Below are 144,179 nucleotides of genomic sequence, written 5' to 3'. Positions count from 1 at the left end.
AATCTCGAAAATCATCTTCTGGAACAAGTTAATAAATATGTTTATCTTGGCAATCTTATAACTAGTAACCTCAACGATATGGAAACAGTAAAACACAGGCTAAACCTATGTTAGACCAACATGAATAAACTAAACAAAATATGGAAAAATAAAAAAATCCCAACGAGTCTAAAATTAAAATTATATAAAACAGTTGTTATCCCAATGGCTACTTATGCTTCAGAAGCTTGGAGATTAACTCAACAACCAATCAAGAAACTTCAAGCATTTGAAATGAAATGCCTCAAAAATTAATAACACCCACTGGATGGAACACAAGACTATTGATCAAGTCAGAACAGATTTAAACTTCCCAGATAATATAATAGACACAATCATTAAGCATCAACTGAGATGGTTTGGTCATATTCAGAGAATGGCCCTTCATAGCCTCCCATATTTAGCTCTGAATGGATATATAGGAAGAAAAAGACCTAGAGGCAGACCAAGAAGTACTTGGATAAAGTTGCTGAAAGAACATTCCCATCTACCAGCTAGAGAGTCATGAGTGAGATGGCTAAAGATCGCGATAAGTGGAGAACCTTTCTTCTTAGTGGACTCAACCCATTATCAAGTGGATGAAATGAGATGAAATATGAGATGATATTGAAAAGCAGAGGTGAGAGGGTTGTTGTACAAGTTGTTGTACTCCTCTTGATATATCTTTCCATTTTGAGATGTGTTCTAATTTAACTGCTATTTTATTTCCTGTATATATTTCTTGAGTGGATTGTAAAAGTCGGTTTGGTATGTTTAAATTGGTTAATATTTTAAACAATTTTTGTCTACTAATTTTGTCAAAGGCTTTTTCGTAATCAATAAAGGCCACGTGTGTGTCTTTTTGAAATTCTCTTCTCTTTTCTATTAATAATTTTAAAGTAAAAATTGGATCTATGCAGGATCGGCCTTTTCGGAAACCATTTTGTTCTTCTAGTAATTTGTCTTCTACAATGCTGCTTAGTTTCTCTTTTAATATTCCTGCATATATTTTATATCCTGTATTCAGCAGACTAATTTCCCTATAGTTATTGCAATTATCTTTTTTTTTTCCTTTTTTATAGATTGGGATAACCAGTGCTTTTTTCAAGGAGTTGGGAGTTTTTCCAGACATCCAAACCATATTAAAAAATTTCAGAAATCTTTCATTAAATTTTTCACCTGCATTTTTGTATAGTTCTATATTTATATTGTCTTCTCCTGATGTTTTTCTATTTTTTCATCTTTTTTATTGTATTTTTAGCTCTGACATTGTGATATTGTCTGTTAGGTCATTCTTTGTCTTATAAAATTTTATTTCATTGTTCTCATCTGTCCAGAGATTTTGGAAATAGGTCACCCATTTTTCTAAATCTATTGTTTGTATTTTTATCTTTTCTTTTATTTCTTTATTCATGTATTTTATTACTGTATTGGTTTTGCGTTGTGGCTTAAATATGCGTAGTAAATAATTAAACTAATGTAGAGAGTTTGCCGGATGATTTAAATAAACTGGCAGTATGAGAAAAGATAATGGAGTTTAGTTCAATGTTGAAAAGTGTAAAGTTTCGTAAAGTGTAAAATTTTGAGATTAACAGATTACAAACTGTGTACTGCATTGATGGAACTACTACATGAAACTGATTAGGCTAGGGACTTGGTGTGTGGGGGGGATAGACTGCTAGGTTTAAGTTCAGAGGACATATTGCTAAGATGTCAAAGATAGCTGATAGGATTATTGGTTATCGAAGTTGATGTTAATATTCAGAGATAAAGAAGTAATTATTCCTCCTTATAAGGCATTGATAAGTCCACATCTGGATTACTTTGTTTAAGTTTAGTTCCTGGATTTCTTGAAGATGAGGAAGTGCTAGAAGACATCCAGAGGTGATGACCAAGTTGGTAAATGATGTAAGAAATGTTCCTATATTGATAGATTGAGAGCTTGTCACTTATGGTTGATAGAAAAAAGGAGGGGATATGATAGAACATTAAAGTAACTAAAATGTTTCTATAAGATTAAGACAGGGGAAATATTGCAGTAGTGAACTAATTGTGAAAGAACAGGAGGTGATCCCTGAAAATTAAGTAAGTGTGTCGTAAAGAAGGGTGTGAGGTCTAGATTTTTCGCTTGGAGAGTAGTGAATGGATGGAATGTGTTGTATGATCCAGTCGTGAGTGCTTCGTCTGTCAATGAGTTCAAGAAAATGTATGAGAGATATTGTGCAGATGGTTTGGCTTTCCCACGATGAATCTACTGACTACTAATGGAGATGCCGTATAATAATATAATAATAATTATTATATGTGACTGTGTCCTTGAATTTTATAAGGTTCGAATTAGGCACTGCTGGACTGCAAATCAAAGATATATATATATATATATATATATATATATATATATATATATTTTGTATATATATATATATATACAAAACTGTTCTTCTACTTTTCATTCTGAACTCTAGTAACTGAATATAATAATAATAATAATAATAATAATAATAATAATAATAATAATAATAATAATAATGAACGATTCGGAGATATCAGCATTAAACGTGGAATTTTCCAAGGTGATTTCTTGTCACCATTCTCCTTTGCTGGGCAATCAGGGTAGGAAGCTGAAAAGCGACTGAAAGAAACCAAACGTAACAAATGAACTGTAGAAGAAAACAGAGAAGTTATGAAATCTTTTTACCGATCAACACCAGAAATACGAGGTTTCAGAAAACGTATGCATTTAATTTGGAAACAAAAATTCCCATAATCTGCAATAACAGAATAAAGCCTTATAGACCAAAGCATTTCATTTTCGGTAACAAAATATTTACTGATCTTGAGCTGCAAGAGTTACGTAATAAACCAACACTCCGGTAACAGCAAATCATCAGGAGGTAGTTACATCAAACTTTGGAATTCAACTCAGTAACCATCAAGCTGACGACATACCTCAGATTGTTTTGACAGAAGTGCAGTGTAAAATGAAGTGAGAGATATTAGAACAGGGGCGACTCGTGCATAGACACTACAAACCCCCAATTTTTCTCGATATATAAATATATTTATTAATTTATTTATATTTGCTTGTAATATTTAATTTTATCATCAACAATCCTATACAATTCTGTTATTTTCTATAAATAAAAAAAAAAAATCCATCTTGTAGCACTTCGGAGGGCAAAGGACGCTAGCAGCACTGTGTTTACCACAGTGTCATACTGCTACGCGCGCAACCATATGCACGTCATAGCGAGATGCGAACTATTAGCATAATGGGGCACTCTCCGTCGCGCAGTTCCACTGTTATTTATATACAGTTTGCTCCAGTAATAGAGTGTTCGTAGTGCTTATCGTGTTTACTCCGACTCTTTAAATATTTGGACATTACAATTAAAGGATTTAATTGTAATGTCCAAAAATTGTAATTCCATTCATTTTAATTACAATTAAAGGAATGGATTTTATTTTTAAGTAATTTTCAGTTATATTAAACTGTCTAATTTTATCGATAATAAACAATATTTTTTCATGAAACAAAACAAGAAGAATATATTTTATTTTTAAGTAATTTTAAATTATACCAATCTATAATTTTATCGATAATAAACAATTTTTCATGTTTCATTTTTTTTAATTTTTACCATAAATTTTGATATTTTATCCAAACACGTATACACTGTACCTACAGTGTGTATGTATATTTCGATTGCAGTATCATCACGATTTCAAGTAACGAGCGCCACTGTATTGGAACATACGAACTCCATAAATGGCCATTAAACGCTTTTTAATTAAATACGAACTCCATTAAAAGCTTTACATAAATCTAAGCTAAAACAGCTTTTCTCAGACCCAAATGCTGTGATTAAAACCATCACACCCAACAGTATAAAGGAAACAAATCAGCTCCTATACAGCACAGCTATATCGTTCCAGTGAAGCTTGGTTGCAAATCGCAAGAGCAAAAGCCGAGGATGAAACAATCTGCACCATGGAAAATCCGATTGGAACGAAAAGTCAACAAACTTCGAGCTGGTCTGAGCAACTTAAAGAGTTTTAAAGAAGGACGGCTGAAAAATAATAACATCAAAAACGAACTGATTAACACATATCATTTGGCCAACAAAACAGTTGCTGAAGAACTAAAAGAAATAATTATAGCGATTGCACAGAAAATTAAAAGACATGAAGCAAGAATAAACCAATATGTACAAAATATGCATTTTCGACAGAACCAACGTCAGTTCTTTCAGTCTCTCCAGAGAAATACAAATGCAAACCATCATTCACCCGGAAAAGAAGAAACATTCAAATTTTGAAAGTCAATCTGGGATAATCCTATTGAACACAATAAAGATGCCTCATGGATTAAGGAAGTGGAATCAGAAATGAAACAAAAACAAATGCAAAATGTCATTATCACTAAAGAAATGGTCAGCGCACAAGTTAGAAAATTAAAAAACTGGAGTGCGCCTGCAAAGACGAACTACATGGATTTTGGCTAAAACATCTAACCACTCTACATGATCGAATGGCAGAACAATTTAATTATTTGTTGCAGTCCGGCTCAGTGGAAGACTAGATGATATCTGGGCGCACTTTTCTCTTCATGAAAGATAAGGATAAGGGTGCAGACCCAAGTAACTATCGTGCAATAACATGCCTACCAACTATGCTTAGGCTTCACTGCAATCATAGCAAATTTCATATACCACTACTTATCAGATAATCAGATTTATCCGATTCAACAAAAAGGCAATTTTCAAAATTCCAGAGGAACAAAAGAACAGATCCTTAAACATGGAATGAATAGAATACAAGAAAGCATTCGATTCTCTCCCACTCTTGGATCCTAAAATCACTACAAATATTTGAAATTAGCAAAAACATATGTTCCTTTTCTGGCTGCTGCTATTTACTCATGTAAAACAACTTTAATAGTGAATAATGAACGATTCGAAGATATCAGCATTAAACGTGGAATTTTCTAAGGTGATTTCTTGTCACCATTGCTCTTTAATATTTCTTTAATACATTTATGTATGTTTTGAAGAAACCACAACTTGGATATGAAATTCCTAAATACAATATTAAATTTTCCCACCTGTTGTATATGGATGACTTGAAGTTATATGGAAAATCGGTCAAGCAAATAAACGATTTACTGAACACAATTCGTATTTTCAGTCAGGACATCAAAATGGAATTTAGTTTAGATAAACGCCCAATTTAATCCATTAAATGAGGAAAATTAATGACACTAATAATGTTAATTTTGATCAAAGGGTTTTAAAGAGGACGGCTGAAAAGTAATAACATCAAAAACCAACTGATTAACTCATATCATTTGACCAACAAAACAATTGCTGAAGTTACTGAAGAACTAAAAGAAATAATTATAGCGATTGCACAGAAAATTAAAAGATATCAAGCAAGAATAAACCAGTATGTACAAAATATGCATTTTCGACAGAACCAACGTCAGTTCTTTCAGTCTTTCCAGAGAAATACAAATGCAAACCATCATTCACCCGGAAAAGAAGAAACATTCAAATTTTGGAAGTCAATCTGGGATAATCCTAGATAATGCTGCCTGTTGATGAACACTATAAATACCTAGGAATATTAGAAGCCAGTGATATTCTCCACTCGAAAGTTAAACAACTGGCAGCATCAGAATACATCAAAAGAGTTAGAAATATTCTGAAAACCAAACTAAATGAATTAAACACAATTAGAGCAATGAATTCTTGAGCTCTGCCAGTGATCCGATACACAGCTGGCATAAGCGATTGGACAAAAGGAGACCTGGACAAACTGGACGCAAAACTAGAAAATTAATGACTATGCATCATGCATTACATCCACGAAGTGATGTGAACCTGTTGTAGCTAGCAAGGAGAATAGGCGGATGTTATCTACTGTATGTGAGGCACACTGTGGAAGAAGAAGAAATTTGCTTAAGAAGTTACATCGACAATAGCTCTAAGCCAATGCTTCGAGAAATTACACAAGAGGACCTTCTAAAAGGAACAGGAAACAAATCCGATTACAAAAAGGAAAAACAAAATAACCGATATGTGCGCTGGAAAAATAAACCCATCCATGGCCAATTTATTCGAGATACTGAGGACAAAATTGATGTAAACAAGACATGGTAATGGCTATATGGGTATATTAAAAAGAAACGGAAAGATTTATTCTAGCAGCTCAATAACAGGCATTACAAACTAACGCAATGAAAACAAAAATTTTGAACATCAATAATAACAGCAAATGCAGATCATGCGATCAGGAAGATGAGACTGTAGAACATCTAATCAGTGCCTGCAGCCAGATATCTCAAACTGATTATAAATACCGCCATGATCAAGTGGCCAAAATAATTCATTGGCATGTATGCAAAATATATGACTTTTCTACGTCTGATAACTGGTGGCAGCATAAAATAGAGACTGTATTGGAAAACGGAAAATCAAATATTCTCTTGGACATTAGAATACAAACTGATCAGCTTTTGGAACACAATAGACCTGACGTCACATTTGCCGAACATCGACAGGTTTGGATTATCGATATCGCAGTACCCAGTAATAACAACATTAACAACAAAGAAATGGAAAAAATGACTGAATATCGAGATCTGAGAATAGAAGTGGGCCAGCTGTAGCTTAATCACACCAAAATTCATCTCTATAGTTATCGGTGTACTTGTTGCAATTTCAGAGACGGTATCCAACTATTTACAGCCTCAACGAAGTGACCCCCCCCCCACTAGTTACATAATGAACCAACAGCATTACATGAAACAGTCCATATTTTACGACGATACCTGACAGACTATTCTTAGATTCTTGGGCAGAATCTCAATTGCTTTGTATCGTTAGTCAAATTGTTGTTTAAATGATATCTTGTTTTGACTGTGTATCAGTTATGATGATTATGATAATGATGATGATGATGATGATGATGATGATGACAATAATAATAATAATAATAATAATAATAATAATAATAATAATAATCCCCCAGAAGAACATGGACTTGTGGCGTACAAGTCCGTGTTCTGTCAGGTCTCAACTGTGGACCCAGTTGAGACCTGACAGTTCCATCCCCCATCTTAATGATGAAAAGCAAGAAGAAATTCCTAACGGATCAGTCGACGCCCTGGTGGTCAAGGATCGAATCAGATGTTGAGGATATTGGGCATAAGGCGACTAATGGGCTATAGGACCCATCTCCCTTGCTGGACAACCAAGGTAAGAAGCTGAAAAGCGACGGGAAGAAAAAAAACTTAAAAATGGACTAAAAAAATAGATTAAAATAGAGAAATATGAAAAAATCACCAGACATATAGTGTTCGCTGGTGTTTATAAATGAATCTAGAATAAACAAAATGGATCAAAAACATCTAATCAAGTGACAGTCACCCTTGTATTGATAACATCCCTATAGAACAAGTTGACTTCTACAATTACTTATGACAAAAAATAAAAATGAATAACGATTTATCTGAAGAACTAGAAAAAAGAAAGAAAGCTGCATGGCTATCATTGAACAGACTAAAAGAAACACTTACTGATCCAAATCTTGACATCTCTGCAAAGGCAAAACTATTTAATAGTAACATTCTTCAATCACTCACATATGGATCAGAAACATAGAACACAACAAGAAAAGAAGAAGGAACTCTCAGAATAAATCAGCGTGCAATAGAACGCAGGATTTGTAACATTAGTAAAATGGAACATGTTAGAAACATAGAACTAAGAAATAGATCAGACAAAAAGGATGTGGTAACTGCAGTATATGAAAGCAAGATAAGATGGGCAGGTTACATAGCCAGACTCAGGGATAACAAATGGACATATAGAATACTCAACTGGCAACCAAGAATAAAGAGAAAAGCAGGAAGATCACCTACAAGATTAGAAGATCCACTAGTGAAATTTATGGGTATAACATGGAAGAGAAAAGCTCAAGGTCGAGATCGTTGGAGACATCTTTGTGACCTGCACTCATGGAGAAATCCTGAGTGAAACACAGGTCCATCAAGGTAATGCATTTAATTTGGAAAACAAAAATTCACAGAATCTGCAATAACAGAACAAAGACTTATGGACCAAACTAATTTCATTTTCCACAACAAGATATTTACTAAAAGTGAGCTGCATTAGTCACATAATGAACCAACAACTCCAGGAACAGCAAATCATGATGAGGTAGCTATATCTAACTTTGGAATTCGACTTAATGACCATCAAGCTAATGACATACTTCAGAACGTTTTGAAAGTACAGTGTGAAATGAAGTCAGGGATCTTGGAACATATAAACTACATAAATGACCGTATACGACTACCGAGTGGACTGTTGTCCGAAGTGAAACACCAGACAGTGGAAGCCATATCCTACAATTAAGGAATATAATAATGCATATAAGGTGGAATACTCACCTCACAAGAGCCCTACTTGCCAAAATATGCCATACACAGGAAGATGTGCACATAAAAATAAACACACTCGCTGATTAATTGTCCAAAGCTCGCCCTTTTATATTTTTAAATATAAAATGCTACTTATTAAAAGGCTCTAAATTTATAGTATATTAGTACTGTAGATATATATATTAATCAAGAAACAATGCTCGGATAGTATTTAAGTCACTTCAGTTCTTATTAAAGAATTGTCGTTTAACACCATACTAAAACAGTTCGTCTTCCATTTTCTTGAACTACAGATACTCTTGATCTGAGAGGAAAAACTATACAATGAGCAGTCATTACTCTTCATCCTCTCTCAAAACCTGCTATGACATTGTCAAGTCATTCCAGCCTCCTAAGGAACAGACTGTGATCCCACAGAAGAATCGTTAAATGTAAATGAATTTGATTATCTGTTGTGAAATCAGTACCTCATTACATGCCCGAAATGTCTTGAAATTAAGTTCCATATTTGATCTCTGGATCAACTTTCCATATTAGATAAGCCTCAACCTTCCTGCAATGTAACGGGAGGATTTACATTTCTCAGCTGGAGTTTAAAACAAAATTAAGTTGTATAGCCATAATATTCTCATCAAATGTCATTTCTGAATATCATTAATTTTGTCTTCTCTGAGTTTAGGTGTATGGAGTTTTTCGTGAACCAGTCTATGATCAGATTTATGTCATGTTTCATATTTGCTTGGGCTATGCTTGCGTTATTATGGATGGATATAATTACTGTATCGTATGCGGATTGGAATATCTTACCTTTGAGTGGAACTGATTAATATCGTGCGTGTAAATGTTGAATAGAGTTGGCGAGAGTACAGCTCCCTGTGGCACTCCACAGGTTACTGGTAGCTCTCTGCTTCGGTTTGACCTGATACGTGTGATATGCTTTCTATTTTGGAGGTAGTTTGTAAACCACCTGTGAAGAGGCCCGTCTATTCCAACATGCCTCAGCTTTTCTAACAAGTTTAGATGTGGGAGTGTATCGAATGCTTTAGTTAGATCTATAAAGACTACCATGGCAATTTTGTTTTTGTCTAAGGCGGTATTAATTACGTCTGTAAAGTCTTCCAAGAGAGATGTTGTTCCCTTATTTTTCTGAAAACCATATTGTGTTTTGGGGATAATATGAAAGATCTCAGTGTATGCTGTGAGTTTCTTCAGTATGATCCGCTCCATAATTTGATTGATAATTGGTAATATTGCTATGGGTCTGTAATTGCTGATTAAATTTCTTTTTCCTTGTTTGTATATGGGTGTGATTATGGCGGTCTTTAGCATACTTGATATCTGTCCTGTTGTAAAAAATGTATTTATTAGTTTTAGTAGGATAGGACTTAAACTAGTTGCATGTTGCTTTATATCTTTAGGTCTGATACCATCTATTCCTGGGCCTTTGTTTGGTTTGATTTGATGTATTGCTGAGAGAAGTTCTGCTTCTTTTATGGTTGGGAACCATAATGTCTGTTTTGATTGTGGCCCAAGTGGAGGGTCTCGTTTTGTGATTGGGGGAATATTTCTATGCAGTTCTTGGATGGAGTCTGCAAAGTATTGGTTAAAGTCATTTGCTAGTTGTTGGATAGGTTTTGCATCTTTCGTGAAGCTGTTTTATGGTTTCGGAGGCAGTGGTGTTGGGAACAAAATCTAGCATCTCATTGATCAGATGCCAGGTTTGTTTCATGTTGTTTTGTGCGGAGGTTAGTTTGTCTCTGTAGTAGCTTCTTTTTGCATTTCTGATTTGTGTTGTAAGGCGATTCCTTGTTATCTTATATTCAGTTTTTAAAGCTGTGTTATTTGGATATCGCTTTAATTCTTTCCATAAAGCGTCCTTTCTGTGTATTTCTAGGATTAAATTTTGTGTTATCCAAGGATTTTGGGTTGTTTTTGAACGAATTCGAACTTTCTGTGCAACTTTCTTATATATTTCCTCCAGTGTGAGTTTAATGTTGTTGTATAAGATATCTGATGCCAGGTGTTCCCAGTCTGTTTTTCTTATTTCGTGGTTGACTATTTCTTCGTCTATTATTGTTTTCTGTCGCTTTTCTTCTGTGGGACATTGCATGGATATTGTCTTGGTGTGCAGGTTTAGAGCGGTGAAGTAATGGTCTGCTACTTTGCACATTATGACTGATGCAGGGTAACTATTTGGAGGTGCTCGGACGTTTATATGATCTAGACAGGAGGCAGTGATAGTATTTCCGAATATTTCTTCTCTAGTACATGATGTTATTGTTGGTATTAGATTATACATGGATAGTGTGTCTAGGTATTGTACAGTGTTGTTCTGGTTTTCATTCGCAATATTTATGTTTATGTCGCCAATTATCGTTAGGTGTTCGGTTGAGCATATTTCTTGGCTTGAAAGCCGGCAATTGAGTTCGTGAAAGAATTTTATCATGTTTAGGCTTGGTGGCCTGTAAATAGCATTTAGTATTATGGGATGCTGTGTATTCGCGGTATTAATGATTTCGAGGCAGAGGGTTTCAGCATGCTCAAACTGATAGGCCGTTTCTTTTGCTATTAATTTTTGTTTGATAAATATTAATATTCCACCCCCTCTTTTTGTTTGGCGGCATGATCTATGTTGTTGGAAGCCTGGAATTTGGAAAGCAGTCGCTTCGTCATTAGTTATGGATACTTCTATAAGAATCAATATATCAATAATATCAGGTTAATTCCTCAGATATGCCTGTAATAATAACCAATGTTTTCGGATGCTTCTGATGTTTATATGCAAGATTGAGAGACCTCTCGCATGTACTGTGTTTTGTTTCCATGCATCAAGCGATTCGAAAGTACAATTACTGATATATTCTGGTGTAATTACATCTATCTGATGGTTCACATTCATTTTTGTTGTGTTGAGATCTTCTTATTGAACTAAGTTGGAGTCTTTTGTTTCACTCTGGCAACCTGTCTATATCTTCCGAGCTTTTTATTTGTATAGACTTTGAAGTCTGTGACTTTCTCAAGAATATTTTGCCGTCTTTGATCCATAAAAATTGATAATTTTTTTCTGTTTTTTCTTTTCTTGCTTGGTACAAAAGATTCTGATTGAAAGGTGTTAAATACTCAGATAGAAAGATTGGCGTATTGTCTTCGATGCATTTAAATCCTTGGCTACTAGTTTTTTCAGTCTGCTGGCTTTTATGAGATTGTATCTTGTAGCCTTGCTTGTCAGGCGAACTATGACTGGCACAGGTTGTGGCGAGCCTTGTTTTCTGTTCTTCCTGGGAAACCAATTTATGGTCTTAATATCATTATGCTGTAGGGGGATGTATTGCATGGCCTGACTTTAAAACTACGTCTCTGAGATTTTCTGTGGATTCGGTTTCTGGAAGACCGTTTATGACAACGTCTTCTTTATGTTGTTGTTGTTTAAAACTTCGTATTGTAGTTTCAGGGAATTAAATTCTTGACTCAGTTCCGATGTGTCTTTTATCAATTTGTGCTGCCTGTCAGTTAATGCGTTAATGCTGGTTTTAATGTCTTTTACCGTTTGTAAGACTTCTTCTACTTTTGAATTATTAAATTGAACAAACTCTTCATATTCGCTGATTTTTTTGGTTATTTCTTTATTATGTTTATTAAATAGTTCTTGGACAAGATCTACCAAGCTGGCTTTTATATTTTCTAAACCTTTTTCTAGTAATAAATTTACGGAACTCAAATTATAAGACTCACCGGTGTTTTGTTGTGTGTTCAGTTCATCGTCTGATTCCGCCTCCGGCGTAATCAGTTGCGTCGTGGGTGGTGGCGTTTCTTTGTTCTCTCTACAGTTTAGGCACTTCCATTCTTCTCGTTTGGCATTGGATTTACGTTGCCAGGTTGTTTCTGAAAGTCCGGAACATGTAAAGTGAAGATTCCTATGGCATTTCCTGCAGGTTAAATAACATTCGTCGGACGGTAATTCCTTCTGACACTTGTTGCACTTCATGACTCACCTTTCTTCCTTTGGACAGCTGCAAAGATGGCGACGTCCTTTGTTCTATACTCGTTAGCAACCGCGGTGTATGCTTCAATTTTTAGCACACTCAGATTTTGGATTCCTCTTGGCCGATTTCGATGAATTATATGTCACTGTCTTCAGCGTGACAAGTAAAGTTACTTTATGACACTTTTAAATTAAAAACAGGAGTTAGAACCACATTAAAACTATAAAAACGGGACCAACGATACAACCATGCAACCGTTCGTATGCCTACACCAATAATAATAATTTTTTTTTAAACATTTTATTATGTCTCAGTATAAATTACATACAATAATAATATTTACAATATTTACAATAAGGATTATACAGAATTTTTGAATTTAGAATATACATAATAATAATAATAATAATAATAATAATAATAATAATAATAATAATAATAATAATAATAATAATAATAATAATAATTATTATTATTATTATTTATTTATTTTATTTATTTATTTATTTATTTATTTATTATTATTATTTTTTTATGTCTCAGACGAATTGCATACATAGTTGCTGTAGTAATTATATATATATAATATTTATAACGCATTACAATTGTGTATAACAGATACTTGCAAGTTAATAATTTTCTTCCTCAAAGCTTAGCAGAGCTTATCTGAGGAAGATAATAGATGATAGAGGAAGGTGGTTTCATGGTTATGGACCTATACTGGTCACAGGCCAGGTGTTGATTTTACTGTTTGTTGGTACATGCTTGGAAGACTTCGACTGCTATTACAGTTTAACTTTCTTTCTTTTTTTTTTGTGCAAATAGGGTTGGATTTAGACATGGTGTGTTTGTTTCTTTGTGTTCTTGTAGTGATAGTTTTTGAGACGGGGGGTTGTCATAGGTTTGTGTGTGTGTGTGCATGTGTGGTGGGGGAGAGAGAAACAGGAATTGCTCTAATTTTCATTCTCGCTATAATATTTATATAGTGCCTGTTTCAGCTCTCTGTATGTTCCTAGGTTTCTGTTATCGAACGGCAGTTTGTTTATCATGTCAGGTACGTAGAAGTTTTGGGTGGCTTTGCTATTGTGATTGTTGTACTTATATGTTATGTAGTTTGTTGACTGTGGTCTTGTTATTTGATATGTTGTTCTGGTTACTCTATATGTTGGGCTGTAGTAGTGTTTTAACATGACTGTGTAGTGGCGTATTTGTTTCACCTTAAATATTTTGTGATTTGTCCATGCTTCCTGCATAAGAGTGGGTTGTTCCCAGAATATCAGTTTTATCATTTTATCCTGCAGCCATTGTAGCCTGTTAAGTCTGTAGTCTGCGCAGAATGCGTATGATGTGATTCCATATCTTAAAATGTTTTCACATAATGCTTTATAGATTAATATTTTTATATGGGTTGGGGAAATGTCTTTTAACCTGTATAGTTTGCTTGCTATTATCCTAAGCTTGGTATGTAGGTAGTTTGTATGGCTATTCCAACTTTGATCAGCATCGAAGTGAAGTCTGAGATAGCGTGTTGTTTTCACCTGTGTGATGGTTGTGATTTTAGGTTCTGCACTTTGTGTATAGGAGGATGAATGTTTGATAGTGAGATATTTAGTTTCTATGGGCAGGGTTTGGGGGTTTTTGAATATCATTAGCTTTGATTTTCCAGGATTTCTATATATGCCGTTTTCGGTTAACCAGTTAGTGATTTGATTGATGTCATGTTGCATATTTTTGTAAGCAATATTTGCATTGTTGTGAATGGATACTATGGCCTTGTCGTCTGCATACTGGATGATTTTACTTTTTAGGGGGAGTTGGCTTATGTCGTATGTGTATATGCTAAATAGAATGGGAGATAGGACAGCTCCTTGCGGTACTCCACAGGTTACATGTACCTCTTTGCTGTATGCTGATCCTATACGTGTGATGTGCTTTCTGTTTTTCGTGTATGCTTTAAACCACTGGAGTAGACGACCTCCAATTCCGATATGGGTAAGTTTCGTTAACAAGGTTTTATGTGTTAGTGTGTCAAATGCTTTTGTTAGGTCAATGAATACCACTAATGTTATTCTGTTTTTATCCAATGCAGCATTTATTAGATCTGTGAAATATTCCAGGAGTGTTGCTGTTCCTTCATTTTTTTGAAAGCCATATTGTGTTTTGGGTATGATTTGAAATTTTTCAACGTATGTGGAGAGTTTCTGATGTACAATGCGCTCCATGATTTGGTTGATTACAGGCAGCGTAGCGATAGGTCTGTAATTGTTTATTTTTCCCTGTTTGTGTATGGGTGTGATTAATGCAGTCTTCAGTGTTTCAGGTATGTGTCCCGTTTCGAAGACTTTATTTAACAGTTTTTGTATAACTGGAAGTAGGTCGGTTGAGTGTTTCTTGATGTCTTTTGGTCTGATTCCGTCTATCCTCGGTCCTTTGTTAGGGTTTATTTGTTGAATTGCCAGTGATAGTTCTTCTTTTGTTACTGTGGGGAACCACATCGACTGGGTTGCTCGTGGACCTAGTGGAGAATGTTCGTTTGTGTGAGGAAAGGTTGTTTCTTGTAGCTTTTGGACAGAGTTCACGAAATGCTGATTAAAGTTGTTTGCCAAAACTGTTTGAGGGATTTGGGGTCGCAGGCAAAGCTGTGTTTTATTATTTCTGAGGTAGTGGTTCTGTGTATATTGTCCAGCATTTCATTAATCAGGTGCCAGGTTTCCTTTATGTCATTCTGAGCTGTTGTTAATTTGTTGCTGTAATAGTTTCTTTTTGCCGTTCTAATCTGTGTTGTTAGGAGATTCCGTTTTCTTTTGTATTCAGCTTTTACAGCGATATTGTTCGACGATTTCTTAAGTTGTTACCATAGGGTATCTTTTCTTTGTATGTCTGTTAGTATGTTGTCTGTTATCCATGGATTTTGTTTCGTTTGGGGGCGTATTTTTATTTTTGTTAATGCTTTGTTATATATTTTGTAAAATGCAAGTTTAAGATTATTATATACAGCTTCAACAGGGTCTAAAGATGCTATCTGCATCCAGTCTGTTTTTCTGATTTCATCGTTTACTATTGTTTCGTTTAGAATGCTATAATACTGTTTTGTAGTTTCAGTGATTTTTATGGGTTTTGGTTCAGTGTGTAACTGTAATGCTGTGAAATAATGGTCTGCCAGTTTGCATGTTATAACGGCTGCTGTGTGGCGGTTTGGAGGGGCCCTTATATTTATATGATCAATGCAGGTTGAGGTTGTTGTGTTTTCGACTATCTCTTCTCGTGTATACGATTGTATGGATGAGGTTATGTTATATGCCGATAATAGGTCTAGGTATTGTTCTGTGTTGTTATTTATGTTCCTAATGTTTATATTAATGTCTCCTATTATTATCAAGTATTTTGAGGTGCCTACTTTCGTGGCTGAAAGCCATCAGTTTAGTTCTTCTAGGAATTTTGTGGTGCTTAAGTTGGGTGGTCTGTATATTGCGTTTAATATCAGGGAGTTTTCTTGTTTGATGTTTTTAATTTCGATGCATATGTTTTCTGCATATTCTAATTTATAGTTTATTTCTGTTAATTCTAGTTTATGTTTGGCAAATATTATTATACCACCGCCTCGTTTTGTTTGTCTGCAGTGTTTGTGTTGTTGGAAGTGTGGCATTTGGTAGGAGGATGCCTCTTCGTTTGTCGTAGATACTTCAGTCAGTATTAAAATGTCTATTTCGTCTATAACTTCCTTCAGATAAGCTTGCAGGGTCAGCCAGTATTTTTGAATGCTTCTGATGTTGATGTGGAGAATAGATAGTCCGTTTTTGGGGATTGTCAGTTGTTTCCATTCTGTTATTGATTTCAGAATGTGGCAGTTATCATGTTCCGGGGTGATTACGTCTGCTTGATGGTCTGCATTCAATGTTGGTTGGTGTGCTGTTCCTTCTTTATGAGTTGTCAATATTCCTTTCAATGTGACAGCATGTTGAGGTCATCTACGGATTTTATTTCGATTGGTTTTGCATCTTGTGTCTTTCTAAGGAATATTTTGCTGTCTTTTATCCATATAAACTGGTAATTGTTTTCTGTTTTTACTTTCCTTGCTTGGTAGAATATTTTCTGATAATATGGCGTAAGATATTCGGACAAGTATATTGGGGTATTGTCGTGGTCTCCTTTCAGATCCTTGACTACTGGATTTTCAATCCTGCTAGCTTTTATAAGTGTAGTTTTTGTTAGGCTGTTGGTGAGTCGCACTACGACGGGAGAAGGACCGGTATTATTTTCTCTTTTCCTTTTTTGTGGTAACCGATGCACTGACTGTATGTCTCTTGATTCAATGGGAGAGCCTATTTTTTGGCTTAGTTGTATTACGGTGTCTCTTAGATGTTCCGTAGCTATTTCTGGGAGACCATTTATGAGGAGATCATTTTTGTGCTGCTGTTGGTTTGAGAGTTCGTACTGTTGCTTTAAAGAGTTTAGTTCTTGCCGTAGTTCCGTTGTCTCTTTAATTAAATTATGCTGTCTTTCCGTTAGCTCTTTGACGCAGTTTTTAATTTCTCTAATGGTCTGTAATACACCTTCTACCGAGTTATTATTAAATTTAATAAATTCCTCATATTGGTTGAATTTTTCTGTAATGTTTTTTAAATAGTTCTCCAACCAAATCGATTAAACTGTCTTTTAGGTTTTGTAATCTAATTTCAAGTAATGCATTTAAAGTTCGCTCACCTGGGTTTCCGTTGTTGTTTTCTTTGTTTTTAATTCCCTCTGTTGTTGATAGGTGTTTACTGCCTGCAGTTGTTTTCTGCATTGGCTGTTTTCCGCCTGCAGTCAAAGGCGACATTCCTTTGTTGTCTCTGCAATGGGGACACTTCCACTCGTCACGATTCTTGTGTGATTTTCACTGCCAAGTAGCCTCAGACAATCCTGAACATAGAAAATGCATGTTTCTTTGGCAGTTCCTACATGTTACGTGGTTTTCTTCCCCCGTTAGGTCTTCTTGGCATTTGTAGCACTTCATATTTCTTGTTTGACGATCTTGCTGTAATTTCTAATATGGCGTCTTCCTTTGTTCTCTTCTCGCGTAGTTGAGCAACGTATACTTCGAACTTTGAATACTTATATTTTACTTATTACTTAACAGATACTTACAGTTTTTACATCTATATGTTCGTCTTAAAGAACGGAGTTCACTGATGTACTTTAAATTTTAATTCACAAGAAAAGATCTACTTTGCAACTTAAAATATGGCAGCATCTAAATAGCGTGCTTGCGACCGCTTGCTGCTTATTATTAATAATAATAATAATAATAATAATAATAATAATAATAATAATAATAATAATAGAACGTTACTGTCTATAAGGGTGAAGCATAATGCTTTTAATCCCTGCTATCTGATAAGGTTACTGTGTTGGGAAAAATTAATGAGCTACGTGCTCACCCCGAGTTGGGCAATTATTGATCTTGAAAGGGAACTAGGATGGTCTTAGGTCGTCTATATTTACATAATTCCGTTGCATCATAATTTGCTGCTTGTTGGGCTAATTCATTTGGATGTGAGGACGATTTTGAGAAGTACTTTACTGTGAGAGATTGCAGATATAAGGTACATTTGTGTCTCGATGAAGTTGAACATTTCTAATGTACCATGGTGCATTTAAGATCATGCGTTAGCATTGGTTTTGCAGTCTTTGCAGTTTAAGGATATTTGAGCTTGAAGTATGGCTCCAGGCGGGGGATGCATAAGTGATAATGCGACGAATCATCAACTGGTAGAGGAGCAATTTGATTTTAATATCTAGTTTACTGTTCCTATTGATAAGAGGGTAAAGCTTGTTATGACTTTTGATGCCTTTGCCCATAAGGATTTTGTATGTGGGCTGAAGATAAGTTTTCTGTCAAGATATTTGGCTTCTGATTTCCAGGGAATCCTGATGTTAAATAGAAAGATGTCTTCTTTGGACGATGTTGAATTTTTTGTGATCAGAAGAGCACTGCTTTTTTGAAGGTTTACTTGCAGTCTCCAATTGGAGAACCAGTGTTCCAGTTTCAGCAGGTTATCTTGTAGTTTCTTTGTAACAAGATGCGGTTTAAGAGATCTGGCCAGTATTGCTGATTCGTCGGCATAGAAAGCAATGATAGATGACATCGGGTTATGTGGGATGTCCGCCATGTAAATCGAGAAAAGTATCGGCGCCAGGAGGGATCCTTGAGTCACTCCAGCCAAGTTCCACCGCTGGGTAGATACCTCCCCATTTTGTTTAACTTGCATGCGCCTTCCAGAAAGAAAGGACTTAATGAGGTGGATCAGATCCAATGGAATGCCTGCTAAAATCAGCTTGTAAAGAATCCAATGTGTCCTAATTTGTCGACCGCATTTTCTAAGTCAAGAAAGACTGCTCTGGTGTATAGATGCCAGTTGAGGCTGGTGGTAATGTATTCAACTAGTCTATGGATCTGCTGAGTAGTGCTGTGGAGTTTGCGATAAATAAACTGCTCTAAAGGTAGGATATTTAGCTTGTTTACAGAAACTTGAATTTTGAAGAGCATGACTTTTTCAGCGATTTTGCCCAAATTGGAAATCAGACACTGATGGGGCGATAACTTTGTGGCAGCTGTGGGTCCTTGTCAGGCTTATAAATAGGGACCACATCTGCCAACTTCCAAGCATAGGGAAAGTATTTGAATCTAAGCATGGCATTATTATTGTTGTAAGATATACGATGGCCTTTTGCGGTAGCAGTTTAATAACTTTATTAGGGGATGCCGTCAGGTCCAGGAGCTTTTTTATTTTAAAATTTTGTATGATGTCATAGATTTCTGCTGGAGAAGTAGGTGTGAGTTGGCTGGTACAGGTATCACACTATTTTAGTACGTATCTGACGTGGCGGTGGATTTTAGAAATATGACTGAAGTTCAAGTTATCATATGAAAGGCTGCACTGCTTTTCTAATTTTTTAACTATAGTTTTGGCTTTTTCAGCATCTGAGTGGACTTTGACTAAATCCGATTTGAGAGCAGGAAGAGTTTTATTTTTATTTTTGATATATCTTAACAGTTTCCAAACGGCTTGATCACCCGGTGAAATGGAAGATAATTTATCTTCCCGTAGTTTGTTTCTGCGGGCCTTCAGTGCATCTCTCACTGCACTATTCAACCGGTTGAGTAACTTTTTATCTTGGAGAGCCCTGGTATTAAAGTATATTTTTCTTGCCTTTTTTCTCCCTGATCAAGCCCATAATATCTTCTGGAAGTCTTTTAGGCTTAGAAGTAGACGTATTTGAGGTGATAGATGATAAGGCTGCATTGATTTGTTGAGTAAATTTATTGACTGCAGAATGAATTTCTTCTTTAGAGTTAATTTGAGCAACAGGACCAAAGTAGTTTGGGACCACATTGGATAATTTTCCCAAGGTATGAAGGTGTGAAGCAGAGGGAACAGTCCCTTCTGATTGCCTAATTGGAGCAGAATAGGGTTGTGGTCAGAAGTTAATTCGTCAAGTGAATCCAAGTTGTACTGCAATTTGACATTTTGTAGGACAACTATATCTACCACTTCGGAGGAGCCAATTGGGCTGAGATGAGTTGGTATTGCAGGACCAGCCACAGCTATGCATTTGGAACTTGGTAGATTTACTGTTCCAAGCAGGATGTTTTCATTGATATCTCCAGCGATGATGACTGATTCTTTTATGCCAAGGATGGCATCCAGATCTGAGGTCAACAATGTTTTTGTTGGAGGGTTGTAAGCAGCAAATATTTTTAGGTTTCCAACTGAATTTGTGAGGGCATTAATGCCTGTGATTTCGAGGTTGGTTGTTGCAGGGTTGTTTATTGAATGATGGTTATAGATTTTGATATGGGTGGCTGTACGTCCACCTCTATACCCAAGTCTGTCGTTTCTGTAAACCTGATACCCTCTGATTTTTAGGTTGTCAGCAGGCCTCAGGTGAGTTTCATTGATTAGAAGTATATCTGGATTATATCTATTATTGAATTCCTGGATTTCCAAAACTATGTTTTTGATACCGTTGGCGTTCCAAGCGCCCTAAGCGAATCTGGAGTGATTTCTTTCCTATGCATCAGAGAGTGCAGATAATATGGATTGAGTTTGCTGTAAAAATCTTTTTGTAACAGTTAGTTATGGATTTGTGTTGCTGAAATCCTGCAGCATATTTGCAAGAGAAGAGGTGATAATAGCTGATAGATTTGAATGTGGATTAGCCAGGTTCTGGTTTTGTACTATCTGTTTGGAGCGGGCATAAGTTCTCGTTTAATGATGAGCGAGCGTCTGTTGTCATGTTCTCACTTTTGAAGGACTGAGGAGCTTGAATTTCAGGAACTCTCGCACTAGATGACGAGGTAGGTTGACTATTTGGATCGTTCAATCTGTTTTTGGGGTGATGAATACACTCTCTTGCATCCAGCTCCTTTGTAAGATTTCTCTAATCAGCCACCATGGCAGGCTAAATTTTTATACCCTCATCTACATTTTTGACCAGTCTATAATTTATTTAAAGGTTAGCCATGGTGGTCCTTAGGGTTGTCCATCTCTGCTTCTCCCTTAGGATAATCGGTGGAACCTTCTCATTAGGAGAAACGAAGGACTCTGAATTGGGAGAGTCTTCGTCCATACCAACTTCATTTGTTGGTTCAGAAGCGAGAGTTTTTCACTTCTTACGAGCTTGAGTTTCTTCTTGATCAGTGGGATTAGAGGCAGACACCAGCAAATTGAGCTTTTCCTCCATTTGAGAAGAGTCGTCATTTTCTTCTTCATCAAATTCGGGTAAAGAATATAAGTTTAAGTAGCCAGGCCATTCTTGTTCAAATTTTTTAAGAAGCTTTTTAATGAAAGTGAGTGCTAGCCCTTTGTCAAGAGAATCTACAATGATGTCGGGATCAATGAAGTTAGCAGGCCATTTCAGTTTGAACTTCTTTTGAAGTTGATTGATGAGTATGATTTTCATCAAGCAAGTCAGTGACAGCGTCCAAGTCAGGCACGCTCATATCGACTTAATTGCGTATGAGCGCAAATATAAAACCCGCAGGTCTAGAGACCTGCAAAGCAAAATTTCTGTAGAGAATCCCGCTGCCAGCAATGCCAAGCGTTGACTAACGCAAAAGTCTACCACCTAGACAATATAAGTGCAAAGATAGTCACAAAATGAAGAAGCTTACCTCTAAAAGCGCCTCAGTAGCAAATTGGAAGAACCACGGTACATTGTGCCCTTCGATTGGAATAGGCCTAAGTTCGATTCTCGTCGCGATAGGAGGAATCTTTATCTGGACGATTTCAATCCAAGGTGAGCTAGCCGATCTCATACAGAGGTAGTAGGGTTTTTTCTCCCAGAAACTCGGGTTTTTCATCCTGCAAAACAGACAAATCGGCCAATTTACAGACAAAAAATACTAGTTGTGGTGGTGGTGGAGTTGGGCGGTAGATGGCGTTGAAGGAATGATTCGTGGTAGAGGCTCGGTGTAGTACTTGAGACAGTTGGAGGTGTCCTCCCGCGATGAGTAGTCGGACTCCATGGAGGTGTCAGGAATAATAATAATAAAACATTTGGAATTCCCCCAAAAAATATCACATTAATCAAAACGCAAGATTAGTAACTTTAGTAACAATTACACGTAAAACTCTCTTCATGATAGGCGCCATTATTTTTCCTCGTTCTCTATGTTTGTTCCTTGTGGGTTGGCTTCTTTTTAACATGAAGCGCAACCTGCTTTTCAAGTACTGTCTAATAATAATATGCAGAACGCAGAACGTTGCTGGCTTGATGGGTGAAGCATAAATGCTTTTCATATTCCCCTTTGTCTGAGGGGGAGTTTTTTGAGTGCAGAGTTATTGAGCGTTAAGCTCGCCTAGGAAGGGCAGTAAGATTAGCTGTGTTCAGCTGAGCATAGAATTGACTTGGGTCTTTTGTATTTGTAGAATTCTGTTTCATTGTAGTCTGAAGCTTGCTTGATCAGCGGGTTTGGATGATTGTTTGTCTTGGTGAAGAACTTTGCAGCTAGATCATGGAGGAGGGATGCGATATAGGGGGTGTTGACTTATTGGTATATCTGGGAGTTTCTGATAAACCATGGGGCATCCAGGATCATTTTCAGGCATTTAATTCTGTATCCTCTGCAATTTTTGAATATTTGTATTCGAGGTGTGGCTCCATATAGGAGATGCATAAGTGATGACTGGGCATATTACCATCTTGTATATGAGTAGTTTGTTCCGGATATCCAGTTTACTTCTTCTGTTGATTACGGAGTACAGCTGCGCGATTGCTTTGGATGTCTTTGAGCTTATGTGTTTTTTGTCAAGCATGACACCGAAGTATTTTAGTTCGTTCTGCCATGGGATCTTGACACCTAGCAGGTGTATGTCTTCCTTGATCTGAAACTTCTTTTTGGTAAACAGGATGGCTGAACTCTTCAGTGGGTTTGTTTGGATCCTCCAGTCCATCAGCCATTTCTCCAATGTGTGAATACTGTTTGAGTCTTTTGATAGCTAGTTTGGGACTGAGAGATCTTGCTAATAAAGCGGTATCATCCACATATAATGCTGTGATTGTGATTGTTGAACTTGGGTTTTGAGGGATATCAGCTATGTAGATAGAAAACAGCAGGGGAGCCAAAAGAGAAACTTGCGGCATACCTGCCAGGATCTTGCATCTGGTTGATGCGGTTTCATTTATTTTTACTTGCATGAATCTGTCTTTAAGGTAACTATCTATGATTGTTGGCATGTTAAATTTGATGAGTTTGTAGAGAAGACACAGGTGCCACAACTTGTCAAAAGCCTTCGCAGCGTCTATAAAGACTGCAACAGTGTGGAGGTTCCAGTTGAAATCTGTGATAATAAATTCAACCAGTCGGTGTATCTGATGTGTGGTGCTGCGGTTTTTTTTTTTAATCCAAACTGCTCATCAACAGATAAACTAGGATAATACCTAGTTTATCTGTTGCTGATTGAAGCCTTGTAAGAATGACTTTTTCTGCAATCTTACCTAGGCTGGACAGTAGGCTGATAGGTCTCTATCTTTCAGGGAGGTGAGGATTTTTTCCAATCTTGTTGATTGGTGTGATGTCAGCCGTTTGCCATGCTAAGGGAAAATATTTGAATCTGATTATTGCATTGATAATATTGACTAGGTGCACAATGACTTTTCTGGGCAGTAATTTGATTGTTCTGTTTGTGATTCCGTCTGAACCTGAAGCCTTGTTGTTATTCAAGTGGGTTATGAGATTTATAACTTCTGCTGGAGAGGTGGGTGTGATGCGTTCTGCCTTCTCCTTTCGTTCTGTTATAACCTGCCTGACTCTGTGGTGAATCTTGTTGATTAGACTGATGTTTAAATTCTCGTAAGGGGGGGGGGTTACACTGAGTTTCCAAATTGTCAATCAAAGCTTCTGCCTTTTCTTGGTCATTGTGAGCTGTTCTTTTCTTGGTCTGAATTGGGAGTATGAGTTGCCTTTTAGTGCGGAGGGTTTCAAGAAATTACAGTTGGAGTTATCCTCTGGGTACAGGTTGTTCATTTTGGTTTCCCAATCTTGATTTTGATGTTTTTGTAGAGCTTCCCGGACTTGTATATTTAAATTATTCAGAGTTCTTTTATCTTGTGGGGGCTTTTGTGTTATGGTGCATCTTTCTGGCTCTGTTTTTTAGCCTGATTAGGTCCATAATTTTCTCAGGGATCCGATCACACTGTGGTTTGTGGGACTGAAGCTAGTGCTTTTTTAATTTGATAAGTGAGGTTGCTGACAGCTATATCTATCTCGTCTTTGTTATGGACAATGGGTGTTGGGCCAATGTGGTCTGAGAGAGTTTTGGAGAGCTTTTCTCATGATATAAAGGAGTGTGGAGGAGAGAATTGTTCTTGTGTACAGAGCTTGAGCAGAATGGGGTTGTGATCCGATGATAATTTGTTTAGCGTTTCCAGTTGGTATCCAGTACGTTTGATCTTCCATTTAGACTGTGATGAGTGGGCTCTGTGAGTCCGGCTATAACAACAGAATTTTGCGCTGAGTAATGGTTTAGGTTGCGGCCTTTATCATTGGAGCCGAGAATGGAGTCCAAGTCAGATAAGAGTAATGGAATGCTGGGTGAGTTGTATACTGCATAGATTTTGATACTGCCAGCATTGTTTGTATGGACTTCAACGCATGTTTCTAGGTTTTTGGTTTGGGATTGGTCGGTACATTGTGGCTTATGTAGTTTTTAATGAATATGGCTGTGCCTCCTCCACTGGCAGTGAGTCTGTTTGCTTTGTACATTGTGTAGTTCCGTAATTTAGGGTTATTAACTGGTCTGAAATATGTTTCATTTACTAGAATTATATCACGAGTATATCTTGGAGTGAACTCCTGTAGTTCAAAGATTTTGTTTGTTCAATCCATTTGCATTCCATGCAGTTATGGTAATGGAGTTAGGCTTATATTTCATATTGCTCATGATTGAGGGCTGTCAAAATGGAATGGGTACCTTGAAGGAATTTCTTCCTGGAGTATGGTGTAGGATTTGTTTTGCTGAATACCTGAAGCATGGTAGCTAGTGACGCAGTAAGAATTGATGTAAGGTTGAAGTTTATAAATTTGTTGGAGGAAGTATTCTTGGATCGTGCAGCCTCGGCATATGTTTTGGTCCTGGTTTTAGGTTAATTTCCTTTCTGAGCTGTCAAGGTGGAGGTTATTTGAACTGGATGGCGATCTGCACAGTTGCCCAGGGTGTCACTGCTGGGTGATGGATGAGCGGTTTTGGGAGACCCCAGGTTCTTTGGTTGTGCTATGCATCCTTTATAGTTTGCAGGGTAAGGACCACTGCAGTTTGTGCACTTAGATGGTGTAGATCTTAGCTTGGTGCATATGATGGTCTGGCAGCCTTCACCACATTTTAAGCACCTGAAGTTGGCCTGGCATAGCTTTTGGGCATGTCCAAACCATTGACATCTGTGGCACTGTCCTGCTGACGCTCTCTTTCTTAGAGGTTCAGTAGTAATTCTGAGGCCGCAGACAGTCAGCTCATATATTTTCTTCTGGGTGTTATCAATCTCAATGAGTACTAAAGGCATTGGTTTATCATATCTGAGCATCCTACTTACTTTGATTGGGGTCAGGCTCTGTTTGCTTAAATCAGCTGAGATTTCTTCTGGGGTGGTTCCTTCTGTGACTACTTTTAAGGTCTTTCTCGGTACAGCGAATGTATGGTAAGGAAGATTTTTTGGTGTCCAGTAGCCTTGCCATCTGCGCTGTAGTTATTTACGGTGGCTGGCTGGATATTGACTCCCTCATCTGAGTTTTTTTGTCCAGGAGTATGTGATGTTTTGCTAAAGTGATGTTTGGAAGAGTTTGCTGCGATGATCCGGAGTTTGGTATGTAGGTATTCTATATGTTTTTTCTACTTAAGGTGGCATTCTATGTAGAGACCAAGGTATTTTTCATGTGTTGCAGGTTTTATTTCGGGACATTGCCAGGTAATTTTGTTGTTAATGCAGCGGTATCTGTGATACTGTATCGATAGTGGTGTGGGGGCGCATGATTCTTGGGTTGTGTATTATTAATATCTGTGTTTTGGTGCCGTTGATTAGAATTGCGTTTTGGTAGAAGTATGTTGTGATTTCATATAGGTCTTGTTGTGCTTTGCAGCGAGCCGTGCTAATGTCTGTGTGGATTTCTGGTAGTGCAGTGTCATCTGCGTACTGAAATATTTGACTTCTTATGGCTATGTTATGAACATCGTTAATGTTCATAAGATGGAGTTATGAATAGAGTGGGTGATAATATGGCACCTTGAGGAACATTGTATATTTGTATATCCCAGCTGCTGTGATATGTACCTATTTTTGTTACTTGTGTTCTGTTTGAGTGGTAGTTCCTGAACCATGTATGCAGTGTCCCTCTTATACCTATTGGGTATAGTTTGGTGAGTAGTATGTCATGTTCAAGTGTATCAAATGCTTTAGTTAAGTCAAGCAGTATAAGAACAGCGTACTTGTTTTTGTCGAGAGCTTTGTTTATTGTGTCGGTTATGCCTTCTAATAAAGTGATGGTGCTTTTTGTTTTCTTAAAGCCGTATTGGTTTAGTGAGATGATGTTGTACTTCTGTAAATAGTTCTGTAGTCTAGTGTGTGTTATTTGTCTAGAATTTGTGAGATGACTGTAGGGTAGCTATTGGCCTGTAGTTTTGAGTATCGTTTCTTTTACCGTGTTTGTATATCGGCGTAATTATTGCAGTTTTTAGTTGTTGTGAAATAATGCCCTGTGTCGAATATTATGTTCACGAGTCTCAAAAGTATTGGATTTATTTTTTAAAAGTGTGTTATAAGATCTGTGAGTCTTATTTTGTCTATTCCTGGAGTGGTCTTTGGTGTTAGTTGTAGGAGTGTTTCTTTCAGTTCCTGTTTTTGTTACGGGTGGAAAATACATCGTATGTTGTTGACTTTGTGTGGTTAGTTTTTTGTTGATCATCGGTAGTTTGTCTTTTTTGAGTTGCGTGATATTGTTTGTGAAGGCATGGTTGAATGAGTTTGCTAGTTCCTCTTGGCTTGTGTCCTGACCGAAGCTTTTTTGCAATAAAATCTTGTGCTCAAGTTTTCTTTTTTCGAGTTACTAATTCGTTGAGTGAAGCCCATGTTTGCTTCATGTTGTCGTTATATTCCATGAATTTTTGGAAGTAGTAGTGTCTTTTTGCTCTACGAATTTTTGTTGTTAGTTGATTTCTTGTGTTTTTGTATAAGGTTTGTAAATGTGTGTTACTGGGTGACTTTTTGATTTTTTTCCATAGATTTTTTGTACAGTAATACTATTTAGTATGTCGTCATTTATGCATGGATCGAGTTTTGTCGACTTTTGTGGTGGTGGGAGGGGGGTAGGTAACTTAATAAAACGAAGTTGAGACAAAGTAGTGATCAGCAATTTTTACGTTAATTACTGATGATGTATATGTATGGATGGGAGCCGGTATGTTGATATGATCAATGCATGATTGTGTTAGTGAGTTATTGAGTATTTCTTCTCTTGTTGGGGAGTTAATGGTAGGGTTGACAGTATGTGTTGTACTGACTTAGTATATCAAGTTTATGTGTTAGTGGTTGAAGAAGCGTGGTCAAGTGTATTTATGTTAATGTCTCCTATTAGTATGAGCCTGTGTGTTGTGCGGGGTTCGATGCTGCTTAGCCATGCATCTAACTCATGAAGAAAGCAAAGTGGATTATTATCTGGGGGGTTTGTATATTGTGTTTATTGTATATTTGATACTATTGTGGCTATTTGTGATTTCCAAAATTAGTGTTACCGCATGTTAGAAATGAGTTTGTTTTTCAGTCACATTGTATTTTCTTTGATAAATGCAACGATGCCACCTCCTCTTTTGTTCGGTCTACATAAGTTGTAGGTTTGGTAATTATTTATGTTGTATGCGTAAATTTCTGTGTCTTTTATTGCAACTTCGGTTAGTATCAGCGCATCTATGTTTATCATGGTATGATTGAGCTGTGTTATCAATGTAAGCCAGTGTTTTTTTATACTTCTTATGTTTGTGTGTATGATAGTGAAATTGGTATTGGTGGAAACGTTGTCTCACCATTTCTTCAGTGTCAAAGACATCGACGTTTATATTGTCTGACTGGATATGTTCGCCTATGTTTGAGATCTCCATTATATAGTTTTTAAGTGATTTCTAATCTTGTTCTTAAGGATGTGAAGATTTAGTGTTTTACGTTGGTAGGCTGTGTAAGTCGGATTCACTTGTAATTATATAAAGTCGAGTTTTTTCATTCTTTCTTATAAATATCTGTGAATCCTTAGTCCATAGGAACTTGAAGTTTTTCTCTATGTTTGTCTTCCTTGCTTGGTATAAAAGATTTTTGAAGTATGGAGTCCAGTGTTCAGTTATATAGATTGGTGTTGCGAGTTTCTTGTCAGTTTGGATCGATGTTGTTGGCCTTGTTTTCTTGCGTGCTGCAAGAATGGAGTCTCTCAGACTTCTGTTGGAAAAACAAGCGATGTTGGTGGCGATCTCTCTCTTTGTTTTTTTTGTGGGCCTCGGTTAATAGAGGTGATGCCTGTGGTTTGAATGCCAATTTTGCTGCCGATCATTTGCATTATGTTGCTTAAGTCTTCTGTATTTTCTTTTGTTATTCCCTCAATTTGAAGTTTTTTTTCTTTCTTTTTTGTAGCATGTGCTCCATATGACACTTGAGTGTGTTTACCCCTTTCTGCAGTTCTTCATTTCCGTGCTTGAGTGTTTCTATCGTTACCGTTAATTTTGTCTTTATTTCTCGCACGGTTCCTAACATTTCTTCAGTGATCTCATCACTGAACTGTATGTAATGTTCATTCTCCTCAAATTTTTTGTTCATTTGTTCCATGTGTATATTTACCAAGTCTTTAACCATGAGTTTAAATGAATCAAAGTTATGTGTAATTTTAGGATCAGGAATCGGCTTATCTTGATGTTCGTCGTTACTTTTCTTTGATGTCTGTTCTTTGTTCTTCATTTTCTCATGGCATTGCAGACAGCGCCATTCGGTCCGTTTCGCGGCTCTCTTTGCTTTCCACGTTCTTTCTGCTATCCCTGAACAGTGAAAGTGTTGTCTTTTGCCACATCCAAAACAATGCGGCCCGTCCACTTCGTTGCTTAATGGATTATTGCACTTGTTACAGCGCATTGTGCTTGACCTTCGCTGTCTCGGTGACCTTTAGACTTTCTTCCCGTTAGCGACTTTTAAAATGACGACGTACTTTGTTCTTCGTTGGTTGATGACTGCAGTTTGATATATGACTTTCGACACTGAAAATATAAATATTACTTATCCGATTTTGGTGATTTAAACGTCGCTGTCTTCAGCGTGACTAGCAGAATTAAACAGCAGCACTTTCAAATTAAAAACAGGGACGTTTAAATCACCAAAATCAAACCTATAAAACCGGGAGCAGCATACCAGCATCCATCTGCCTACAATGCGCCCTCTGTATAATAATAATTATTATTATTATTATTAGTAGTAGTAGTAGTATTATACAGAGGTGGTTTAACCTGTGGAGTACCACTGGAAGCTGTACTCTCCCCAACTCTATTCAACATTTACACGCATGACATTAATCAGCTACCACTCAAAGGTAAGATATTCCAGTACGTAGACAATACAGCAATAATATCCATCCATAATAACGCAAGCATAGCTCAAACAAATATGCAACATGACATAACTCTGATCATAGACTGGTTCACGAAAATCTCCATACACCTAAACACAGAGAAGACAAAATCAATGATATTCAGAAATCCACTGACTCGACCAGTTGATAACAAATATATAACCATCCAACATCCACTTTCCAACATAAAAATCACACAGAACAGCAAAACCACTACATTCCCTCAGGTTGAAACAATACGATACCTTGGAATTTACTTCGATGCAAATATGAACTGGAATAGCCACATAAACCATCTACACAACAAACTACGAACAATAACTGGCAAACTCTACAGGTTAAAAGACATAGTTCCCATACACCTAAAAACATTATTATACAAAGCATTATGCCGAAATATACTAAGATACGCTATAACAACCTATGCTTTCTATGCATCCTACAAATTAAATAGACTACAAAGAGAAAATAACGACCTTGTATACACTGCAATGTCAGAACACAAAATACTGACAGCAAAACATTTATGTCACTTTGCAGCTTTGCTAAAACATTATTTCGATGCCAACTACAGGAGAGTCAGAAATACATACCGTATAACAAGACCTCAGACAACCAATTATATCACACATAAATACAATAATTACTACGGAAAGGCCACTCGAAACTTCTACATCCCAGACATGATAAATAAATTACCTTTTGAATACAGAAACCTTACAAACTACAATAGCCTGAAAAGAACTCTAAGGACATACTATGAACAAGAAACACGCACTCAAAATACCATACAACAAACTTAATGAAACACAATATATTCGTTGAGGCTTCCAGTTTAGCGACGCATCAATACATTCCAATTTATTGTGTGTGTGTGTGTGTGTGTGTGTGTGTGTGTGTGTGTGTGTGTGTGTGTGTGTGTGTGTGTGTGTGTGTGTGTGTGTGTGTGTGTGTGTGCGTGCGCGCGCGTGCGTGCGTGCGTGTGTGTGTGTGTGTGTGCGTGCGTGCGTGCGTGCGTGTGTGTGTGTATGCGCGTGTGTGTGTGTATGCGCGCGGGTGTGTATGCGTGCGTGCGCGCGAATATATCAATCATCGATCCCGTAGCTTCCCAACACAGCAAAAAAACCAATAAATAATAACCAACTGGTGACATCTTCAGATGTCACCAGTTATATGTAAACAAATGTATGTAATGTAAGTATCATATGTAAACAAATGTAAGTAATAACTAAGATGAAAAGCCAAACGGCTATTTTTTCTGGCGAGGTTGATAAGTAAAGGGGATAAAAATCCCTTATGGTTTGTCAGCCAGTATGCGAAACTCTAAGATCGAAAACTACGATCTAAACGTTTCATGCCGACGAACTGTCGGCGGATCCAAGCGTAAGTGACCACTTGGTAGTGCCACACCAAGGCAACTCGATGCAAAGGTGGAGCAAGCTCCCCCACTATTCTTGATATTTTCTCATAATGTAAAAATACACAGCTCCTAGGAGATGTAGTACTGCTTTACATTATGAGGAGAGGTCACTACCCAGACCGGTTTCAACCTTTTTTGAGGTCTTATCAGTGAGTAGCTAGAGCTAGATGATATCAAAGTTTAAGTGAAAAGAACTTATATACCTTCGCTATACGAATGCCAGAAAGTGGTGCCACTATATTATATTATAACTAAGATGAAAAGCCAAAAAGCCAGATAATGTTTATCCCCTTTACTTAAATGTAAGTAGTGTATCATATGTAATCAAATGTATGTAATGGATGTAATAACTGTAACAAAAGTATGCAATATAGTGTGATTATATCGATTGATATTGTATATGTAGAGTGCAAAATTGCAAAAAACATCTGCGATAATCATCAATATGAATATTATAATAATATATGTTGTAAACAGTTATTGTTATTATTATTATTTTAAAAAAATTATGTAAGAGAAAGTATTTGTTATGCATAATTCTGTTAATATAATGTATGTAATTTATCTGAGAAATAACAAAATGTTAAAAAAAAATTATTCAAATAATTGATACACAGTCAAAACAAGAGATATCATATAAACAAAAATTTGACTGGTGATACAGAAGAATTCAGATTCCACCCAAGGATCTAAGAATAGTCCGTCAGGTACCGTCGTAAAATATGGACTGTTCCAAGTAATGCGCTTTTTTGTAGGTCATATTGGGACACTTCGTTGATGTTTAATTGCTGTAAATATTTGGATAGCTTCTTTGAAGTTGCACCAAGTGCACCGATAACAAATGGGATGATTTTGGTGTGTTTAAGCCACAGCCTGCCAACTTCGAATGCCAGATCTCGATATTTAGTAATTTTTTCCAATTCTTTGTTGTTAATGTTGTTATCACTGGGTACTGCGATATCGACAATCCAAACCTGTCGATAATTGTGATGTCAGGTCTATTGTGTTGAAAATGCCGATCAGTTTGTATTCGAAAGTCCCAGAGAATTTTTGCTGCTTCGATTTCCAATACTGTCTCTGTTTCATTCTGCCATCAGTTATCAGAAGTAGGAGAGCCATATTTTTTGCATACATGCCAATGAATTATTTTGGCCACTTGATGATGGCTGGATTTATAGTTAGTTTGAGCTATTTTGCTGCAGGCACTGATTAGATGTTCTACAGTCTCATCTTTCTGATCGCATAATCTGCATTTGCCGTTATTATTGATGTTCAAACTTATTGCTTTGATTGCATTAGTTTGTAATGCCTGTTCTTGAGCTGCTAGAATAAATCATTCTGTTTATTTTTTAATGTATCGGTATTTCTGCCATTGCTACATCTTGTTAACCTGTGTAGTGGGCTTGTGTAGCCCAGTGGATATGGCGTTTGCACACCACGGCGCTTGGCGGCACGAAGGAAGACTTCTTGGTTTCGAATCTAGTTGGCGACTAGAAGAAACTTTTCTAAGCCTTTTTTCGACCGGTTCCCGAGTTAGTCGATCTCTGGCACGGGCAAGTGGTTTTGTCTCCGAAAACTCAGCTTTTTCCTCCCGTAAACTCAAGAAAATCGATGTAGAACCCACATTATTTCAGACATTAAATACGAGCGTTAGGGTTAGGGACCAAGAGATGTCTGTACTTGTTGAGCAGTATCTCTTCACTGCGTGCCGTTTAATTAGTGATAGCCTTGGGCATGCTATCTCTAATTGGGTACCAGTGGAGATTGATTGTCCACTCAGTCTCCAAAAGTTAGATAGGGCTAAACGGCCTTGCTTACTCTCTATATACGGGATTAAAAAGGCGTTAGCTGATTTTCTTTAAGTCTTGTTAACGTCAATTTTGCCCTCAGTATCTCGAAACAACTGGCCATGCAAGGGTTAATCCAGCGCACATATCGGTTATTTTGTTGTTCGTTTTTGTAATTGCATTTGTTTCCTTTTCGCTTTTAGAAGGCCCTCTTTTGTAATTGCTTGAAGCATTGGCTCAGAGCTATTGTCGATGTAACTTCTCAAACTAATTTCTTCTTCTTCCAAGTCTGTCTCACTTTCAACATACCCCATCCACCTATTCTCCTCGGTAGGTAAAACCGGTCAATATCGCTTCGTGAAAGTATTGCATGAGACATAGTCATTAAGTTTTCTAGTTTTGCGTCCAGTTTGTCCAGCTCTCCTTTTGTCCAATCTATTATGCCAGCTGTGTATCGGATAATTGGTATAGCCTAAGAATTCATTGCTCTAATTGTATTTAATCCATTTAGTTTTGTTTTCAAAATATTTCTAGCCCTTTTGATGTATTCTGATGCTGCCTGTTGTTTAATTTTCGAGTGGAGTATATCATTGGCTTCTAAGCTAGTGTAATTGCTTGAAGGATTGTCTCAGAGCTATTGTCGATGTAATTTCTTAAAACAATTTCTTCTTATTCCACAATCTGTCTCACTTGAAGCAGACCACGTACACTTATTCTCCTCGGTACGTACAACCGATCAACATCACTTCATAGATGTAATGCATGATGCATAGCCATTAATTTTCTATTTTTGCGGTCTAGTTTGTGCTCGTCTTCTTTTGTTCAATTTATTATGCCAGCTGTGTATCGGATCACTGATATAGCCCAAGAATTCATTGCTCTAATTGTGTTTACTTCATTTAGTTTTGTTTTCAGAATATTTCTTACTCTTTTGATATATTCTGATGCTGCCTGTTGTTTAAATTTCGAGTGGAGAATATTATTGGCTTTTAATATTCCTAGGTATTTATAGTGTTCGTTAGCTGAAATTACTTTTATATATTTCTCTTGATCCAAATTAAAACTGCTAGTGTCATTAATTTTTCCTCGTTTAAAAATCGAGCATTTATCTAAACGAAATAAGATTTTGATGTCCTGACTGAAAATACGAACTGTGTTCAATAAGGAATCTATTTGCTGGGCTGATTTCCAATATAACTTCAAGTCATCCATATACAACAGATGGAAAATTTTAATATTACATTTAGGAATTTCATATCGAACTTTTGTTTTCTTCCGAATCATAGCAAAGGTATCGAAGAAATTTTGAAGAGCAATGGTGAAAAGGAATCACCTTGGAAAATTCCACGTTTAATGCTGATATCTCCAAATCGTTCGTTATTCACTATTAATGTTTTTTCCATGATTTCATAGTTGAAACTGAAATGAACATAGGTTTTTGATAATTCCAAATATTTTTAGTGATTTTAGGATCCAAGAGTGTGGGAGGAAATCGAATCCTTTCTTGTAGTCTATCCATGCCATGTTTAAATTAGTTTTTCATCTTTTTGAGTTTCTGAGAATCCTTTTATTAATAAGGATCTGTTCTTTTGTTCCTCTGTAATTTTGAAAATTGCCTTTTTGTTCAATCGGATAAATCTGATAAGTAGTGGTATATGGAATTTGCTATGATTGCAGTGAAGCTTAAGCATAGTTGGTAGGCATGTTATTGCACGATAGTTACTTGGGTCTGTACCCTTATCCTTATCTTTCATGAAGAGAAAAGTGCGCCCAGATATCATCCAGTCTTCCACTGCGCCTGACTGCAACAAATAATTAAATTGTTCTGCCATTCGATCACTTAAGATGCCTGGTGATATGTCATCAAATCCTACAGCCTTATTAACATCAAGGTTATTTACTTCCTCAAATACCTCCTGCTCACTCACAATTAAGGTATCCTCTCCTATGTCCTCTACACTTGTTCCTCATGATTCCATCCTGATCAGAATGAAACACACTTATAAATTGATCACTGAATACCTCAACAATGTCTTCTGCAGCAGTTACCATTCTTCCACTTTCATCCCTTAACTTGATCTTTCCATGATCATTCTTCCTTCTACTTGCCACATATCTAAAAACTCTCTAGGGTTTTTCTTAGCCTAATTTGCCAATTTCTGCTCATACTCTACTTTTGTTTTCTTACTAACTGAGTCACTCTTCTGTCTTGTTCTTTGTATTCTTCATGTGATTGTTTACCATTATTCATCTTGTTCTTCATCCAAATACTTTCTTTTCCAGATTTCATGCTTAAGCTCCACATTTATCCATTTTATACCTACCTTATTCAGCCTTTTGGCCTTTGGGATACATTCGTACATTGATGCTGTTATGTATTTCTTTGTAAGTTCCCATGCAGCATTTATTTTTTTACCGATCAACTCCCCGTTCCATGTTATAACTCGAAGTTGTCTCCTAAGTTTGTCATAATCATCAGCCTTATAATTCCACATATATCCTTTCTTCACAAAAGCCTGCATATGACTAGCCACAACAAAGGGTGATTATTTCATGATCACTTTCACCAATTGTAGGAAAATGTGACATCCGTTCTAACAATTACATCCTTTGATGAAATGATCAGATATAGAACTCTTGATCCTCACGTGCCTACCTTTATGTGCTGCCTGAGACAGTTATCTCTCAAGAAGGCGAAAAATTCACTTTCCTTACTCCCAAATGTTATCTCTTCATTACAATCTAAAAAAAAATCATCTAACGCCTTTTTATTCCCGTATACGAGGAGTAGGCGAGGCCATTTAGCCCTATCTAACTTTTGGAGACTGAGTGGGCAGTTCAATCTCCACTGGTACCAATCAGAGATAGATGGTCCAAGGCTATCACTAATTAAGTGGTACGCAGTGAAGAGAGACGGCTCAAATGTGCCGCAATATCGTGGTCCCTAACTCTAACACAATATATTTAATGTCTGAAATAATGTGGGTTCTACGGTCGATTTTCTTGAGTTTATGGGACGAAAAACTCGAGTTTCCGGGAGGAAAAACCCGCTTGCCCGTGCCAGAGATCGACTAACTCGGGAACCGGTCGAAAAAAGGCTTAGAAAAATTTCCTCTAGTCGCCGACTAGACTCGAAACCAAGTCTTCCTTCGTGCGGCCAAGCGCCGTGGTGTGTAAACGCCACATCACCCATAATAATTACTCTTCCTTTGTTCACTAATCCGAGTTGTTTATACATTTCTTCATCACCACCCTCCACATTCCCAAGCCTATAGCAATATCCAACTAAATATGTCTTCTTCTTCTTCATATCCACGTTACACCACACTGCCTCATAACCATTGCCACTATTTCACTCTTTAATGCTTACCTTATGTGGACTTAATTCCCCTACTATCCTCCGAAGCACTCCCCCTCCTTTCCAATTCTCACAAAAATATACTGTATCCTTCAATTTCTATTCCCGTTATGATATCATCTGCATTCAACTATGTTTCACTTATTCCATTGAGATGGGGGCGAATAAACTCAATCACTGAAACCAATTCATTCCCTTTATTTCTGATACTTCTGGCATTTGTAAACAAACACAACAGTTCATTTTTAGATCTATAGCTAGTGCTATCCAAGCCATATGTTGGTTGTGATTTCCCCACCACACTATTTTATTATCATTATGAGATGGTCCATGTTATTTTAATATACATACTATATAATCGTTGCAATTCACATTTAACAAACTTTACTATGTGTTTCCTATATTTATATAAAATAATATATTTGTCTATCTCTTTTTCTGATGCTAACAGCGACCCCTAAGTGGATTAATTTTATTGTGCAACTGTACCGTATTCCCTTTATTGCTTAGTAGTTAACCGGTTTCGTTCCTTTTTCCTGCGGTTGCCACGAGTTAAAGTGACGTTTCCGTGGTTTATTCCCAGGCTTTTGACGATTGAGAGCATATTTGGAGCCGCACATTCTGAAAATTTCTAAGACTTTCTCATGTAAGTTAAACCTTATTTTTTTGATTGTTAATTTCAGTACGTTGTTAATCAGAAATTTTTAGTAGTAAAGAATTTAAATCAGTGAGATCATTTGCGCAGTCGATTCATCATTGTCTACACGAATCAAATATCACTAAGGTTTTACATTTAATAGTAAAACTAATAGCTGTTGTTTCACGTCTGAAGTTATCGATTGGAATTTAATACCGTAATTTGTATAAAATCACGAAATCATTTTAAAATTCGTGAGATGTGAAACAGCTATTAGTTTTACTACTTAAAGTTAAACTTTAATATTTGGTTTTGTTATTATCATTTTATGAGAAATGATCAATTGATTGTTCATATTGTTTTATAATGAAGAAATTATCTTAAGTCCGAAAAATGGCGGCTGTGAAGTTCGTCAATTATTGTATTTTTGAACGAGCAATTTCCAAGATGGCGCATATTCTGTTTGCTAGGAAACAGAATGCCTCGCTGATCTTGAATTTGGCATTACGTCATTGCTTGATGTCATTTATGAATCTTAAGTAATTGAGTTTTCCGTTATGGATTACTTCACCGGTTTCAAGAAGAGAGAAAAAAAAAAACCTAATTAGACATGATTGGAAAATAGCTGTAGGAACATTTAACTTGAATGAAAATACGCAATTGCGCATAATTCAGGCTTATGAGAACGAGTAGCCATTGCGCCGAAATCAATATTTGAAAAAATATTAACTCATCTAAAAAGCTAAAATTAATTTAGAATTTTTGTTTTTTTTTGGATCGATCATTACATTTATTTATGATAATGTTTTCGCTAAGAAGCTTAATTTTAATTTATATTCCTAATATAGTTTCATTTAAAAGAGTTCTCGTTTAAGGCTTTTCTCTAGAATAATTCGAAACATGATTATACTTATGTAAGCTTCTGAGACAGGGAAATTTTGCAGAAAGCAGAAGGAATAAAAAAAAGTCACCAAAAAAACAAAATGGAAGGATGATCTACAAAGGTTTGATATGATTAGTGGACATTGGCTAAAGACAGAATTGGAAGTTAAGAGTTAGTCCCAACTTTACATCAGCAAACTACTGAAATCCCCATTTAGGCATATCTCAATATCGTTAATTTTCAGTTAAACAATAATGGTACCAATTTAGACTGATCCCTGTGGTACTATGCTAATGACCTTCCTCTTTTGGGATACCACACCTCACACAACCTGCTTATATCTGAAAGGCAATTACCTATCCTCCAACTTACTAGTCTCTTATTTAGTTCCATCCATTTCAATTTAGTTTTTCCTGTGGCAATTTGTCAAAGGCTTTTGAGAAATCCAACTTTACAGTTGTGGATGTAGTGAATTGATCACCTTATTTTAGTAAATCTTATGTATTGCAACATGCCTCCTACTAACAACCATGATGACCTCATAATTGAGAATACTGTTATCAACTCAATTCTGCAAATTATATTTGCCTATAATTTGGAGCCCATCTTAACCCCTTAGTGAAGTAGAAAAAATTTTCCCACTCCTGCAGAATTTTCCCTGTTGCAAGAGTCATGTCAAACAGGATGACGTTAAATCTCGAACATTCCATTCAAATTCAGTTCACCATGATATATTGTCAAGTCCTGCTGTATTGTTAACTTGGAATGAGGAAATAAGTAAACCTATTTATTAAATAAGTTTCTGATTATACTACACTTTTGCTGTCTTTTCTGAATCACCCGTTATAGTCTTTATGTAACTGATTACCAACCTTTCTCTTGTGTTGATCCATCTGCATTTCATGTTTGCTCTTACTTTATTTTGCCTTTTCACTTTTGGCATAATCACAGCAATCTCTCTCTCCTACGCTTTTCATAAACATTGGCCGTGTAGTTCCACATATATTCTTTCTTGACAGACGTTCCCATATGACTGGCAATGACCCATGTGATCACTTCATGGTCACTCTCACCATATGGTGGAAGATTACACTCCATAAGTACGTCCTCTGATATGATCAGATCTGACTTAACCCTCATGCTCTCCAGTACATGTTGCCCAAGATGGTATTCCTTTAAGAATTCAAATTCATTTTCCTTATTCTTTAACATTATCTCTTCATTCCATCAATATTGCTGTCCCTTATTCATTAAACCAAGTTGCCTATACATTTTCTTGCCATTTCCTATACATTTGTCATCCTATAGAAACGCCCACCTAACCATTTCATCCTGTTAATCTCTCATATTGTACTACTTCCAAACCACTACCACTTGTGGGGACATAATTCCTTGCTATCCTTTCTATCCTCAAATAACATCATACCCGTCTATTTTTACTAGGCTATTATTCTTATCTGACAATGTTTCATTTATTCCAATTATTTGTATGCGTATGAACTCAGTTTAATGTAACAATTTCATCTCCCTTATTTGACGTCGCTTCTTTATTTCTAAGTTTTTGGAGAAGGTGTGTTTTTTTTAGACTTGATTACCAGCTTCATATGTTACATAAATTGGACCATTTGGTCCGATTTATGTAATTGTTCCATGTGGTATCCTGTTAAATACCATTTACAAATCCAGCATTACTAATGTGTAGCCATTAGTAATGGCTACACATTAGTAGCAATTTAACTCCAGGATAAAAGTAATTATAATTATGCAGTGTAAGTTACTGAGGCGACCTTGACCTACTCTTCAAAACCATACTTCTCCCCATACACTTACTTTCCTGAATTTTACCTTGAACCAGTTTCTCCAATATCTTGATCACCACCACTGAGATGCTAACCAGTCGATAATTTACTGCCTCCATTTTGTAGTCTGCTTGATGCAACAGAAATAATTTCCTTTCTTTCCACTCCCTTGTGATCCTGTCAGAGCTAAGACAAGCGTAGAGGCAAATGACTGAGGCTCCCTTAGAACGCTGGAATATGAGTACGAGGAAAGCTCCAACGACAAGAAATCTTGTTGTTAGAGCTTGGCAAATAGGAGGTGGAGTGGTGCTGTGATTGTATAAGTTGTTGAGGAGCCTATGAAATAAATATGGAGAAATTATTGCATAGGATAATAGGTGATGACTGAAAGGTCATCTCTGGATGCTGTACACTGGTCATCTATGAAAGTGAAAAGATTTGTTTTGCAGGTGTCAAATGAGTGGAATGCATTTGCCAGAATTGATGGCTAGTGCTCCAACATTTGAATGTATTCAAGGCAAGATAGTATTTGGTTTCTGAGTGTTCAGCTGTCTGTGAGTCTGGACTCCATGGAGGTAATATTCTTGGATGATCAGTAAATCAACTATAGAGAGAGAGTCATCTCTCTCTCTCTCTCTACCATCAGCATTCATTAAAATTATTTTACCACATCCTTTTATTTGCCACATGCTGAAAGAAATCTTTGGGGTTACTTTAGCTATCTCAGTCAATTTTCTGTTGATTAAGCTGATTATCTTTCTCTTTAAATTTACCAACAGTATTTTGCAGCATCCAGCATGATTATCTATTTAATTCTTACTTGATTTATCCTCATGAAACTGGAAGGATGCTAATAATGCATGGGAAATGGTCAATAGATGTTTATAAAAAGTAGTAATGGATTGCACAGTAATGCAGTCTCGCCTCACACACGGCACAGATGTACTGTAGGTTCTTATACTTCTCACGTGTGGGATAAATATATAAAAAAATTTGTTACTTCCTTTAAACTCCCCTTGACAACTTCCCAGGCACTATTATCATCCTTCCCTTGCAGTTTCTCATCTCATTGCACTACTCCAAGTAGTCTCTAAATGTATATAAATGTCCAAGTTTTAGGCAAGGAAAAATTTCATTAATATTGATTTAATGTATCCAAGAATAGTTGGTGTTTGTTAAAGCGAGGTTAACTCTCATTTGATGAGAATATTATGACTATACCACTTATTTTTGTTTTAAATTCCAGCTGTGAAATGTAAATCCTCCCATTACATTGCAGGGAGCTTGACACTTATCGAATATGGTAATCTGATCGAGAGATCAAATATTAATACATGGCTCCTCCAGGGAGTCCACGGACTCATTGAGGGAATGCACCTACTCTACAACTGTCTCCACCAACGAATCACAACTATCATCTCCACCAATGCCAAACATCCATGCCCACAGTAGGATTCGAACCTGCAACCTTTTTGCTGGAGAGCAGATATGCTAAACACTTGGTCAACTTGCTGATCTTATGTTTATTATTTGTGTTTACTCAGAAGCCACAAGGTTTTTGGTGGTGAAACCACACATACCAGTCACTGAATTAGAAACTTTGCACAAATCAATTGGTTTCTGTTTGGCTTGCGATTGCCAGTACCAATTCTCTTCGATTTCCTTTTCATAGTTTGGTGAGATATAGGTTGGGAACAGCCTTCATTAAATGCTTTGGTCAATTGCTGCACACAGGAAGTTCTGTTTGTCCATATAAGCCTTCTCAGATGATGGCAATCTCGTTCCTGACAGAGTGCTTTAGGACCACAGTTATGCCTTTTAGACAAGCAATGCAAGTTATGTTTCCTCTGATTAAACACCTGGGATATCTCACCTTTTGAAAAACCAGTCAATTCTGCTGTTTTCAAAATGGTGTTTCCAGACAGATGGGCACACACAATAAGTCCTTTATCAAACTCCAAATGATTGTTTTTCCCATTGTGATCAACACTAGTGATTATTGACCAGCAGCATTCTTAAATAGTTGGCTGGGAACATGTGATTCATGTGACAAAGTATTTTGCACATACACTGCGTTATCTGCATCAATGATTCAGTGTCCTTGAATCTAAGGCTAACTAACAATACCCCATAGAGAGTGCCACTTTACTAAATATGTTTATTAATTCAATTTTTCATTTTAGAAATTATGGACTTTGCAACCGTGTTATAAATAACTATTTTAATTTCCCGACGCTACAACCTTCATATTAAGGTTATCATCTGGAGTATATACAAAGATGAGCTGAGTTACATTTCACGCAGTATGCTAAAGAGACAATGATTTGATTATGTAATGAACGATTATTCTACTGAGTGAAAATATAATAAAAAAAAAAGATAAAATTAATTATTTAGAAACTACATCAAAGCTAAATTCTGTTTAAGATAACAAGAGAAACATTCTTTCATATAGTTTTCTTACAGTAAAATGATGTCTTAGTTTAACATGCCAATTGTTATATTAGATTTAAGATTCTGGATTATCTACAGTCCTGTTTATAGGGAGAAAGGTTCCGTGGGTAGTTATATTTAATGTGGAGCTTTTTAATTTTGCAGGAGGTTTAAAGGTGGCTTTGAGGTTGTATTTTTATAGTATTCTGTTTATTTTATCTGATGTCCCTTTAAGTAAGAGGTGACGTATGGAGACTCTGATCTGTGGTGTGAAAGATGGATGGCAGAGGAGTGTTTGCCAGGAGGAATGATAGAAAGTGTTGCTAGGTAATTAAGCAGGGCGAAATGGTGGATGTGAGGCTTCAGAGGCACTGTAAATCAAGTGGCAAGAGATGTAAGATTCATGCTTGAGGTTATACAAAAAAAAAAAAAAAAAAAAAAAAAACGCATAGAGGAAAGATAGTGTGTGTGTTCCCAGATACGACGAGCTGAGCAAAAGAGCAGTAATAATGAATAGCATAATAGCTAGAATGTGTCAGAAGAGAGGATTGGAATATGTGGGTGCTTAGAGGGCATTTGAGGACAGAGAGGAACTACATGCAAGACACTGCTTGTATTTGAATGAGGACATATGCATCTAGAGAGATTGCTGTTTTCTGAACAAGTCAGTGTGTCAATGCTGGAAAACTAAAATTTCCAGGGGGGGTGGCCTCTTGGTGGGGGGACATTGTCGGGTAACACTGAGTCCATGGAACCTGGGGGAGGGATAATGATAGGTATAGCAAGTGACATTTTTATGTTTTATACTAATGCTAGGAGTATCCAGAATAAAGGAGAGGAATTGGTAGTGCTGATAGCATCAGCCTAGCTAAAGATTATTGGGATCTCTGAGATGTGGTTGATGGAAGATGATATAATGACAGGAATAGAAGTAGCAGGGTACAGCATTTTTCGGCAGGATAGGAAGGGAAAATGTAGTGGAGTACTGCTTATGATAAGTGTTGACTTAAGTGGATAATTGGTAGTAGAGGTTCGGTGTAGTGGTGGAGACAGTGTTGCACAGTAGGTGTCCTCCTGGGATGAGTCTTTGGCCTCCATGGAGGTGTCATGAAGTAATAATAATATGTCCTTTAAGAATGGACGCTTTGGAAGGCAGTGACACTAATGGTTTTGAAAGCATATGGTGTGAAGGCAGGATATTTATTGGGGTGTTGCTACAAGACAAGGAGCACAGAGGGGTGGGGAGGAGGAGATATTTAGACAGTTGAGCTTTGCAAGTGCAAGAAGAATGATTGTTATGGGAGATTTTAACTACAGCAGGGAAGAGGAAAATGCATGTATTAATAAGGGAATGGAATTTCTAGAATTCATGAGACAAATGTCTTCGGCAACATGTAATTAGAGGGAACAAGAGGTTCAATAGTTGGATTTGGTCATAGCATCAGAAGAGTTAATAACTGAGAGATGGCATTCCCCCCCCCCTCAGTTGGAGAGAGTGACCATGTGGTTTTGACTTGGAAGATGAATATACATGCATGGGTATCAAAGAGAAGGGAATGTAGGTGATTATAATAGTCAGATATCAAGTTGGAGCAGTTCCATAGAGGATGGAATTAGAAGACCAGGGTATTATTAGTGTTTGGGAAATTGTGAAGGAATATTTGTTAGCAGCAATAGTAAGCTGTATTTCACGAGTGAAGAAGATACAATTTGGTGTTAAGTGGATGACAAACAATATCGAACAGGAACTGCTGGTGAAAAAGAGGTTATGGAAGAGATACAAGGAGAAGGGTGGAGAGTAGGTGCATGAAGAATATAAGACTCAGGCCAGTGTGACTAGTATAGTAAGGCAAAACTGGAATAAGAGAGAGATTGGCCCTAAGATCTAAAGAAAATCCTAGAGAATTTTTTAGCTATGTGGCCAGTAGGAGCAGAAATGATTGTGGAAGAATGACATTGTGGGATAAAAATGGGAATAGTGACTGATGTAGAAGATAGTGAAATTGTTCAATGAATACTTTATTGGAGTATTTCATCCTCGAGATGTAAGTTTTAATACTAGAGGGATTGGGCAGGTTCAAGGTTTGGAAGTGCAAGATGAGAGTGCATTCCAAATAATGAGTACTCTGGATATCAGTAAAGCTTGGGACTGGATGATATTTCACCATGGGTTTTGAGAGAATGTGCTAAAGAACTGACAGCTCCGTTCTTTAGTACATCTGTTTAACATCTATTTACTAGGACGATGAGTTTTGACTACATTTAGGCTTGAATAATAATAATAATTCTTTCCATTCCTGTGGAATATTCCCTGTTCTGAGACTCATGTTAAACAGCCTAGTGAAAGGAATACAGTTCAGCTGATATCCAATTAGTTCCACATTGCTGAATTCTTATTGTTTGTGCAACAGCTCTAATATCTTGTTCTCATACATCTGAATGTTCTCACCCTCATTAATTGAACAACCTCTTCTGCATCTGTTACCCTCAATCACACTATTTGCATTTAGAAGAGTTATTCTTTCATATTCATTCTTTTTACTTGCAGCATATCGATAGAATTCTTGTTGGTTGTCTTTAGAATGCAGAGCCAGTTTCTTTTCATACTCAGACTTTGCTTTCTGTATAATTTCTGTGATAACTGACTAATCTAGCCTACCGCTTATAATTTTTCACAACAGGCATCATCTTTATGCACACGGTACTCCTTCCACATCCTTTTCGTACGAATCTCTTGCTTAATAAGATTACACATCCATTTGACTCTTTACCCTATTTATTCTTTGAATTCTCGTGACACATTCTCATATTGCATCATTTAAGTATTGTTTAAGTGCTTCCCCATGCACTGTGGATATTCCTATCCAGCAACTGATCCCATTCCACTGAACTCTGTATACTCCTCAATTGGTCATAATTTCTTGCTTTGTAGTTCTTTTATTATTATTATTACATGACATACATATAGACTCGTTGAGGGAGGGTACCTACTCTACAACTCTGTCTATGCCACTCAATTCACCAACTGCAACTACCATTATCTACACAAATGCCATCTACCATCCACCATGGCAGGATTTGAACCTGCAGCCTTTTGACTGGAGAGTGGATGCACCAACCAGGCAGTATGTAACATTTTGTGAATGGAACATTCATAAACTTAGTCACTTCCCAAGTGAGTACCACATGATCGCTGTTACCACTGGATGTTACGTCTTTAATTGAAATTTCCTTTACGCTATAATCAAATCTCACACTCTGACCTGGAGTTCCTGCTGTCACATGCTGCTTGAGGAAGTTATCCTGCAACAGAACAGCTCAATAAATTCATTTTCATTCTTATGAGATACCCAATCAATATTTGGATATCGATATTAAAAAGAGATAAAATAACTTTTGCTTAACATGTCAAGGTTTGCTTCAACATTACTATTATCCTCTGAGTTGTATTTGCAGCTTTTGCTATGTGACCTTTGAAATTCAAATTTCTATCCACCATTATGTCAACATCCCTTGCCTCATCAGTTTCTTGTGGCATTTCCCTGTAAATATAATATGATGCTGGAAATCTCATCACGCCAAAAGGAATAACTTTACACTTACTAACATTAAACTGACAGCTATTTTTGTTTGCCTAAATTTCCAGCCCATTGATATAATTTTATAAGTGCTGGATTTTAGTATCATCCCTGATTGCCCTGTGTATCTTTGCATCATTGGCAAACAATAGCACATCTCATGTTAGACCTTTCTTAGTCATTAATGTATTGATTAAACAACAATGGCCCACTGATCTAAGTCAAGAGTTTATATTCCAGTCCTGTCAAATGCCTTAGCAAAATCTAACAGTCTTAGCGTATCCATTCTCTTTATCCAACTCAGCTGTGACATTATTATAAAATATGAGCAAGTTGCTAAAACATTTACTTCCTTTTGTAAACCACCCATGTTGCTCCTTGTTGAGTATAGCTTGTCTACCCATTTCTGTATGTGAGTTCTTACCAACTTCTCTAAAATCTTTACTACCACACCAGTTACTGATAGGTCAGAATTAATCTCACATCAGTCTCAAATGAATTGCCCTCTAAATCCCTGTCCCCATGATGCACTTCTACTCTTTTTGACTTTAATTCCTCTATCATTAGCAAAATGCCCCCCCCCCCCATCCTGTTCCTTCTCTCTCCGAAGACATCATATCCCTTGCAGTATATTCCTATGACCATATCACCCTCGACCATCAAGTCTCAATAATGCCTAACTTTTGGCCAAGTTGTGCTAACCCATGCCAAAAACTTAGCCTTATTTTGAATACTTCTGGCTTTAGTACACATACTGCAATACCCCCCCTTCATCCCAGAACCTCCTGTTAGCCCACTCAAGTTACCTGGGGCACTTTATTTTGCATCATGTGATCAGTATCACTCACCTCTAAGTTGCCAAGACCATTGCTCACCTGTCCCCCCCCCCCCAATATTCTAGTTTCCCTGGCTTTGCTTCTAAAAAAACACTTTCTCAAGACTTCTGACACCAATTACATCTTATAAATCCCTTCCATCAAACTCTCTCCACAAATTCCACACCATTTGTCCTGCACAATAGGTGCACTGACTAATTTGCAATCATAGCTGTCACAGCTGGCCTCTATCATATGGCAACATCCAACGTTCACTCTTCTCTTCTGCTATCTTTATTCTTACACTTTTTAATGCCCTTTCACTCCTTCCTTCAGTCGTGTCATATCAGTAAGTACTATCTTTTCCATTATCATCTGGTCATTCTTTAAATTTTCTACTGTCATTTGTATAGTCACTCATACTGCTATAAAACACTGCCATCTACATTATCGTGCATTTTATCTTTCAACTCACCACTATCATTCTTCTTGCTCTCCTTGCACTTCTATAATTCACTCATGAAACACTTTTGACAGATGCATTCTCTATTTTCATTCTCTTTCCATAAATCTCTTGTCCTGCAAGGCCATACATTTATTCTGCACATGCTACAGTGAAAATCACCCATTTTGTGCATTGGTGCCAGTCTTAATCACTTGTATGATTCACAAATGATTTGTCATTAAATACTTCCAAAAAGACCTTATCTTTTGGCACTCAAATTCACCACAAGAACTGGCAATAATTTTAATTTTGAATGAATCATTTATTTTATTTACTTACTTCTACAGTATTGCCACTTCAGTATTACTCTAACCCAGGGGTTCCCAACCTTTTTGTTTCCTAGAGCACATTCTAAAATACCGATAGGGTGACGGGCACCATCTATTTTTTCAAGCAAATTTTTTAAATTCGTTTGTTAAATGAATACATACAAAGTTTACATTATAATCAAATGTTTTATTACTTAAAAGTTTACATTATATAAAAATTTAAACATATATATATATGTAAGTTAGTGTGATCTTTGGCATTGCATTTCATTGGCCAGTGCTTCATAATTAGGAGAATATGATGATATTCCAGTTCTTAAACTGGAATGAACAACTTTGAATGCACGTCTACTTTACATTGTATGCATTCAATACTCGTCATGTGTCATTAACGCATGCGTCATATAGCATGCCATGAATTGTTGTATGGTTATTTCAAACTATACGGCACACAGTTGAACAGCGGCGGGCACACACAAATTGGTCGACGGGCGGCATGGTGCCCGCTGGCATAAGGTTGGGAACCCCTCTTTTAACCCATTCCAACTTTATACACTCTTTTAGTCTGTGTCATGTGGGATAACTGATGTTGGTATAAAGTTGCAGAGCACGTGTTTGTCTACTGTTAGTCACTTGAACTCATGCAAGCAATGATGGATTTTTGTGCTGTTTGGATTTAAGCAAATTAATATAGTACTTGCAATTTTACAGATCATATCTTGATGCAGAGAGTTAGTGCATTAAGCTTCAAGATGTTGCTATAGAAATATTTAGCATGCACTGTGCAAGATCTTATAACAAAGATGTTATCAATTTTAGGCATGTTGAATTTAGAGTTTGTGACTTGCTGTTGGGGTTACCACACATTGAATCTGAGACTGCAATTTTTTTTATGCACATGTGGACTTGCAAAAATTAGAGCATTGGTTGAAAACAGTCCAATGATGGCAACAAGATTATCATGAAAATTTCCACTTGGTATTCCTGTAATTTCATAACATGTATGAGACTGAGTTGCTTCATGTGAGAAGAAATTGCCACCAGATTATGCTCCACATTGTGTAAAGGACAATGCACTTAAGGGCTATTGAAAGATATTAGTGTTTCTAGCATGAATAATGATGATTTGGGATAATTTCATAGTATCCAAAGCTAGAGTATGTTTTTATGGAGAGGAAGATTGATGTTGTTTGGTATTTTGTTTAAAATCACAAACTGATCATCATCATCAAATTCCTGCCATGTACCCTGAAGGGGTGTACAGGATATAACAGTACTACATGAAAAAATTACATCATTACTAAATTCCTAACTACAATTTTCCTCCAAATCAGTCTGTTACTTGTCAAGACTCCAACATTATCAGATCTTATATTTCTATCGTCTAAGGCACTTTGTACCATATCCATCCACCTATATCTTGGTCTTCCTCTGGGTCCTTTTCCTGCCAACTTGGCAGAGAACACTTGTTTTGCTAATTTTTCCTTGCCCATTCTGTTTAAGTGACCATACCACCTGAGATTAGCTCTGCTAACACATTCCTGGATGCTGACAATGTCAAGTTCTTTCCTAATATCCTCATTTTTAATATTTAATATTGCCATTGATGCCATCTGTTCACGCCTCTAATCTTTCTCAGGACTCTCATATCTGCGGTCTCTAGTCTTTGGTCAAGTGTTTTACTTCTGACCCAGCTCCATAAGTTAAAACTGGTTTGAACACTGTCTTGTATACAGCTAATTTAGTGTTCCGACTAATTTCTCTCTTATTCCATATGAATTTATTCAGTTGACTTCCCACCATACCAGCTTTGCTGATTCTGTTGTCTATTTCTATATTTAATTTACCATCTTCAGTAAAAATTGTGCCTAAGTAGCTGAAATGTTTTACTTGTTCCACAGGTTCTCCATTCACAACACAGTTGACATTTTCAATGATTCTGCCTATTTTCATTGTCTTTGTCTTTTTATTGCTGATCTTCATACCATATCTATTACAACAGCTATTCAATTTAGACAGAGAATCTTTCAGACTTGTAGCGTATTTATTTAGAAGTATAACATCATCCGCATAAAGCAAAGAGCTGACATTAACATCTCCAATTTTGATATCAGGTTTAATACCGCATTCCTTCATAATGTGATCCATATAGATAATGAATAACAGAGGGGATAATGTACATCCTTGTCTCACACCAGATTTAACATTAAACCATCTTCCTGTACTTCAATTCTAACTGCTGACTTACAACTCAAATAAAGACTAAGTATTGCTTGATGCAATGCCCCATTGACACCGTATAACTGCAGCGTATTGAATAGCTTCTCTCTTGGCAGCTTGTCATATGCCTTTTCCAAATCGACAAAACTTAAATACAGATCTTTGTTATATTCCCATGCTTTCTCGACTATTTGTCGTAAAGTGAAGATCTGATCCTGACAGCCTCTATTTGGCCTGAATCCAGCTTGTTCTTCACCAAGCTTTTTCTTCTCAACCGTTTCTCAAGTATACTTGCATAGATCTTGCTAGGAACACTCAGTAGGGAAATACCTCAGTAATTCTCACATTCAGATTTATTTCCCTTTTTATATATGGGTACGATGAGAGCTCTACTCCAATCATCGGGAATTCGTCCCTCTGTCCACACCTTCTGAACTATGCAGTGCAGCCACTGTAAGACTTTTATACCACCATACTTCAGCATTTCTGGTCGAATATCATCTACTCCTGCTGCCTTTCCACATTTCAAGCCTTTGATGACTTTTTCTACTTCAAGTATGAATATGTATTCCTGACTGCATGCCTGGTCAGTGTTTTTTACCACTGTGCTGTCATCACTGCTTGTTTCATTTAGCAGTTTTTCAAAGTAATTACTCCATACTTCAAGGATATCTTTTTCTACCGTCTTCATGTCACCTTTATCATCTCTAACTCCTTTTACAGCACTCTTTCCACCATTTCTAAGCTTCTTCAACAACCTCCAGAATATCTTACCACCTTCTTGATATTTATTTTCTATATTCTTGCCAAAGTCCTCCCATGACTTTTGTTTAGCTAGTTTTACACACTGTTTAGCTTTCTTACATTTGTCTCTGTATTCTGTAAGAGTAAAAGCTGACTTATTTGCCAGGAACTTTTGATATGCTTTCTTCTTTTCCTTCACTGCCTCTTTAACTTCCTGTGTCCACCAGGGAGTTCTGATTTTTTTATCCTTACAGACAACCTCACCACATGCCTCTCTGGTAGAATCAATCAATGCAATGTTTTCTTCAGAGTTTGCCACTGAATCTCCAAGGTTTGATTCCTGTTCTCAAACTCTTTTATTTTATTTTCAATAATTTTTGTGTATTTTAGTCTACAGTTCACATCTGAGAGCTGCTCAACTTTTATTCGCTTTAAACCTTTCTTACATGTTATTCTTTTCAATATGAAATTCAATTTTATCCTGCTCAAGACTAAATAGTGATCACTTCCAATTTCAAATCCTCTGTACACTCTGGTGTCCTGCACCAGGGAGAAAATATCACTATCAACAATAACATAGTCAATGAGACTTTTCTTATTCTTAGCCTCTTCTCTCCATGTGAATTTGTGCACATATTTATGTCGGAACATGGTGTTAGTAATAACCAGTCCATGTCCTCAGCAGAAATCCAACAGGTATTTGCCATTATTATTAGCTTTACTCTTTCTCTAAATTTTCCCAAAATATTTTTTTGTCTCACAATCATTTCCTACTCTGCTATTTAGATCCCCAACAAGGACCAACTTTTCATTTTTCATTGTGTGAGTTGCTTTTTCTAAAGCCTCAAAAAATTCCTCCACTTCTACTTTAGTAGAACCTTCTGTGGGACCATAGGCAGAAATAAGTCTCATTGTCCAATTCCCATATTTGCCCACATTACTCTACTTGAGACTGACTGCCATGCAAGAAGATTAGCTTCGTATTTTGTGTTGAATGCTATGGCTACTCCTTCTTTTCCTTGATTGTCATTGCCTGAATATAACATATAACAAACTGATCTTGTATAATAAAATTATTGCTTCTCTTCTGGCTTGATCACTGTTAAAAAAGGAGTTGCAAAGATTAACATCTTAAAGGAAGATTAGGACAGATGGACTGGAGAATAATTTGAAGCAAATCAGTTCAGAAGTGACATCAGGAGAGCAATTGACTATATGAATTTGATACAGTGGAAGAGAATTTTTATATTAGCCACAGATCAGAAAATTGGAAACTGACATGGTACATTGGACTAATCAGATGCACAAGGTAGTAACTTGGGAAAACTGAGTATCAGTGCTTGAAGCTAAATTTTGAGTTTGTTAGGAGTGGTTTCAGACTGGAGATTGGCAATGAATCATTGAGTTGGAACTAAGGACATGTTTGAATTGAATTTGTAAGGCTCTAGGAAGATTGCCTTTATCTGCATGTAATCTTTCTCTTTGCTTGACTTCTCATGGTGTTTTTTTTTTTTTTTCATTTTAGTCAGTTAGGTGACTTTTTTTTAACATGCCATATCTATGAATTTCATCTCAATCCACTACAAATTGTGGCCTCAGCAGTGTTTCAACTATGAATTTACTTCACTGCAGATTATTGGCAACAAGATTATCTCCTGGGTGATCTGAAGCATCCTAAAGCATTTACATTGGTTTTGGTCCAGTATATTATCTGTTAGGTAGAAATAAAGCTGTTCCTTCAGAGAGAGAGAGATGGCTTATAATTCCGAAAATAATTGCAAGGCTGAAATAAATCTTGACATGTAAAGATAAGTCATTTTGTCTCTTTCAAGGCCTTGATAAAACCTCACTTGGATTATTGTAAGTCTGGTTTCCGGTTCTGATACATTGGAGAGAGAGTGGTTAGAAATGATTGCAATATTGATTATGAAGACAGGTTGAGAATTTGTAGGCTGCAGACTAGCAAACAGGAGAAAGAAAGGTGATATGATTTAGAGTTACAAACTTTGAAAGGATTATACAGAATTTCAGTAAATGGAATTTTTTTTTCAAACATCCTGTTTGCTTGCGACATGAAAGATTACAAGAACACTGCAATGATATGCTAGAATGAGATAAGTGGCATCAATCTTGAAGTTCATGAAGTGATACTTTGCATGGATGATGCAAATCTACCTGATTCACTGAATTCTTTCACATTGTACATTTTCAAATTTGTTAACAAGGTTCTTTCTCCTCAACTTTCTAGTTAACCATGGAAATAATGCTGGATCTAATATCCACTTTGCTTATGTAAAAAATGGAAGTAATGTATTGTAGGTTGAACCTCTTATTTCGGATTGCTGTAAATGGGGAGTCATCCTTCCTATCAACAATTTTCCTCTAAATCAATCTGTTATCTCTAATAGCATATTAGAGATAACAGATTCAACGATGACTTCTAAGGCCGGAACAGGCCATGCTAGTCCTAAATCCTTGATACACATGATGATAAACAATCCGTTATCTATCAAGACTCCATTATCAGATTTTATATTTCTGTCTTCTAAGGCGCTTTTTACTGTATCAATCCACCTATATCTTGTTAAATGTTTAATTTTTATTTTATTTCTCTAGAAATCAAATCACAAATATGAGAGGAGGAAATATGTCCAGATTTGCAGGAAAGAAAAACAATCGGCCTTTAAAAAATATACCTTTACCAAACTGGAATTCAATTTCTCTCCAACCATTTGAAAAAGATTTCTATAAAGAACATCCAGCTGTTTGTGGAAGATCTCAAGTAAGTGTTTCTTAATGTTTGAAAACATAGGTATTTGTGTACTTTTAGAATTAGATTCTTCAATATATATTGCCATTAAATTTATTATGAAGCATATTTATAAACACGATATTAAATTATGCTTGATATTTTTTATTTTTGCATTAGTAATTGCTTTTAAATGTTTCCTAGTTCCTTTTCTAAAAGTTGTTATTCACTCCTGATACATCCTAACTTTAGTCTTAATTTAACTTCAGTCTTAGTTCCTTTTCCATGGTCAAATGATCACTATACATATGGGGTTTGTTATTGATGTTCTCAATTTCTCTTACTCAAAGAACTCAATTCTACCTAGTGTCATCTTTCATTCTCCAGGGAAAATACCTTGGATATTAAAATCTAATGTTACTACACTTTTTCTCTTTCAGAACCAGGTTTTGAAATAGAAAATTACAGGTGACCAACATAAGTAAAATTATAAGTAACCAACATATAACTTGATCAACCTCTCAACATAAATGGGGGGGGGACAACCTTCTGCTCTGAATAGGAATTCAGTTTATCATTCTAAATCAATTCTGATAAGCAACATCTTTTTTCTTTTATCTATTTAGTCTCTTCTGATAATAAAATTATATAGTCAATTTCTAGAGATGGCCTCTCATTCTTTTTACAATCCCCACTGTGTGTATTATCTTGCTAGCTTAAAACATCTGTTGCCTTTTTTATATTTTCCTGCCTATCCACTGAAGTGCAGAGTCTTTGTAGTGTAGCTCATTTGGTTTTTAGATGTCCTTTGAGTGGAATGAGCTGAATTAGAATCCCATCCAGGATGCAAAGAACCTTTATCAGGAGACTTACAAACTGAAGGTGGGTTTGCTGGATGGCATCCTGAAATCATGGGTATGAAATCCAAGGATTCCTTGGACAGTTACATGCACATAAGGGTTCCTTTTAAGTGCTGTAGTAGATCCATTATACTGCAGTTTGCATTCTTTCAACTTCTGTAATATAATCACATTACTATAAAACCAGGTCATCAAATCTGAGTAATCCATGAGTGATATTACCAATGCTTTATACATGGCATTTTTTTCTCTACTTGTTAGTGTACTCATCAAATTCCTGCCAGGATATGATAGTAATGATGTAAATTTTTCATGTAGTACTAACTCCCTATCTACAATTTTCCTCCAAATCAGTCTGTTACTTGTCAAGACTCCAACATTGTCAGATCTTATATTTCTAAGGCACTTTGTACCTTATCAATCCATCTATATCTTGGTCTTCCTCTGGGTCATTTTCCTGCCAACCTGGCAGAGAACACTTGTTTTGCTAAACTTTCCTCGCCCATTCTGTTTAAGTGACCATACCACCTCAGATTAGCCCTGCTAATGCATTCCTGAATGTGAACAATGTTAAATTCTTTCCTAATATCCTCATTTTTAATATGATATTGCCATTGATGCCATCTATTCATTCCTCTAATCTTTCTCAGGACTCATATCTGCAGTCTCTAGTCTTTGGTCAAGTGTTTTACTTCTGACCCAGCTCTCAGATCCATAAGTTAAAACTGGTTTGAACACTGTCTTGTATACAGCTAATTTAGTGTTCCAACTAATTTCTCTCTTATTCCATATGGATTTATTCAATTGACATCCTACCATACCAGCTTTGTTGATTCTGCTGTCTATTTCCATATTTAATTTACCATCTTCGGGAAAAATCGTGCCTAAGTAGCTGAAATATTTTACTTGTTCCACGAGTTCTCTGTTCACAACGCAGTTGACATTTTCAACGATTCTGCCTATTTTTATTGCTGACCTTCATACCATATCTATTACAACAGTTATTCAATTTAGGCAGGGAATCTTGCAAACTTGTAGCAGATTTATTTAGAAGTATAACATCGTCTCCATAAAGTAAAGAGCTGACATTAACATCTCGAATTTTGATATCAGGTCCAATATCACTTGCATAATATGTGTGTTATGATCCATATATTTAATGAATAAAAGAGGGGATAATGTACATCCTTGTCTCACACCAGATTTAACATTAAACCATCTTCCTGTACTTCCTTCAATCCTAACTGCTGATTTACAACTCAAATAAAGACTAAGTATTGCTTGATATAATGACCCATTGACACCATATAACTGTAGCATACTGAATAGCTTCTCTCTTGGCACCTTGTCATATGCCTTTTCTAGATCGACAAAACTTGAATACAGATCTTTGTTATATTCCCATGATTTCTCGACTTTGTCTTAGAGTGAAGATCTGATCCTGACAGCCTCTATTTGGCCTGAATCCAGCTTGTTCTTCACCAAGCTTTTCGTCCACAATTTTTCTCAAGTATATTGGCATAAATCTTGTCACGAACACTCAGGAGGGAAATACCTCTGTAATTTTCACATTCAGTTTTATTTCCCTTTTTATATATGGTTACTATGAGAGCTCTACTCCAATCATTGGGAATTCATCCCTATGTCCATGCCTTCTGAACTATGCAGTGCAGCCAATGTAAGACTTTTATACCACCATACTTAAGCATTTCTGGTCGAATATCATCTACTCCTGTCTTTCATTTCAAACCTTTGATGGCTTTTTCTACTTCAAGTATGGGTATGTATTCATGACTGTATGCCTGTTGAGTGTTTTTTACCACTGTGCTATCACTGCTTGTTTCATTTAGCAATTTTTCAAAGTAATTACTCCATACTTCGAAGTAATTACTTCCATACAACAGGAAGAAAAGATACGAATGATATCTGTTCTTCCTGTTTTCATGTCACCTTTATCATCTCTAACTCCTTTTACAGCACTCTTTCCTCCATTTCTAAGCTTCTTCAACAACCTCCAGAATATTTTTCCACCTTCTTGATATTTATTTTCTATGTTCTTGCCAAAGTCCTCCCATGACTTTTGTTTAGCTAGTTTTACAGTTTTTAGCTTTCTTACATTTGTCTCTATGTCCTCTAAGAGTGCAAGCTGACTTATTGTGTCCACCATGGAGTTCTGATTTTTCTATCCTTGCAGACAACCTCACCACATGCCTCTGGCTGAATCAGTGTTTTTTCGGGGCTGCTTGCCACTGAATCTCCAAGGTTTGGTTCCTGTTCTCGAACCCTTCATTTTTTTCTTCAATAATCTTTGTGTATTTTAGTCTACAGTTCGCATCTGAGAGCTGCTCAACTTTTATTCGCTTTAAAACTTTCTTACATGTTATTCTTTTCAGTATGAAATTCAATTTTATCCTGCTCAATACTAAATAGTGATCACTTCCAATTTGAAATCCTCTGTACACTCTGATGTCCTGCACCAGGGAGAAAACATCACTATCAACAATAACATAGTCAACGAGACTTTTCTTATTTGTTGCCTCTTCTCTCCATGTGAATTTGTGCACATTTTTATGTTGGAATATGGTGTTAAACCTACTGTTAAACATATCCTAATCTTAAATCTCATTCATTTTCTGAGACATGGTTGTACTAGAACATTGCAGTGCATGAAGAGTAATCCGATTTAAACATTTAAGCTTATTTGTCACTTATATTTTCGGGTTAGCAAAGTGGATAGCATACTTGCTCATTAACAGGCCATGTGAGGCTTTGAAAAAAATTCCATCTGCCCATCCACTGCATAAGCATACTATATGTTTATAGCCTTTCCTTGGTGGAATGAGCATAAAAAAAATAAGGTACTCTTGAAAAACATCCGTGTCAGCCTTTGTTAACTTGAACCCTTTCAGATATTATTTGGAATCCATCTGTTGCTTCTAGTCATTTGCCATAAATTTCCTGTTTTCTCTCCGCCTACTTATCTTAATCAAAGCATCCACCCATGGGTGTACCAAATTAATATTAACATGATATAAATGGCAGCTATTAATTAATACTGAAACATTAATTTTTGTAAATAATTGCAATTTTAAATTATTTACACTAGTATAAATACTTTTTTAGAATGTTATGTCTTACATATATATCTTTAAGATCATTTTATCTAGTTCTAGACAAACTTGAGTAACATTCGTGATCTAAACTGTATAACATTCACTACCTGTCTTCCCATGAAATACTGATTGTAATCTTGGCAAAATGAATTGTGTATCTGGCAATCCATGTATCCTGACTGCATTCTAACTTTCCTTCTAGGATTCAAGAAAACTTACAAACATTAATGATCCTAGTGGATTGAAGTGTTTCTAACACACTAGTTAATAAAAAGAGATTTATTATTTGATGTTTATATAGAAATGATCTCTGTTCAACAATTATTATTATTATTTTTTTATTTCTGAGTGTACCTATATATGCACAAGGGTTCACTCCAATTGGTGCAACGACTTCTTCCTTTTCACTATTTCTTTCAGAATCCAAATAATTCACTGACTCATGACCAAAATACAAAATAAACACATTTAATAAAACAAAAACAATATATATATATATATATATATATATATATATATATATACACACTTCAAACAATATTACATAACTAACTACAAATTTAATTGGATGCAAGGCCTTTTTTAAAAATAAACTTACACTTGAGACTAGACTAAACACTTCATTTTCACAATGACAAAACATTCATAGCCAGTTTCTTTCTCTGTCAAGACCCTTTTCACAGGATCCTTTAACATCACTTATGTAGCACACATTAATTCTTCCTGACTTAATTCTGTCTCTTTTTAGTAGAAATAATAGTTAGATCCGGCGTCCTTAATACAGATGAAACTTCCTAATCAGAGTTTTCTCGAACATTCCTTTAGAACGTAAATAGCAATTTCTTCTTTTATTCACTACTAATGCTTATTGACAGTCTTAACTCTTCGATTTAAAAAAAAACTTGCAGTTCTATGATTCCCTTTTCGGAATCTACTATAAATCTTCCAATTAGCATTTCCTCCAATATTCCTTTTAAAATGCCTATAGCAATATTTCCCTTTTATTTATCAATACTTATTCCACTTTGAAACTTAATAGTTCCACGATTCCTTTTTTGGAAGATACTATTAATTTTCCTCCGACTGTCAAATAAAATAAAAAACACTTTTACACCTGAATCTAAATATCTGCCGGCTTGTGTTCTAATTTTCTCTTCGAACGCTATCCTTGTTTACTCTCCCATTGCTATGATAACGAACTTGTCAGCTGTCAATCACACATCAAACTTCTCGGCGGACATGTGCACTCCGTAAAGGTGGCAAGCGAGAAACAAAATACAATGGCTGACACGGTGTCTCCGTTAGCGACAAGAGAATGTCTCCATAAAACACAACTTTTGATAATTTTAAATACAGTAAAATTCCTGTAAGTAATACAAATATCAAATCCAGTAAGTACATAAATTTTTTTAAATGCTTTACTTATCACTTTGATAAAACAATTTCAATAACAGGCACATCGCAAGTGCCGACAATGCGTGTTATGAGACCAAAACCAATAAACATACTAACATAAATAATACGTAAAAATATCCATAATTTTAAATTATGATTATTTTTACATCAGTTTCATCTTTCTCTGAAAATTTAAAAAAAAAAATTTTTTTTTTTTTTTTTAAATACTGTTTAACTTATTCCTAGATCTTAAAAAATAACGTGGTTCTTGCTTATCATTATTTACACTCTCGGAATCACTAGTTTCAGAATCATCTGATGCTAGAGATAATTCAGAATTTTCTTCTTCCAATTTATTATATTTACAAATCTCATTTCTATACTTCTCAGATATTTCATTTAAACTACTTGAATTATGCCCTAAATCTGCAGAATCATTACTATCATAATCAAATTCTACAGGTTTCTGGGATTCTTTATCCTTATTAACTAAATTAGAGGTATTTTTACATTCCTCTGGTTTATTTAACTCCAAATTAACTAACCTATGATATTCTGCTGCTATTTCATCCATGTTAGAGTCAATTTGATCATCATCACTCTTACATTGTACATTATCTGAATTATGGACCTTGGGATTTCTAAAATTTCCTGCATTAGGGTTTATTTTACCAAAATTTACTTTTCTCCTTTGCTGCATATTTGAATTATGAGCTTTAAAAGTATTCCCTTTCCCATTATTTGATTGTGAATGAGATGCACAATTAGTACTAGGAAAAACTATGCCCATCTTTCAATATTCTATTCATATTGTCTCCTAATATAACTAAATTTCTACTCTCTAAAAAGTACTTTTTTAACCTATCAGAATGTACATTTATAATTTTACTAGGATTTTTGACATCTTGAATCCTAAAATAGGATTTAAATTTTATATACTGCCTAGTTTTCTGAGAACTTAATTTACTTATTTCACCTACTAATCTGCGAGTAGTGGAAAATTTTTCTACTACTGTTTCCAAATACTCATTTATGTTATTGTATCCTGTATTAGGAATGACTGAAACAAGCTCATTAGGAAAGATTGGATCAAAGCCATATAAAGCAAAAGATGGTTTTTCCTTGATAGCAGATCTGCATGCAAATAATGCTTGAGAAATATATGTATCCCAATCATTCATTTTAGTGTTTGCTAGATTGGACAGTATTTGCTTTATATTTTTATTCAGCCTCTCACACATACCATTACACTGTGGGTGGCAAGATGTAGTAAAAATCTTCCTAACGTTGAGTAATTTACATAACTGTAACAACAGTTCAGATGTGAAAAATGCTCCTTGATCTGAAAGTAAGGTCTGAGGAGTTCCATATCTACAAATTATCATATTCAAGAACTTTCTTGCAATAGTTTTTGCAGTTTGATCCTTTATTGACATGCTAACATCCTTTATAGATATGCTAACTAGATCTCCTACAGGAAATCTAGTTAGCATATCTATGACTACTAGAATATACCTATTGCCTTTTTTAGTAATTGGCAGTGGACCTACCACATCAATAGCAACAGCCTGAAAAGGTCTAGTTGGACTTGGAAATGGTTGGAGCTTTTCCTCTGAAAGGGGATCTTATTTGGCACTTATGGCATGATTTGACATATGTATGTCACTCTTCATACCTTTCCAGATGTAATGATCCTTTATTCTATCCCAAGTTCTAGAAAATCCCTGGTTCCTGCCAAGTCTGAATCATGGAAAGTATACATAATCCAAGGAATCATTTCATTTGGTGCCGATATTTTCACTTTCACCCTTCCATTTGTCTAGATAAGAGTAGCCCATCTTTATCTAAATATAAGTTTTCCAGGTTTAAAAATGTATCCAGTTGAGTTTCACCCTTCAGTACTGCTTCATAAATATTTTTAAATACAGGATCATCTTTCTGAGCTTGGACAATCTCATCCTTTTCCCAAATTTGTGAACTAGGTTCCTTATTCTTTAGAGTCAGTGTTAAACACTTGATCGTTATCATTAGTGTCTTGAAAAGCTTCAGGAGACTGCTCTAATTTTCCTTTGTCACCTGATGTCCTGTCCAAACGACATTCTAGTCCACACAAGGACACTGTCTTATCAACAAAATTACATGCAAAACCATGACATTTAAGAAAATCAATTCCAAATATTACTTGTACATTTTGGATTTGATGATTCTGGAAGAACTATTAATGCATGACAAACTTTCAATTGGAAACAAGGAATTGAGATAAAAGCATCTATTTGCTTATCAGCTGAAATTTCTGATTCAAATGTTCCCTTTAATTTAATTGGATAGTTTAAAACTGAAATGTTATTTGGAATTAGAGTTTTAATTTTATTAAACAAACTAAGAAATGAGTGAAATATGTGCACCTGTGTCAAGTAAGATTTTATAAGGCACATCTTCAATAAATCCTTGTAGACGTGTCAAAGGATTATCTCATTAGCATAATGGGCTAATGTTACATCAAACTCTTTTAAGGTTGAGCTGTCTTTAGCTTTACTCATGTCTAATGAGTGGTTTGACATTTCTGTCCTTGCCAGTATGATATTGGAATAATAATTATTTCCAGATTTACTTTTATTCTCAGATTTCTTATGTTGAAAACAAGATTTACCCCTAACAACAGTCTTTAGCAAAATGACCTGGTTTACTGCATTTAAAGTATTTTGGAATATATCTCCTTTGAGATGTTTTATTCCTATCAATACCATTAGATTTACAAGAGAAAGATTATCTGTAAGGTTTTTGGATATTGTTAAATCTGATATCATCTTAAACAGAAGTTCTTGTCCTTTTACTATTGGTCTCAGTTGTCTTTCTTCACTAAGAAATGTTTCCGGTTCCTCCAATTTTCCCAAATCATGTAATTGTACCTTGGAATCAGATTCTGGAACATTTTCAGTGAAATTCACAGAAGTTTCCTTAGACTGTTTACTTTTCTTAGCACCTTTTAATTTATGAAAATTTCCTTCTCCCACTTTATCTGTAGCCACTCTGTTAGGAGAATGAGTTTCAATATACTAAAAAGATTGCACCTGCTTATTGTTTGAGGAATGAAATATATCTCTAAGCCTCTCTTCCTTTTCCTTAACTAGTTCAGAACACTGTTCAAGATTTTTAACCTTGTATGCTGTTTCTTTCAAATTATCTCTAAGGCCAAGCCTAAATTGATAAACAGAACCATTCTAAAGATGATTTCTCTTCAGATGAAACATTAAATTTATCAGCAATGCTCCAAAGTCTGTGGTAATATTCTGAAACAGACTCATTACTACCTTGAATGCGCTGATAAATTTTCCAAATGTTAGGCCCTAATTCTCTTACACTTGAAAATTCTGATATTAGTAAACTTAAAAGTTGCATAACTGTCAGTGTCTCTCATTAAAGGAGATGTGTTAAAGAATGTTTTGGCTTTTCCCAATAATTTATCATGAAGTATAATCAACAAATGAAAATCTGACCATTTTCCTAAATCTAATTTTTTCAGCATATTTAAAAAATGTTTCTATGCTTTCACTATCTCCTGAAAAAGAAGGTATTAGATTAATTAACCTAAAAAAATTCCTCATCTTTAACTGAAGAAACTTCACTAATATTGCTATCTTCTGTAGCCATTTTACTTGAGTCAATATTTACTTTCTGGATTCTAAAAATAGAGTTAAGTCATAACCAATCCTGTTGTTGACTGCGACATTATTAATTGCAAGATATTTTGATATAGAAAGGATATTATCATAATATTAATCCTACCGGCTGTGCCATTATTTAAATATAGGATTTTTATTAATTTAATCCTGTATATAGAGATGATCTGTTCAACGGTTATTTTTTTAAATTTATTTCCAAGTGTACCTATATATGCACAAGGGTTCATTCCGATTGGCGCAATGACTTCCCTTTTATTGTTTCTTTCAGAATCCAAATAATTCACTAACTCAAGACCAAAATAAACACATTGAATAAAACAAAAACAATGACTTATGAACAGTCTGTTTAGGATAACTGTTTTTCAGAAAGGTTGTAAGAAGAAACTAGTTCTTTGGTGATCTCTTCATATATATATATATATATATATATAAAGTGGGTGCTTAAGGGTCAAAGCTGCATAACTGAGAGGAAACCTCCATATGGCCTTTAAAGGAATGTGAAGAACCGACCAGGGCTTCTGACCTAATGTCCAATCCTCACCTTCTCGTTGTGGAATCTACCTGGATACTGAACGAACGAGAATGGGCTGGCAATTTGGGATTTAGCTGACCAAATTGTATTCTTATTGGCTAAAACCAATATAGAAAATGATGGTACAACATCACAAAATTTCATGCCGGCTGGGGTGTCGCCCGGTTAAACAAGGCCCACCCACCCGTTGTTTTTGCCAGGAAACCAGGGTGAACAGCGAAAAGTCAGCTACTGGAACAAATCTGATAGCACACCCCAACTCAACATCAGCAGAGTTAAAGATCGGTACTATCAACATAAGAAGCCTGAATGGCAAAAAAATTCAGCTAGCTGAGGAATTAGATAAGTACGAGATTGCCATAATAGGGGTGACTGAAGCAAAAAAGACAAACTGGTGAAATCTTTCTGAGCAATAAATACAAAATGTTATATTCAGGCAATGACAATCAAGGAAAAGACGGAGTAGCCATAGTATTCAACACTAAACAAGAGGCTAATCTTCTTGAATGGCAGGCAGTCTCAAGTAGAGTGATGTGGGCAAATATGAGAATGGGGAATTGGACAATGAGACTTATTTCTGCCTAAGGTCTCACAGAAGGGTCTACTAAGGTAGAAGTGGAGGAAGTTTTTGATGCTTTAGAAAAGGCAACTGACACAATGAAAAAGGAAAGGTTGGTCCTTGTTGGGGACCTAAATAGCAGAGTAGGAAATGATTGTCAGACATGCAAAAATATTTTGGGAAAATTTGGAGAAAAGAGCAAAGCCAATAATAATGGCAAATACATGTTGGATTTCTGCTCAGGACTATGGACTGGTTATTACTAACACCATGTTCTAACATAAAAATGTGCACAAATTCACATGGAGAGAAGAGGCAAGGAATAAGAAAAGTCTCATTGACTATGTTATTGTTGATAGTGATGTTTACTCCTTGGTGCGGTACACCAGATTGTATAGAGGATTTGAAATTGGAAGCGATCACTTGAGCAGGATAAAATTGAATTTCGTATTGAAAAGAATAACATGTAAGAAAGTTTTAAAGCATATAAAAGTTGAGCAGCTCTCTGGTGTGAAGTGGAGACTAAAATACACGAAGATTATTGAAGAAAAAATGAAAGAAATTTTTCGAGAACAGGAACCAAGCCTGGAAGAAAACCCTGATCACCCAGAGAGGCATGTGGTGAGGTTGTCTGCAAGGATAGAAAAATCAGAACTCCATGGTGAACACAGGAAGTTTGAGGCAGTGAAGGAAAAGAAGAAAGCATATCAAAAGTTCCTGGCAAATAAGTCAGCTTGTGCTCTTAGAGAATATAGAGACAAATGCAAGAATGCTAAACACTGTGTAAAACTAGCTAAACAAAAGTCATGGGAGGACTTTGGCAAGAACATAGAAAATAAATATCAAGAAGGTGGTAAGATATTCTGGAGGTTATTGAAGAAGCTTAGAAATGGAGGAAAGAGTGCTGTAATAGGAGTTAGAGATGATAAAGGTTACATGAAAACAGGAGAAAAAGATATCCTTTAAGTATGGAGTAATTAATTCGAAAAATTGCTAAATGAAACAAGCAGTGATAGCACAGTGGTAAAAAAACACTCGACAGGCATACAGTCAGGAATACATATCCATACTTGAAGTAGAAAAAGCCATCAAAGGCTTGAAATGTGAAAAGGCAGCAGCAGTAGATGATATTCGACCAGAAATGCTGAAATATGGTGGTTTAAAAGTCTTATAGTGGCGCACTGCATAGTTCAGAAAGCCTTGACAGGGACAAATTCCCGATGATTGGAGTAGAGCTCTAATAGTGCCCATATATAAAAAGGGAAATAAAACAGAATTTTTTCCACAATTCTTCTCAACCGTTTCTCAAGTATACTTGAGAAACGGTTGAGAAGAATTGTGGAAGAAAAGCTTGGTGAAGAACAAGCTGATAATACAGGACACTGTATTATCAACAAAATTACATGCGAAACCATGACATTTAAGAAAATCAATTCCAAATATTATTTGTACATTTTGGATTTGATGATTCTGGAAGAACTATTAATGCATGAAAAACTTTCAATGGAAAACAAGGAATTCAAATAAAAGCATCTATTTGCTTATCAGCTGAAATTTCTGATTCAAATATTCCCTTTAATTTAATTGGATAATTTAAAGCTGAAATGTTATTTGGAATTAGAGTTTTAATTTTATTAAACAAACTAAGAAATGAGTGAAATATGTACACCTGTGTCAAGTATGATTTTACAAGGCACATCTTCAATAAATCCTTGTAGACGTGTCAAAGGATTATCTCATTAGCATAATGAGCTAATGTTACATCAAACTCTTTTAAGGTTGAGTTGTCTTTAGCTTTACTCATGTCTAATGAGTGGTTTGACATTTCTGTCCTTGCCAGTATGATATTGGGATAATAATTATTTCCAGATTTACTTTTATTCTCAGATTTCTTATGTTGAAAACAAGATTTACCCCTGCATAGTTCTGAAAGCCTAGACAGGGACGAATTCCCCATGATTGGAGTAGAGCTCTAATAGTACCCATATATAAAAAGGGAAATAAGAATTTCTTCCACAATTCTTCTCAACCGTTTCTCAAGTATACTTGAGAAACGGTTGAGAAGAATTGTGGAAGAAAAGCTTGGTGAAGAACAAGCTGGCCAAATAGAGGCTTTCAGGGTCAGATCTTCATTTTACGACAAATAGTTGAGAAAGCATCAGACTATAACAAATATCTGTATTTAAGTTTTGTCGATCTGGAAAACGCATATGACAAGGTGCCAAGAGAGAAGCTATTCAATACGCTACAGTTATATGATGTCAATGGGGCATTATATCAAGCAATACTTAGTCTGTATTTGAGTTGTAAGTCGGCAGTTAGAATTGAAGGAAGTACAGGAAGGTGGTTTAATGTTAAGATGGTAAATTAAATATGGAAATAGACAACAGAATCAACAAAGCTGGTATGGTAGGAAATCAATTGAATAAATTCATATGGAATAAGAGAAATTAGTTGGAACACTAAATTAGCTGTATACAAGACAGTGTTCAAACCAGTTTTAACTTATGGATCTGAGAGCTGGGTCATAAGTAAAACACTTGACCAAAGACTAGATACCACAGATATGAGAGTCCTGAGAAAGGTTAGGGGCATGAACAGATGGCATTAGTGACAATATCATATTAAAAAACGAGGATATTAAGAGAACTTGACATTGGCATCATCCAGAAATGCATTAGCAGAGCTAATCTCAGGTGGTATGGCCACTTAAACAGAATGGGAGAGGAAAGATGAGCAAAACAACTGTTATGCCAGGTTGGCAAGAAAAAGACCCACAGGAAGACCAAGATATGGATGGATTGATACAGTAAAAGGTGCCTTAGAAGACAGAAATATAAATCTGATAATGTTGGAGTCTTTTCAGGTAACAGACTGATTTGGAGGAAAATTGTAGATAGGAAGTTAGTAATGATGTAAATTTTTCATGTAGTACTATCATATCCTGTACAACCATTGAGGGTACATGTCATTAATTTGATGATGATGACAATATTACATAACTAACTACAAATTTAATTGGATGCAAGGCCTTTTTTAAAAATAAACTTGCACTTAAGACTAGACTAAACACTTCATTTTCACAATGACAAAATATTCATTACCAGTTTCTTTCTCTGTCAAGGCCTTTTTCCAAAGATATGACTATTCATTTTCATTGGATCCTTTATCCTCACTTATGTAGCACACATTGATTCTTCCTGACTTAATTCTGTCTTGTTTTAGTAGAAATAATAGTTAGATCTGGTGTCCTTAACACAGATGAACTTCTTAATCAGAGTTTTCTTCAGCATTCCTTTAGAACATAAATAGCAATTTCTTCTTTTAATCACTACTAATGCTTATTGACAGTCTTAACTCTTCCATTTAAAAAAAACTTACAGTTCTACGATTCCCTTTTCGGAATATACTATAAATCTTCCATTTAGCGTTTCCTCCAATATTCCTTTTGAAACACCTATAGCAGTATTTCCTTTTTATTTATCAATACTTATTGCACTTTGAAACTTAATAGTTCCAAGATTCCTTTTTTGGAATATACTATTAATTTTCCTCCGACTGTCAAATAAAATAAAAAACACTTTTACACCTGAATCTAAATATCTGCAGGCTTGTGTTCTAAATTTCTCTTCGAACGCTATCCTTGTTTACTCTCCTGTTGCTACGATACCGAATTTGTCAGCTGTCAATCACACGTCAAACTTCTTGGCAAGCATGTGCACTCCGTAAAAGTGGCAAGCGAGAAACAAAATACAATGGCTGACACAGTGTCTCCGTTGGCAACAAGAGAATGTCTCCATAAAACACAACTTTTGATAATTTTTAACTACAATAAAATTCCTGTAAGTAATACAAATATCAAATTCAGTAAGTACATAAATTTTTTTTAAATGCTTTACATATCACTTTGAGAAAACAATTTCAATAACAGGCACATCGCAAGTGCCGACAATCCGTGTTATGAAACTAAAACTAATAAACATACTAACATAAATAATACGTAAAAATATTCAGAATTTTAAATTATGATTTTACAGATTCATCAAGAAAACATTAATGATTCTAGTGGCTGAAGTGCTTCTAACACACTAACAGCCTTGAGATTTCTTTTCAGGATTCGAACATGTTTTATTATGTAATTACTATCATCATCATCAAATTTCTAGTATATGCCCTCAAGGAGTGTACAGGTTATGATAGTACTACATGAAAAATTTACATCATTAATAACTTCATTATCAGGTTGATCCTGTTAACTATTTACATATTTAATTTACCATCTTAACTAAAAATGATGCATAAGTAACTGAAATGTTTTACTTGTTCTATAGGTTCTCCGTTCACAATGCAGTTGACATTTTCATTGTCTTTATCTCTTTAATAGTGACCTTCATACCATATCTATTACAACAGTTATTCAATTTAGTCAGGGAATCTTGCAGACTTATAGCAGATTTATTTAGAAGTATATCATCATCCACATAAAGCAAAGAGCTGACATTAACACCTCCAATATTGATATCAGGTTTAATACCACTTTCCTTTGTAATGTGATCCATATGGATAATAAATAACAGGGGATAATGTACATCCTTGTCTGTCACCGGATTTAACATTAAACCACCTTCCTGTACTTCAATTCTAACTGCTGAATTACAACTCAAATAAAGACTAAGTATTGCTTGATATAATTCCCCATTGACACAATATAACTGTAGCTTATTGAATAGTTTCTCCCTTTGCACCTTGTCATTTATGCCTTTTCTAGATCTACAAAACTTAAATATAGATCAGGGGTGCTTAAGGGTCAAAGCTGTATAACTGAGAGGAGACCTCCACATAGCCTTTAAAGGAATGTGGAGAACCGACCAGGACTTCTTACCTAATGTCCAATCCTCACCTTCTCGTGGTGCACCCTGTTGGATATCTACTTTGATACTGAACGAACGAGGATGGGCTGGCAATTTGGGATTTAGCCGACCAAATTGTATTCTTATTGGTTAAACCAAAATAAAAAATGATGGTACAACATGACAAACTTTCATCCCGGCTGGGGCGTCGCCCGGTTAAACAAGGCCCCCGTTGTTTTCGCCAGGGAACCAGGGCGAATAGCGAAAAAGTCAGCTACTGGAACAAATCTGAAAACAAACCCCAACTCAACATCACCAGAGTTAAAGATCGGTACTATCAACGTAAGAAGCCTGAATGGCAAAGAAATGGAGCTAGCTGAGGAATTAGATAAGTACTAGATCGACATAATAGGGGTGACTGAAACAAAAAAGACTAAAACTGGTGAGATCTTTCCGAGCAATAAATACAAAATGTTATATACAGGCATTAACAATCAAGGAAAAGGAGTAGCCATAGTATTCAACACAAAATACGAGGCTAATTTTCTTGAATGGCAGTCAGTCTCAAGTAGAGTAATGTGGACAAATATGAGAATGGGGAACTGGACAATGAGACTTATTTGTGCCTATGGTCCTACAGAAGGTTCTACTAAGGTAGAAGTGGAAGAATTTTTCGATGGTTTAGAAAAAACAACTGACACAATGAAAAAGGAAAAGTTGGTCCTTGTTGGGGATCTAAATAGCAGAGTAGAAAATGATTGTCAGACATACAAAAATATTTTTGGAAAATTTGGAGAAAAGCTAATAATAAAGCCAAATATCTGTTGGATTTCTGCTCAGGACATGGACTTGTTATTACTAACACCATGTTCCAACATAAAAATGTGCACAAATTCACATGGAGAGAAGAGGCTAGGAATAAGAAAAGTCTCATTGACTATGTTATTGTTGATAGTGATGTTTTCTCCCTGGTGCAGGACACCAGATGATTTGAAATTGGAAGTGATCACTATTTAGTCTTGAGCAGGATAAAATTGAATTCCATATTGAAAAGAATAACATGTAAGAAAGTTATAAAGCGAATAAAAGTTGAGCAGCTCTCAGATGTGAACTGTAGACTAAAATACAGAAAGATTATTGAAAAGAAAATGAAAGAGTTTGAGAACAGGAATCAAACCTTGGAGATTCAATGGCAAACTCTGAAGAAAACATTGATTGATTCTGCCAGAGAGGCATGTGGTGAGGTTGTGTGCAAGGATAAAAAAATCAGAACTCCTTGGTGGACACAGGAAGTTAAAGAGGCAGTGAAGGAAATGAAGAAAGCATATCAAAAGTTCCTGACAAATAAGTCAGCTTTTACTCTTGCAGAATACAGAGACAGATGTAAGAAAGCTAAACAGTGTGTAAAACTAGCTAAACAAAAGTCATGGGAGGACATGTCCAGTCCTCACTGTCTCGTGGTGCATCCTGTTAGGTATGGGCTGGCAATTTGGGATTTAGTCTATCAAATTGTATTCATCATCAAATTCTTTCCATGTAACCTCAAGGGGTGTACAGGATATGATAGTACTACATGAAAAAAAGTACATCATTACTAACTTCCTATCTACAATTTTCCTCCAAATCAGTCTGTTACTTGTCAAGACTCCAACATTATCAGATCTTACATTTCTATCATCTAAGGCACTTTGTTCCGTATCAATCTTCCTATATCTTGGTCTTTCTCTGGGTCATTTTGCTGCCAACCTGGCAGATAACACTTGTTTTGCTAATCTTTCTTTGCCCATTCTGTTTGTGACAATACCACCTGAGATTAGCTCTGCTAACGCCTTCCTGGATGTTGACAATGTCAAGTTCTTTCCTAATATCCTCGTTTTTAATGATATTGCCATTGATGCCATCTGTTCACGCCTATAATCTCTCTCAGGACTCTCATATCTGCGATCTTTAGTCTTTGGTAAATATTCCATATGAATTTATTCAATTGACTTTCTACCTTGTCAATTTATTCAATTGACTTTGCTGATTCTGTTGTTGTATATTTCTATATTTAATTTCCCATTTTCAGTAAAAATCGTGCCTAAATAGCAGAAATGTTTCACTTGTTCCACAGGTTCTCCATTCACAACACAGTTGACATTTTCACTGATTCTGCCTATTTTCATTGTCTTTGTCTTTTTATTGCTGACCTTCATACCATATCTATTACAACAGCTCTTCAATTTAGTCAGAGAATCTTGCAGACTTGTAGCGGATTTATTTAGAAGTATATCATCATCCACAGAAGGCAAAGAGATGACATTAACATCTCCAATTTTCATATGTTTAATACCACTTTCCTTCATAATGTGATCCATATAGATAATGAATAACAGAGGGGATAATGTACATCCTTGTCTCACACCAGATTTAACATTAAACCATCTTTTGTACTTCCTTCAATTGTAACTGCTGATTTACAACTTAAATAAAGACTAAGTATTGCTTGATATAATGTCCCATTGACACCATATAACTGTCGCATATTGAATAGCTTCTCTCTTGGCACCTTGTCATATGCCTTTTTCTGGATCGACAAAACTTGAATACAGATCTTTGTTATATTCCCATGATTTCTCGACTTTGTCTTAGAGTGAAGATCTGATCCTGACAGCCTCTATTTGGCTTGAATCCAGCTTGTTCTTCACCAAGCTTTTCTTCCACAATTCTTCTCAACTTTTTCTCAAGTATATTTGCATAGATCTTGCCAGGAACACTCAGTAGGGAAATACCTCTGTAATTCTCACATTCAGTTTTATTTCCCTTTTTATATATGGGTACTATGAGAGCTCTACTCCAATCATCGGGAATCGTCCCTCTGTCCAGGCTTTCTGAACTATGCAGTGCAGCCACTGTAAGACTCTTATACCACCATACTTCAGCATTTCTGGTTGAATATCATCTACTCCTGCAGCCTTTCCACATTTCAGGCTTTTGACGGCTTTTTCTACTTCAAGTATGAATATGCATTCCTGATCAGTGTTTTTTACCACTGTGCTGTCATCACTGCTTGTTTCATTTAGCAGTTTTTCAAAGTAATTACGCCATACTTCAAGGATATCTTTTGCTCCTGTTTTCATGTCACCTTTATCATCTCTAACTCCTTTTACAGTGCTCTTTCCTCCATTCCTAAGCTTCTTCAACAACCTCCAGAATATTTTCCCACCTTCTTGATATTTATTTTCTATTGTATATTCTTGCCAAAGTTATCCCATGTCTTGTTTAGCTAGTTTTACACAGTGTTTAGCATTCTTGCATTTTTCTCTGTATTCTCTTAGAGCACAAGCTGACTTATTTGACAGGAACTTTTGATATGCTTTCTTCACTGCCTTTTTAACTTCCTGTGTCCACCAGGGAGTTCTGATTTTTTTTATCCTTACAGACAACCTCACCACATGCCTCTCTGGCAGAATCAATCAATGTTTTCTTCAGAGTTTGCCACTGAATCTCCAAGGTTTGATTCCTCTTCTCAAACCCTTTCATTTTTTCTTCACTAATCTTTGTGTAGTTTAGTCTACAGTTTACATCTGAGAAGTGCTCAACTTTTATTTGCTTTAAAACTTACTTACACGTTATTCTTTTCAATATGAAATTCAATTTTATCCTGCTCGAGACTGAATAGTGATCACTTCCAATTTCGAAACCTCTCTGCACTCTAGTGTCCTGCACCAGGGAGAAAACATCACTATCAACAATAACATAGTCAATGAGACTTTTCTTATTCCTTGCCTCTTCTCTCCATGTAAATTTGTGCACATTTTTATGTTGGAACATGGTGTTAGTAATAACCAGTCCATGTCCTGAGCATAAATCCAACAGATGTTTGCCATTATTAGCTTTGCTCTTTTCTCCAAATTTTCCAAAAATATTTTTGTATGTCTGACAATCATTTCCTACTCTGCTATTTAGATCCTCAACAAGGACCAACTTTTCCTTTTTTATTGTGTCAGTTGCTTTTTCTAAAGCCTCAAAAAATTCCTCCACTTCTACCTTAGTAGAACCTTCTGTGGGACCATAGGCACAAATAAGTCTCATTGTCCAGTTCCCCATTCTCATATTTGCCCACATTACTCTACTTGAGACTGACTGCCATTCAAGAAGATTAGCCTCGTATTTTGTGTTGAATACTATGGCTACTCCTTCTTTTCCTTGATTGTCATTGCCTGAATATAACATTTTGTATTTATTGCTCAGAAAGATCTCACCAGTTTTTGTCTTTTGTTTCATTCACCCCTATTATGTTGATCTGTTACTTATCTAATTCCTCAGCTAGCTCCATTTCTTTGCCATTCAGGCTTCTTACGTTGATAGTACTGATCCTTAACTCTGGTGATATTGAGTTGGTGTTTGTTTTTAGATTTGTTCCAGTAGCTGACTTCGCTGTTTGCCATGATTCCCTGGTGAAAACAACAGGGGCCTTGTTTAATTGGTCGACGCCCCAGCTGGCATGAAATTTTGTCATATCGTACCATCATTTTATATTTTGGTTTAACCAATAAGAATACAATTTGGTCGGCTAAATCTGAAATTGCTAGTCCATCCTCGTTCGTTCAGTATCCAAGTAGTTACCCAACGAGGTGCACCACGAGAAGGTGAGGATTGGACATTAGGTCAGAAGCCCTGGTTGGTTCTCAGCATTCCCTTAAAGACTATGTGGAGGTCTCCTCTCAGTTATACAGCTTTGACTCTTATGCAATCCCAAATTGTATTGTTATTGGCTTAAATCAAAATATCAAATGATGATACAACATGACAGAACTTCATGCCAGCTGTGGTGTTGCCTGGTTAAATAAGGCCCCCGTTGCATTCGCCAGGGAACCAGTGAAGTCAGCTACTGGAACAAACCCTAAAACCCACCCCAACTTCAGAGTTCAAGATCGGTACTATCAACATTAGAAGCCTGAATGGCAAAGAAATGGAGTTATCTGAGGAATTAAATAGGTATCAGATTGATGTAATAGAAGTGACTGAAACAAAACAGCAAAAACTGGTGAGATCTTTCTGAACAATAAATACATCAGTGGATTACCTATGGTGGAGTGATCTTTGTAGTTTTATTTGGAATTTTCTTTGTCAAAAAGTGACTCAGTATTCATCATTTTAATAATTTGCTTTAAAAATTTTATCTGCTTGTAAGAGAAAAACAAATTTTGCATATTTGAAAATCATCAAATTTCTGACATGTACTCTAATGGCATGTCTAGGATATTATAATGATCCTTTCTTTTAGTGTTATATGGTGATTAGCATTCATTTAACAATTTTATGGAATTGACAATAGTGTTAAAAATTTTTTTTATTTTCCTGACTGTTCGATCTTCATATCAAGATCATCATCTGGAGCATACATAAATATACAAGACAAGCTGAGTTACATTATTAACTGTAAGCTATAGAAACAATGATTTGATCACATGCCATTCTATCGGCATGACCTCATGCTAATAGAATAGTGGAAAAAAAAGAGAGAAAAAATACAACAAGCTCAATTCTATTTATGATGACAGGATTAAACACATTCTTTCTTACAGATGGTTTTTTTTTTTTTCAGAAACAATGATGTCCTATTTTTGGTATTTCAATTATTATTTAAGATACTGGATTTTTTACAGTCCTATTTATAGTTGTTCTTAGTGAGGAAGGTTCCATGGGTCGAATATATGCCTTCGATATGTTTGGGATTTTGAGACCATCATTATTGTTCAGATTGGGGTGGTTGATAATGATCTCACAGGCTTCCTTAAATTTCCATTCATACCATGTTTTAGTGCAATGTACACAGCTAGTGCTTTTCCAGTAAATTCTGTGTAATATATTCAGGGCATGATCCGAAATGCCAGCTTCACCATAATTATTATATTTAATGTGTCGTTTATGTTCTTTTTGTCTGATAGAAATTGTGTGTCCTGTTTCTCCGATATATGGTATGTTGCAAGTACAACAAATAAGGTATACTCCAGGGTGGACTAGTGGAGGGAGTGGGTGTTTGGATGAGTTGAGTCATCATCATCACATTTCTGACATGTACCCTCAAGGGGTGTACAGGATATGATAGTACTGCATGAAAAATTTACATCATTACTTACTTCCTATCTACAATTTTCCTCCAAATCAGTCTGTTACCTGTCAAGACTCCAACATTATCAGATCTTATATTTCTATCATCTAAGGCACTTTGTTCCGTATCAATCCATCTATATCTTGGTCTTCCTCTGGGTCGTTTTCCTGCCAACTTGGCAGAGAATCTTGTTTTGCTAATCTTTTCTCGTCCATTCTGTTTAAGTGACCATACCATCTGAGATTAGCTCTGCTAATGCATTCCTGGATGCCGACAATGTCAAGTTCTTTCCTAATCTCCTTGTTTTTAATATCATATTGCCATTGATGCCATCTGTTCACGCCTCTAATTTTTCTCAGGACTCTCATATCTGCGGTATCTAGTCTTTGGTCAAGTGTTTTACTTCTGACCCAGCTCTCAGATTCATAAGTTAAAACTGGTTTAAACACTCTGTCTTGTATACAGCTAATTTAGTGTTCTGACTAATTTCTCTCTTATTCCATATGAATTTATTCAATTGATTTCCTACCATACCAGCTTTGTTGATTCTGTTGTCTATTTCCATATTTAAATTACCATCTTCACTAAAAAAATTGTGCCTAAGTACCTGAAATGTTTTACTTGTTCCACAGGTTCCCTGTTCATAACACAGTTGATATTTTCAACAATTCTACCTATTTTCATTGTCTTTGTCTTTTTAATGCTGACGTTCATACCTTATCTATTACAACAGTTATTCAATTTAGTCAGGGAATCTTGCAGACTTGTAGCGTATTTATTTAGAAGTATAACATCGTCTGCATAAAGCAAAGAGCTGACATTAACATCTCAAATTTTGATATCATGTTTAATACCACTTTCCTTCATAATGTGATCCATAACACAGGGGATAATGTACATCCCTGTCTCACACCAGATTTAACATTAAACCATCTTCCTGTACTTCCTTCAATTCTAACTACTGACTTACAACTCAAATAAAGACTAAGTATTGCTTGATATAATGCCCCATTGACACCATATAACTGTAGTGTATTGAATAGCTTCTCTCTTGGCACCTTGTCATGCCTTTTCCAGATTGCCAAAACTTAAATACAGATCTTTGTTTTATTCCCATGCTTTCTCGACTGTTTGTCGAAAATTGAAGCTCTGATCCTGACAGCCTCTATTTGGCCTGAATCCAGCTTGTTCTTCACCAAGCTTTTCTTCCACAGTTCTTCTCAACAGTTTCTCAAGTATACTTGAATAGATCTTGCCAGGAACACTCAGATGAGTTGAGTAAGCATTTTAATTTTGTGGAGGTTTAAAGGTTGCTTTGAGGTTGTATTTTTGTAGTACTCAGTTTATTTTGTCTGTTATAGTTTTACTGTAGTCTTGTTTGTCTTTGTTTTTTATTGAGGTTTTGTAGAGAATTTTGTTAATAGTGTTTTGACTGTATCTGTTTTTTTTTTTTTTTTTTTTTGGAAAGTATTGCTGATAATTTTAAATTCGTCTTTTAGTGCCTTTTCACTGTAACAGATTGACTGAGCCCAGTTTTTTAGAGTGTTGGATGGTGGTAGGAGTTTGTGTATATATTGTCCCGTATGTGTCTGTTTCCGGTAGACAGTGAAGGAAAGATTGCCAGAGGGAAGACGTGTGACAAGTGTATCTAGAAACGGAAGTGTGTTATGTTTTTCAATCTTAATTGTGAACTGTATTTGTTTGTGTTGTTGGTTTAGGTGGCTAAGGAATGTGTCTAATGTTTGGTGGCCATTGGACAAGATTGCGATAACATTGTCAACATATCTAAGCCAGACTTTGGGTTTTAGAGGGGAGGAACCTAAAGCAAGTTGCTTAAAATGTTCCATGTAAAATTTAGCAATAGGGGTAGGGATAATAGCGAGCCCATGGCTGTGTCTTCTTTTTGTAGGTAGAAAGCGTTTTGCCATACAAAATAACTAGAACATAATACATGCGCGAAGAGTGCTGTAATATGTGGAGGGAATTTGTTTTGTAGGAGAAGGATTGTGTCGTTGATTGGGACATTCGTAAAGAGGTCAGAGACGTCAAACCTTTTCTAATGTAATGTCTGATGTTTATGAAGTGTTGTCTTTTTGATATAGGAGGGGGAATGACCTACGAACTCCTTGAATATTTCCACTAATTTTTTGGCTAAGTGATACGTCAGGCTATCAATTCCTTCAACAGTGTGTCTTAGCAGTGTGTGTTCTTTGTAAATTTTTGGTAGCCCATAAATTCTTGGGGAGCACGCGTAGTGCGGAAATAGTTTTTTGACCGTATCTTCGGACCATATGTGGTAATTGACTTAAGTAGTTTCTCTGTTTTGTTTTTTATTCTATTGGTTGGGTTGTAGTTAACTAATTAGTATGTGTCATTGTCAGAGACCAGCAGATTCATTTTTTCTACATAAGTGGTATGGTTTAAAATAATGGTGGCATTTCCTTTATTGGCTCTTGTTATTACTATGTTCGGATTTGTTTTAATTGAATTTATTGCAGTTAATTTGTGTTTAGTTATGTTGTTTGTTAATGTTTTGGTATGATTTAAAATATTGGCAGTTTGTAAACTTATTTTGCATGCTATGTTATTTGGGATGAATCTTGGGCCTCTTTCAGTATTACAGATAAATTCAAGTTTCTTTATTGATTTCGGTGCTATAGCAAAATTCAAACCTTTTGTGAAGTATAGAGATTTCGTCTTTGTTTAGAGTGTGGTTAGATAAGTTGACTATTGATACCTGTGGGTGATTGGTGACTCCTGTTTCTTGCTTCTGGTTGGTTGTTGTTTCATCTGGTTTTGTCATTCTTTTAGTCTTTGGAATTTGGAAATCAAGTTTTCTTTCTGTGTTTAAAAGATGTGGCTCACTGTGTTGTCCGAAATCTTTTCTAGGATCATCCAGGTATCTTTATGTAGATTGAAAGTTTTTTTTTTTTTTTCCCCTTTAGCTGGTTTTGTGTAGCGGCTAGGTTCTTTCTGGTAGTTTGGATTTACTCTGAGTAGTGCTTTCTCGATGTGGTGGTATATTCGTTGCACCTTTTGTTGAGGTGAATTTTCTTTTTATCCTGATGCAATTAGGAGTGATATTGCTGTCCCTGCACCGTTTTAAAAAAAGCCAGTCGGTTGATCAAATTCTAAACTTGAATCTTCAGCTTACCGTATTTGTTGCATCATTTGTGGGTCGAATCCTCATGAATTATTGTAATCCTTTCTTTTAGTGTTACACGGTGATCAGCATTCATTTAAAAATTTTATAGACTTTACAACCGTGTTAAAAAAAACTTCTTTTATTTTCCCGACGTTTCGATCTTCATATTAAGATCATCTGGAGCATACATAATTATACAAGACAAGCTGTGTTACATTATTAACTGTAAGCTAGAGAAACAATGATTTGATCACGTTATTCTACTGGCATGACCTCGGGTGAAAAAAAAAAATATATATATATATACAGCCAAAACACTATTCATAAAATTCTCTATACAAAACCTCAATAAAAATCAAAGACAAACCAGACTGCAGTAAAACTATAACCATTCCCTACATTAAAGGAAGATCAGACAAAATAAACAGAGTACTACAAAAATACAACCTCAAAGCCACCTTTAAACCTCCGGCAAAATTAAAAAGCTTGCTCAACTCATCCAAAGACCCACTAGCCCACCCTGGAGTATACTGTATTTGTTGTTCTTGCAACATATTATATATAGGAGAAACAAGACGCACAATTCCTAACACACAAAAAGAACAAAAACGACACATTAAATATAATAATTATGGTGAAGCTGGCCTTTCGGATCATGACCTTGAATACCTTACACAGAATTTACTGGAAAAGCACAAACTGTCTACATCACACAAAAACGTGGTATGAACAGAAATTTAAGGAAGCCTGTGAGATCATTAACAACCACCTCAATCTGAACAACGATGGTCTAAAAATCCCAAACATGGAAGACATATATTCGACCCACGGAACCTTCCGTGGGTCGAATATATGCATTCCTCATTAAGAACAGCTATAAAGAGGACTGTAGAAAAACCAGTTTTTTAAATAACAATTGTAATACTAAAAATAGGACATCATTGTTTCTGAAAGAAAACCATCTGTAAGAAAGAATGTGTTTAATCCTGTCATCATAAATAGAATTTAGCTTTATGTATTTTTTTTTTTATTTTTTTTATTTTTTCTCTACTAGAGTTCATGCCAGTAGAACAACGTGATCAAATCATTGTTTCTCTAGCTTACAGTTAATAATGTAACTCAGCTTGTCTTTCATATATATGTATGATCTTGATATGAAGATTGAAACGTCGGGATAATAAAGTTTTTTTAACACGGTTGTAAATTACATAAATTTTTAAATGAATATTATAATGATCAATTTCATGATACATTCTCTCAAGGGGATGTTCAGGCTACTATGACAGCACTACATGATTAAGTTTACATTATTAATAATCTAACACTAATTTTCCTCCAAATTAGTCTATTACTTGTCAGCACTCCTGTATTGTCATATCTAACATTTTTTCCCTCTAAAACACTTCTGATTAAATCATGCTTAATCCTTGGTCTTTATCTCCATCTTGGCATCAAATGCTTCTCTCCCATTCTGTTTAATGTTATTATATATAATTAGGGCAGCTGGAGTAGATGAAATGTGGAGGTATGAGTTTTACAGTGACTGCACTGCATAATTCAGATGATCTGGTTGGAGTATTGAATTCCAGATGATTGGATTAGGGTGTTTAGTATCCATCTGTAAAAAGGGAAATAAAATGATTGTGAGTATATTAGAGGTATTTCTCTACTTAGTATTCCTGGTTAGATTTATACAATACTTGAAATGGCTAAAAAGATTGTGGAATGGAAGTTTAAAGAAAAACTTGATTGGGTGGTAACTGAAGATGATAGCAAAAAGATGCTGAAAGAGCAGTGAAGTATTAGTAAAAAAAAAAGTTCTGAAAAAGCAAACGAACAATCTACTGAATGAAACAATCGTTGGTAGTAAGAATGACAAAAGTGATACAAATGTAGTGGAAGATGAAAAACTGCAATTAATGGTGAGGTTGCAAGTGGTGTTGGCGGTGAACAAGTGTGTGTGACTGGCAATAAAATAGAAGGAACGGTAGGGGAAAATGTAACATTTATAAGCCAAGCTGGTGAAACAAAAAATGAGGGATGCAGAGTGAAGTGAAGAAATGAAAGGAAAGTTTTTCCCATATTGTGTGAATGTCGAATAGTGCTTGGCATGGTGTTTAGGGCCTCCTTTTGAGTAAGGATTCCATGTAGTTTCCCATAATAATGCAAAGCACACAGCCTTTCATGTATAATGCTATGCATTATGGAAGGGTCACCACTCAGGCAGGTTTCAACCTTAGCATTCTACACATCCAAATAGGAGAAAATAGTTTTTTTTTTTGCTAGGATGTTATAGAAAAGACCCAGAACAAGATCTTGATTGATATGTAAGAAGTGCCTTCAAAATATTAAGATCTCATGATATTGAGATCTTAATATTTTGATCATTGAAGTTTTGACAAATAACATAATTTTGAGAAAAATAGGGAATAGGAAGTTGAAAATTTATTATTTTCAATAAATTATTATTTATTGGTAACTCCCATAGGCACAGATGACTTGCTACTGCTTCTGCCTGGTATCTCCAGCTCTGGGCCTGGCTCCCACTGAAGAGACCTCAATAAAGGTCGAAACTAGTCTGGGTAGATGGCCAATCCCTTTAATGCATAACAGTATACATATCCACATAGGAAATGTGTTTTGCATTATGGGAGATACTGGGTTAGAAGTGCCTGGTAGCTTGCTCCACCTTTGCCACGAGTTGCCTTGGTGTTGCACTACTTACTGGATAAGATAGTACAACACTATATTTAGTCCTGAAGATATTTTCAGGCGCAAACTTTGTTTGCTCTCACTGGGATAAAGGATTAAACTAAATCTATTATAGGGAATAGGAAGTTGTAACTTGTACTTTTTCATGTAGTTCTGTCATAATATCCTATTGTATTATACTGTATATAAAATATGTCAAGAATTTCTTTGATACTTGTATGATATCATGTATTAAATCTATCTCTTAAGTTGCATTTATTCTAAATTTTCTAGTAGTGCATGGTGCTTTGTAGACATTGAAGGGGTATAATTGTCAGAGGTATACAGATGAATTATTGCATACCTCTTTTAGTTTGCAAAGCAACTAATGGTATTCTGGAGGCAGTGATGCTTCTATGGCATTTCTGTTTGTGAATGTTCACGTAACATTCCAGAAAATTTGATTGTGCTAATGTTTCACCAGTCCTTAGTCATTTATTTGAAACAAATGGCCAGCTGAAATCTCGTGTTTATATATATATATATATATATATATATTTTTTTTTTTTTTTTTAAGGAAACAATTCTTTTTTTGAAACTATCATTTATTTCACATAATATGCATTATTAATGTAAAAGTAGATATAGTCATCAGCTCTTTCTTAAGCAGACTTTTTAGAAACCAAAAGAATAATTAATAAAATATTGGGGAATTTTTAATAGCTTACTGTTATGAGAACTGATTGTAATAAGTTTCATATTTAAGAAAAACCAAATATATTTTCTTTCAGTATGAAGTTGAAGAGTACAGGAAGAATAGTGATATCACAGTGAAAGGAAGGGAAGTCCCTAATCCAATAACCGAATTTCATGAAGGAAATTTTCCAGGTACATGTACTTTTGTTTTAATTTTATATGAAATTTTTTATTATATACAATTTTGCCCATTGTTTCAGGTAGTTGAGAGCATAGATAAAAGAATGGAATATGGTGTTAAACAATCTACATTCATTTCATTAGCAAATTTGTAGGAATATCAGATGCAGTTATGAAAAATCTGAAATCCAAGTTAAATTTGCTGTAGGATAACATTGTAGTATATCACTTCAGTTTGGAACTGTTTGGGAGTGTGTTATAGTATTTGTTACAATGAGAATTAACTTTAATAACTGACATTTCTTACCAAAAATACTACTTAGGAGGGTATTTATAACTTTGAATTTTAGGAAATCTTTTAATTTTTAATTTTTTTTTTCGTATGTTTATTTTTCATTTAATCTGGAAACCTTGCTCTAGAAGTCAAACATTGAACTTTTTTAGGCCTCCAGTGTGTGTGTGAGAGAGGGGGGGGGATAATTTAATCTCACACCAGTCAATGAAATTCATCTGATTCTTGTATTATATATAATTGATCTTATACAGACTAGTTTTGTGCATCAAGGATTACTGATTTCTTTAGGACAGTAGATAAAGAAAACCATTAGAATACTTATGAGATGTCATGCATTCATCTGTCTTTTAGGATTATTTGGAGATGGTGTTGGAAAAGTTGAATTAAAGCAAGAAATCTGATCATTGATGTCCAGCATTTAAGATGAAACTAGTTTCTGTTGGCTGGGGGTTGTTTCAATATCTCCCATTTACAATAAGTCAGGAAGATGGCAAAATGTTCTGGGAGATATTGAAAAAATTTAGAGTACTGTAATGGAACCAAATGATGGTGACATACAAGCTGATATTGAATATTCTAGATGTCTGGAGTAATTCATCTGAAAGTCGAAAGAGACAAGCAGTGAAGGATAGTATCAGAAAATATTAAGAGGAATGCCAACAGGAATACATCTCAATACTTGAAATAGATAAACTATCAAAAGCCTGAATGTATCTATTTCAGGAAGGCAGCTGAAGTAGATCTTGATCAGAAATGTTCAATGTGTTAGTAAGTTTTCAGTGGCTACACTACATAATTCAGAGGGTAAGGTCAGAAGGCAGAATTATAGTTGATTTGAGTAGAGATCTCATTCTGTAGAAAGTGGAATAAAGCAATGTGAAAATTAGGAATTTGTTAAATGTTTCAGGTAAGATTTATGCAATCTTGAGAATATGTCAAGAAAAATTGTACAAGGAACTTGGAGAACTGGGTTCAGAACAGACTATGTCAAAATCAAATTTTCACTTTATAACTAGTTGAGGAATCATTGCAATATGACAAGAATCTGTACTCAAGTTTTAGAGATCTGCCAAAGCTATACAAGGTGATACAGAAAAGCATTTCAAAACACTACGGTACTTTATTCCAACCGAACCCTCAGTTGGGTTGGAATAAAGTTCTTCAATATTGCATATGGGAATTCTGATAAAAATTTGGGGGGTGAATAGATGGCGTCAAACATCAATGGCTTAATCATATTTAAAATGATGGTATTAGGGAAGAACTTGACATTGTTAGCATTGAAGAATGTGTTGAGCAGAGCTCAAACCCACCAAGATCTAAACATATTAATTCAGTGAGAATTGTTCTAGAAGACTGAAATACTAGATATGACATACTGGAGTGATAAGTAATAGATTAATTTTAAGGAAAGTTGATATATTAATAATGCAAACTTAATCGTAAAGTAATGTTGTAGCTTGTACTCCCTTCTGCTCTTTGAGGGTACAGGAAATTTGTGGTCTCTGGGCTGTTTTCTTGAAATATCTTAAAGAACAAATTTTCAGAGAAGAGATTGAAGTTCTTCATGTTTCAAAACAGTTAATTTTTTATTGGGAATGATGTCTTTTGGGGGAATTGTGGAGATGAAGCATAAAGGTATGAGAATTTTGTCTTTAATTACATCTACTCTCTTGAAGGAGTCACTTAACATAACTAGTTAGGGTATAATTGTATGTAATGGCAGTAGCTATTAAACTCAGTTTATTAGTTATTACTTACGGAACTATCATGATGCTGTTTTTTTTTTTTGCAAGGTCTGGCTTTTGTTTTTCATAACTGTGACTTTATGGGATTATTCCATTTTTCTTGCTCCCCCTTAGAGATATCTTTTTCAGCTTTTTTTTTTTTTTTTTGGCATTTATGGCCATTTCATTCCCTAATTATTAAAATAGAGCCAAAAGGTTTCGTTTTGGTGAAGATGCAAAATTATATAAATCAAGTGGGTATTAAATCCAGCATAATTGTGTAGAGCACTCCTTTGAAGCTGAATGTAGAAACTATGAAAGTTTCTTTAAAAAAAAAAAAAAGAAAAAAAAAAGAGCTTACAGGAATACTCTTCTACATTCATGAATTGCTCTACTGTGGACTATATAGAAGGCGCTTGCCCAATCATCCATATATGGATGATTGGGCATTGGATTGGCCACTAGAGGGCTACATGGTGTGTAGTGTTTGTAGAGCGCTCCTGAAAAGAAAAGTGTTATTTTGGGTAATAATTGGCAATATTGCTTGAATCTTGCGTAGTATTCTTTACTTTTGGTAACTTAGCGTGTCTGTGTAAATTTTGTGTTTTCTGCATTATTTAATTAATATTTTGATAAGATAAGATAGATAGTATGCACATATGCACTAATAAGAAAAACAATGGCGTCCAGATCGCAGTCTTTATTCAAAAATTTTAACTTAAGGGACTTTGTTCAGTGTAACGTCTGCGAGATGTACACTTTGCAGAGAGCGTTTGGAGTTTGGTTCGATAATGATAGTGGAGTGGATGTGTGCCGAAAGTGAGCATTTGAAGTCTGTCTCAGGTCGCAAGATTGATATTGATGTTCAAAGTCAGAATGTAGAAAATAGTGATATGATAGGAATTTGCAATGTAGTACCAGATAGCTTTGAGAGTGGTGTTGAAAGTGAGAGTAAAGGTAAAAATACAGAGCAAGAAAATGGTTTAACAGATAAAAAAAAAAAAAATGAGTTAGTTGCAATGAGTGAGATCGCATGGAGTAATACATAGGGTGAAGCAGCAGCTGGAGCGTTTGCAAAATTATTTACCAAGCGCATCAGCTAATAAAAGGCAAATGTATGATAAAAAAAAAATAAGAGTATGACTGCAAGTTTGTACGGTGATTCTTTAGTAAGAGGTGTAATAGATGAGAGTTTGTTAAAATGATACTTACCGGGAGTGAAAATTAAGTATGTACGTGGGTCTATCAGAGTGCAAAAGCAGAGGGTGAAAGAAATGATAGTAGTGAACAGGAACAAATGATTTAAAAGGAGAAAAAATTGCTATGAGAGAGGACTTGAAGAAATTACTAGAGGTAGCAAAAGAAAAGAGTGAGATAGTTAAGATAGCGAGTCTGTTGCCACGGCATGACAGAGAAGAGTTGAGAAGAGGGTCATAATTGCAAATGACTATGCGTAGGTTATGCAGGAGGAGTGGTGTGAAGTGAGTTTGATGGGCTAAAGGACTTATATAACATGGATGGTTTGCATCTGAATGGATTTAGTGTGCAGACACTGGAAAAAGTGTTGTTGAATGGGGTGAAAGTGGATGTGCAGATTCAGGGAAGGGGGGGGATATGCAGACTTTAGGGAGGCAGTCGAGTGTATGAATGTGTATAATATGCCCGAGGAAGTACGAAGGACAACAAATCAGAATGGGTTAGGTATAAGGAATCAGGATAAGGGTGGACTAATGGGCTTCTGCATTTCATATATACTAATGCCAGGAGTACTAGGGACAAGAAGGAAGACTTTTTTGGCCTTGGTTGGCACTTCCAGACCACAGGTTATTGGCATTAGTGAAACATGGCTGACACAAGATGATATAGCTAGTGGGGTGGAATATGAGGGGTATAGTATGTTCAGGAGGGATAAAATGGGGGGTGGGTGTTATTGATGATGGCTGATGAACTGCAGCCAAGGAGAATAGAAGTTGAACTGCAGGATAGAGAAAATAGCACATTTGAGGCTATTTGGTGTGAGATTGAGACTAGCAGAACAAAATATACTGTTGGGTGCTGCTATAGAACAGGTAATGGTGGAGATAGTATGCAGAAGCAAATAGAAGAAATTAGTGGAAGGATGGTAATTACTATGGGGGATTTCAACTACGGTAACATTGATTGGTGGAAGGAGGAGGGGACACGTGGAGGAAAGAATTTATTTTACGCAGTTATTAAGGGATAACTATCTGTGACAGCATGTAATGGAAAATACTAGGGGTCAGAGAGTGCTTGACCTAGTAATTGCATCTGAGAATTTGGCTGTAATGAATATGACCACGTTGCCACCAATTGGTGAAAGTGATCATAGGGTTTTGACCTGGGAGGTGGCTAAATGTGTGGAATTTTCAATTAAGACGGGGTACATGTGGAATTACCAGGCTGGTAAGTATGACAAGCTTAGGAGATTGCTTGGTTCAGTGCCATGGTATGTAAAACTGCAAATGTTGATAGTGCATGGGAGGTGGTTAAGGAGTGTTTGCAGGAGGCAATGGCTGACTGTATACCTAGAGTCCGAATAGTAAATCAAGTATGGGTTAAATGGATGAATAAAGCCATTAAGCTTGAGCTGCAAAAAAAGAAACAACTGTGGAGGGAATTTAAAGAGAAAGGTAACCTGCAGGCACATGAACGGTATAAAGTGCGGGCCAGAAGGGTGACAAGTGTGGTCAGAAAAAGCAAAAGCAGATTATGAAAGAAAATTTGCCATGCAGGCTAAAGAGAATCCCAAACAGTTTTTTCGATATGTTGCAATTAAAAGAAAAAATTTATATGGCAGAATGATTTTAAAGAATGTCAATGGTAAGGAGGTAACTGAATCAGTTGATATAGTAGAATTATGGAGCAAGCACTTTGCAAGAGTATATCATCCAGGTGGTGATATTGGCAGGAATGAAGGAACCAACAGCTTATATTGGAATTCTGAATGAAGTGGAGGTGAATAGTCTATTACAAAATCTCAATATGAATACATCTGTGAGATTGGATGGTATATCAGCTTGTGTTGTACATGCAGCAGCAAAAGAATTGTCAGTGCTCTTGACCATTTTGTTTGATTTAAGTCTCGGGTCTGGGTTAGTCCTGAGGGGGTGGAAAGAGGGAAAATAGTTCCACTGCATAAAGGAGGTTCCAACACTACTGTTGTAAATTACCGACTGATCAGGAATCATTGTCAAGGTCTTGGAGAAATTAGTCAAGAGGAAAATACAAGATTGGATAGATGAAAATGGGATATTGTTTGGGGGACAACATGGTTTTGTGAAGGGTAGATCATGCCTCAGTAACTTTCTCACGTTTTATAACACGGTGACGGCTGAACTGGATAAGGGTAATGGGTTTACAGTGATTCTACTGGACCTTGCCAAGTCTTTTGACAGGATACCACGTGGAACTCTAATCACTAAACTGGAGCAGATAGGGATGGATATGAGGGTGGTTGATGGAGAGATAACAGAGTGGTTTATTCAGGAGTTGAGCCCGAAAGACGGCTTGTGACTAGTGGTGTGCTGTAGGGCTCTGTTTTTGGACCACTACTGTTTAATTTGTTCATTAACGATATAGGAAAGGATCTGAGAGGAACTGTGCATCTGTTTGCGGATGATGCAAAGTTAGGTAGAGCAATAGTGAATGCACAGGATGTCAAAATTTTTCAGGATGATTTGGATAGTTTGGATGACTAGGCTAAGGAGAATGGATGTCAATTTAATGTGGCAAAATGTAAGGTTATGCATTTTGGAGTGAAAAGATTAGCAGCAGTATACTACATTAGTGGAACTGTACTCCAGGAGATTGACGAGACCAGGGATTTGGGAGTTGAAGTGTGGGGGGGGGGGGGGCGCATTGCAAAAGTGGCTAAATCAGCTCATCAAATCACTTGGTTGCTGAAGAATACTTTGACTAGGAGACAAGCAAGTTATTGTTCCTCTGTATTGAACCTTGAATAAGACCCCATCTAGACTACTGTGCCCAGGTATGGGCACCAGGGTTTCTTCTTGATGGTCAGGAGGTGGAGAGGATCCAGAGACGAGTATGATGTACAGGTCTCAGAATAAAACATACAAATTACATAAAACAACATAAAAACAATTTTAGAAATCATATTAAAAGGGGTACACTAGGTTGAAATGATTAAACATCAAAATTAAGAATCAGGAGTCAGAGCTTAATCCTTAAATCCCTGATCCACTCCAGGGATTCTGGGGTCAGTTTAAAAAAAGTCCTCTTTAGAACCCGAGAATGAGTAGATAGGGCCATTGAGATATTCAAATTACTGAAGGGTTTCTATAAGATTAATTCAGAAGATATTTTTGAGATCAGGGCTGGTGGTGGGAGGACTAGGGGCCATCCATGAAAACTGGGCAAGGGTGTTAAGAGCTAGGTTTTTTACTTGGAAGTAGTGAGTGGAATAAGCTGCCAGAGTCTGTTGTGGGTGCCATGACTGTGAATGAGTTCAAGGCGAAGTATGATAGATACTGTGTGAATGTTGAATAGTTGTTCTAGGGCCTCTCTCGATGAGTCTAAGGACTCCTTGGAGTTGCCCATAATAATAATATATTCACCTTTTAATTTGTATATTTGTTTAGGCTTTCTGTTCTTGTAACCTTAATTATAGTTATATCTTTGTGCAGTCACTTTTAGCTGCATAAACTTGACTGAGTTTGTCTATTATTTCAGGACTTGCTTGATGGCACACTAATTTGATATTTAGAATCTTGACAAAAATCTCAGCCTTTACAGTTTTTCTTGAACTGTTTGCAAGGCTGAAAGGGATGAAGTGTCAGAACAAAGTTTCTGCAATAATGTTTCTTACATTCAGATTAAAACATTTTGATTTCAATCAGAACCATTTTATTTGGTGAAATTAAACATAATCCAAACTAATTCCATGTTGGCTAGATAATTTGATGTTTAGTAGGATTTATTATAATTGTCACTTCAGTTTAGCCAAGTTACTTGCACATGGCAGGCCATTGTGCCTGACTATGCATAGTTGCAAACATAGCAATACATGTCTACCGAACATAATGCAATTTTTATACATGTGCTTCCAAACAGTAATGTTTTTTTATCTGATCCACACACATGAAAGGCCCCAAGACCTGCAGCACATTAGTGCTACATGGGCAAGAAGAATACAAGAGAGGAAGGATGTTCACATTTTGCTTGAACAACTGAAGGTTGTAACCTTTGGGGAGGCCAAGTGGGAAAGATGGTCCAAAGGACAGAAGTAGATGGTATGAAAGAGGAAGTGAAGTTGGTTCCTTGAGTTCAAGATAGATTATTGGTTAGCAGTGGCTCTTGTTTTAATGATTTTGGAGGGGAGAAATAATAGTGGCCAATTCAGCAGAGCACTGGCCATCAAAGCATTTGTAGAAGACGCACAAGGCAGAAACTGAACGTCTGTGAGAGAGAAAGATCATTAATTAGCTGGATTGCCTTCTAAGACCACACCTGGATTATTGTGTGCGGATTTTGTCTCCCGTGCTCCAAAGGGATAAAGAAGCTGCAGAAAGGATGCAAAGAAGAGTTACAAAGATTATATCTGGATTATGGGATTTAGATTGAGGACAGATCACAAGTATGTGGATTACAGACTGGTTAACAGGAAAAAGAGGGATGATACAATAGTGCTCTATAAACTTTTGAATGGGTATTATAAGATAGCATGTGATAATTTTTTATTATATGGAAAGTGGGGAAAGAACACAGGGGCATCCATGGATGGAAATTACATTTGTTGACAGTCAAGAAAGGGGTAGCAGCTAGGTTTTCCTCATAGAGCAGTGAGTGGAATAGTTTCACTTCAGTGATTGCATGTAGTGTGAATGAATTTAAGGGAAGGTATGACGGCTAGTTTGGTATTTATAGCCTTCCTCGACTCCCTGGAAGTCTGAGATAAGAATAATAAATATATATATTTTTTTACATATAAATTTAGTTATGACAGTTTGCTCACTATGTCAAGGTCATATGGATAACAGGAATAATTTATCATAGTGTATTTCCTTTAGCATAGTATTGTATCTTATAGGTCTTCATTGAGCCTTCTCACTAGTTAACTATAGTGACTATCATAGACTATAGTAACTATAAACAATTCTGTTTACTCTTGATTTTAAGCTGTGTATAGAATTGTTGAGTTTACATTAGTATCCAGGTGGGCAGGTGATCAGATGCGTGACAAGTGAATTTTCACCCTCTTTCTTCAATGCATTCAAAATGTTTGCATGCTTTACACTTTTACCCCATTTTAAGACATCTTATTCTGTTACATTATTTATTGTATAATATTGTCCTCAGCTTATTTTCATAGGTCAGGGGTCTCCGAACTATGGCCCGTGGGTCAGATGCAGCCCGCGATATGATTTTATCTGGCCTGCCAATTGGACTAATTTTTCAATAAGAATCTGCAAAAAAAACACGGGGTGTTGATAGATTTCAAATGCATTAATTAAGATTGTGTTCAAAATATATTCCCAAATAGCAAAAAGTAACCGTAATCCAAGTTGCGGTCTTTCTGACTGTAAAAGGTCAGTTAAAATGGACTAACGAAGAGGAAAAAAATTTAAAAGAATTCAAAACGAAATAAAAAAAAGCTGCATCCGAATAAATTTTTTTATCAACAAAAAAAAATTTGTCGCACGAAATAAGAACACTTAAAAAAGTCGGTAAAAACACGGTTAAAATGAACTAACGAGCAAAAAACAAAATAAAAACAAAATTTCTCGATCTGTATTCATTGACAAAAAAACTCAAAGTTATACGAAATTAAAAAAAAGTTGCAAATATTTCAGAAGCGATTTGCTGATTTCGACGCCAGTGCTAGGGAAATGCGATTGTTTCAAAATCTGTTTGACTGTGTTGTTACTGATGTCCCAAGTCAACTTGAAATGGAAATTATTGAACTTCAGGCAAATGAACATATTAAAGATAAACACAAGGAAAGAAACTTGATCAATTTTTATAAATTTTTGAACTCTGAGCAGTTCCCAAATTTGAAGAAATTTGCTTGTAAATTTATCTCTATTTTTGGGACAACTTATCTTTGTGAACAAACTTTTTCCCAAATGAAATATATCAAGTCAAAATGCGGAAAATTTATCTGATGAACATTTGAAATCGCTATTTGTAATTAGCACTTCAAAATTTGAACCAGAGTTTAATAAGATTTTAAAAACACACAGTTACACCATTCACATTAATGGTTTTATTATAATTTGTGATAAAAATATGAGAATTTGCTGATAGTGTTCGGTGTCATTAATATATGATAATTTAATCTCGCGTACTCTGTAATCAGTTTTTATCTGCTTTCAATAAAACTCGTATATCTAGTTCTAGAGTTTTTTATTACTACGGCCCGCTGAACAGTGCTGAAGTACCCAATGTGGCCCTCATGGCGAAAAGTTGGAGACCACTGCCGTAGGTCATATGACTTAGTGTAATTTAAAGGCTTGAGGATTTTACACAAATGCTTTAAGTGTTGATTAAAAAATAGTTATCATGCAAATTCAAGTGAGACATCATGTGACATTAAAAGTATCTAGCTCCACATGCAGTGCTACCGACGTACTTATTTTCATGAATTTTATTATTCCTCTCCATTTAAATTGTTTATGGAGAATTTATCTAAATTCACCCTTCATTATGAACAGTAAACAGAAGAAAACAGACATAACCCTGATTTATGTCTTGTGAGCAAAAATAATTCAGGTCACCCTATGTAAAATCTGAGAAGGGTCTTAACTGACTTTCCTCATAGTCAACATAGACTGGTATTAATTGACATTGGCATTTCCATTTCATTTGTAAGATCAAAGCCTATCCCACGCTGGAATTTAAAAAGGCTGACTGGAATAAATACGCAAATGAACTTGACAAATGTGTTCGCTGGATATCTCCAATAAGTAGTAATTTTCATCGATTTATAGGTGTAGTCCTGCTTGCTGCCAAGAAAAGTATTCCTAGAGGTATTAGACATAACTATATACATGGTTGGAGCGAAGAATGTGAATTGCTTTATAATGAATATCAGATTAACAATGACCCAAAAACAGCAGATGAACTCCTAGAAAACTTATATATCCTGAAGGAAAAGATGGGTAAACGCAGTTGAAGGTATAGACTTTACTCATTCCAGCCATAAAGCGTGGAGCCTTCTTAGGAAACTAGGTGGTAGTGCTCCTTTGATTAAAGAACCAAGAATCACCCCAGATCAACTAGCTATACATATTGTTAATATATCACGTATCCCAAACAATAAAAAGCATACAAGATATAAAGAGAAAATTAAAAGAATTTAGCAAGTCTATAACTTCAAATTTTGCACACCCTTTTACGCAGCAAGAAGTTGAAGCAGCCTTAAAGGAATTAAAGCCTGGTAAGGCTCCTGGTTTTGATAACATTCATCCAGAATTTTTGATTAATCTGGAAGAAATGCAAGATGATGGTTAACAAAGTTCTATACTGACATTCTTACAACTGGTAAATTTCCCACTATTTTTAAAAAAGCAAAAGTACTTTCAATTTTAAAGCCTGGTAAGCCTAATCATAAACCGGAAAGTTACCGACCTATTACTCTCCTCAGTTGTTATAAACTCTGTATGTTAATTTATTTTGCTATGTTAATAGTTAATTAGTATTAACTTTACTTAATTAGTTTGCTATGTTAATACTTGTTTAGTATTAACATAGCAAACAAATGCCGAAATACATCTTTTTTACAAATCATGTTATTGCAGGCTCATAGTTACAATAATTATAAAAATTGGTATTTTAAACTTGAAAGTGTTTTTTTTTTTTTTTTTTTTCCAGATTATGTAATACAATCTATATGCCGTCAGAACTATCATAAACCTACTCCAATTCAAGCTCAGGGATGGCCTGTGGCACTCAGTGGTAGAGACTTGGTTGGAATTGCACAAACAGGTTCAGGAAAGACTTTATCAGTAAGTTTGTCTTTGTGTTATGTATAAACTTAGCTCTCAGAATTTATATTTTAAAATTCATTGGATTTTTAAATGAGCACAGGAGTGGGGGGGGGGGATACTCTCATTTCTGAAGATTACTAATGTATAAAGCTTACTTCTCTGCATGCAGTTCAACTTTTTGTGCTGCTGGTGTTGCATTTTACTCTTTCATACTTTTTGAGCTCTGAAATTAGGATTGGAGAATAGACTGGTACTGTTAGTGTACGAAGAGTACCAGTTATCTGGTTTTGTACATACTCTGCTTCATAACAGAGTCGGTAAACCTTGAAGCTCGCTATTATCAAAATCACATTCTAAGACAAGTATCCCTAATTTCAGTGGTTTTACTGCCACATAAACGGGGTTAATAATTCAGTACAACTCGGGGAAAAATGTTTATAGGCGATTCACTAATTTTAGTGAATGTGAAGAAGAAATGAGGCCTTTGTTATGTATTGTGAGGGGTACAATTGAATTTTTTTTTTTTTTCCTTCAAAAATGTATGTTACTTGCTAAACACATACTGTCAGATCCAAAATTCTGTTTTAGCTGGTTGTGTACTTCAAAATATTTCTTGAGATTCCAAAAATTGTGATTACTTTTGAAATGAATGTATGTGAAGCATAGACTTGATTTTTGTGTAAACTAGAATCAAAGCTAAGCTGTTAATAACAGCTTATTTTGGTATTTGAATCAAGAAAGGTTGGCCAAGTAGTTAGTCTATCTGCTCTCCAACAGACTACATGTTTGTGAATGTACGTGAATTTTATTATCTGGTGTGAGACCACCGTGGCTTATTGGAGAGCTGAAGTAGCTTGAAAAAGCTCTTTGTTTGGTCTCTAGAGTTTCTGGGCTATGTAAAAATATAGTCGACCCTTGAAGAAGGTGAGGGTTTGGGGTGCTGATTTCTTGCACTGTTTGAAAATCCGTGTAGTCAAAAGTTATTGTTATACTATTGTTAAATGTGATAGACAATTTACATGGTATGTATATATACTATGTTCTTCACAATAAAGTAAGCTAGAGAAAAAAATCATAAGGAAGTGAAAATACATTTACAGTACTGTACTGTATTTATCAATACCATAAGTTTATGTCTTCTGTTTACAAGATGAATAGTCTATCACTAACACTAGATATGAAAAGATAATGTGAAAAGGAAATTATTCGTTTTATTTATAAGTATAATGATTCGTGAAGCAGCAATGCGATTGCTTTATAGTAGCCTAGTGTAATCGAACAATAGCAAATACCTGGTTTAAACTTCCACCCAGAAGACTGTACGCTTGGAAATCGCCTCAAGATAACCAACATAACATTGTCCGAAATCAAATTGATTATATACTGATAAATAAAAGATTCCACAGTAGTATAAAGAGTGCAAAGACTTATCCTGGAGCAGATATCTCATCAGACCACAATCCCATAGTTGCAGAAGTACGTCTTAGATTAAAATCAGCTAAAAAATCACAAAAGAAGAAAAAGAAAATTGATGTAGAAAAACTGAAAGACCCGAACATAAATAAAAGTGCCAAGACACAGCTTAACCTGCGATTACAACAGATTAACATAGAAGAAAATAAAAGTATGGAATCTCTTTGGAATAGCTTAAAGAATGCCATCGTAACAAGTATTGAAGAAGTAGGTTATGTGAATAATATAAAACAGGAATGGATGACAGATGAGATTCTTTCTCTTATTGATACAAGAAGAATGTACAAAAACAAAGACCTAGCCAGGTATACAGAAACACATAACATCTTCAAGAAAAAAATAAAAGAAGCCAAGGAAAATTGGATGAAAAATTTATGTACTGAAATTGAACTGCTTCAGAAGAAACATGATAATTTCAATCTGTATAAGAAAATCAACGAAATTTCTGGAAAACTGAGGAAAAAGCAAATAGTGTCTCTAAGAGACGAAAATAGAAAAATAGTTCTAGAAGAAGAGAATAAAGCACAGATTTGGATAAAATGTGTAACAGAACTTTTCAATGATACTAGACAGAAGCCTATAAATATAAAAGGGCCAGCAATCATGAAATGCAAAATAGAGAATGCTATACGAACAAGTAAAACAGGAAAAGCCAGTGGATCAGATGGTGTGCAAACAGAATTTTTAAAATTAATAGAACCAGATAACATCAAACTTCTTGAAATACTATTTAATGAAATATATGAAAGTGATGAATTTCCATCAGATTGGCTCAAATCTACATTTATCACTATCCCAAAGAAACCCAAAGCGAATTCCTGTGGTGACTTCCGACTTATTAGTCTAATGAGCCAAACATTAAAAATATTTTTGAAAGTAATTCAGAATCGCATTTATAGAAAAAGTGAAGAAACTCTAAGTGAAACACAATTTGGCTTTCGGAATGGTTTTGGTACTAGAGAGGCCCTTTTCTGTACCCAAATATTGATACAAAAATGCATAGAAAAACAGAAATCTGTCTTTATGTGTTTCATAGATTTTGAAAAAGCATTCGACAAAGTCAGACACACTAACTTAATAGAAGTCCTTCAACAAACAAGACTAGACGAACAAGACATAAGACTAATAACATCTGTATTGGAATCAGTCAGCTACCGTTCAATTAGACAACATTACCACCAGTGATATTAACATCAAAAGAGGAGTGAGACAAGGATGTGTGCTCTCACCACTCCTGTTCAACATATACGCAGAGGTAATCTTTAAAAAAGCATTGGAAGAATGTCCAGAGGGAATCACAATAAATGGAAAGATTGTTAACAACCTACGATATGCAGATGACACCATGCTAATTGCAGATAACATTATGGATCTCCAAAAACTCATTGACAGAGTATACATAGAAAGCCAAAGAATGGGAATAAATATAAACATCGACAAGACAAAATCCATGATCATCAGCAAACATCCAGCCTCATCAATGAAACTGACACTCAATGGGAAAAATATTGATCAAGTGTCAAGATATAAATATCTTGGTTGTTGGCTTAATGAACGGTGGGATCCAGAAATAGATATAAAGACAAGGATTGAAGTTGCACGGCAGTCCTTCATGAAAATGAGAACACTATTCTGCAATAAAGACCTAAACATGGAAGTCAGATGCCGAATGCTGAAATGTTACGTGTGGTCTATTCTGCTCTATGGAGTTGAAACATGGACATTGAAGGCGACAACCATCAAGAAAATCGAAGCCTTTGAGATGTGGCTATACAGAAGAATGCTAAAGATATCATGGACAGAAAAAATTACCAATGAAGAGGTCTTAAAATCCATTGGCAAAGCTAAACATCTTGTACAAATAATCAAGAAACGAAAAACATCATATCTTGGCCACATCATGAGAAACAGCAAATACCAACTTCTACAAACTATTTTGGTAGGAAGAATCGATGGCAAAGGAACTAGAGAAAGAAAAAGAATATCATGGTTTGATAACATCAAGACGTGGACAGGAAAGACCAGTGCACAACTGCTCAGATTAGCACAAGACCTCAGTTTGTTCGCCAAGATGGTCGCTGACCTTCGATAGAAGATAGCACAATAAGAAGTGTAATCGATGAGATTTTTTTCACAGTACACTAGCCTATACACTAATGAACGAATCTTTATAAAATTTTTATTTTATGCTAATCAAACTAATTGATAACAGTTAATGTTACGCAGCTATGATTTAAGACTGCATCTTTATGTTTGTTTACTTTTCTCAATTGCAAATGGCCATGTATGGTCTGTAAGTGTTTGTATGCATAAGTTTTGAAAAATTTAGCTTTTATAATAGACTTGTGTATATTTTATGCATTCATTACATACCTAACCTTTTCTTAATTTTTCCAATATTTCTAAGCTATGTGGTTCGTCTGAGTTTTCAAGTTCTCACAGGTCTCCAAAAAATTTTCCAATATATTTATGCATTTTTAAAAAAAGCATACAAGTGTAGAAATGTAAGTGATCAGTTCAAACCCAGGGTCAACTATATATATAAAATCAATAAAAAATAGGTGGGGGGGGACCTTACTTCCCTCGTAGTATGAATGTACTATAGGTTTGCAAATCTTTTGCGAGGAGGAATCGTTTAAAAAAAATCAATTGTTTGAATTAAATGAGCCATAAAGCAAACAAAACACTTTGGTTGAAGATATGGTTTGAGTTATAAAAAGTAAATTGAAATAAGAGTTCAGATTAAATGGGATTTAATGTACCTAATGGTTGAGTCATGGTAGGAAGACCTGGTCACAGGCCTTATTTGCAGGTTAAAAGTTTTTAGTCTTATCAGTTTTTTTATAATGCTTTTATAAAAGCATTATTTAAAATAATTTTAATAATGATGCTCATGAAAATATTTTTTTTTCCTTTCAGTATATTCTTCCTGCTATTGTTCACATCAATCACCAGCCAAGACTTCAAAATGGAGATGGACCAGTTGTAAGTGTTTGTAGTGAATAAAATATCTCTTGCTATTTTCCTGGTTTAGTTATTATACGAGGTGGTATCAAAAAGTTTTGAGACCAGCTCTGTTTACGAGAAATTACTTTATTTATCTACGTTGACACACTATCACCTTCAAAATAGTCCCCTTGCATAGATATAGCACCCCCACCATTCCTGCCACTTCTGGAAGTCTTTCTTTTCAAAGCACCTTCTGCGATTCGTGCTGGATCTCTGCAGTGGTGTCAAAACGACGACCTTTGAGCTGGATCTTCATCTTCGGGAAGAGGGCGAAGTCCACAGGAACCAAATCTGGCGAGTAGGGTGGGTGCGGAAGTGAGATCATGTTATTTCTGGCGAGAAACTCGCGCGTGAGGAGAGCTGTGACTGGGTGCATTGTCGTTGTGGAGCATCGTTTTTCACGTGCCACAGATCCAGTCGCTTTCACCAAATGTCTTGCCTCAGACGCCTTAAAATCTGTCAGTAGAACTCGTGTTGATGGTCTGGCCCCTGGGGACGAATTCTCGATTCACGATGCCATGAATGTCAAAGCCTGAGCAACTGAGCATGCACTTGGTCGAGCTGTGGACCTGCCTCGCCTTTTTTGATCATGGAGATGATGGGGCTCTTCCACTGTGAAGACTTGCTTTGTCTTGGGCTCATTCACTGTATGCTGACCGAGTTCTTGGCAGACTTCGGCATGGTGTTCCTTCTGCTCCTGGGTATGTTGTGGAGTGTTCTCTGATGATTCTCATGCACAAGTTGCCGAATGGTTTCGGCATTTTCGGGGGTTCAGCTCGTTGAAGGTCTTCCTGTTCTCTCGTAGTCTTCAAGTGATGTTCTTCGACTCTTGAAATGCGCGTGCCACTCAAAACACCTCGAACTACTCATTGCAGCATCACCGTAAACTTGCCGAATCATGTCAAACGTCTCTGGCAGATTTGCCTAGTTTCACGCAGAATTTCATGTTCATTCTTTGTTCTAACTTGCTGTCCATGATGAAATTGCAGACGTAACGCACGTGGTCAGAATCACACCAGTTGCACAGCTCTCGGTGTACACAGGACAATGTCTTTTGGTGCACTGACTTATGAAGGTCGGTGCTCCCTATAACTGTTTGCTGCCATCTGTTGCCGTTTTACAAAACTAGTCTCGAAACTTTTTGATACCACCTCGTATATCATATATTCATCTTTCATAGAAAAGAATACATTTCAATGGTAGATGAAAGAGTATTTAATGCCTGATCTAGAAAATTCTGAAGTGTAGAGCCGAAGAAGATTTTGACCATAAATGCTCAAATATTGAAATATAAAAGTTTTAGTCATAATTCAAAAAGTCTTGTCAGATGACACCTGTCCATAAGAAGGGGATTCTCCTATTGAGTGTTTTAGGTGAGCCTTCTCTGTATATACTTGAAGATGCTAAGAAAAATTGTAAGAAGGAAACTTGAATGATAAGCTGGCTTCTGGCTAAATAGGTTGTCAGGAACAGTTTTTCACTCTAAGACTAATAGTGGAGAAATGGTGGGAATATAACAAGGATCTGTATTCAAGCTTACTTGATATGGAAAAGGTTTGTGACAAGCCAAGGGAAGCTTTTCAAAACACTAAAATTGTACTGGATATTGTCCCAACAGATGTGGTCTGCATTTAAGTTATAAGTCGGCAGTTACTTGAAGGAGGTACAGAAGATGGTTTGCTATAAAATCAGCCATAAGGCAAAGGTGCTTCACTTTCTGTATGGATCTTGTTATGAAGAGAAGTGGCATTAGGCCCAATATCAAAAATGCAGATGTTAATCTCAACTCTACTTTATGCAGATATACTCTTAAATAAATTCCATTGAAAATATTTGAGCATTTATGGTCAAATATCTCCTTCAGCAGCACACTTCAGGTTTTTGATTACTTTGCTTTTTTTTTTGAGCCCATGTGCTCTTAAATAGATTACTTAACTAAATTTAATAGCTATGAAATATGTTTGATATGAAATCAGCAATAGCATGACTTATAGGAACATTCATTTATATATATTTAATATGAAATTCTTGCCATGTATCAGGGTCATCTTAATCATGACTTGTAGATTAAGCAAGAATAGAAACTGGTATACTCTAGTTTCTGTTGTTTCTAGTGAAGATGCTGTTGATACCAGGGTGAAAATTTTATACTAATAAAAAAAAATGTATACACAAAAGATACATCTTTTTGCTGTTTATTAAAAATCAGCAATAAAAAGAAACTATGAAAACAAGTAGAAAATAGGAAATTTCTCTGCGTTTTGAATGGTGGGACAAAAAGCAAGTTTGGAGAAACTTGGGATTGCATTCACATTTCCAGGACATTGTAATATGATTCGGTCTTTTACATAGGTTTTCTTAGCATCTTAAGGTTCCTTCTTTCCTTTGATTTTCTTTCTGGTTGGTCACTGAGCATCATGGTGGGTGGGTTGCTCACTTTTTTCTTTCCATCAGAGTACCCATAGCTCTACTTCTGCTCATGCTTTTCTTGTTATTATACATAAATGCTCATTTAGCCATTTACTGTTGACGTTGCATTCCATTTATCTTTTGTTGATAGAACCTTGAAAAGGTTTCTATCTTGATTTCATTCCAAGACAAATCAAGATAGATTTAAAAAAAAGTATCAGTATAAAGTGAAATCACTTGGCTATGAGAGGGCTGATAAGGGGAAATATGTTTGCATTCTCATTTTTCATATTTTGTGTATGAAGATACTAGTCTCTCATAAAATTGATATAAAAATGGAAATAAAACTGAGAATTGCAGAGGAATTTCCCTACTGAGTGTTCCTGGTAAGATTTACGCAAGTATACTTGAGAAACGGTTGAGAAGAATTGTGGAAGAAAAAGCTGGATTCAGGCCAAATAGAGGCTGTCAGGATCAGATCTTCATTTTATGACAAATAGTTGAGAAATCATGGGACTAGAACAAAGATCTGTAAATAAGTTTTGTAGATCTGGAAAAGGCATATGACAAGGTGCCAAGAGAGAAGCTATTCAAAACGCTGAAGTTGTATGGTGTCAATGGAACATTATATCAAGCAATACTTAGTCTTATTTCAGTTGTAAGTCAGCACTTAGAATTGAAGTACAGGAAGATGGTTTAGTGTGAAATCTGCTGTCAAATGAGAATGTACATTGTTCCCTCTGTTATTCATTATATATATGGATCACATTATGAAGGAAAGTGGTATTAAACATGATATCAAAATTGGAGATGTGAATGTCAGCTCTTTGCTTTATTGCGGAAAATATTATACTTCTAAATAAATCAGCTACGAGTCTGCAAGATTCTTTAATAAATTGAATAACTGTTGTAATAGATATGGTATTGAAGGTCAGCAGTAACAAGACGAAGACAATGAAAATAGGCAGAAGCAGTGAAAACATCAACTGCATTGTGAATGGATTATTCACAACTGCATTTAACTGTATTAATTTATTTTTATTATTATTATTAAAAACGTGGAAATTAGGAAAAAACTTGACATTGTCAGCATCCAGGAATGCATTAGGGCTAATATCAGGCAGTATGGTCACTTAAATAGAATGGGAGAGAAAAGATTAGCAAAACAAGTGTTCTCTGCCAGGAAAAAGACCAAGATATAGGCAGAGTGATATGGTAAAAAGCACCTTAGAAGATAGAAATATAGATCTGATAATGTTAGTCTTGACATGTAACAGACTGAGTTGGAGGAAAATTGCAGATAGGAAGTTAGTAATGATGTAAATTTTTCATGCATTACTATCATATCCTGTACACCCCTTGAGGTTACATGGCAGGAATTTAATGATGAGATACTAATCTTTACTGTAGTTTTCTTTCTTTTGCAAAGAAGATTAGAAACTTGTTGACCTTAAGTAATGAGACTAGTAATTAAGAATTGCCTAATTTATAGTTTTGATTACTTATAAATTAATTTTTATTTTGTTTTATAGGCACTAGTATTAGCACCTACTAGAGAACTTGCACAACAAATACAGCAAGTAGCTATAGAATTTGGAAAGTCTTCGTATATTAGAAATACCTGTGTATTTGGTGGTGCACCTAAAGGCAACCAGATTAGAGACCTGATGAGAGGTAAGAAATCAGTTTTAATGTTATAAATTATAGCCTTAAAACTATGCCAATCCTTGTTTCATAAATATACTGTGAATATATGAATTTGAATGTATTAGTATAGTAGAATTGAGCCTTCTAATGTATCAAATAGCTGGTATAACCGCATGATTATTTAAATATCTATTTTGGGTCACTAGCTTTGCATATTCTTTGGTCTGTTTTTTTTTAGGATTAATTTTTAAAAATGCCTTAAAATATGTGAAATATAGGTTTCTACATTTGAAATGCAGTCATTACAAACTGCCATTTTCCATTACAGAATTCCTTTCTTGCAACCTCGACCCAAAGTTTTCAGAGAAATTAGGACTTTTGGGGAAAGTCCTAATTTCTCTGAAAACTGGGTCATGTGTTAGATCATTTAACTCCCTTTTCTTGGTTTAGTTTGGGATGGTACCTAGTTGTCCTTTAGTGTATTCACATGCCACTTGCACATTTTTAGAATTATTATCCATTTGGATCTGGCATTCGTGAATCTGTACATTTTTTCCCTACATCAGTAGATAGACCTGTTCGAATGCTTGAGTGTTTTTGCCTTTTTTTTTAAATCATGCTAGATGGGTCCATCTTGAACCACTGAGTTAAAATGCAAGCTGAGTAGTTATTTGTATCAGACCAAAGTAATGAAAACACCAAGGCAGTTTGAAGGGCATATGTTTGGGAATTATGGTCAGCTCTGTTTTGTGCAGCATATGAATCTAGATGTTGCATAAGTCTTAGAAGTCTTTCATAGAGAACTAGATTGAGTTGTCTGGATAAGTCTGCGCGGTTAGCCTAGTGGTTATGCGCTTCGCAACCATATGCCTGGGGAAGGAGTGTCCTAGGTTCGATTCCCGTCGGTGACGTGAGGAGCTGAAGGATCTTCCTCAGCCATAGCCAAGTTAGCCAGTCTTGGGCATGGACAGCAGGGTTTTTCCCCCAGTTTATTCTGGGGTTTTTCATCCCACAAAGCAGACAAATTGGCCTTGAGAACTTAACACTACAGGCCATAGGATATACCGGGGCATAGGGCTGACCACCTTATCCTGTAAACGGATTGAGGTCTGATGATCAATGGACCCTCGACACTGCAAGGTAAAAGAGGGTATAAAGAAGATGAGATGAGACTTTAAAATCATTTTTATGCAATTGTCCTTAAGGTCATAATGGATTACATATGCCTAAGAGTAATTGGAAAGTATAAAGCTTGTGTTCCTTCAGAAGCAGGAGTTGTGCATGCAAACTTTGCTTTTTTGTATACTGATGATTTGGGGCACCGAAAGGGCACTTGGGTGTGTGTGTGGGGGGGGGGGGGGGTTATGCAGCTATTAGTAAATAATTTCCTGAAACAGAATCTGGAAGGTAACTATGGTGTGAGAAATGTATGGTGGCATCAGGGTTTGTTAATAATCAGTTTATCTCAGATTAGGAATAATGATGGATAGTCTGAAATTTAGGTAAGCATGTGAATATCTGGAACTACAGAAGTGGCGATTAAACAAATTCAGATAGCATTCCTTCCAGTGGTGCATCATCTGAAACTGCAGGAGAAGGATGTTAGCAATGCATGGAGATCAGAGGTATTTATGGAAAGTAGTATCATAGATACTACTTATGTCTGTGCAGTTAGCCTAGTGACAATGTGCTTCACAACCGTATGTCTGGGAAAGGAGTGTCTTGGGTTCGATCCCAGTCGCCGATGTGAGGAGCTAGAGGTTTTTTCTCATGCATGGCCAAGTTAGCCGGTCTTGGGCGTGGACAGCAAGGGGATTCCCCCCCCCCCCCCTCCGTTTGAATGGTATTTCCTCCTTCAAAACAGGCAACCAATCCCCTGAATGCACATGGACTACGGTCATGAATACGTCCCAGCCATATGATGGCCCAAGCCCAGATAAAATTTGGGAGTTGGGGAAAGCAATGGTGAACTATCCTGTAAAAATCTTACCAGGAATACTTTGTGGGCAATGCCTACAAAAGTCACCTATGGTCGGAAACGAATGAAAAGAGAAAATCAGTCAGTATCATAGAGAAGTAGGAGGATAAATGGATGAGTAGCATCATTAAGCAGGAGCTGTAAAAAAAAATGTTATGGATGGTATATAATGAAATAATGATCAGCAGGCTCATGAGCAATACAGAGGACAAGGGTGATAAGCATGTGCAGAAGGTAAAATCAAATACGTGATGGTTGAGATTATCCAAGTCAGTGAAAGACAAAATGAACACGTTCATTCAAAAAACACTGTGCCTTGTAGCAGTTTTGTGCTTGCATATTGGTAGGTGCATCCCATTGTGTTGCTGGTTCTTTGATCATAGCCAAATCTGCAGGTGGACGAACTAATGTGATTTAGGAAACAATTAGAGGAATCCTCTATTTTGTTAGTATATTTCAGTTACTAGGTGGATTAAATATGCAAATTAACTTTAGTGAGCCATTTAAGAATGGGAAATAAGGGAGAGAATGAATACAAAAATGAAGACATACTTTCATTAATGACAAATGAATTATTAACTTCTTTGATATTGTGTGTCCTATAAGTTGCTGGGTGAAGAGAATAACGTAATTCTATAAATTTATGCATATATGCATTTATGGTGGAATAATTGTGGTGGAAAAAGAGTGAAAAATTTGTTTGCAAAATATAAATAACTAATAATAAACATGGTCATGTATGTTTGATAGCTCTTTATATATAGGGTGGGAGTAATAATATTCATCTAGGTATGGAAGGAATACGTGCGAGTTGATGTAGCAGTAAGTCATCTTGTGCTTGTGTGTGTTTACTTCTATATTTTATTTCTTTTATTCAATGACACTTTACATGTATTATAAACAACTTCCAGTCATTGGCATTACCCATCCTTTTTCAAATCCTAGATTCATTACTTTTTTTTTTTTTCAGTAAAAGAACTCATGATCAACAGATGCAGTCTACTTATGTTTTTTGATTAATTTTTATTCAGGAATAGATCGATTTTTACTTACTATGTTCTTTTAGAAAACTGGGAAATGTTACCATAGTGTTAAAACATTCTATCCAGAATACGAAAAAGCAAGAAAAACAAGTGGTTGATTGTATTACTAAATACAGTCAGAGAAATTTACAACCTGTGTACTATATTTAGCAACAATTAAAGTAATTATTGATTACACTTGTGAAAAACACGATCAAGTGTTTTTCACAAGCGTGGAAACAGCCTCTGTATGGTAATTCTAGTTCTTGCCAGCGTTTTTCACATGTGCAGACACTGCCCAGTGCAGTGTGTTAAGGAAAGGGCCAGAATATGGGGAGGAAAGAATGGCTTATGCATGGGGAGGTTTTTCTTAGTAATTTTACTTTTTGCAATAAAGTGATAGTTGAGTTGGATAGAGGTGTAGAGCAATATTACTGGACTTTGCAAAGAATACTGCTTCGAGCTCTGTTGTTTGAGTTGGTGCAAATATGGTAGTTCAAAAAGAAAGAACATGATCATAGTTGGAACTTCTAGAAATTTATGGATAATGGACTGAAATTCAAGATAACATTATAAAAATAGTCAATATCTCAAAGCTATCACTTGGTTGTTAAAACATTGACATGCATTTGAATATGGAAGTTATCCTTTTTTTTTTTATTAGGCTTTGATACAAGCAAATCTAGACAGAATTTCTTGTTTGTAATACTTTTTTTTTTTTTTTTTTTTTTTTAAGGAGTTGAAATTTGCATTGCAACACCAGGAAGACTTATTGATTTCTTAGAAGCTGGAAAAACAAATCTAAGAAGATGTACATATCTTGTACTGGATGAAGCTGATCGTATGCTTGACATGGGATTTGAACCCCAAATTAGAAAAATTGTTCAGCAAATACGGGTAAGGATTGGATGTTTTTAATCCATGTGATTAAGAAATGAAATGAAAATGATTTCTATTTACATTACTAGACATAATTATATAGTAGTTTCCTTTAAAAAAAAAAAAAAAACACTTCTAAATATTCAGCATCTAACATTGATTTCTTTTTAGCCTGATCGACAAACACTTATGTGGAGTGCCACATGGCCAAAGGAAGTTCGATCACTGGCAGAAGAGTTCCTCACTGATTTTACACAGATTAATATTGGTTCTCTTCAGCTTTGTGCAAATCATAATATATCTCAGATCATTGAAGTATGTGAGGAAAGTGAAAAAAATGGAAAGTGAGTATTTTGGAAATACTTTCATATAACAGTATATTTCATGGTATTAAATAATGCTTATTGTTTTTAGTGTTCTTCAGGTGGATCTTTAAGTAAAGTTGTAATTTTTGGGAGTTCCAGTAGGAGGACCAAAATCCTAAGAGGTTTATTAGTTATGTCATTTAGTGTACTAGTTTTATATATTTTTTACATTTCTTCATGGTAAATCAAGGGTGGATAGGGCACTTTTTCTTGTCCAATAGTTGAACTAAGACTTTCAGGAAGAAAGCACCTAGTGCTCTGCGAATAAACAAGGTGATGCTTGATATGAAGGAAAGTAAAATACTTTAAATCCTCATATTTAAATAAATGTTAATATTTGAAGTTAAGATGTTCAAACAATTCAACCAAGTTCTAAATGTATAATAGTGAGCATTGGAATGGTCTGTAGGGCTTGATCCTGATCTTTCCATGCAACTCAATGTACTATGAGTCATTTCATTTCAAATGACATTTCGTGACACAAATGCATCGTGTTCAGTAGTTAAAAATCATCCATATAACTTTAAATCCTCATATTTAAATAAATGTTAATATTTGAAGTTAAGATGTTCAAACAATTCAACCAAGTTCTTAAAATCACACCAGAACAAACCCACGTGTATACCCACTTGTGATTTTATTCACATATTTTTATATACTGACTTGAAAACTGTTTGTTATACGTTGTTTTATATCAAAACCTTAATTCATAAATTACAGCTTTGTTTCTGTTTTTATAGATTATTACAGTTTCTCCAAGATATATCTGAAGAGAAGGAAAACAAGGTAAGCATTTGCCAATTCTGTAGCTGTATGAAATGCTGCTTAGACAATTTCAATCACTATTTATCATTGTACAATAGTTAACTACATATAAGAGTGCTGAAAATGTCCTGAATTTCTTCAATACCTCTGACATGTCTTATATCCTAAAAAGAACAAATTATTACAATAGGATGAAACATTGAGGTTCATCAGCATCAAAATCCTGATATATACTCTCAAGGGGTGTACAGGATATGATGCTGATGAACCTCAATGTTTCATCCTATTGTAGATAGCTTCCTATCTACAATTTTCCTCCAACTCGGCCTGTTATCTGGCAAGACTCCAACATTATCAGATCTTATATCTATCTTCTAAAGCAGTGCTTCCCAAACTTCTGGATGTCAGGGCCCCCATTGCAAAAATTAAAATATTTCATGGCCTCCCTCGAAAAAAAAATAGTAATAGAGAGAGAGATATTATTATAATATTTATCATCATCATCATCATCATCAAATTCCTGTCATGTACCCTCAAGGAGTGTACAGGATATAACAGTACTACATGAAAAAATTACATCATTACTAACTTCCTATCTACAATTTTCCTCCAAATCAATCTGTTACTTGTCAAGACTCCAACATTATCAGATCTTATATTTCTATCATCTAAGGCACTTTGTACCATATCAATCCATCTATATCTTGGTCTTCCTCTGGGTCGTTTTCCTGCCAACCTGGCAGAGAACACTTGTTTTGCTAATCTTTCCTCTCCCATTCTATTTAAGTGACCATACCATCTGAGATTAGCTCTGCTAACGCATTCCTGGATGCTGACAATGTCAAGTTCTTTCCTAATATCCTCATTTTTAATATGATATTGCCATTGATGCCATCTGTTCACGCCTCTAATCTTTCTCAGGACTCTCATATCTGTGGTCTCTAGTCTTTGGTCAAGTGTTTTACTTCTGACCCAGCTCTCAGATCCATAAGTTAAAATTGGTTTGAACACAGTCTTGTATACAGCTAATTTAGTGTTCTGACTAATTTCTTTCTTATTCCATATGAATTTATTCAATTGACTTCCAACGATACCAGCTTTGCTGATTCTGTTGTCTATTTCTATATTTAGTTTACCATCTTCAGTAAAAATTGTGCCTAAGTAGCTGAAATATTTTACTTGTTCCACAAGTTCTCTGTTCACAACACAGTTGACATTTTCAATGATTCTGCCTATTTTCATTGTCTTTGTCTTTTTATTGCTGACCTTCATACCATATCTATTACAACAGCTATTCAATTTAGTCAGAGAATCTTGCAGACTTGTAGCGGATTTATTTAGAAGTATAACATCATCCGCATAAAGCAGAGAGCTGACATTAACATCTCCAATTTTGATATCAGGTTTAATACCACATTCCTTCATAATGTGATCCATATAGATAATGAATAACAGAGAGGATAATGTACATCCTTGTCTCACACCAGATTTAACATTAAACCATCTTCCTGTACTTCCTTCAATTCTAACTGCTGACTCACAACTCAAATAAAGACTAAGTATTGCTTGATATAATGCCCCATTGACACCATATAACTGCAGCGTATTGAATAGCTTCTCTCTTGGCACCTTGTCATATGCCTTTTCCAAATCAACAAAACTTAAAAACAGATCTTTGTTATATTCCCATGCTTTCTCGACTATTTGTCGTAAAGTGAAGATCTGATCCTGACAGCCTCTATTTGGCCTGAATCCGGCTTGTTCTTCACCAAGCTTTTCTTCCACAATTCTTCTCAACCGTTTCTCAAGTATACTTGCATAGATCTTGCCAGGAACACTCAGTAGGGAAATACCTCTGTAATTCTCACATTCAGTTTTATTTCCCTTTTTATATATGGGCACTATGAGAGCTCTACTCCAATCATCTGGAATTCGTCCCTCTGTCCAGGCTTTCTGAACTATGCAGTGCAGCCACTGTAAGACTCTTATACCACCATACTTCAGCATTTCTGGTCGAATATCATCTACTCCTGCTGCCTTTCCACATTTCAAGCCTTTGATGGCTTTTTCTACTTCAAGTATGGATATGTATTCCTGACTGCATGCCTGGTCAGTGTTTTTTATCACTGTGCTGTCATCACTACTTGTTTCATTTAGCAGTTTTTCAAAGTAATTACTCCATACTTTTTCTTCTTTTCCTTCACTGCCTCTTTAACTTCCTGTGTCCACCAGGGAGTTCTGATTTTTTTATCCTTGCACACAACCTCACCACATGCCTCTCTGGCAGAATCAATCAATGTTTCCTTCAGAGTTTGCCACTGAATCTCCAAGGTTTGATTCCTGCTCTCAAACTCTTTCATTTTCTTTTCAATAATATTTCTGTATTTTAGTCTACAGTTCACATCTGAGAGCTGCTCAACTTTTATTCGCTTTAAAACTTTCTTACATGTTATTCTTTTCAATATGAAATTCAATTTTATCCTGCTCAAGACTAAATAGTGATCACTTCCAATTTCAAATCCTCTGTACACTCTGGTGTCCTGCAACAGGGAGAAAACATCACTATCAACAATAACATAGTCAATGAGACTTTTCTTATTCCTAGCCTCTTCTCTCCATGTGAATTTGTGCACATTTTTATGTTGGAACATGGTGTTAGTAATAACCAGTCCATGTCCTGAGCAGAAATCCAACAGATATTTGCCATTATTATTTGCTTTGCTCTTTTTTCCAAATTTTCCCAAAATATTTTTGTATGTCTCACAATCATTTCCTACTCTACTATTTAGATCCCCAACAAGGACCAACTTTTCCTTTTTCATTGTGTCAGTTGCTTTTTCTAAAGCCTCAAAAAATTCCTCCACTTCTACCTTAGTAGAACCTTCTGTGGGACCATAGGCACAAATAAGTCTCATTGTCCAGTTCCCCATTCTCATTTTTGCCCACATTACTCTACTTGAGACTGACTGCCATTCAAGAAGATTAGCCTCGTATTTTGTGTTGAATACTATGGCTACTCCTTCTTTTCCTTGATTGTCATTGCCTGAATATAACATTTTGTATTTATTGCTCAGAAAGATCTCACCAGTTTTGGTCTTTTTTTGTTTCAGTCACCCCTATTATGTCGATCTGGTACTTATCTAATTCCTCAGCTAGCTCCATTTCTTTGCCATTCAGGCTTCTTACGTTGATAGTACCGATCTTTAACTCTGGTGATGTTGAGTTGGGGTTTGTTTTCAGATTTGTTCCAGTAGCTGACTTTTCGCTGTTCGCCCTGGTTCCCTGGCGAAAACAACGGGGGCCTTGTTTAACCGGGCGACGCCCCAGCCGGCATGAAATTTTGTCATGTCGTACCATCATTTTTTATTTTGGTTTAACCAATAAGAATACAATTTGGTCGGCTAAATCCCAAATTGCCAGCCCATCCTCGTTCGTTCAGTATCAAAGTAGATACCCAACAGGGTGCACCACGAGAAGGTGAGGATTGGACATTAGGTCAGAAGCCCTGGTCGGTTCTCTCTCTTCCTTTAAAGGCTATGTGGAGATGTGGATTATACAGCTTTGACCCTTAAGCACCCCTTATAATATTTTTTGTATTTATATTCAATACAAAACATACACAGCGAATATTGCAAAAATCAAATGCATATATTACATTTTTTGCCTCTTTCCGTTTGGTTCTGAAGATGATGCGGGCTGTTCTGGTAAAATATGAAAAACTGTCCTTTTTTTTGAGTCTGTTTCTGATTGTTTGCAGGAGTTTTTTTTTTTTTATTTTTTATCAGCCACTTATCCATCTCAGGGTTAAATTTTTTAACGTAGAATAGATCAAATAATATCACCACTTACCGATACTGGCACATCACAGACTGATAACATGAAATTAGTGAATATTACCTGAATAAGGGAATCTCCGGACCAGGAACATTTTTCTCTTTTGTGACTTTTCTCCCTTTACGGTAATTAAGCCTAATGTGAAACAGACAGCAAAGGCAGGTTATTAAAACGTGCATATGATTGGTGTGGTATTAACAAAAGAACGCGCAACCGAAAGATAAAAGCATAGCTGATAATTGAGTTGAAATGCTAACTCTGTTCAACTGAATTCCAAATGTGAAACTGCCATAACATTCATTATATATCATTATATTTTTATATATATATATATTACTTAGTTTTAACACTTTTACGAATTTTAACACGTTCGGTTGAATTTTATTGCTGCCTTGGGAAATCGAACTCACACACATCTAATTAATAACAATAGTTTTTAGTTAGATACTGTGTTTGCCCATGCAACATATGGTTATAAAGTCAATAGCAACAGTCCCTGATTACGAACCCGTGATGAAAGTGACAGGAAGATTTGGAGCTTCCCTAGAGAGCATTCAAAGTAAATACAATTAACTACTGCTTTGAAATGAAACATATGAATAAGCAATATTTACTAATATTCATTAAGCGCCGAAATACGCAGGAAGCAAAGTTTGTAAACCAACACCAATGTGTGAATTTTTCCATTAAAATATAACAAATTAAAAAATAACAAAAAAGAAATAATAAAAATTAAATAAGTTTCTTTTAAAATGAAAAAAAACTACTTCTTCTTAAAACATTTTAAATTTGTTTTCATTATTTCACCCCCCCCCCCCAACAAAACCTACAGCCCCCAAGGGGACCGCAGCCCACAGTTTCGGAAGCACTGTTCTAAGGCACTTTTCACTATATCAATCTACCTATATCTTAGTCTTCCTATGGGTCGTTTTCCTGGCAGAGAACACTTGTTCTGCTAATCTTTCCTCTCCCATTCTGTTTAAGTGACCATACTGCCTGAGATTAGCCCTGCTAATGCATGCCTTCCTAATAACCTCTTTTTTAATATGATATTGCCATAAATGCCATTTGTTCATGCCCCCTAATCTTTCTCAGGACTATCTGCTGTCTCTAGTCATTGGTCAAGTGTTTTACTTCTGACCCAGCTCTCAGATCTGTAAGTTAAAATTGGTTTGAACACTGTATTGTATATAGTTAATTTAGTGTTTTGACTGATTTCTCTCTTATTCCATATGAATTTATTCATTTGACTTCCTACCATACCAGCTTTGTTGATTCTGTTGTCTATTTCCATATCTCTTGTTTATTTACTAAAAATCGTGCCTAAGTAGCTGAAATGTTTTACTTGTTCTATAGGTTCTCCATTCACAATGCAGTTGATGTTCTCACTGCTTCTGCATATTTTCATTGTCTTTGTCTTGTTACTGCTGACCTTCATACCATATCTATTACAACAGTTATTCAATTTAGTCAGGGAATCTTGCAGACTTGTAGTGGATTTATTTAGGAGTATAACATCATCCACATAAAGCAAAGAGCTGACATTAACATCTCCAATTTTGATATCAGGTTTAATATCACTTTTCTTCATAATCTGATCCATATAGATAATGAATAACAGAGGGGACAACGTACATTCTCATTTGACAGCAGATTTCACACTAAACCATCTTCCTGTACTTAGATTCTAACTGCTGACTTACAACTGAAATAAAGACTAAGTATTGCTTGATATAATGCTCCATTGACACCATATAACTGTAGTGTTTTGAATAGCTTCTCTCTTGGCACCTTGTCATATGCCTTTTCCATATCTACAAAACTTAAATATGGTTCTTTGTTATATTCCATGATTTCACAACTATTTGTCATAAAGTGAAGATCTGATCCTGACAGCTCTATTTGGCCTGAATCCAGCTTTCTTCACCAAGCTTCTGTTCTACAATTCTTCTCAATGGTTTCTCAAGTGTACTTGTATAAATCTTACCGGGAACACTCAGATAGAAATACCTCCAATTCTCACATTCAGTTTTATTTCCCTTTTTATATATGAGTACTATGAGAGCTCTGCTCCAATCATCTGGAATTTGTCCCTCTGCCTGGGCCTTCTGAACTATGCAGGTCAGCCACTGCAAGACTTTTATACCTCCATACTTGAGTCGAATATCATCTACTCCTGCTGCCTTTCCACGTTTCAGGCTTTTGAAAGCTATTTCTGCTTCAATTATGCATTCCTGACTGCATGCATGTTGATTGTTTTTTACCACTGTACTGTCCATCACTGCTTGTCTTGTTTAGCAATTTTTCGAAGTAATTACTCCATACTTCAAGGATGTCTATTTGTCCTGTCATGTTAACTTTATCATCTCTAATTCCTTTAATAGGAATTTTTTTCTGAGCTTCAACAACCTCAAATATCTTGCCACCTTCTTGATATTTATTTTCTATGTTCTTACCAAAGTCTTTCCATGACTTGTTTAGCTTTCTTACATTTGTCTCTGTATTCTCTAAGAGCACAAGCTGACTTATTATGGGTACAATAGGAAATTTTGATATGCTTTCTTCTTTTCCTTCACTGCTCTTTAACTTCTTGTGTCCACCACGTAATTCTGATTTTTCTATCCTTATAGATAATCTCGCCACATGCTTTTCTAGCTGAATCAATGTTTTCTTCAGGGTTTGACACTGAATCGCCAAGGTTTCGTTCCTGTTCCCAAATTCTTTCATTTTTTTTCTTATGTTAAATAATGTTTGTGCATTTTAGTCTACAGTTCACATCTGAGAGCTGCTCAGCTTTTATTCGCTTTAAAACTTTCTTATGTTTTTCTTTTCAGTGTGAAATTCAATTTTATCCTGCTCAAGAAGACTAAATGGTGATCACTTCCAATTTCAAATCATCTGTACACTCTTGTGTCCTGCACCGGGGAGAAAACTTCACTATCTGCAATAACATAGTCACTGAGACTTCTTATTCTTTGTGCACATTTTAATGTTGGAACATTGTCTTAGTGATAAACAGTCCATATCCTAAGCAGAAATCCAACAGGTATTTGCCATTATTATTAGCTTTGCTCTTTTCTCCAAATTTTCCCAAAATATTTCTGTATGTCTGACAATCATTTCCCACTCTGCTATTTAGATCCCCAACAAGGACCAACTTTTCCTTTTTCATTGTGTCAGTTGGTTTCTCTAAAGCCTCAAAAAATTCCTTCACTTCTGCCTTAGTAGAAGAACCTTCTCTGGGACCACAGGCACAAATAAGACTCGTCTAGTTCCCCCATTCTGATGTTTGCCAACATCATTCTACTCGAGACTGCCTGCCATTTAAGATTAGTGTTGAATACTATGGCTACTTGTTTTCCTTGATTGTCATTGCCTGAATATAACATTGCTCAGAAAGATCTCTCCAGTTTTTGCCATTTTTATTTCAGTCACCCCTATTATGTCGATCTTAGCTGGCTCCATTTCTTTGCCATTCAGGCTTTTTATGTTGATAGTATAGATTTTGAACTGTTGTTGGGGTGCGTTTTAGGATTTGTTCCAGTAGCTGACTTCGCTGTTTGCACTTTTTCCCTTGTGAAAACGTGGGCCTTGTTTAACCGAGTGACACCCCAGTTGGCATGAAATTGTCATGTTATCATTTGATATTTTGGTTTAAGCCAATAAGAATACAATTCCAAATTGCAAGCCCATCCTCGTTCGTTCATTATCCAGGTAGATACTCAACAGGGTGCACAACGAGAAGGTGAGGGTTGGACATTAGGTCAGAAACTGATCAGTTCTCTCTACATTCCTTTAAAGGCTATGTGGAGGTCTCCTCTCAGTTATACAACTTTGACTCTTAAAGGGTTTTAAGATATGTTCTTTCTTGTAGTTATACCAGTTACGTTAATATCATTTTTTTTCCCTCCCTATGTGAAGGGAATCATTTATTTTTTTGTTCTAGATGTTTATTGGAACTTTTCAGTCTCCCTCCCCTCGTGTATTGGCTGACCATTAAACATCCTTATTTAGAGGTATAATCAGAATACTCCACTAATAGTCTTGTTAATAGGAGAACCTCTATAGGCATAGAAGGATGATCTTGGCTCTTGATTTCGAATAAAGAGTTCAAATATCTTTTAAGGCAATAAGAAAATTTAATAAGAACTTCAGTTAGAGTAGTTACTTATGGATGTGGTTCTCCTCTTCTCGAAACTTTATTTACTACTGTGAAACAAATTCTGACTAGAGAATGTGTAGTTAGCAGGCATGACTACTCTTATAGCATTAGAATCCTCTCAGTATTCTTAAACATTGCAATCCCATCCTCGTTCGTTCAGTTAGTCAATTATTTTAGAGGTGAATGTATCAATTGATTTAAAATCAGTCCTGTCTTGGTACATTTAGTCCATTATAAAACAATTAAAGTTTTAATGTGAAATATTTTGCTAAATATTGTATCCTGCTGATGCATTCAGACACCATATAAAATGTATCCGTTGCAGTTAACCTAAACATAAGTTCATATTTTATGGAGCAGTATGTCCATTCGAGAATTGCCATTTAAAGGTACGTCAATGTGTGCTAATGATCTGGGAACTGTTCTGTAGGTCAAATGTGAAACTTCATTATCTTAAACCTCTAGTAAAGAGAATGGTGGACTTGCTCTAGATATATATTTTAATAAAAATTGTCTACTAGCTAGACTCAGACATAAATGCAATAGTGTTGAACTATTACCTTAGTGCAAATGTTTGGATATCAAGAGCAGGAACAGTACATAATAGAGCTTTACTGAATATTATGATAGTACTACGTGATAACACTATATCCCTGTAAAAAAATCCAATAGAACTTCAAAATTACATATAAAAAAAAAAACATTCCCTTTACTGAAACCTAAGCAAAATGAAACAAGCAAATAACTTATAGAATTAAATCAAATGCAGTGAAAAGTGCAAAAATAATCAGGAAAAGTATCATATCCCCAAAGAAATGAGAAAATTCAACTGTAAATTCGTACAATAAAACAACGTAGTCTTGAAGCCAAACGGCAGTTGAAGAACATCACTAAACAGATGGTTGCAGTCAAACTAAAAGATGGAAGCATAACCAGAGATAGATATGCCATAGCAAAAACAATTGCAGAATTTTACTCAGTGTTATATCAGGATGACAAATTTAGACAACTATGAAATAACTAAAACACCACAGATTCTACCAGAATGTGGAGCAACCAAAGTTTGCAAAATGGAAAAGCTGCAGGTGAGGATGGAGTTATAGCTGAACTTCTAAATGTATGTGGGGAAATGATCTACAAAATCTTAGCAAAACTATTTACTTTTTGTATGAAGAAAAATTATGTGTCAAGAATATAGAAGGCTGACGCATCGGTGGTTTACAAAATTCTTGGCTCATAGGCTTTGTATGACTAAACCTAGCACAGCCGAAAGAACAGGCATGCTTTCGAAGTGGCTTTAGTACAATGGACCATATTCAAGTTGCACAACAGATTATTGAATGGTGTATTGAATATCAGTTACCATTATGTCTTGTTTTTATTAATTATGAGAAAACCTTTGATTCAGTATAAACTTGGTCAATACTTAAAGCATTACAAAAACCAACAACTGGAGGAGACATCATCACAGCATACACCGATGCAGCAGTTCATTTCAATAGAAACATCTCCACTGTGGAAATAGAGGTATAAGACAAGGTGATACAATATCTCAAATTATTCACAGCATGCCTAGAAGAAATATTCAAACTTCTTGATTGGGAAGGGAAGAGTCTGATGACATAGTTATCTGTACTTCAGGTGAAAATGAATTAGACTTATCCATGAACTCCAAATTTCTAGTAAAGCAGCTGGCCTAAAGAAGACCCCTCAAGTAATGTTCAATAGCTATGTCCTACCAGAAATAATAATAAATCAGTGATCACATTAAAGAAGTAGTCCATTACATATACTTTGGACAACAGATACCAGTGGAACAAAATATGGATGAAATTAAAAGATGCCTGATATTTGGATGGAAAACATTTGAAAAATTAGTCAATATTGAAAAGCCAGCTACCATTAAGAGAAAGTTTTTAACCAGTATTCTTATATTGACATACGGCTGTGAAACATGGACACTAGGTGCAAAGGATATTCAAAAATTAAGAACACAATTTAGTATGGGAAGAAGTATGTTGGTTTCACAAGACTGGGTTACAAAAGGAATATGTGAATTAGAAATTACATAGGAAGAGTGCAACATCTGAAGTGGCAGTGAGCTGGACATATTGCTCGAAGACTAGATCAGCAATGGCCAAAGTACTGGATTGGATTCCACAAGAGGAAAAATGGCCGTGGTGCTGACCTAAATCATGGTAGATTGATATCAGATTTGCAGCAGAGCCATGGAAAGACAGTTGAGACTACTTTTTATTAGTGTAGTTGTGCATAAATGTCGGAATGCTTTCTTTCTTGCATAACTGGTTCTCAATTATCAAACCTGAAATAACCTAAATTTGACTAAGTTGCCAAGGAAACCAAGTAGCATTCAATGCTGCATTTTTTATTCTATACAATTATTTATTATACCAATGATTATAAAATACTTAATTATATTGCTTTCAGAATTTAATTTTCTCTTAAGTTTAATAATGTCCAATGATTTATTAATTTTCTTAAGTAGTATAACAAAATATAAACTCTTTTAGACACTTATATTTGCTGAAACAAAAAGAAAAGTCGATGAGCTAACACAGCAAGTTAGGAGAAATGGGTATGTTTGGTATTTTTATTTAAATAAACTTTTGAGGTATTGCTGTTAACTTGTTATATATATATATATATATATATATATATATATATATATATATTTTTTTTTTAAGAATGCTCAACTGAATCAATTGTAATTTGAGATGTAGACATTGAGACAAAATTATCTAAATACTGATTTTTCATTTATTTTATAAATTTCCAGACATTTTGTTTAATCTTCATTAATGAGCATATTTATTTCAGTTTTCCTGCTGCTTGTGAACACGCTATTGCAGTTAGACATTGGCTGCAGTAATTATTCCTTTACTGAATGTATTTTAAATCAGGTTCTTGTTCAAAGTTCATATACATATATAAACAAACTGAACAAGAACCTGTATATATAATAGTTTTAGCTATAACTGCTGTAGGTCTCTGTGGAAAGGAGGACAGATGAATATAATAAGCATGTGGTAGATTTCTACTTTACACAATGACTATCTTTTGTTAATATCAGTTATAGAATAAAAAGGTTCGTTAAATTCACACAGTAATCTTTTTGATTATTTTGGTTGGCTAAATGGTTAGCTTATCTGTTCTTCAACCAGTAGGCTGGTTTGAATCTCGCCATTGGCATGGATTGTTTCCTTTAGGTGGGAGATGAATCGTGTTTGCATGAAATGACATCCTATCATTTAATTGCCCTCTTGATTAAAAGGATTTTACTGATTACTGTGATGTAATTTTTTGTGGATCTTATCATTGACTGTTGCTTTGACTATTGAATTATGAGTTATGAGGATAATCATCTTGAATAGCAGGCAATATCAACTATTGTGGGCAAATATCAGAATTGGGAACTTGACAGTGAGACTTATTATGGTCTACAGAAGGTTCTACCAAGGAAAAAATGGAAGATTTTTGAGGCATTAGAGAAAGCAACTGACATAATGAAAAAGGAAAAGTTGGTGATCTAAACAGCAGAGTGGGAATGATTACCAAACATGTTTTGGGAAAAAATTGGAGGAAACGAGCAAAAGCTAACAATAATGGTAAGTACCTGCCTAATTTCTCTTCAGGACATGGACTAGTTATTACTAACACTATGCTCTAGCATAAAAAATGTGTACGAGGGTGGTCTGAAAAGTTCTTGCCCTAACAATGAAAAAATTAATTTATGATTTCAAAATTATTTTTATTTTTCAACATAATCTCCTTTAAGACTAATACTGTACATTTATTCCACCACCATTATCCCTTCCCTGTAGTGATTCTCAGTAAGATCTCCAAAATACCCCTCTACAGCTGTAATCACCTTGATTTGAAGAAAAATGCCGAAGAGTTTTAGTTTTGGTGGATGTTCCAACAATTCATAGTGCAGATCCCTTAATTTTCCCATTGCAACCAAAACATGTTTGTGAGCAGGCGCATTGTCCTGATGAAAGATGATTTTTTTTTCTTCTGCAAACTGGGTCTTTTCTCACGAATTTTTTCATCTAGTCTGGTTAAAAGATTGAGATAATATTCCCCGGTTATTCTTTTACCCTTTTCAAGATAATTAATAAACAAAATTTCTTTAGCATCCCAAAACACCGATGGCATGACCTTTCCTGCTGATGGAACTGTCTTCTTTGGCACTGAACAACCGTATTCTGTCCACTGTTCTGACTGGTGTGTAATGGTAAATCCAAGTCTCACCCATAGTACCATATTTTTCAATAGATAACATGCACTCCCAATGTTTTCATCGCTCCTTTTGATGTATAGATAACGTGCATGCACCAACTAGCGGTAGAGTTAAGAAGTACAGACAGAGGACGGAGGAATTCTTTAAAAGCACGTCTGTTGCTAGTAACAGTTGTAGATTATTCCGTACATCCTGTTTTAAAATATTTCATAAAGTAAATCATTATTTGTTTATATTTTGTTATTAGATCTGAATTACCCATGGAAGACACAAGTACTTCTCGAAGAAAATCCTACACAGTGCAGTTCAAGCTTGAAGTGGTAGAAGTAGCAAAGGAAAAAGGGAATCGTGAAGTGGTAGATTGTTGAGTGTTGGAGAAAATAGTGTTCGTGAATGGCGAAAGGCTGGAACAGTCCTGAAATGTTTACATACAAGGAAACGTGCTATGAGGTTTAGAAGGTGCTTGTGACATAGAAAAAAAGTTGTTTGATTGGTTGTTAGTGAAAGAGCTAAAGGTATGAGAATATCTACTGTGTGTGTTGCAGGAATCGAAAAGAATTTCGCAAAACGATAATATAAAGGATTTCAAGGCCTACCCATCTTGGGTTTTTGGATTTATGAAGAGAAACAATTTAAGTGTGCACTCCTCCACTAGTGTTGGACAAAATTTGTCGTGCGACTGGGAAGCGAAAGTAGCTAAATTTCATTTGTTTCTAAACTTATGTGGGGTTGATACTTGTCACTTTGGGAATATGGATGAGGTTCTCATAAGTTTTGACATGCCTAGTTCTAGGACTGAATCTGAAGGAAGCAAAAGAGGTTTCATTTGCTACACGAAAGGTCTAACTTTACTGTGGTTCTCTGCGTGACTGCAGATTGTTCCAAACTGCCACCGATGGTGATTTTCAAAAGGTTGCGATTCCAAAGATATTATTGTTACTGCTAATGATAAAGGTTGGATAAATTCTGAGGTTATGAAATTTTGGAGAATGTGTGGCGAAAGAGAAAAATGGCATTTTTCAACCCAACTAATCCAAATAACAAAATCTTTGTTATTTGGATTCGTGTATGGTACACATGACAGCAGAAGTTAAAACAATTGTAAGTATTTGAGTCTGAAGAATTTTTTGGATTTCAATAGTGTAATGTTCAATAAATATTAAGTAATACTTCTACCTTAGTTTTGTTATTACATTTGATTTACCTTCTTTTTGTATAGATAACACGCGCATTATCCATCGAAAAATACGGTAATAAATCTACGCACAAAATCAGTTTTATTCTTGTTAAAAAGCTCCAAGCACTGTTCAGAGATATTCATGTGGGTGTGATTTTGATCTGTTGTGAGCAAGCGCGACACCAATCTTGTGCAAAGCTTTTTCATTTGCAATTCTTTGTGCAAAATATATCCTACATGTTCTTTTGAAACGCCTTTATAGTCTCGGCAATCTCACGCACTTTCACTCACCAGTCATTCAATACCATCTCATTCACATGACCAATGATTTATGGTGTTACACTTTTCATCTTCAAGGCTGGGTATGGCCATGTTTAAATTCGGCAGCCCATTTCTTAATTGTCAAAAATGAAGGAGAAGAGTGCCCATAAACTTTTATCAACTTTGAATTTCTTTTGGCATAAAATCTTCTTTTACAAAGAATTTCATAACTGCAATTTTTAATTGATACAAGGTCTGTATGTCTGAACATATTGGACGTTGAAAAAAAGTATAAATCAGGCCTGGCATTCCATACTACTACTACACAAAATCTTGCAAATACTTTGGATCCCTACACAATGCAATAAAAATAGAGGCTTAATTTTGCATCGGGTATTGTCTTCATTCATCAAAAATTTAAGTGCCACAGAACGTAATAGCAACAACTAGCAATGTTCCAGTATGCATACAGTAATGAATTTACCTCTTAAGACTTACGAAACTCTTTGGGTTTTAATTGCTTATTTTATTATTTTTTTTTTTTAACTATTTATTTATATTATATGGTCTCAATACCGAGAACTTCCCGCAGAACTGCTAAACCATAAACTTACGTTTTTAGGTTAGGATGTGATGAACCTTTAAGTTGTCATCTGAAGGCGTTTTTTTTTTTTTTTTTTTTTTTTTTAATTACTACTGCACACGAGGCAGCAGGACCCTATAGAAAAGAAATGGCATTGTGTAGGCAGAGTTAGATGGTATCTTGCAGAAGTTCATTTACAAACATTTTTATCCTGCCTATAAAAGACAATTTCTCTAAAGAACCCAGTGTTATTTAGCACTTAAATCTTTCCAGTATGCTGTGTGATCTAACAAAACACTGTCCAGAACATTCATAATCAGACATTAATATATTGGCCACATAACCTTAGTCACCTCCACCTCATCCATACAAACCAGAAAAAAGGTATGAAAAAGAAATAGGGGAAGGGGGTGTGCATTGCATTATAACTCAGTTTAAAATTCTCATTTAAACAAAATGTCATACAGTAAACATTGAAAAGTACTTGAAAACAGTTCAATGTGTCAGATATGAAGTTTGTCCAAAAGATTACTATTAATAGCCATCATCATCAAATTCCTGCCATGTACCCTCAAGGGGTGTACAGGATATGACAGTACTACATGAAAAAATTACATCATTACTAACTTCCTATCTACAATTTTCCTCCAAATCAGTCTGTTACTTGTCAAGACTCCAACATTATCACATCTTATATTTCTATCGTCTAAGGCACTTTGTACCGTATCAATCCACCTATATCTTGGTCTTCCTCTGGGTCGTTTTCCTGCCAACCTGGCAGAGAACACTTGTTTTGCTAATCTTTCCTCTCCCATTCTATTTAAGTGACCATACCATCTGAGATTAGCTCTACTAATGCATTCCTGGATGCTGACAATGTCAAGTTCTTTCCTAATATCCTCATTTTTAATATGATATTGCCAATGATGCCATCTGTTCACGCCGCTAATCTTTCTCAGGACTCTCATATCTGCGGTCTCTAGTCTTTGGTCAAGTGTTTTACTTCTGACCCAGCTCTCAGATCCATAAGTTAAAATTGGTTTGAACACAGTCTTGTATACAGCTAATTTAGTGTTCCGACTAATTTCTTTCTTATTCCATATGAATTTATTCAATTGACTTCCCACGATACCAGCTTTGCTGATTCTGTTGTCTATTTCTATATTTAGTTTACCATCTTCAGTAAAAATTGTGCCTAAGTAGCTGAAATGTTTTACTTGTTCCACAGGTTCTCCATTCACAACACAGTTGACATTTTCAATGATTCTGCCTATTTTCATTGTCTTTGTCTTTTTATTGCTGACCTTCATACCATATCTATTACAACAGCTATTCAATTTAGTCAGAGAATCTTGCAGACTTGTAGCGGATTTATTTAGAAGTATAACATCATCCGCATAAAGCAAAGAGCTGACATTAACATCTCCAATTTTGATATCAGGTTTAATACCACATTCCTTCATAATGTGATCCATATAGATAATGAATAACAGAGGGGATAATGTACATCCTTGTCTCACACCAGATTTAACATTAAACCATCTTCCTGTACTTCCTTCCTCAAATAAAGAATAAGTATTGCTTGATATAATGCCCCATTGACACCATATAACTGCAGCGTATTGAATAGCTTCTCTCTTGGCACCTTGTCATATGCCTTTTCCAAATCGACAAAACTTAAATACAGATCTTTGTTATATTCCCATGCTTTCTCGACTATTTGTCGTAAAGTGAAGATCTGATCCTGACAGCCTCTATTTGGCCTGAATCCAGCTTGTTCTTCACCAAGCTTTTCTTCCACAATTCTTCTCAACCGTTTCTCAGGTATACTTGCATAGATCTTGCCAGGAACACTCAGTAGGGAAATACCTCTGTAATTCTCACATTCAGTTTTATTTCCCTTTTTATATATGGGTACTATGAGAGCTCTACTCCAATCATCGGGAATTCGTCCCTCTGTCCAGGCTTTCTGAACTATGCAGTGCAGCCAATGTAAGACTCTTATACCACCATACTTCAGCATTTCTGGTCGAATATCATCTACTCCTGCTGCCTTTCCACATTTCAAGCCTTTGATGGCTTTTTCTACTTCAAGTATGGATATGTATTCCTGACTGCATGCCTGGTCAGTGTTTTTTATCACTGTGCTGTCATCACTGCTTGTTTCATTTAGCAGTTTTTCAAAGTAATTACTCCATACTTCAAGGATATCTTTTTCTCCTGTTTTCATGTCACCTTTATCATCTCTAATTCCTTTTACAGCACTCTTTCCTCCATTCCTAAGCTTCTTCAACAACCTCCAGAATATTTTGCCACCTTCTTGATATTTATTTTCTATATTCTTGCCAAAGTCCTCCCATGACTTTTGTTTAGCTAGTTTTACACACTGTTTAGCTTTCTTACATTTGTCTCTGTATTCTGTAAGAGTAAAAGCCGACTTATTTGCCAGGAACTTTTGATATGCTTTCTTCTTTTCCTTCACTGCCTCTTTAACTTCCTGTGTCCACCAGGGAGTTCTGATTTTTTTATCTTTGCACACAACCTCACCACATGCCTCTCTGGCAGAATCAATCAATGTTTCCTTCAGAGTTTGCCACTGAATCTCCAAAGTTTGATTCCTGTTCTCAAACTCTTTCATTTTCTTTTCAATAATATTTCTGTATTTTAGTCTACAGTTTACATCTGAGAGCTGCTCAACTTTTATTCGCTTTAAAACTTTCTTACATGTTATTCTTTTCAATATGAAATTCAATTTTATCCTGCTCAAGACTAAATAGTGATCACTTCCAATTTCAAATCCTCTGTACATTCTGGTGTCCTGCACCAGGGAGAAAACATCACTATCAACAATAACATAGTCAATGAGACTTTTCTTATTCCTAGCCTCTTCTCTCCATGTGAATTTGTGCACATTTTTATGTTGGAACATGGTGTTAGTAATAACCAGTCCATGTCCTGAGCTGAAATCCAACAGATATTTGCCATTATTATTAGCTTTGCTCTTTTCTCCAAATTTTCCCAAAATATTTTTGTATGTCTCACAATCATTTCCTACTCTACTATTTAGATCCCCAACAAGGACCAACTTTTCCTTTTTCATTGTGTCAGTTGCTTTTTCTAAAGCCTCAAAAAATTCCTCCACTTCTACCTTAGTAGAACCTTCTGTGGGACCATAGGCACAAATAAGTCTCATTGTCCAGTTCCCCATTCTCATATTTGCCCACATTACTCTACTTGAGACTGTAATTAATAGCCTTAGTTTTAAATTACTAAGTTATAAAATATTTCTTTTGTCCATAACTTTTTCTCTTCTTAAAGGAATGCTAGGCATTTACTATTGAAATATATTACTTTTAAGAAATAATTCACAACAACATTTGTAGTCTCCAGTGTCAAAAGAGATGCCTATACAGTTTCAAACTACATGATCATCCAACACCATTGAAAGTAATAAATCGTATAATTTTTTTTGTTGCAATTTTTGAAACAAGTTATATAGAAGTTGGGAATTTTCCAATATGGAAATGAATGTTTCAAGAACATGAACATATTCTAAAATTGTGTTTTTAGCATCAAGTAAAGACTGCTGTCTGTTCTGATGTTAAATTATTGTAAAATACTCCCTCTATATAAATCTTTAATTATACACTGGAGATATAACTGAAATCTTTTTTGATATTTAATATGAACAAGAATTAAAATATCCTATATTTTGGATCTTGCAGGTGGCCAGCAGTGGCTATTCATGGTAACAAAGCTCAACCTGAACGTGACTGGGTATTGAATGGTAAGCATTTCAGATGATTAGAAGTGGTGTTGCATTTGTTTCAATATTTATTTCATGCTTTATTTATTTTATTTTATTTTTTCTTCAGAATTTCGGACTGGGAAAAAACCAATCTTAGTAGCCACAGATGTTGCCGCAAGAGGATTAGGTGGGTGATTATATTTATTAAAAAACATTGTAGATTGGAATGTGGCATGACATGGAAGCAAAAAAAAAAAAAAAAAAAAAAAATCAAGGCTTGTGACATGTGTAGTATGTAAGTTTCATTTTTTCATAAATTCTTTCTAGCGAAAATTTGATACTGCATATATGTTCTTTTCACGAAGGTGGCAGAATTCCTTTCTTCTAGACTATAGAAAAAAAATCATGCTATTCTGAATAGTGGGTTTTACATTTTATCAGTGAAATTCTTATTCCAAAATGTTTCTGGTGTAAAATTTTAGCTTAGGTTATTAAACTTTAGTTTTTAAATTTTGAGTCACAGGTGCTTATAGGTTATAATTTCTTTAGTTTAACCTGTGCTCAAGATATCCACGTTCTAATACATAGCATTATGTTATGCTGTTCATGAATGCTCACTTCTTTATTTGATCACAAAGTGTAAAAATTCAATGACTTTGTGCTTTTATTTCTGTTTATATCGGCTTTAAATTAATTCTAATTCATAGATATTTGGATGGTATCTTAAATTTCACTCAAGTTCTGCTCAATTAATAGTTTGATTAAACATGTGAAATTATTTATAAAGCTTAATTTAAATTGAATTCTTTCACAATTTTAAAATTATAAAATATAAGCAGTAAAACTTTATTTTTAATTGATCACCTAGTTGGTCAATTTATTTCAGATATGTTTTCATTCTATATTGTAAATGTAAAGGTGCTACATATGCAATACTCTTGTTCACATTCATTTGATCATTTTGCACATCAGTCATTTTTGCATGGTAGTTTTAATGAACAAAGCAATTTGGTTGAGTATATTGTATTAATCTGTTTGAAGTGTTTTTTTTTTAATAGAGAAAACAGATTTGAAAGTCTCAGCAGTAATACTAAACTTAGATATCTAACCAATCACTATCAGTTTCCTTTGCAAATCAATCACTACAATGATGTAGTTAATCTTTAATTACCTGTTAATGATATTATTTCATCCCCCTTTCTCTTAAAAATGTTTATACTTCAAGCAAGCTATGTGTTATATGGTAATACCCACTCAGAAATGTGGTTCAGCTGTCTCGTAATTATTTCCATATGTGAACATTTCATCATCATGCCTATCAAGGATTTAGGCCTAGAGTGGCCTGTTCCGGCCTTAGAAGTCCTCATTGAAATCTCTTAAGAGGACGTTCTGGTTTTCTTTTTTCTAATGGTTTGTAATTTAACGTTTGTTTTGGTAATCTTTCTGTTTTCATTCTTTCAGTGTGTTCTCATCCATTTGTGTTTATATTTGTGAACATTTCATTTCTTTGAATAACAAGTTTGTTTGAGACATCCTGATATCCATTGTAAAACACTGGATATTTGGATATAAACAACATTCTCTATTATGTGTAAATAAATATGAGCTGTTATTGCACATTGCATTTAGCAGTGTTAGTGAAGTGTAAAAATTCTTTTTAGTCAATACTAGGTTTGATTTGTTCACAAAATCTTGTTTATTGGTAAAATTTAATAACTGGTTTTTGCTCAAATAATTTGGTATATTGCAATAATTTCTGAGTTGAATTTTTCTTTGTCCAATTTTGTTTTGTGGTAGTTTTATTGATAATAATTCCTCTTAAAATAATTCTCTCTGGCTCATTGATGTAGCCAAAATTTGAAGTGATAATTTTAGTATTTGGGGAAATATCGATTCTTTGAGTCATTTCGTCCTGAAAATAGTCTAAGGCTCAACTTTTGCAATAATAATGTCACTGTATGCGATTAGGAAGTACTTATTTGATTGTTCATTCTACACAATTTGGATAATTTTGCCTCTACAGTCTAATTTGAGAAACCCACACCAAACTGATTCCATAAGCTTGTATTCAAGATCTCTATTAAAATATGTTTCAGCTGTCACGATTATTGTATTTAAAAAATTATCCAGTTGTAAAAACAATTGAATCACATGAACTGGACCTTTTACGTCAGTTCTTAAATTCTGAATTTAAGGATTAACACCACACGAAGCCCATGATAATGTCTTAAATCACATAAACAACTTGATTTTATAATTTTATTTCAATACAATTTTGTTCAGCTTGACCCTCTGCGAATGGTCTAGGTTATTGAGCATACATGGTTATACAAGAATGCTGTTGTGAAATGCACCTATTTTCTGATTTATTTGCATCATTTTCTTTTATAATTTCAGATGCTATTATCAAAAAGAGTAAAACAGGGTTCATAGAAATGAAATTCCATATCTCTTTTGCAGAAACACATACATACAAAAAGTTAAATTTATAAATTATCTGATACAATTACCTTGGAAAGAATGATTTGAGGGAGAAGGAAGATGTGTTTATATAGCCATTCAACTTTTTTGGGGGGTTGGAGAATTTAACTGCTTATTCAAACTGTAGATGTTTCAGATTATAATTTTCAAAACCATCACAAGAGGTTTAAAAACATAATACACTTATATTTATACATTCATTAGTTTAAAATAACAGTGAAAGGGGTAAGTGTTGCATATTTCAAAAATGTCACATATCAAAATTAGCAGGGAATGTCAATTTATTGCTTTAGCAGATAGCTTGGTTAATGCGTAATTAGTATCAAATGTTTTTCACTCATAATACAGTATTCTTGGGAATAAAGGAGGCAAACTATATATATAGCTCAGCAAATAACATGTTATCAGTTGTCGGCTGATTTTCTGTAAATCAAACATTAAAGTGCAGGAATTATTAAACATTCTGTAATTACAATAAAATGCTTAAAAATATGCATGATCATTGCAGCAAAATTTACAAATATTTGTTTTTCTAGCTTGATAGAAGATATATGCACAGTAATTGGTTACATCCATTTTCTGTACATATCGAAGATACTCGCTCCAAGATTTAAAGTTTCAGTATTGAAGCTTATTTTTTCCTGTCATTGACAACGAACTAATTTATTGTTTAACAAAAGGACTAGAAATATAAAAATATTATCTATTTAAAATTACAGCTACATGAATGTGCTGTGAGGAACTTGGCTCTGAAGCTATGGACATGATTTAATTCATTTAAATGTTAGGTTGCATGCGGTTTCAACATTATCTCCATAATAGAGATAAATGATGGCTATCAATGTTTCTTCAAATTTGAAAGTTAGCTGGTATCATTCCGATATATGACATTGATTTAGAAGTTGACGTTACTTATTTCATTGATTTATATCATTACCAATTATTTTTTAAAACTACTTACATTATGATTATTTGAAAATGGTAAATAGTGTTCACACTTGAAATGAGTTTTTCATAAATAACTGAAGATTTAAATAGCACTAATAGTTTCAGAACAGCATTATTTAATGAGTGTTCTGATTAATAGCAAAACAATGACAAGTTTTTTTTAAGAAATGTTCCAAATCTTGAAATAGTAAATCTTTAAAAGAAATCTTATCCTTACTTGAAAAGGGGGAGGGGGAATTATCAACCATTAACATTTATAAATTGCTCTTCAGAAATGGTGAATATTAACTAGTTCTGAATATAATTGCATTGCTATCAGGATTATATTAATGCTTAAATTTTGATTTCTGATAACGAAAATCTAAAATTAGTTTTTATGTTAATTCTAAATTAAACCTGAATGTTTTTTAAACTTGAAGTTAAATTTGGTTTTTTACTTTTTTATTCATGTTTCATAAAATAAACTTTTTCTTTGTGTTTATTTTTGTTTTTCAGAGGCACAAATGGTTGAAAAGAGTATTTTTAATTTGTGCTTCTGGAATAGCGTAACTGTCAAGATATGTGTAATGGCCCACCAAATGTCAAATTTAATCACAGCCTTTCTTCCTCAAAATTCCAGTCATGTCATTTCCTGATAATTACATTCTTACAGTTTTAACATGTTAAATTTTCTGGTTCATGTAATCAGAAAAAACTGATGGCATCAACCAGTCTAAAAGTAAACACCTGCATAGAACTGCTGTGTGAAGTTAAAAAGTGTCACATGGCATGTGGAGGCTTTCCAAATTCAGTACAAAAAAAAAAAAAAAAAAAACTTTTGCCTCATCTGCAAGTGTTTGCATGTCATCAGACAGTATGTATAAGCCACTGGTCGTGACGGGAGGAAGTCGAGTGCTCTTGATATGTGCAGCACCCTTCAAGCCCGAAGTGTCCATGAGGCTGCGACATTTTTGGAGTGAATCTTAAGGTAATAAACTTTCTACTTCTTATTAATAAATTTTATTGAATTAATCATGAAATTTCTCCCAGACCAGTGATGTTTAACAAGGTTCTTTTAAAATATTTCAATACTTTTCTTAGTATTTAATTGTAAATTATAATAAATAGAGCTTTGTATTTCAGTTAATAAGCAAAGCAGGTCATAGAAGAAGTCTTAAATCTGCCTCCTTACTTTGTCTTTTGTTTTGAAAGACTTGTTCAAATCAAGTGTAGAAAGAACATTTCTTAGTCATTTTCATTTAATCACTTGCTGGATGGACTTGGTGGTAGTATATTGCAAAAATTACCCTGTTTCACCACCTGGCAAGAATACACAGTTTAAGAATGCAAAACAACTTCAGTGGCTAATCTCTAAAATCTAGGAAATCTAACTGAATTACTTAGTTACTCTTTTAAAAGATAGAGGCATTGCATTAGCTGCTTAGATTTAAAATAAAGGTTTTTGTTGTAATGTCAGGTAATATTTTTAAAAATAGATACTTGCAAATATAAAAAGCTTTTCTTTGTAATTGGATATTATAGATCATTCTAGAATTATTATCTCTACTTTCCTTGCAACCTTCTCCCTTCCTCAAATCAACATACGTAGTTCTTTATCCATTGACTTTTAGTGTCATTACTGTTTAAAAACCAGTTCATAATAATGCTCAGTTAAAGAAATTTGAGAACATGACCTGAAAGACGTAGTTCTTTATCCATTAGTGACACAAGCTGAACTTGAATCGTCTCCAGTATTAACTTGAGGTTTTGAAGGTGCAAATGTTTTTCAGTGTTTGCAAGCAAATATTTAGCAATAAGTTGCATTTGTTTTAAAAACACTTAGCCAAAAAGTGAGATGGTACAATAGAGGTATTTATTTCAACTTGTAGGAAGAGAAAGATAAATCCTAGTTCCATGCATTGGTGTTGCTGGGAAATTACAAATTTTGTCATCTCTATAACCAAGAGGATTTGGATTCATGTATCTTAAGGGGTGTTCTTGCTATTCTTAAAAAGCAATTTGTGCCTTTTAAAATGTAGAGATGAATGGATTAAAAGTATATAGAATTTTACAAGAGCTTTATTTAAAAAAAACTGAAATATATGCAGATTATTAAACTAAATATTTAATCCACTGGCAAGTGATTTGTCTTAAAGTAAGATTGGAATAATAAAAAAAAAAACATTATTTTAAATAAGACTGCATTAAAATTGAAAGGTTATTCTTGGAATCGGCATGTATACTCTAAAACACTTACAAATTTGTTATAAAAATGTTCAGATTTCAAACTGTCATTCTTCTGAAACAACCAGCCACCTTTGACTACATCCACAAGGCTGTGTGCAGTCAAAAGTATTTAAATGCTCATCATTCATACTGATATTTTATGGTTATTCATCTGTTGTGTGTTTATGTTAACCTTAAATGTGTCAATTACGTTATTTTGTAGGCTTTCGGCATTTAATGCTGAATTATTATAACCTTTCATTGCTTCTTGTTAAGCAATTTATATGGACTTTGCATACCAGATTGTCTTGAACATTCAACTTATAGGCAAGTTTTCCTGGCATTGCTCACCCTAAAATTCTAGTGGTCAGTGAACCATAGATGTATGGTATCTGTGTGGATGATTGCATGCATTCATGCAAAAAAAAAACTGGTAATGAAGTGGTGAAAATTGAGATGAGTCAATATTAGATTTACATTAACTCTAGGGTTAATAATGGGAATTTTATCACTTTCTGGTGAAAGCCACCTTCTGAGAGACACAATTCTCAGGTGAAAGCCACCTGAAAATTGTCTCTGAAAAGCTATGATTAGTTTTCATATGGGGGTATATGACAAGGTATGAAGGCTAGCAGGTGTGTGTGTGGGTGGGGGGGTTGTTTTTTGTTATGCAATAAATATTGGTTTTGTTGAACTTTTGGAGCTTTACCATATCTGCAATGAGATTACCTGACACCATGAATCTGTCATTACAGATTTATGAGTCCCACATGCTCTGCAACTTGCTTCATTAATTTGTTGAAAAAAATGCTTGCTTTACTTAGTTTTGGTGAACTAAAAGAATGACTAGCTATTTCACTCGATACATGCATAAACATCTCTATTCCAACATTTTTAGTATAATTAACAATTGATATGGTAGTTCATTTCTTAATAGCTTGTTTTGTATGAGGTGTGTCCAGAAAGTCTGTTCAGAATTTATTACCACATATGGGAGATGGGTTGTGCATGCATGGTAGCATAAAGTGATTCATTAATTAGCTATTGCCCATTTTACTTTTGTTCTGTTATTGTTTGTCTTCTGTGAATAATTTATAAAAATGTGGTGATAAAAATTAAAAAAAAAAAAAAAAAGCTGCTAGTTGCAAAGTTCGTGGTGTGATAGTTTGTTGGTGGAAAACAATGCTGCTGGCTGCAGAAAATTAACTAAGGTTTATAGGCCTAACTCAGTGAGTGACAGTAAGGTTAGGCAATGGTGTGGTTTGTTTAAAGAAAGGTGCAACAGTGTTCACGATGAAGAGCACAGTGGCTGGCAAAGTGTGTGATTTAGTGAAAAGAGTGAACACAAAATTCATAAATTGTCTCACAATTAAGGAAGTTTCTTTTGAATACCTGGAAGCTTCATGCTCAGTCATTCGTGAAATCATTACACAAAAGCTGGGATATGGACCTTTCTAGATGCACTTTGTAGGAAAATGAGAACCAGATTTTAAGGGTGGTGGAAACTACCATATTTACCTTCAGCAGGATGCCTTTAATGTTCCTTGTATCCTGATCAAGATTGAAATTAAGGAGCAAATATTGTTCGAGCTTTCTCATTGTAATTTTATTTGGAGTATAAATACTGAAATATGTATACATTAGTTGCATGGTGAGCCTTCTAAATTCTTACATCACTTTCTGTGAGTTTAATACATTTTTCCTGTTATGTATTTTATAAAATATATGTTGCATAATATTTTGTATTGTTATTATAGTTCTGATGAAATTTGACAAGCTGTGATTAACACTTTAAAGTTCTAATCACTGTTGAGTTCTTTACATATATACAAAGGTAGCATGTAAAATGCAGTATAGCCAGATTAGTTATCCACTAGTTTACTTGATTAAATCCTTAGTAAAAAGGCTTATGTTTGCAGTTCATGTCAGTTTGTTTAGTGGTATTGATTCACAACACAAGATTATGGAAATTAATATTTAACTTGGATGCTGATATTATATCCAGCATCTTCAGAGCACAAAAAGTTTTCACAGTACATGAACAGCAACAATTTAGTTAAGTGTAAATTGATACAGCTTGTTGATTTGGGGAATGTTTTAAACAAAAACAGTCTGACTTATGACTACCAATTTTTTTCATTTGATCCTGTGTGAAGGAATATCCAAGGAATGGTTATATCTATTTACCAAAAATTTGAAGATTGTCATTTTAAAATCACATCAATAGCTGGTTTTCTCTCTCTTTATCCAATAATAGATGGTACCAATTAGGACTTCAGCTCCTTGTGTTGTCTACATTTTTTTAAACTCGTCCAACTATTAACTGGAGGTATCTCTCAACAATAATAAAGCTACTCTTTTGTACTGTGAAACTTTTTGTGCTCGTGAAATATTAGCAAATAAGTTAAATATCAATTTTCTTATTCTAGTGTTGTGAATCGATACTGTTTAAACCAAATTAACATGATTAAATCCTTATAGTACAAATCAACTGTACATTAATGCAAGATAGCAAAGTTTTCAGAATTTTGACAATGTTATATTGTACCATCTGTATAGCAAGTATTTAAGCAACTATCAACAAGTATAGAAAGAATGTTCATGACTTGTTTTAATACTGAACAAGTGTTGAACATATACTTTCTAATCAGCTCGCTAAGGTAAACTTGCAGTTTGCATGTAGTAAAAATTTACTACAAGAATTTAAAATAAAAATTCTAAAACTATTCTTGTAGTAAAATTTACTACAAGAATAGTTTTAGAATTAAACTTCCCTATAAATGTACTATAATGAGAGTTGGAATGTAGCGAGACTAAATTCGGATTTTCGCTGGGGCTAAATGTGTACTAAATAAAAACTTGTGGGCAAGGGAATTGCATCAGTAAGCATTGCTGATTGCCTGCTTTCTTTGCATTAGCACACAAATAGTAGTTTAAAGATCAATCCCTGATGTACACCAGTGGTCACATTAAATTTGATATTCATGCCCACTTATACAATTCAATTTATATTCCAATCCCATATTCTCCAGTTTATACAATAGCTTTACATGTGGTATCCTATCAGATGCCTTAGCAAAGTCTAACAATATCATAGTGTATCCATTCTCTTTATTCAGCTTTGCTGTAACATTATAAAAAAATAAGCAGATTGCCTATCAAGTTTCTGTATGTGAGTTCCAGCTTCTCTAAAACTTCATTAGGTCAGTAGTTATATATTGGTTTTTGCATCTCCCTTTCACAATAGAGATCATACATTCTTGTAACAACTTGGGAATGAGGAAGTGATGGAGAGGATTCAGAGGCAAGTGACCAAGATGGTGAGTGGTCTGTGAAATATGCTCCCTATAAGAAGCGATTGAAGTTTTGTGTGTTGCACAAGTTAATTGATAGATAAAAAAGCAGGGATATGGTAAAGCATTGAAGTACTTAAGGGTTTTATAGAATTGATGCAGGGGAAATGTTTCACCGTTTGGCTAGAGGGAACAAAATAAGGGGTCCCCCCCTCCTCCTCCTCTAGAAGTTTAGTGAAAGTGTGGTTAGTAGGAATGAGAGAACTGGATTGTTTGCTTGTGGAGTTGTGAATGAGTAGAATGGGTTCCCAGAGTCATTTGAATTCTTTGTCTGTAAACAGATTCAAGGAGAGGTATGATAGATTATATGTAGATAGCTTGGGTCTCTCGCAGCAAGTCTTTGGGCTCTGTGGGGGTACCAGTACAATAATCTTTACTGAGCTGAGATTCCAGAAACATGTCAAGGGTGAACATTTCTTTAGCATACATGTTGATATCCTATCTGTCCCTATTGCTGAATTGAATCCAAGTTATGCAACAACTCTTGAATTTCATCTTTATGTATCCTTCTGACACAGGGCTACTGTCTGTATTTGTAAGTTTTTCTTTAGTTCATGGATCTTGCTGGAGTGACTCATTATTTGAACAAGCTTGTTCACTAAAGTTATTTCACATTCTTTTTTTTTTTCTCCTTTTTACTTTGAACAGTGATGAAATTCTTTTGCTTTAATCTGTACAGTACAATACTCATAAATGATCCCACTGTTAAATTTCCCGTTTTTAATCTGTGATTAATAGTGTGGAACATAACGAATAGTTTTTTCTTTTAATAAAATATTTAACTTTTTTCATTGCATCAAAAATCAACTGGAAAAAGTTGATTTTTGATGCATTCTTGAATCTGTTAGCATGCACTATGAAATGAGCTATTCTATTTTAAACTTATAACAAATTTTATCCTAAGTATTAAATAGATACACATGTATGTATTGACTGGTAAGAAATGGTCTGGGAGCAGCCTTTAAGATTGGCTAAAAAATTGATATTTTTCTGTATTTGTATAATGGACATGAATTAAATGGCATATATCATTTATGTTATACCATATACAGATGTTGATGACATTAAATATGTCATTAATTTTGACTACCCAAATTGCTCTGAGGACTACATTCACCGCATTGGACGCACAGGACGTAGCAATCGATCTGGAACTGCATATACTTTGTTCACATCTTCAAATGGAAGACAGGCTAATGACTTAATTTCAGTTCTTCGGGAGGCTAATCAGGAAGTCAATCCAAAACTCTTGGAATTGAGCATGTGCAAGATTGGAAGAAGTAAGTATTAATGTTTATATAATACATTGGAAATAATGATGACATTCTTTCTTTAAATTTAATTCATTACCATACGTTGGTACATGAAAATAGGGACGTGCCAAATATTCTTTTTAGCTTTGGTGTTTGGCATGTTTTTCAGATATTTGCTTCGGCTGAAAGAGGAAAATTTCTGTTACATGTGTGACAAACACAACCAATTGGGAAAATGTCTCCCCTCATTTTGAACAACCATTCCAATAAAAGGGTTTCTACTGTTAGTGAGTAAATTTATCCTGCAATACAATTTCTCAATTTCCTTCGGTACTAGCTGCCATATTCCTTGAAAGTTTTTTTTCTTCAGAAGTCAGAAATACTTATGAAGAAACTAGACATGCTACTCAAAAAAATGTTGAAAAATTCATTGTTAGTTCATTTTGATTATTAAATCCATAATTATTTTTTATTTCATAATTGAAAATAAGTGCCATTAACATCTTTGTTGCTTGAAGAAATCCGTGCATTTTTTTCTGATTTTTATGCTGTAGTGTTTTTAAATACAATGTTCTCTATTAATTAAATGAGTTATTATATTGAAATGGGGGATATTATGAATCCATCTATATTTTATAGTCGAATATAGAAAGAATGAAATTTTGAACCAGTGAGCTTATGAGAGACAGAGTAGCCTTGGCTTACATTATTTAAACAACATGAACTAACTGGCAGTGAATAAGATGGGGTTCAAACCTATTTTAATTTATAGATATGAGACCTAGCTATGTTAGAAATGAGGAGTTCAGATATATTAGTTTTGACTTGGGAAATAATTTATCAGAAAGGACTATGACATTGTTAGAAATAAAAAATGTGCGAATAGAACTACTTGGTATTGTAACTTAAACAGAATGGAAGAAGATAATTAGTCTTATTTAATGAAGATAATCAGTCATATTTGATGCAAAGATGGGTGAAAAGATTCAGAAAATTGAAATACATTTGTTGATGCAGATAATAGCTCAAAAGATCTAAATATTGGCGTATTCTCTATCTTCTCGAAGGTATACATCCAGAATTGATATATTCTAATCACTGCAAAACAGATTCAAATCTTTTTTTGCGTATACAGAGGATATGCTTTCTGCTTAGCCAAATTATTTTGGAAAGACTTTCTTTTTGTTGCATTTATTAATATATATTTTTAAATTATTCCATTCTGTCTGTATCATTTTCTTTTATTTCTCTAGTTTTCCCTTTATTCTTGGCAAATAAAGGTAACTGAATACTTAAATATAAAGAGCTAATAAGCTTCATTTCGGCGATATAAACATTATTTAAATTAAGGGGATATTAAATCCCACATCGGCGACCACTAGCGTGAGCTAATGCAAGTGACCCTAGTACATAGTACAATACCGGACAACTCGTAGCAAAGGTGGTGAAGATCTGATCGCTATTCTTAGGTATTTCCCATAATGTAAAAACACATTTCCTAGGAAATGTATGCCGATACTTTATAGTTTACTATATTCGGCAAGAAACTCTGATTCCAATCTTTGAGTTTCTTATTCGGTTTTAAAACAATGTGGGATTTAATATCCTCTTAATTTAAGTAACTGAATACTTTTATCATCCAAAACTTTTAAGATTCCTGGAGATTTCTCTTAGCTGTAATATTAAACAAATTAATGTTATGAGAGAGTTGCTCTAAGATAAGTCGCCCAAATTTTTGGCAAATTAATGCAGTCATATTTGTTCAGGTTAGAATCTTCATGGCCATGGCAGAATCAAAAAAAAAAAAAAAAATCTTAAAGGATCTGTAATGACTTCTAAATAGCACATTAGTTTTCTTCTATCTAATCCTGTGTTGAAGGGGGCATCCAAAGCATGGTCTGCCAATCCTGACTTGCCATGATAATGGTAGCGAATGTATTTATGTTCTTTCAGGCAGATGTTAACAGATCTTCCTGTCTGCCTATAGTAGGCCACATCAGTCACAAGGAACTTCATACACTCCAGGGTGTGCTAGAGGGTAAAGTTTATCCTTAGGTGAGCAGATTTGAGTTGCTAATTTAACGAGGTTTGAATGTGGTATCAAGGCCGTGTTTCATTAGTACTTTGGCTATCTTTTCTGATGTACCTCTGACATAGAGAATATAAATGGTAATGTCCTGTCCTTGTGTATTTTCCCTTTCTTCCTTCTCTAATACACAGGAACACGTCACCATTTCTATTTCTTATGCCAGAAGAATAACCATAGGTATACAAGAAGATTGTTAACATTCACTACCATTATTGTGGTAAGTCAGGACTGGCAGACCATGCTTTGGACATCCCTTCACACAGGATTAAATGGAAGAAAACTAGTGTGCTATTTAGATGTTACAGATCCAAAACATTTATTTATTTTTTTATTATCGAGTCAGCAATGGCTATGAAGAATTTTCCTAACCTCAACGTTAATTTTCCAAAAATTTGGAACTTTTTTTAATCTCAGTTTTTACTTCCACTGTAATTTTTGAAGTTGTTGGATAAAATTCTTATCTCTATGTATAAAATAATGAAATGACTTGGAGGACCAACCATTGTGATGATGCATGAGTGAAAAGCAATTGTCTGTCATCCTCCTTACCCAAACATGTGGATGAGTTAATTTTTTCTAGTCCACAGTCTGTTGGCTTGATCTGTGCAATCAACATTGTGAGTTTTTGTGTGCAGGCAACTGTTTAATAAAAACTGATATGCAATCACTGTATGTCATTTGATTGCAAACACTAAAATCTAGAAAGATGAGTAACCAATTTGAGAACTTGATGAATACAGGTAAAATTCGTTTAATGCATCATTGAGTGAAGAGGAATGGCCCTTGTTGATGGATTCCAGGATCCCAAAATAATTTCAAAGGTAGACTGGGAAAGCATGCACTAAAAAAAATTATAATAAAAATGCCAATTTACTAAATTTCATGTAAACAAGAACTGAATCATTATTTAGTATCATTGCAGAAGTTTGGCATGCATCATCAAATTCCTGACATGTACTCTCAAGGGGTGTACAGGATATGATAGTACTACATGAAAAATTTACATCAGTCTGTTACTTCTCAAGACTCCAACATTATCAGATTTTATATTTCTATTGTCTAAGGCACTTTGTACCATATCAGTCCACCTATATCTTGGTCTTCCTATGGGTCGTTTTCCTGGAAGAGAACATTTGCTTTGCTAATCTTTCCTCGCTCATTCTGTGACCATACCACCTGAGATTAGCTCTGCTAACGCATTCCTGGATGCTGACAATGTCTAGTTCTTTCCTAATATCCTCGTTTTTAATATGATATTGCCATTGATGCCATCTGTTTACGCCTCTAATCTTTCTCAGGACTCTCATATCTGTAGTCTTTGGCCAAGTGTTTTACTTCTGACCCAGCTTTCAGATCCATAAGTTAAAACTGGTTTGAACACTGTCTTGTATATACAGCTAATTTAGTGTTCTGACTAATTTCTCTTATTCCATGTGAATTTATTCAATTGACTTCCTACCATACCAGCTTTGTTGATTCTGTTGTCTATTTCCACATTTTATTTACCATCTTCACTAATAATAGTGCCTAAGTAGCTGAAATGTTTTACTTGTTCCACAAGTTCTCCATTCACAACACAGTTGACATTTTCAGCGATTCTACCTATTTTCATTGTCTTTGTCTTTTTATTGCTGACCTTCATACCATGTCTATTACAACAGTTTTAGTTAGGGAATCTTGCAAACTTGTAGCGGATTTATTTAGAAGTATAACATCGTCAGCATAAAGCAAAGAGCATACGTTAACATCTCCAATTTTGATATCATGTTTAATACCACTTCATAATGTGATCCATTTAGATAATGAATAAGAGAAGGGATAATGTACATCCTTGTTTGACACCACATTTAACATTAAACCATCTTCCTGTACTTCCTTCAATTCTAACTGCTGACTTACAACTCAAATAAAGACTAAGTATTGCTTGATATAATGCCCAATTGACACCATATAACTGTAGCGTATTGAATAGCTTCTCACCTTGTCATATGCCTTTTCCAAATCGACAAAACTTAAATACAGATCTTTGTTATATTACCATGTTTTTCAACTATTTGTTGTAAAATGAAGATCTGATCCTGACAACCTCTATTTGGCCTGAATCCAGCTTGTTCTTCACCAAGCTTTTCTTCCACAATTCTTCTCAACTGTTTCTTCTCAAGTATACTGGCATAAATCTTTCCAGGAACACTCAGTAGGGAATTACCTTCTGTAATTCTCACATTCAGTTTTATTTCCCTTTTTATATATGGGTACTATTAGAGCTCTACTCCGATCATCAGGGATTCATCCCTCTCTCCAGGCCTTCTGAACTATGCAACTACCTTACCTTCATCATCTACACCAATGCCATCTACTGCCGAGCACCACCACTATTTTCACAGACAATCGCAAGCATCCATGTCCACTGCGGGATTCGAACTCGCAGCATTTTGGGTGGAGAGTGGATATGCTCTCCACTCGGCCAGCCTGGTACATCTTATGCCTTCTCCTGATCTACAAATCTGTGATCCTTTGATTCTCTCTTGCTTTCTCAAATAAAAAAGTGAAAATGTGATCCTGGCAAACATTGTTTTGGACTAAACCCAAATTACTCTAGCAATTTGCTTTATCCTCTTCTGTATCTTACCCAAAACACTCAGTTGAAATATTTCTCATTCAGTTTTATTTACCTTTTTTATTATACTGTGAGAGCTCTCTTCCAGTCCTGGAATAATTCGAATATCTAACCAGATATCTAGAACTCTAAAAATACAACTTAATATACTAACCACAGAAAAGTTTCTCAATATTTTCTTGAATGACACTTATAACAATATTTATAAAAAGTAAACCAGTCTGTATTATGTACACAATTGTGGAATTATGGAAACACCTTAACAATATTCTTACCAGTAATGTAAGTTGTGCACAGAAGCATTAAATAGCTCTTGACATTCCAAGACATGACTGAGTCTAGCATACATCAATTTTTGCAAATTGACGTTTGTCATAATTTAGTTTTGTAAAACTAAATGTTATAACAAATTAAAGTAATACATCATTTTATTTTTACTACACATTACTCATTATACAGAACTATCCTTTTAACATCGGTTAAAAATGTTCTGTGAATACCTTGCCATTTATTACATAAGGACTTGATATGTTCTGTGGTATGTCTTTTTCTTTTCTAAATAGTCATAAAGAGAAGGCCATTCATCAATAAATCAGTGTTTTGATGTTGCATCATAATCTCCTTTTCCATTGCCCTGCTCTAGTAGACACCTACTTAATGCCTAAATGAATGCCAATAGTTGAATTCCAGTAACGTGACTACTACTTGTCCCAATTCTTTTGGTCTTTTTGGTGAATTCTGGTAAAAGGTATATAATTTTTTCAATTTCATCAATGGGTCGGACATTCTTAAATGAATTCAAAATAGCCAGATTCAAATTATATGCAATGTGATGTGTTGTAAGAGCTGGAAGGTAGGCATAAAATGAATAAAGAGATTGAGTAGGAATTATAGACACATTAACAAATTGTTCAACTCCTCGTGAATTACAGAAAGAACTTTCAACTATCAAACATCTCGTGAAATTAAACGGCTTCTCCGAAAAAAAGTACACATCTGTTACATTGCTACAATCCAATCCAGAACAACAAAGAATCAATACTTCAAGTTCCAATTCCATATATTTCCAGGATTTCAGAACCAATTTCAAGAATGCTGAAGAAAATGTGATTTAACAGCCACTTATATGCCTATTAACAAAATATCCACCTATTTCCCCTCTTCTAAAGATAAATGCTCAACTATGTCTCTGCCTGGTGTGTATCAAATTCCTTGTAACTACAATCTGTCCTACTTTGAACAAACAGCACACTCTATAGAAAAAAGAATTCAAGAACATCAATCATACATTCTGCACAACAAATCCAGTAAGTCTGGATTGGCTCAGCATGGGATAGACAAGCTACAACATCCTCTGGTCCAAGACTCTCCTTCTACACAGATGTCACTATAAATTTGAATGCCTATTCAAAGAGTACTGAGGCCTTATTTCAACGCCCTAATTTAATCGAAATGACTATATCCTTATCAAAAATATGGGAAGGTTTAATCCGGATAACACATCAAAATATATTTATTTACTTTTTTTTTTAATTGAGACTTTTATTTACTACATTAGTCTAATGATATTTTTATGTAAAATTGTGAATTAATACCTCTAATTTAGTCATCACTTTGAAATATTTCCTCTCTTTAATGCTTAGCAATGTAACATCACACTGCTTGTTTTACTTTAATGATCAATTGTTGGTATGTAGCCACTGAAGATAGTCTGTTAGTTTCAGACTGAAATATTTGGCAAATATTAAAATATTCTTGTGTTAACGTGTATAATTCCTAATTATAACGTCACAAATGTCCCTAAATAGTAGGTTGATGTGGAAGAAAGCAGTATGAGAAGTTAGTCAATGAGCTCAGAAAAATCCTAGTGAGTTCATTCAATATGTGGCAAGTAGAAGGAAAAATGACTGGGAAGATTATGCTAGTTTATGACACTGACAGATTGGTATCCAGTGCAGAGGATATGTTGGTGTATTTCATCCTTGTAAATTAGGGGATGGTGGGGGAGGGATTGGTGAATGAGCAGGAAGTATACGAGGAATTAGACTTGTCAGTGGGGCTGTATTGTCATGTCTTGAGGGAATGCTTTGTGGAATTAACGACACCTTTGGCACAACTATTTAACGTATCTTGCAACAGGACAAGTTCCAGAGGAATAATGGAAAATGGGGGGAATTGTTACACTCTGAAAAGGGGAATGATAAGATTGAGCCTGCAAATTATAGGATAATTTGTGTCGGGTTCAGGCATTAGAGAATATGGGGAATACTAGGATTTAGAAGTGGGTTGATAATAGCAGTATTCTTTATGGGGGTCAGCATGGGTTTGTTAGGGCGATGTCATATTTCAGCAATCCCCTTACATGTTACAAGGTGACATCTCACTTGATAAAGGAGATGCATATACAGTTGTCTATGCATCTAGGATTTGATAGACTGCCATATGACAAACTAGTAAGTAAATTAAAACAGATATTAAATACCTAGCTAGTGAGTTGGCTAGCTGAATAGCTTCACAACTAGGCTAATTGTATATACGGTGTGATAATCACCGTGAAGGAATTGAAGTAGAATAGTGTAACTTGCATGTTATTCTACATATTCCTCATGAAAGGTTATATACACTTTTTACAAAATTGCTGCATAATTTGCAATCCTATTGGAAAAAAATCTTTCTGTTGTTGCACAAACCAGTCCTCAGCTGCAGATATGACTTCATCTGTGGTAAATTTTGTTCCTTTCAAGTGTTTCTTTAAATTTGGTAATAAGAAATAGTCAAATACAGCCAGGTCTTGAAGGGTGGGTGAGGCAGACATTAAAAGCCCAAGTTATGTATCGTCTGTTGGGTTTCGTGAGCAGGTACACTATCCTGGAAAAGCAACATGCCTCTGTTCAGTTTTCTGCACCCTTTTCCTGCAATACCTCAAAAAAGCGACTCTTACAGAGTTGTTGAATAAACTGCTGCTGTAAGAGTTGCTTTTTTGAAGTACTTGGCAGGGATTACATCATTCATATCCCAAAAGACAATAGCAAGAATTTTCTCTGCTGAATTTTGGATTTGGAACTTCTTTAGCAATGGAAAAAGTTTGATCCTCTCCATTGACTGCTGTTTGGTCTTTGGGTCATAGTGATGAAGCCATATTTCATCAACAGCCACAATACAAGGCAAAAAAATGTGCACCTGATTTCTCAAAATGACCTTAAATCCCTTGAGATGACAGCACACGTTCTCTTTTAGTTGGCTTTCAAACATTTGGGGATCAACTTCACTGAGTTTGTCACTGGCTAGGTGTTGGTGGATAATGACCCTAACTTGTTCCCTGCATATCCCCAGTCTTTGCAATATTTTTGACTGGTATTTTTTTATCATAAAGGATCATGGCATGCACTGCATCAATTGTTTTCAGGTGTGATCACTTCAGAAGAACTTCCTGACCCTGCATCTGTCTAGGGATGCTCAATTTTAAACTTGGCAACCAATCTAGCAACTGTTGGATATGGTGGGGCACAGTCCCCTGAAGTCTCGCACATGGTTTGAATCTCAGTTGCAACATGAAAAACTTGATGGCCTGCACCTCTGTCTTCGAATTTCTTCAACACTTCTGATATTGTGTCCTAAAAGAACAAATTATTACAATTTGATTAAACATGAGTTGAAGAGTTTTAATCAGTTTCTTTTGTTCTAGGTCTGTATCCAAACTTTTCAGAATAGTGATGAAAATACTTCATGTGCAGACTTTATTTTCTGGCCAAAGAGAGTGTGCTGCAGCAGAATTAAAGCAATAATGGACAAAATCATCCTCATTTGAAATATCTATAGATGCATCTAGAAGCCTAACTCTACTAGACTAATTCTTGTTTAATAGTTAATATGCCACTTGAGACTGGCTAAATTAATAAGTTAGCATCGTGTGTAGTTATAAAAAAACAATTCTTCCTCTATTTCATTGGCAGCTGTGATCAAATGACTTGACAGTGAATGAGAAGTAAATCATGCAAAGAAAATATATTTTGATTGCATTTAGAACTTAACTAAATAGTTGCATTGCTACTGCCTACATTAGTCATTAATAGTTATTCATTCATCGTATATTATGTTTGTCATTTTCTTCTCATAACACTGGGTTTCATATGTGAATCCTATCCTAAAAGTCTCTTGTCCTATGGTAAAATTGTATTACTGCTGTTATGCTTAAATAATCAAAAATCTTGCTCTTGAGACCATACAAAGCCTATCACTTGGATAGGAGCTTTGTCTGGTCCAAGCCTGTGGTGTGGGAACGTAATCCAGGGCCTATCGGTTAGATCATGGATACACCATCTAGCCTAAGTGGTGAATTAGAGATACTGTGTTGATAGTATTTTGGTACAGCATAGATGCATATCAGTATCTTAACATAGTGTTTAGTATTCAGTGCCTGACTTTTTCCTGGTTCTCTGATGAAACAGGCAAGGTGGCCTTATTAATTAATTTGATTACAAAACAATTGATTAAAATTCATTTGATAACAAATTTGTTTATATGTAAATACTAAACCTTGTACCATATGCATATTTTATATACTCATTTATCTCCTTACAATTATCTATCCATATATCAATATTGTGCCATAAAACCACAAATCAAAATAATTATTCCAGAATCTTTTAGTTTTTCTGCCTTATGAGGGTACATGATGATGAAAGTCTTCCCAAGACTAGCTAGTTTTACATTGTGCTTCGCTTTTTTACATTTTTCTCTGAATTCTCTAAGCGCACGAGATGGCTTACTTGCCAAGAACATATGCTTTATTCTTTTTCTTGACTGTTTCTAACTTAAGTCAACCTGGAATACTTAGTTTTCTATGTAAACCTGATATACAAAAGTCACAATGTCATCATGAGGCAAGTGACAATAAAAGAGCGAGTTTAGAATGCAGCTAACCCACAGAAATATTTTCAGGCATGCATTACCCTTGGTATTTATTTTAGGTATTAAAATAAAATAATAAAAATAACCATGTTATTTTGTTCGTATTAATTTAATTTTGAATACAGTCCTATGACATTACCAATGCAAGTTTTTATTATTGAAATCTCCCTTCTTATTTGTTTTTATAGGTTATAATAGATGGAGAAATTATGGCAGTCAAGGAAACAGAAGAGATTTTGGAAGAAAATCTGGGTCTCAAGGTACATTTAACTCAAAAAATGGATATTCACAAGTATCTCAGGGTGCTTTCAATTCAAAAAATGGAGGTAGTTATCCACAAAGAAAATTTGTAACTGCCACTGGGACCACTCCTGCAAATGGGTTTATGAATAACAGTCAGTATGGCAATATGAAGAAATATGGAAATAGTTTTCAAGATGGTACTGCACAAAACTGGAACCAAAATAAAAATGGACAGGTAAACTACCAACAGAATGCATCCAATGCTTACAGCACTCCGTTGTCTTTGAACAGCTTTAATTCGCAGAAGACATACATTCCATCATCAAATAATCATACTTATTTTCAATCATAGTCATAGCTTTTTAAATTATTAGTTAATGTTCACTCAGACTGTGATACATTATTTATTTGTAACCGTGCAAAAATCGATTTGTCTGTTTATTAAAATATTACTCTTCAGTTTATCAGTGTGTCTTCATCTCCCAATTCATTAATATCCTATTATAGCTATGGTGTACATTCAGAATTAAAAATAAATTCAAGTAACGTACAACTTGAGTAAAGTACTGGATTTTTGTTTCTCGCTTCTTGGATTTATATTTAGCCTTCATAAGCAGAATTGATATAGCTGTTCTTCTTTCCAAACAGTAATTCAGTTAATTGCAAGTATTGGGACATGGCAATAAATGTTATTAATACTTTATATGCATTAGTAACAGTACAAGATAAGTAGGAATTTTTATCAGTATTCCCTTCCCTCTAAATACCTGCACACAGAAATCCGAGTAATACAAGGTGTTATGCATCGTGTATAGTTATACATCTGCTTTATTGTATATATTCAACTCTTACTGTAGCAAACACCTAGCCAAGCTAGACGAGGGAAACACCGATTCTTTAGCTGTAGGATTTCAGTAAGTTTAATGACTAAATTCACTA

The 144,179-nt window shown here is 35.2% G+C and overlaps 1 protein-coding gene across 3 annotated transcripts; it reads left to right on the top strand.

The window, feature by feature from the left end:
• The first annotated feature begins 36,654 nt into the window (after window positions 1–36,654).
• LOC150105225 (uncharacterized) lies at window positions 36,655–143,704 on the top strand. 3 transcript variants are annotated; one of them, XR_016548565.1, is made up of 14 exons: window positions 36,655–36,789; window positions 52,643–52,808; window positions 80,492–80,588; window positions 91,452–91,585; window positions 95,960–96,025; window positions 99,991–100,132; window positions 103,842–104,002; window positions 104,156–104,328; window positions 105,090–105,135; window positions 115,642–115,706; window positions 123,118–123,179; window positions 123,268–123,327; window positions 127,065–127,536; window positions 133,180–133,317. XR_016548565.1 is itself a non-coding variant. In XM_090395545.1 (14 exons), exons 2-14 carry the CDS (start codon window positions 52,659–52,661, stop codon window positions 143,590–143,592), a joined length of 1,791 nt encoding a protein of 596 aa, XP_090251671.1. In that variant the 5' UTR covers window positions 36,655–36,789; window positions 52,643–52,658; the 3' UTR covers window positions 143,593–143,704. The 3 variants fall into 3 exon arrangements, 1 of the variants encoding a protein (XP_090251671.1); XM_090395545.1 differs by lacking the exon at window positions 127,065–127,536 and adding an exon at window positions 143,186–143,704 and having other exon boundaries at window positions 133,180–133,407; XR_016548566.1 differs by lacking the exon at window positions 133,180–133,317 and having other exon boundaries at window positions 123,268–123,435; window positions 127,065–127,182.
• The last annotated feature ends 475 nt before the right edge of the window (window positions 143,705–144,179 follow it).

Source organism: Typopeltis vanoorti, chromosome 7, assembly GCF_054136105.1.
Source record: "Typopeltis vanoorti isolate ZY-2024b chromosome 7, IOZ_Tvanoo_1.0, whole genome shotgun sequence".
NCBI lineage: Eukaryota > Metazoa > Arthropoda > Arachnida > Uropygi > Thelyphonidae > Typopeltis > Typopeltis vanoorti.
This window is presented reverse-complemented; position numbering and strand designations above follow the sequence as displayed.

Coding starts and splice junctions, on each gene's coding strand:
- LOC150105225 (XM_090395545.1), top strand. CDS start 52,659: ATGAGAGGAGGAAATATGTCCAGATTTGCAGGAAAGAAAAACAATCGG. Junction 100,133..103,841: donor GATTAGAGACCTGATGAGAG/GTAAGAAATCAG, acceptor TTTTTTTTTAAG/GAGTTGAAATTTGCATTGCA. Junction 104,003..104,155: donor AAATTGTTCAGCAAATACGG/GTAAGGATTGGA, acceptor ATTTCTTTTTAG/CCTGATCGACAAACACTTAT.